The 144,179-nt window shown below is 47.9% G+C and overlaps 3 protein-coding genes across 8 annotated transcripts; 2 read left to right on the top strand and 1 right to left on the bottom strand.

Annotated features, from left to right (window-relative positions):
- The first annotated feature begins 18,827 nt into the window (after window positions 1-18,827).
- On the top strand, window positions 18,828-34,303 carry FOSB (FosB proto-oncogene, AP-1 transcription factor subunit). Of its 3 annotated transcripts, none has more exons than XR_011023454.1 (5): window positions 18,828-19,877; window positions 24,748-25,026; window positions 25,118-25,225; window positions 26,673-29,226; window positions 30,274-34,303. XR_011023454.1 is itself a non-coding variant. In XM_068250092.1 (5 exons), exons 1-5 carry the CDS (start codon window positions 19,773-19,775, stop codon window positions 27,073-27,075), a joined length of 801 nt encoding a protein of 266 aa, XP_068106193.1. In that variant the 5' UTR covers window positions 18,828-19,772; the 3' UTR covers window positions 27,076-34,303. The 3 variants fall into 3 exon arrangements, 2 of the variants coding, with proteins under 2 accessions (XP_068106193.1, XP_068106192.1); XM_068250092.1 differs by having other exon boundaries at window positions 26,673-26,879; window positions 26,974-34,303; XM_068250091.1 differs by having other exon boundaries at window positions 26,673-34,303.
- Window positions 34,304-50,751: 16,448 nt separating this feature from the next.
- On the top strand, window positions 50,752-97,483 carry LOC137528663 (uncharacterized). 4 transcript variants are annotated; one of them, XM_068250088.1, is made up of 4 exons: window positions 50,752-50,860; window positions 88,476-88,636; window positions 92,035-92,174; window positions 94,518-97,483. In XM_068250088.1, exons 1-4 carry the CDS (start codon window positions 50,754-50,756, stop codon window positions 95,070-95,072), a joined length of 963 nt encoding a protein of 320 aa, XP_068106189.1. In that variant the 5' UTR covers window positions 50,752-50,753; the 3' UTR covers window positions 95,073-97,483. The 4 variants fall into 4 exon arrangements, with proteins under 4 accessions (XP_068106189.1, XP_068106187.1, XP_068106191.1 ...); XM_068250086.1 differs by having other exon boundaries at window positions 88,473-88,636; XM_068250090.1 differs by lacking the exon at window positions 50,752-50,860 and adding an exon at window positions 82,655-82,765.
- Window positions 97,484-101,197: 3,714 nt separating this feature from the next.
- On the bottom strand, window positions 101,198-115,253 carry POLR1G (RNA polymerase I subunit G). The gene is made up of 3 exons (XM_068249272.1): window positions 115,106-115,253; window positions 107,970-108,093; window positions 101,198-101,680 (listed from the first exon to the last, which is right to left on the bottom strand). Exons 1-3 carry the CDS (start codon window positions 115,137-115,139, stop codon window positions 101,281-101,283), a joined length of 558 nt encoding a protein of 185 aa, XP_068105373.1. The 5' UTR covers window positions 115,140-115,253; the 3' UTR covers window positions 101,198-101,280.
- Window positions 115,254-144,179: the final 28,926 nt, after the last annotated feature.

The raw sequence follows: 144,179 nt of genomic DNA, 5'->3' as shown, positions 1-144,179 counted from the left end.
TCCCTGCTGAAGAGAAGCACCCTCAGATCATGATGCTGCCACCACCATATTTGACAGTGGGGATGGTGTGTTCAGAGTGATGTGCAGTGTTAGTTTTCTGCCACACATAGCGTTTTGCATTTTGGGCAAAAAGTTCCATTTTGGTCTCATCTGACCAGAACACCTTCTTCCACATGTTTGCTGTGTCCCCCACATGGCTTGTGGCAAACTGCAAACGGGACTTCTTATGCTTTTCTGCTAACAATGGCTTACTTCTTGTCACTCTTCCATAAAGGCCAACTTAGTACAGTGCACGACTAATAGTTGTCCTATGGACAGATTCCCCCACCTGAGTTGTAGATCTCTGCAGCTCGTCCAGAGTCACCATGGGCCTCTTGACTGCATTTCTGATCAGCGCTCTCCTTGTTCGGCCTGTGAGTTTAGGTGGACGGCCTTGTCTTGGTAGGGTTACAGTTGTGCCATACTCCTTCCATTTCTGAATGATCGCTTGAACAGGGCTCCGTGGGATGTCCAAGGCTTTGGAAATCTTTTTGTAGCCTAAGCCTGCTTTACATTTCTCAATAACTTGATCCCTGACCTGTCTGGTGTGTTCTTTGGACTTCATGGTGTTGTTGCTCCCAATATTTTCTTAGATAACCTCTGAGGCCGTCACAGAGCAGCTGTATTTGTTCTGACATTAGATTACACACAGGTGCACTCTATTTAGTCATTAGCACTCATCAGGCAATGTCTATAGGCAACTGACTGCACTCAGATCAAAGGGGGCTGAATAATTATGCACACCCCACTTTGCAGTTATTGATTTGTAAAAAATGTTTGGAATCATGTATGATTTTCGATCCTCTTCTCACATGTACAGGTAGTCACCGGGTTACGAACGCCCGACTTACGAACGACCCGCCGATACGAACGCCGCGATCATAGCTCCGCCCCGTCGCATGACGTCACGCCCGCCGGTGACTACCTGTTCTTGCCCGTTAAAAAGGAAGAATATGGGCAGCGGGAAGGTAAATTAGGAAGCGCCGCCACTAGGGGGCTCTTCCTGATTACGTCATTATGCACCGCATGTGAAGCCAGGGGCCGCCGGGGAACAATGGAGGAAGCGAGAGGATGGGCTGCGGACCTTCCGGGCACCACGAGGGGACCTTCTACCGCCGAGGATCAGGTGAGTAGGCCTCTATTTACCTTCCCGCTGCCCATATTCTTCCTTTTTAATGGGCCAGAACAGGTAGTCCCGACATACGAACAGATTCAGGTTAAGAATGAGTGGGCAGTCCCTATCTCGTTCGTTAACCGAGGACTACCTGTACACCACTTTGTATTGGTCTTTCACGTGAAATTCCAATAAAATTGATTTACGTTTGTGGCAGTAATGTGACAAAATGTAGAAAACTTCAAAGGGGCCGAATACTTTTGCAAGCCACTGTATATCTTGTCGTACAGAGACGACCAATGAGCTCAGCTGTAAATAATTCTGCTTTGCATGCAAATTTCACAGGGCGCAAGGCGGCTGCAGGGGGCTGGGAGAAGCCCAGGTAAGTGAAACTTTCTTTGTTAAAAGTATCTTCATTAGAATCAGTGCCATACTGGTCACTTTAAACTAATTTATTAAAAGTTGTGTTTTATTACATTAGTCTCCTCAATGCTAGGTTACAATTGTGAATTCTGAATTTCAGGCGTGTGATTTGTATATGTTACGGCCAGAACCCGAAGTTTGGCCACTTCTAGTTCTGGCCGTCCACTTCGGGTTCTGGCCGGCCAATGTGAGAAGTGGCCGCTGCGCTGCGGCCAATGTTAGGAATGGAATGAATCCTGTAACATTCATGTATATTCTGGCCCCAGCGCAGCGGCCAAACGTATCGCAACTTAGTTATTTTAATGAAATTAAGCCGGCGGCTTTTTCTCTGCCTCTTTCTCTCTCCTCCCCCCGCCTCTCTCTCCTCTTATTATGGGCAGCACTACGTGTCCCCCCTCCAGAGTCGTTCGTCGCACCAGGGAAGCCTGCCATTCCTGCAGAGCGGGGTGCTGGCAGAAGCGATGTCTGCAACCTCCCCGCTCTGCTTTCCCTGGCGCGACGAACGACTCTGAAGGGGGGGACACGAGTGCTGCCCATAATAAGAGAAGGAGAGAGAGGCGGGGGGGAGGAGAGAGAGGCAGAGAAAAAGCCAGCGGCTTCATCTTTTTCATTGCCGCCGGCTTAATTTCATTAAAATAACTAAGTTGCGATACGTTTGCCCGCTGCGGTCAGAAGATACATGAATGTTACAGGATTCATTCCATTCCTCACATTGGCCACAGCGCAGCGGCCACTTCGCACATTGGTCGGCCAGAACCCGAAGTGGCCAAACTTCGGGTTCTGGCCGTAACATATACACTGTATAGCAGAGGTAGGGAACCTACGGCTTGGGAGCCAGATGTGGCTCTTTTGATGGCTCCATCTGGCTCACAGACAAATCAGGTGGGGTTTGATTCACTAAACTACACGGCTCAAGCAGCACAGCTTAGTGTGGCAGCACAAGTAACGTTTTCAAAGAAGGCACGCTACTGCTGTAGCATGCACTACTAACTTACTCGCGGTCCTCCCACAACTAACAGCCACTCCAATTGTCCTACTCTGGATCCTGTCAGGTCCGGTGACTTTGTAGGACGAGATCCCTGCACTTTGATTGGCCCTTCACAGGCAGCCTATTGGGCCAAAGTGTGGGGATCTCGTCCTACAAAGTGAATCAACCCCCAAGTCAGCTAGCTAATTGTACAAGCTGTTAGGCCCAGTGCACACCAAAACCGCTAGCAGATCCTCAAAACGCTAGAGGTTTTTGTAACAGATTTCAAAGCGATTCTAGGCATGTTTAGAGAGGTTTTCTAAACATGCCTAGCTTTTTTTGGAGCGTTTTTGTGTAGCAGATTACAAATATTGTTACAGTAAAAGCTGTTACTGAACAGCTTCTGTAACAAAAACTCCTGGAAAACTCTGATCTAGCATTTTTCAGAGCGGTTTTCCACTTTCCTATACTGTAACATCGAGGCAGAAATGCCTCAGAAATCTAAAAAATGCTGCAGCCCCCGAGTTTGCATTTGTGGAGAAAACGAGCCGCTCTGGTGTGCACCAGCCCATTCACTTCCATTAGCCAAGCGGTTTCCCCCTGCAAGCGTTTTCAAATACGCTTCAGAACCGCTCTGGTGTGCACCAGCCCTTAGTCGGTATTTCTCCTGTCTGGCTCTCGGGGTAAATGCTGATGTTGCTGAAACCCAAGAGAAGCTGAAGACGTGTCTGACACTTCCACTGCCCGGCGGATCAACTGTATACACATCACCATGGCAACAGGACTACATGGCCCTTTGTTGCACATGCGCACTGTCCCAGTTTGAAACATATTGTATGGCTCTCACAGGATTACATTTTAAAATATGTGGCGGTTATGGCTCTCTCAGGCAGAAAGGATCCTGACCACTGCTGTATAGTATTATCCTATATACATACAGTATGATATGAGGCACTCACCGGGCCAGCACTAGGCTGTAATGTTCTGCGATTGGGGAAGTCACAATCTCAGCTATAAGGAGGAGGAATCGCCCGCGATGACACATCAGGAATTCCTGCGCCCCTGGCCATAGCGGCACTTGGCAGCTAATAGCTGGCGCTGGCGTTTCCCCCGCATGCTGAGGCCTGCAGGTTGTTTTATAAAGACCTTCCCTGACATTTCTGTTGAAGACGATGTTTATAACACTTCCATGCGAGCTCAAATCTGACAGGTATACCATATTCCAAAATAAACGGACCAATGAGAAGCCTAAGGGAGAAATGCACACATGCTGAGGCCAGGGTTCCTGCTCAGTGCTGCAGCAGCAGAGACGGCCATACTATCCCAGGAAAGAATACATAAGTAGATACATACGTGTTCTACTTAAATAGCATATGTATTCTACTACTGTCCACATTTTGATTTATGTGATTTTTATACAGTAAATAAAGAGAAAACTGTTCCAGGCATTTTCCATCTTTACTGCCTCTGACTGAAGCCAATCCTGATGTAATTTCCTCCCTCACTATTTTTTTCTCCTACCTAAAATGGTGTATTCCTTGCCAGCCCTATTTCATAGAGCTCTGTAGAAACTGCACTGTTATATCTAGCTTGCTTTGTAAACACGTGAGCGCAGCATAGATCGTATTTTAGCAGCTTCTGCAGAGGGGTGAGGAGTATTTCCCTTCTCAGCCTCGTGTCACACTAAACTACCCTCAGCCAATCACTGAGGAGCAGCGATGTGGGAGGGGATATAACATGCTTCCCTCTCCCCGTCAATGTACCAGAACACAGCCAGGCTGACTGAGATAAGATTCATTACAGCAGACACATTTATGATTATATTGGAATGCTTGCCATGCAGACTGCATGCAGACTACCAAATAAACACAGAGCAGTGGGTAAATGGAATTTGATTGTATGGCTGACAACCCTGCTTTAAAGTGTACCAGAGACCTCGCTATGCAACGATTTTTTACTTCCTCCAGCCCCATAAGCATGGATGCTTCCCTCGCCGTCCTACCGCAGTCCTCTGTTCGTCCGCAATCATCCTCGGCAAATGGCTCAGTCTTGTCAGTTGTGGTCTTCGGTGCATGCGCAGTAGACTGGGACTGACACGACTGAGCCAGTTACTGGGGATGATTGTCACTGAACGGAGAACCGCGGGAGGACGACGAGGGGCCAATCCGTGCTTATGGGATTGGAGGAAGCCCCGGCGGGTAAGTAAAAGATCGTTGCATAATCAGGTCTCTGGTATTAAGGTGAAATGGGGTCCTAAGCAAGTAACAAATTTGGGCCTACCCTTAATTGCCACTTGGCTTTTTTGGTAAGATTTGGTGGGGGCTATCATCAACTAGGCCCCTAGTCTCTCACCAGGCCCTAGGCAAGTGCCTAAGTTGCCTTGTGGATGCTCCGGCTCTGCAGCAGTGCTGGAACTAAGCAGATAAAGCTGGGGGGGAGGGTTGTCTTTACGGGAAAATTTCCTGGTGGCAGCAGTGTAACTAAACTAGATGTCAGACAGCAATAACAGATGACAGATCTCAGTAACAGATCAGACTGGTGAGAGGGTTATGGAGGCTGCCATATTTATTTTCTTTAAAGCAAACATGAAGCGAAAAAAAAAGATACAATGAACTGTATGAAAATAGCAAAGATTATTTTCCGTTATATCATTTTTGTTTAGTTTTTTTTTTTTTGCAACATTGAATCATTCTGTCACGTTTGCAGTTTTAAAACCATTCTCTGTCTTTTAAGCTATAAAACAAAGCAGAAGTAATGACCCTTTGGACTTTCCTGCAGTAAAACCTTATCTGAAGCTGTCTCTCACTGTTTCTTGGCTGTTTAAATGCTTCAGAAAACAGGACTGCATTCGATCTAGGTTAGGTCAAATAGTTCAGAGAAGCTCATTTGCATGGATAACAACTGAAGTTTTTTTTAACTCTTCCTGTACTGGAAAACAATATGAGACTCTAGTCTTTGCGACTAATGTTCTATTTCTTAGCTGTACTACACATACAGATCATTATCTCATAAGTTTGTTTTCACTTCATGTTTGCTTTAAGGTTTTTTTACACTGTGGCGGTGCAGTTGCGGTGCAATGTAAAACAATCAGACTACACTGCAGCCGAAAAATCGCAGCGCGAGACCACCGGGATTACCGCAATAACACACTGCAGCTTCTGCGTTACAGTGTGTCATGTCTGATTGACTTTATTGGCCACTGCAACCAACTGGGGTGGGGGAAAGTACTGCGACATGATTTACCGCGGTAAGTGTCAAACAATGCAGATTACCTGGCAGTCCTGCTGATCCTCTAATTCTAATACTTTGAGCCATAAACCCTGAACAAGCATGCAGCAAATCGCATGTTTCTGACTGAAGTCTGACTAGATTAGCCGCATGCTTGTTTCAGGGTTGTGACTCACACACTACTGCAGCCAGCATATCAGCAGGACTGCCAGGCAACCAGCATTGTAGAAAAGGAAATAAATATGGCAGCCACCATAATGCTGTCACCTCAGGTTCACTTTAAGGCAGGGGTGTCAAACTCAAATACAAAGTGGGCCGAAATTGTACACTGGGACCAAGTCGTGGGCCAACCTCAATGTCTAGTGGCCATCTTCCTCACTTATAAGTTCCCTGGTTTCTAATGGCCCCTCTCCAATCCCTATATAGTGCCCTGGTGTCTATTGGTCCTCCCTCCCCTATACAGTTCCCTGGTGTCTAATGGCCTCCCTCCCTTATACAGTTCCCTGGTGTCTAATGGCCCCCCTCCCCTATACAGTTCCCTGGTGTCTAATGGCCCCCCTCCAACCCCTATACAGTTCCCTAGTAGTGCTTTTCCCCTACCTTCCCCATATGGTTTCCCTGGGCTTCTAGGGCTTCACCTCCAATATAGCTTCCCTGGTGGGACCAGAGTGGGCCAAACATAATGCAAAGTGAGCAAACCACTTTACGGCCAAATATAATGGCTTTGAGGGCCAGATTTGGCCCGCGGGCCGTAGTTTGACATACAGTGGTGTGAAAAACTATTTGCCCCCTTCCTGATTTCTTATTCTTTTGCATGTTTGTCACACTTAAATGTTTCTGCTCATCAAAAACCGTTAACTATTAGAGCTGGTCCACACTAGGTCCGGAAACGTATCCGTGGCTGCGTTTTTCAAACCTGATGAAAAACGGAGTCCCGGATACTAATGTTCAAAGTAGCAGCCAGCCTCACCCAAGTAAAAAACGGATCCGTCTGCGTTTGCGGGGACCCGTTCTCAAAACCTGAACGGAAGGTCCGGATCTGCTGCATTTTCACGCAACGGATCAGGACCACGGATACACGCAGGGGTAGTGAAAGTAATGAGAAAACGCATCTCCAGCTCCACAGGCAAAAAACTGATGTGAAAACGGATAGCCTGAGCTTTATGATTGGCCCAAAAAATCCTCCCACTCAGGGGCGTAACTAGAAATCACTGGGCCCCCCTGCAAATATTTGGATGGGGCCCCCCCCATAGGTGCAAAATAATCGTAATAGGGCAGCGTTTCACTGTAAATTAATTGTAAAGTGGGCAGCATTTTACCAGACAATCGTAATGTGGGCCAGAAAATCGTAATGTTGGCAGAGTTCACCAGAAAATCGTAATGTGGGCCTTTAGAAAATCATAATGTGGGCAGAGTTCACCAGAAAATCCTAATGTGGGCACCAGTCACCAGAAAATAGTAACGTGAGCAGCAGTCACCAGAAAATTGTAACGTGGACAGCATTCACCAGACAATCGTAATGTGGGCAGCGTTCACCAGAATATCGTAATGTGGGACAGAAAATCGTAATGTGGGCAGAGTTCACCAGAAAATTGTAACATGGACAGCATTCACCAGACAATCGTAACTTGGGCAGTGTTCGCCAGAAAATCGTAATGTGGGCCAGAAAATCGTAATGTGGGCAGCGTTCACCAGAAAATCGTAACGTGGACAGCATTCACCAGACAATCGTAACGTGGGCAGTGTTCACCAGAAAATCGTAATGTGGGCCAGAAAATCGTAATGTGGGCAGAGTTCACCAGAAAATCGCAATGTGGGCAGCAGTCACCAGAAAATCGCCATGTGGGCAGCAGTCACCAGAAAATTGCAATGTGGGCATCAGTCACCAGAAAATCCTAATGTGGGCAGCAGTCACCAGAATATCGTAATGTGGGCAGCAGTCACCAGAAAATCCTAATGTGGGCAGCAGTCAGTCACCAGAATGTCGTAATGTGGGCAGCAGACACCAGAAAATCCTAATGTGGGCAGCAGTCACCAGAAAATCCTTATGTGGGCAGCAGTCACCAGAAAAATCGCAATGTGGGCAGCAGTCACCAGAAAAATCGCAATGTGGGCAGCAGTCACCAGAAAATCCTAATGTGGGCAGCATACACCAGAAAATCGTAATGTGGGCAGCAGACACCAGAAAATCGCAATGTGGGCAGCAGACACCTGAAAATCGCAATGTGGGCAGCAGACACCTGAAAATCGTAATGTGGGCAGCAGACACCTGAAAATCGTAATGTGGGCAGCAGACACCTGAAAATCGTAATGAGGGCAGCAGACACCTGAAAATCGCAATGTGGGCAGCAGTGACCAGAAAATCGCAATGTGGGCAGCAGTGACCAGAAAATCGTAATGTGGGCAGCAGACACCTGAAAATCACAATGTGGGCAGCAGACACCTGAAAATCGTAATGTGGGCAGCAGACACCAGAAAATCGCAATGTGGGCAGCAGACACCAGAAAATCGCAATGTGGGCAGCAGTGACTAGAAAATCGTAATGTGGGCAGCAGACACCAGAAAATCATAATGTGGGCAGCAGACACCAGAAAATCGCAATGTGGGCAGCAGACACCTGAAAATCACAATGTGGGCAGCAGTGACCAGAAAATCATAATGTGGGCAGCAGACACCTGAAAATCACAATGTGGGCAGCAGTGACCAGAAAATCATAATGTGGGCAGCAGACACCTGAAAATTGCAATGTGGGCAGCAGACACCTGAAAATCGTAATGTGGGCAGCAGACACCTGAAAATCGTAATGTGGGCAGCAGACACCTGAAAATCGTAATGTGGGCAGCAGACACCTGAAAATCGCAATGTGGGCAGCAGTGACCAGAAAATCGCAATGTGGGCAGCAGTGACCAGAAAATCGTAATGTGGGCAGCAGACACCTGAAAATCACAATGTGGGCAGCAGACACCTGAAAATCGTAATGTGGGCAGCAGACACCAGAAAATCGCAATGTGGGCAGCAGACACCTGAAAATCACAATGTGGGCAGCAGACACCTGAAAATCGTAATGTGGGCAGCAGACACCAGAAAATCGCAATGTGGGCAGCAGACACCTGAAAATCACAATGTGGGCAGCAGACACCTGAAAATCGTAATGTGGGCAGCAGACACCAGAAAATCGCAATGTGGGCAGCAGTGACCAGAAAATCACAATGTGGGCAGCAGACACCTGAAAATCGCAATGTGGGCAGCAGACACCTGAAAATCGTAATGTGGGCAGCAGACACCTGAAAATCGTAATGTGGGCAGCAGACACCTGAAAATCGCAATGTGGGCAGCAGTGACCTGAAAATCGCAATGTGGGCAGCAGTGACCAGAAAATCATAATGTGGGCAGCAGACACCTGAAAATCACAATGTGGGCAGCAGACACCTGAAAATCACAATGTGGGCAGCAGACACCTGAAAATCACAATGTGGGCAGCAGACACCTGAAAATCACAATGTAGGCAGCAGACACTAGAAAAAAAAATGCACCTGTGAAAAAAAAACAATTCACTTACCTGACAGAAGTCTTCTCCTCTCCCGGCATCTGGCTCGCAGCTCCCCGAGTCCTCCTGCAGCACATCTCCCGCGCTGACAGGCAGAGTGCAGGGCTACGGCAAGATGGCTGCCGAAGCCCTGTACTAGAGACACAAATAGTCTCCAGTGTAGGGCTTCTTCGGCGGCCATCTTGCCGTAGCCCTGCTCTGCCTGCCGGAGACTATGCAGGCTGCTGGGGGAGCGGGGCTGCGGGGAATGAACTGGCGCAGCGCGTCTATTAGACGCTGCGGCCAGTTGAGCACCTTGCTGGGGGGTCCAGAGCAGCGCTCCCCCCACGCACAGTGAGCGGGCCCCAGAGCAGCCCCGGGCGGCCGGGCCCCCCTGCGGCTGAGAGAGTCGCATCCCCGGTAGGTACGCCGGTGGTGACAGCCTTTCCTCCTCCGGGCCCCTGACTTGCTAGGGGCCCCCTGCAACTGCAGGGGCTGCAGGGTCTATTCCTACGCCCCTGCTCCCACTCCTTCCTAATAATGGAGACGTTTTCTGTCAGGGAAAAACCTGAACGGAAACTGATGCAAAACTGATGCACTTTCATCAGTTTGCAGTACGGTGGGTACTTCCCCTGATCCGGACTGCAGTGTCCGTCCTGCAACCGGGTCTAGTGTGGACCTAGCCTTAGTCAAATATAACATAATTCAACACAAAATGCAGTTTTAAATGATGGTTTTTATTATTTAGTGAGAAAAAAACCTCCAAATCTATATGGCCCTGTGTGAAAAAGTGATTGCCCCCCTTGTTAAAAAATAACTTAACTGTGGGTTATCACACCTGAGTTCAATGTCTGTAGTCACCCCCAGGCCTGATTACTGCCACACTTGTTTCAATCAAGAAATCACTTAAATAGGAGCTATCTGACACAGAGAAGTAGACCAAAAGCACCTCAAAAGCTTGACATCATGCCAAGTTCCAAAGAAATTCAGGAACAAATGAACAAAAGTACTGTAATTGAGATCTATCAGTCTGGTAAAGGTTATAAAGCCATTTCTAAAGCTTTGGGACTCCAGTGAACCACAGTGAGAGCCATTATCCACAAATGGCAAAAACATGGAACAGTGATGAACCTTCCCAGGAGTGGCCGGCCGTCCAAAATTACCCCAAGAGCGCAGAGAAAACTCATCCGAGAGGCCACAAAAGACCCCAGGACAACATCTAAAGAACTGCAGGCCTCACTTGCCTCAATTAAGGTCAGTGTTCACTACTCCACCATAAGAAAGAGACTGGGCAAAAACGGTCTGCATGGCAGATATCCAAGGCGCAAATCACTTTTAAGCAAAAAGAACATTAAGGCGTGTCTCAATTTTGCTAAAAAACATCTCAATGATTGCCAAGATTTTTGGGAAAATACCTTGTGGACCGACGAGACAAAAGTTGAACTTTTTGGAAGGTGCGTGTCCCTTTACATCTGGCGTAGAAGTAACACAGCATTTCAGCAAAAGAACATCATACAACAGTAAAATATACAATACAATACAATAACATTTCTATAGCGCTTTTCTCCCATAGGACTCAAAGCGCTTAGGCTCTCTCAGATTCAGTAATTAGTAGGATGAAGTATTCACACAACAAAAGTTATATTTCTGCAAATGCCAAACTGAACAGGTGGGTTTTCAGTCTGGATTTAAACACGTCCAGGGATGGAGCTGTCCTGATCTGTTGAGGTAAGGAGTTCCAAAACGTAGGGGCAGCATGACAGAAGGCTCTGGGACCAAAAGTTTCCAAGTGGACTCTGGGTATGACTAGATTATTAGAACCTGTTGATCTGAGAATGCGGGGATTGCTACGCAGCTGCAACATATCTTTCATGTATCCAGGGCCTAAATTATTCAGGGATTTAAATGTCAGTAGGCCGATCTTGAATAGGACCCTCCATTCTATAGGTAGCCAGTGAAGGGAGTGCAGGACTGGCATTATGTGGCAGTGACGGGGTTGGTTGGTTAGCAGTCTGGCAGCAGTATTCTGTATCAGCTGTAGTCGGTACAAGACCTTTTTTGGAAGGCCAGTGTAGAGAGCATTGCAGTAGTCCAGTCGGGATGTGATGAAGGCGTGGACTAAGGTTGGCAGATCTTCTGGGGGTATGAGGTGCTTGATTTTTGCAATGTTCTTCAGGTGAAAATAGGATGATTTCACCACAGCAGAGATTTGAGTTCTGAAGTTTAAATCCCTATCAATTAGAACTCCCAGGCTACGCACATGATCAGAGCTGCGTAGATCCGTGCCTCCTATTCCCAGTGGTGAAGACTGCAAGTTAAGTTGTTTTGTTATCATGCTCTGCCCTCCTATCAGAAGGACTTCAGTTTTGTCTGCATTTAGTTTAAGCCAGTTGTCATTCATCCATTGTTGTAGTTCACGTAAGCAGGCGTTTATAGTTAGAGTTGGGTCTGTCACACCAGGCTTGAAGGAAAGATATAGTTGAGTGTCGACTGCATAGCAGTGGTATGTCAGGCCATGTTTTTGGATTAGTTTTCCCAGCGGTAACATGTAAATCGTGAAAAGCAGGGGAGAGAGGATTGAGCCCTGGGGCACCCCATACCTAAGTGATACAGGGGTGGACAGGAAGGGCCCCATAGACACTTTGTGGGTTCTGCCACTCAAGAAGGATTGAAACCACTGAAGAACTATGCCATCAATGCCGCAGTATTCCTGTAGCCTGTTTATCAAGATGTCATGGTCAACTGTATCAAAGGCTGCAGAAAGGTCTAGCAGTATGAGGATGGAGCACTCTCCTCTGTCTCTTGCCATGAGCAGGTGGTTGCATATTTGGATGAGGGCCGTTTCAGTGCTGTGGTGTTTCCTGAAGCCAGACTGGAATGGGTCATAACTGTTGTTTTGTAGGATTTTGGCTTCTAGCTGGAGGTAAACAGCTTTTTCAATTAGCTTGCCCAGAAAGGGAAGGTTAGAGACAGGTCTGTAGCTGGTCATTGCATCTGGGTCCAGGGAGGGTTTTTTGAGGAGAGGCCTGATGATTGCTTCCTTCAGTAAAGCAGGAAATATCCCTGATTTTAAGGAACAGTTAACAATTTTTAGGAATACCGGTACGAACAGGTCGGGGCAGTTCAACATGAACTGTGTTGGGCCAGGATCTAGGTCACAGGTAGTTAGGCGGACGTGAAGGAGGATGCTTGATGTGACTTCTTCATCAATTTCTTTGAAGTTTGACCAAGGTGTTACATTGTCTCTGCTAATGGTCTTCGGCGCTATATTAGGCTCAGATGCTGTAAGTTGGATGGCGGACCTTATAGCGGAGACTTTGTCTGTGAAGAAATGGGCAAATTGGTCACAGAGGTCCTTTGAAGACTCGATGTTAAGTTTTTGACATGCCGGGTTGCAGAGTTTTTCCACTGTGCGGAACAGTTGGGCTGGTTTGTTAACTGCATTTGCAATCTCTTGTGATAGAAAGGATGATTTTTTCCCGTGATTACCTTTTGGTAGCTCTTCAAGTGGAGGATTAAGGCATGTTTGTCTTCTGGGGACTGAGATTTGCGCCACAGTCTCTCAAGTTTTCGGCCTTGTCTTTTCAGCTCTTTTATAGCGTTATCAAACCACTGTGCATGATGGTGTGGAGTAAGATATTTGGTGCGCAGAGGAGCAATGGTCTCAAAGGTGGAGGACACACATTTGTTGTATTTAAACACCAGAGTATCAGGGTCCAAGCTGGAGTCAGTCAATTCATCAAAGCTAAGGTTATCTCGGATATGTTGAGGTGTTAGCCCTTTTAAGCGGCGATATTTTATTTGATTCTTGACCTGGTGTTTGACAGCTGGTATTGAGAGGGAGAAGTGGATAGTGTGATGGTCTGACCAGGCAACAGGATTAATTTCCACATTGGCTATTGACAGCCCAGTATGGAATATAAGGTCCAGAGTGTGGCCTTTCCTGTGAGTAGCAGAGCTGATTGATTGGAGGAAGCCCAGTTCATGTAAGGCACGAGGTAGCTCTATTCCAAGTTTTGAAGAGGAGTCATCCACCCATGTATTGAAATCTCCAAGAACAATCCATCTGGGGTGTTCCAGTGTTAGGTTGCATAGGAGGTCTACAAGTTCCTTAAGGAAGTCTGAGTGTTTTTCTGGTGGGCGGTAGATCAGCAATATGTTAATGTTTTTCTCAGCTGAAAGTTGCACCCCCAATATGGTGGTGGTAGTGTGATGGTCTGGGGTTGTTTTGCTGCTTCAGGACCTGGAAGGCTTGCTGTGATAGATGGAACCATGAATTCTACTGTCTACCAAAAATCCTGAAGGAGAATGTCCGGCCATCTGTTCCTCAACTCAAGCTGAAGCGATCTTGGGTGCTGCAGCAGGACAATGACCCAAAACACACCAGCAAATCCACCTCTGAATGGCTGAAGAAAAACAAAATGAAGACTTTGGAGTGGCCTAGTCAAAGTCCTGACCTGAATTCTATTGAGATGTTGTGGCATGACCTTAAAAAGGCGGTTCATGCTAGAAAATCCTCAAATAAAGCTGAATTACAACAATTCTGCAAAGATGAGTGGGCCAAAATTCCTCCAGAGCGCTGTAAAAGACTCGTTGCAAGTTATCGCAAATGCAAATGCTTGATTGCAGTTATTGCTGCTAAGGGTGGCCCAACCAGTTATTAGGTTCAGGGGGCAATCTCTTTTTCACACAGGGCCATGTAGGTTTTGAGGGTTTTTTTCCTCACTAAATAATAAAAACCATCATTTAAAACTGCATTTTGTGTTCAATGATGTTATCTTTGACTAATAGTTAATGTTTTTTGATGAGCAGAAACATTTAAGTGTGATAAACATGCAAAAGAATAAGAAATCAGGAAGGGGGCAAATAGTTTTTCACACCACTGTACCTATACTGGGGGCTGCATAAGACTGCCTAATATTAAGAGCTCCTGTGTCTACCTGTGCTGGGGAGGGGAGGGGGGGCTGCATCTGGCTAAATAACACTGGGGGCTCCTCTGGCTACCCATACAGGGTGGGGGGCTACCTCCGGCTAACTAATACCGGGGCCACCTCTGGCTACCACATTGCAATAGTGCGCCCGAATCTATGTGTGAGGGGGTGTTGCAATTTATACGCCCTTGCCCTGGGAGCTCCATGGCCTGGAAACTGCTCTGCAAGGGAGTTTCAGAGGGGGGGGGATTGAAAAAAGTCTTGTAAGCGGGAGTGAGAAGAGGTTTTATCCCGTATACTGTATAGCAAGGGTCCCCAAACGTTTTGGGTCGAGGTCAACATACTTCAGACTGCTGGAGTGTACATAGAAGTTTTTGCGGGCCAGACAGTGATGCATACTAAGGTGACAACCTTCAGTCCAATTGGACAACAGTGTCACCTGATGTGGAATTTGATTGGAAACCAGCGAATTACTGCTTTCTGGCTTCATTCTATATGCAGACCACCAATATTTAAAGATGTAGCTGACTGCATCTATAATACATTTTGTGTGTGGGGGCCGGTACAAAAGCCTCAGGGGGCCACATTCGGCCCGCGGGCCTTAGTTTGAGGACCACTGCTGTATAGTGTATACTACACTCTCTGTAGTATTATCCTATACTATGTAGACTGTGCTATATTCAATCTACAAAGTAGACAGGACAAGTATACAGGACTATAATACACAGACTATGCTATATTTCATGTATACAGAACTATATGACGCAGACTATGCTATATTTCATGTATACAGAACTATATGACGCAGACTATGCTATATTTCATGTATACAGAACTATACGACGCAGACTATGATATATTCTATCTATACATAACAATAGTATTATTATTATTATTATTATTATTATTATTATTAGATTATTATTATTAATAATAATAATAATAATAATAATCTATCTTATCTAGACTGCTATATTGCATCTACAAAGTATAACACTACAACGCAATCTATATACAGAACTATAATAACAGACTGCTATATTCCATCTATACAGAACTATACTACACAGACTATTTTATATTACATACAGCACAGTACATAAAGGACTATACTATACAGGCTCTTGTGAGGTGTAGTCCTGCACAGATGGGATATAGCATAGTATGTGTAATGTTATCCTGCATAGATGGAATATAGCATAAGCTATGTAGTGTTATCCTGTATAGATTGAATATTGCATAGTCTGTGTGGCATACGTCTGTATAGATGGAATATGGCATAGTCCTGTATAGATGGAATACTGCATGGTCTGCATAGTACTGTATAGTACAGATTGAATATAGCATAGTATACAGTATGTAGTGTTATCATGTGTAGTTGGAATATAGCATAGACTGTGTAGTATAGTCCTGTACAGATGTAATATGGCAAATATAGCATGGTATGTGTAGTGTTATCCCAAATACATGAAATATAGCATATTCTGTGTGTAGTACAGTCTTGTATGGATGGAATATAGCATAGTCTGAGAAGTATAGTCCCGTATAGATAGGATATAGCATAGTATCCTATATAGATGGAATATAGAATAGCCCTGTATAGATATAGCATAGTATCCTATATAGATGGAATATAGTATAGTCTGGTATAGATACAATATAGCATAGCCCTGTATAGATAGGATATAGCATAGTATCCTATATAGATGGAATATAGAATAGCCCTGTATAGATACCCTGTATAGATATAGCGTAGTATCCTGTATAGATGGAATATAGCATAGCCCTATATAGACAGGGCCGGATTACCGACCAGGCAACAAAAGCAGTCGCTTGGGGCCCCATTCAGAGTCAAAGGGGCCCCATCAGCACATAAACCAGCCCTTGCCATCCTGTCAACGGTGGCTGGATGGTATAATGGTTAAAGGGACTCTCAGCAGTGCAGTAACTATGGAAAGATTCATATCATTTTAAAGCTCTCTTTCTCCTCTTTCCAATGATATATAAACAGCTGCTCTATGCCTTTTAGTTTTCGATATTTTCGCGATCGAAATTGCGGCCACAGGACGACTTTTCTCCAAAGTCAGCAGTGGCTGGATGGTATAATGGTTAAAGGGACTCTGAGCAGTGCAGTAACTATGGAAAGATGCATATCATTTTAAAGCTCTCTTTCTCCTCTTTCCAATGGTATATAAACGCCTGCTCTATGCCTTTTAGTTTTTGATATTTTCGCGATCGAAATCGCTGCCACAGGACGACTTTTCTCCAAAGTCAGCGGTGGCTGGATGGTATAATGGTTAAAGGGACTCTGAGCAGTGCAGTAACTATGGAAAGATGCATATCATTTTAAAGCTCTTTTTCTCCTCTTTCCAATGATATATAAACGGCTGCTCTATGCCTTTTAGTTTTCGATATTTTCGCGATCGAAATCACGGCCACAGGACGACTTTTCTCCAAAGTTGGCAGCTCGATTCAGCACAATGCAATTAAATATAAGGAACCCAGGGGGATATAATTACAAACATCATGCTGGTAGGTGTGAGGATGTAATGAGGATGCAATTAGTTGTGGGTATGCTTAAAGGCATATCCACAGGCACTGCTTGGAGTCCCTTTAAGGGCTCTGCTGCTGACACAGGAGACCAGGGTTCGAATCTCAGCTCTGCCTGTTCAGTAAGCCAGCACCTATTCAGTAGGAGACCGTAGGCAAGTCTCTCTAACACTGCTACTGCCTATAGGGCGCGTCCTAGTGGCTGCAGCTCTGGCGCTTTGAGTCCACCAGGAGAAAAGCGCGATATAAATGTTATTTGTCTTGTCTTGTCAAATGATGCCGTGCGCTGCTGATTGTCTTCAGAGCCAGGCTCTCCTCCTAGGTCCCCCTCCTGCTACTGTGCGCTCTGCTGCTGCCCACTCCACCCTCCCTTCCCACAGAGAACCACAGCTGCAGCAAGAATGATAGCAGCAGATGGCAAACGCTCACTCACCTATCCATGATCCAAGCGATAGAGATCCCGTCATCTGAAACCCATCTGTCTCTTCTACAGTGCAGCCGCTCGCTCTGAACTTCCTGATTCTCAGATCAGACAGGAAGTAGGAAGTAGTAATAGTAGTAGTAACAGAGCGGCAGCACTCTAGAGGAGACAGATGGGCTCCGGATGACGGGACCTCTATTGCTTGGATCGCAATAGGTGAATGTGATTCATCTGGTGCTGTCATTCTCCCCCACTGCGGCTGCCTTCTCTGCTGGACTATCGTATTCACTGGGATGGAGGCTGCATGGTGGCTGTCTAGTTTGGGAGGAAATTGGTTGTTCGGTGGTGGGAGTGGTTATGTAATTCTGTCTGGGGAACGGCTTCTGGTTTGGCGGTGTCCAGAGCTTTCTGCTATCGCCAGGCTGGAGATGCAGGGGGAAAGTGCTGCTGCTGTGATATCTGGCGCCCTCTTCACAGGGGTGCCCCAGCCCCTGAGTGCAAATGTCCCAGCCATTCATCTCTCACTCTCACATTTTGCCGCTGCTATTCCCTGCATTGTGCACCCACAGAGGAAAGCGTGCTGTTGCCCATAGCAACCAGTAGCTCGGCTGCCCGGTGTGTGCGGCATATTGCTGTGCAGCTGCATCTTCTGATTCTATTACGACATGATGGGGGGGCCCAAATCAGTAACTTTGCTTAGGGCCCCATTTAGCCTTAATCCGGCTCTGTATATAGATGGAATATAGAATAGCCCTGTATAGATGGAATATAGCGTAGTCCGGTATAGATGGATTATAGCATAGTATCCTATTATAGATGGAATATAGCGTAGTCCGGTATAGATGGATTATAGCATAGTATCCTATTATAGATGGAATATAGCGTAGTCCGGTATAGATGGATTATAGCATAGTATCCTATTATAGATGGAATATCGTACAATCTAATATAAATTATTCTGTATAGATGGATTGTGTTATACTCTGTGTGGTATTACCTTATATAGATGGCATATCTGTGTATTGTTTTCATGTATAGATGCAATACAATGCAGTCTGTGTAGTATTATCCTAAATACATGAACTATAATATAATATGTGTAATATTACCCTATATAAATGGTATATAATCTAATCTCTGTATTCTTATCATGAATAAATGGAACATAGTACAGCCTGTGTATTATTATCCTGTATAAGTGAAATATAGTATAATCTGTATATAGAAGCGCTGCTCAGCATAGTAAGGCGGCCAGTTACTATTAATACAGCAGTGTGTGCCGAGCTGAGAGCAGGGATTCCCTCTAACGTCACTCCTTAGTAACCAGATAAACACAGCAAAGACAACACCATATATGGCTATGTACGTCACAGGAACTCCGGGTGGGCGGGGCCGCCCTTCTTGCCCTTTCTGCCCCGATATCTCGGCTCCTGGGGCAGCTAGATGGCTGCAATTTTCAGGGATGGGGCAGCCGGTGCTGGGGGTGCTCTGGGCCGGATTTGGGGGCGCTGGCTGCTGTGGCTCCAGAGATATTGGGAAGAACAGTGTAGTGACGTCAGGGGGGTGGGCTCCTCTGGTATAAATAGGAGACTGATGTGAGCTTCATTCATAAATCTGAGAGCCGAGCTGCAGAGAGGAGCTACGAGCATCGCCGCCGGATCCCCCCACATTGCTGCACTTTTCCTGGACCCCTTCATCGGCTGTGCGGAGCTTGTTCTTCACCGATCGCGTTTTTTGTCCCTCACCAGCCCCTTGCCTTGGATTCACTGTGTCACCTGCCGGAGTCCCCTGCATACATTGTGTCACCTGCCGGAGTTCTTTGGGTACATTGTGACATTAGTAGAGTCCCCTGGATACATTGTGCCAGTTGTCAGTGGAGTCCCCTGGATACATGTGCCAGTTGTCAGTGGAGTCCCCTGGATACATGTGCCAGTTGTCCTCTGGATACATTGTGGCAGTTGTCAGTGGGGTCCCCGGGATACATTGTGACAGTTGTCAGTGGAGTCCCCTGGATACATTGTGACAGTTGCCAGTGAAGTCCTCTACCTGGATACATAGTGACGGTTGCCAGTGGAGGCCACTGGATACATTGTATCACATCTGAGTCTTGTGGCCACATTGTGACAGTGGAGTCAGACAGATCTCACCATGTGGGTCTAGTAAGCGTGTTGCTGAACACACGCATATAGCAATTCTGGAAGACCACCTGTGATTCTGAACCTTGGTCTGAAGGAAGTTTTGCTTCTGATCTTTCCTGGTTCTGAACTCTAATACTCCTGGACCATTGTGGCTCGGGGGTTCTTCAGATCTGGACTCTGATACTCCTTCTGGACTCATGGTGTTCTGGAATCTTCTAGTTCTGGGTTGTGATCCTGGTCTCTCCTAGTCCTTTACTGTGATCCTACTGGTGTCTCCTGCTTCTGGATTGTGACCCTAGAGTAGACCCTCATAGTTGTGCATCGTGACCCCTCTGGACTCTCATTGACCTCTGATCAGCCTGCTTTCTCTTAGTTCTGGACTCTTGGACTTCTGCTCTGGTTCTGGTGTGGTGGCGGTCCTGCTGGTGATAGGACATGTACCAGGGCTACGATTCCTCCAGCTCCTCCCCGTCTGCGGAGTCTCAGTACCTGTCATCAGTGGATTCATTTGGTAGCCCCCCCGCAGCTACTGCACCGCAGGTGAGTGCGACGTCACTGCCAAGTGACATCATGGGGTGAGAGATGGTGGGTTGCAGTGAGAGTGGGGGCACACACAGGACGCCAAAGCTGAGTTACTGTGTCTGACGTCACTACAACTTCATATTAACCACACAGTGACGTATTTACATGTGCACACACATATGCACATACATACACTGAGTTATGCCATAGATGCCAACCTGACATAGTTCTGTGGTATGTATATATATATATATATATATATATATATATATATATACACACACAATGACTTGTACACACACACACTAACCCTGACACACCACACACACACATTCTCACTCTCTGATATGTATACTGTACACACACTGCCGTGCATACATACAATACAAAGTAACCTAAGCACAAATTGACACAAATACACACACTCACTCTCTGATATGTATATATATATTGCACATATACAATTACTTGTACACACACTAACCCAAACACACATGAACATGTTCTCACCCTGACACACCACACACACATACATGCGCGCACACACACACATGCGTGCCCGCACACACATACACGTGTGCACGCACACACACACACACACACACACATACACACACATATATATATATTGCACATATACAATGACTTGTACACACACACTAACCCACACACACAGGAACATGTTCTCACCCTGACACACCACACACACATACACACACACATACGCGCACCACACACATGCATACACACGTGTGCACGCACACACACGTATGCGCACACACATACGCACATGCGTGCCCGCACGCACATACTCATACATACACATATATACACACGCACATGCGTGCCTGCGCACACACTCATACATACACACACACGTACACACACACACACATGTGCGCACACACAGGAACATGTTCTCACCCTGACACACCACACACACATGCACATGTGCGCGCGCGCACACACACACACACACACACACACACACACACACACACACACACACACACACACACACACACACACACAGGAATATGTTCTCACCCTCACACACTTTGGCAATGCAGGTAAAGAGCACTGTATGTTATGACAGTGCTGGGCTATCATTGAATACTCCCCTCTCTAGGCATATACTCCATATACTGTAGGTAGGCTTTATGTGGTTAGTAGTGGGAGTGCAGGAGGTGTGTCCAGTAGCTGTGACCAATCCTGTTCACCACTTTACCATTACAGCATCTCACAGATCCATCTCACCTCCATCCACAATTGAATATGAACTTCAAGATGGAATGAAACAGGAAAGGGAGGGGGGGCATGTCTGCAGGGGGAGGGGTTCAACTTTCAGGGGACACAAATAGGGGGAGATATGTCTATAAGGGAAACATGACTATGGGGTGAAATGGCTTGGGTGAGAGAATATGACTGTGGGGAGATATGGCTGTAGGGGAGAGGGCATCACTGTGGGGCAATATGGCTGGGGGGTTACATCTGTGGGGTTTATGACAGGGCAGACAGTGGGGTGACATGGCTAAGGGGGTATATATATATATATATATATATATGACTGGTGGGTGGGGGGTATAACTGCATGGCAATATGGCTTGGGAATTGGGGGGTTGACTTTGGAGTGAATGGCTGGGGGGGGGGGGGGTGACTGCAGGGTGACATGGGCTGGGAAGTTGACTGTGGGGCACTAACTCCTAAGGAATGTTTGTAGCCAAAACCCACTTTTACTGACACCCTCTTACAGTGGCTACCATCTTGGCAGGCTGCTGGATTCGGATTGGTCCACGTTGATAGTTGGCCAACAGCAAATCACATTCAGCACAGTAATGCCTGGTACACACCATGCAATTTCCCCCCAGATAGATGGGTCAAATCGATTATTTCTGATCTATATTCCGACCACTTCTACCCAAAATCGGTCGGAAATACGATTGGATATCAGATCAGACCTGTCGAAAATAATTAATTTGACCCATCTATCTATCTGGCGGGAAATTGCATGGTGTGTACCAGGCATTAGGGATATATCAATGAGGGCTAAAAGCAGGAGGAGGACAGAACATGAACCACATTAGGGGAGGGGGTGGGGTTATTTTTCAGAAAGAATGTCTCATGGGAAGCAGAGGGGGGAATCATGTAAATGTTTAGCAGGGGGCTTCCCCCTTGCACCCCCCTCTATGCGTAGGTATTGTATCGCTGCCGGTGATTTGGGAGCAGGGAGAGCCGATTGATGACTCACCCTGCTGCAGCTGAAATTCCCTGTGGTGTTAAATAATATTGCCCCTCCGAGTCGGAGCAATTCAGAAGGAGCATTGCCGTCACCCCAAATTACCCGTGTGTGGGCTGCGGACTATGGCATTGTTGCTATAGCGGCGCTCAACTCAGTACGGCGCTGAGATGACCTGCTTTGCCCCTCTTCAATGTGATCGTAGCATATATTAGAGACCAGCCTTGACTGGAAGGTTATGATGAATAGGGAAGTTTGACTGAGGGCTCATTTACACTTAAAGGGAACCTTAAATGAACGAGGGGTAAAGAGTTTCACTTACCTGGGGCTATTACCAGCCCCCTGCAGCAGTCCTGTGCCCTCGGAGCGGCTCTGGAATCCTCCGGTCCCCCGCTGTCACTTAGTTTCCGACTCACCAGTCGGACGGCCGCCATGCGTATTATTATTGGACGCATTCCCTACTGCAATTAGCGTTGTTGGGGAACGCAACGCACACAAAAATACGCATTGCCACATTCCGCATGCATAGATATGCGGCAACGCGTATTTTTGTACGTGTTGCGGTCCGCAACAGCGCTAATTGCAGTAGGGAATGCGTCTAATAATACGCATGGCGGCCGGCCGACTGGTGAGTTGTCAAAAACGAAACTAAGTGACAGCGGGGGACCGGAGGATTCCAGAGCGGCTCCGAGGGCACAGGACTGCTGCAGGGGGCTGGTAATAGCCCCAGGTAATTGAAACTCTTCACCCCCTGTTCAGTTAAGGTTCCCTTTAATGAGTTGGCATGCGTTAGTACGCGTTTTTTTCCATAGCAGTGCATTGTAAAAAAAATTTCAGTTAAAACGCATTGAGTGGGAACTGTGCCATTTTCTTTCAGTTATATATGAGAGCAACTGATTAAATGTTAAGGTACATATACACGTCTGATTTTTCCAAACGACCGGTCGTTTGGACGTCAAATCGGGCGTGTGTACAAACGATCGTTCAGCTGATAAGACTGGAGTTGACCGATCCGCCAAGCGGATCTGTCAAAACCAGCATTATCAGCTGAACAACCGTTTGTACACACGCCCGATTTTACGTCCAAATGCCCGGTCGTTCAAACGACCGGTTGTTTGGAAAAATCAGATGTGTACACGCACCTTAAAAGGGGCCTGAGCAATGTGTCTGGGGGGACATGACTGGGTAAATATGACTGGGTAGAGTGAGGGTGGGTGGGGGAAATCGGGAGGGGGGGGGTCATGACTGAGGGAACATGACTAGGGAAATGAACTTGGTGGGTCCAGACCTGGAAATTTTAACTGAGGGGACATGACCAGGAAAATATGACTGGGGGTACATGACTGAAGAAACGCGTGTGGGGGACACAGTTGGGGAAATATGAATGAGGGAAAGATTGGTGAAATAATAATGGAAAGATAGGACTGGGGGACACAACTGGGAAAATGTAACTTCAGAGATTTGGTTGAGATGATTGGGGACATGATTGAAGAAATGTGGCTGTGAATATAACTTGCGGAGATATTATGGGGGGGAGGGGGGGCAACTAGAGAAATAGGACAAATAGGACTGGGGACATGACTGAGGAAATATGACTGGAAAGATATAACTGGGGTACGCGACTTGAAAGATCTGAATGGAAACATGATTGGAGAAATGACTGGAAAACATGATTAAGATAATATGGTTTGGGGACCCGACCTGGAAAATAAAACTTGTGGGGACAAGACAGGGCAAAAATGATGAATGGGGAAATATGGTGGGAGGGGGGGACATGACTGGGAAAAATAACTGTGAGAAATGGCTGGGGGAATACGATGGAGGGGCGTGAGTGAGGTGATCTTCCAGGGATACATGATGAGGGGGTGGGGGGGAAGAAAAGGGAAATTTAGGTTGGAGGACACGACTATGGAAATGTTACTAAGGGACATAACCAGGGAAATATAACTTGGAGGAACGACCAGGGAAAATGACTGGGGGGACATAAGCTGAAAATTATGGCTGGGTGGTCAAGGCCTGAGAAAAATAACTAGTGGAGCTTGAACAGGAACAATGGCTGGAGAACATGATCTAGCAAATATGGATAGTTGGAATAGACGCAATCTGAGAAATGTAACTGGCGGGATGTGCCTGGGTAAATACAACTGGACTAGAAGTGTCATGACTGGGGAAAATACCTGGGGAGACATGACTGCTTGAGATGAGGAAATAAAACTCAAGAGACCTGACCAGGGAAATATGAGGGTATATGACTGGGAAATATGACTGCTAGGAGTTATTTGAGGGCTATAGGACACTGTAGGTATATGTCTGGGTAAAGAACTTGGAGGATGTGACCACTGGAGATATGGCAAGACATGATTGTGGTCAAGCTATGTCTGGAGAGATGGGTATGATTAGGGCAATATGATAATGGATGGATATGACTGACAGTAGGCATATAATAGGGTAATGTGAACCTGAGAGATTCTGACAATGGGAATGAATATGATTACAGAGGGATATGACAATGAGGCATCTTGACTGGTGTCCAGGCTCACCGGGTAAGTGACCAGCCCCTCAAAAACTGGGCTAAATCAGTAAACATTATTCATAATTTTTCTATACTATACACTGTTCTTCTACTTGACACCTCTGTCTTCCTAATTCTAGGAGTGTATTGCCCTATGTGATGTTCCGACCTCCTTCGTACCAACCGTTACTGCCATCACCAGTAGCCAGGACCTACAGTGGTTGGTCACGCCGGCTCTTATATCATCCATGGCTCAGTCCCAACCAACACCAGGACCATCGCTGGACCCATATGACCTGCCAGGCCCCAGCTATGCCTCACCAACCAGGTCGACTTATAGCACAGCTCCTTCTACTGCCACAGCTGGATCAGAGGGATCCCGGCCCACTCGTACGCGTAAGAGGACCAGAGAAGAGGCGGTGAGTGCACCTGGACTAGATTAACGTACTTCACAAACCTAAGAGCAGAAATGTGACCTTTCAACGTTTTTATCTATTTTTTTATACACAGCTTACACCTGAAGAGGAAGAGAAGAGACGTGTGCGCAGAGAGAGAAACAAGCTAGCTGCTGCCAAATGTCGGAACCGTAGACGAGAACTGACTGACCGATTACAGAGTGTAAGTGACAATTCTTGTGAACCTCCAACAACTAACAATCCTTAAAAAGAAGTCAATAGATAAGCTTAAAAAAAATCTCCATGTAGGAGCTTTATTGAGCGTTTGAGGTGGCTTCAAGTGTTCCTGATGTGTGTTTAGAGTCAGAAGTGTCCATCTGGATTTCTAGCACCCTATTTCATCAGCCCCAACTGTCCATGGTCCATAATTCAGGAACACCAAGTTTCTATGGTGATACTTCTTCACCTCAGTCGTCTATGAAGACCAAGTTGTCTGTAAACCATCATTTAGGAACCCTAAGTTACTATGACCCACTTATTTCACCTATATTTAGTGTGCCCAAATTGTGATTTGATTTCTGGAGCCCCAACTGTCTGCACATATCTGGAGACTTAAACTCTTATGATCCATATTTCTGTGCCTTAAATGATTCATATGTCTTGAACGTCATGTACATGTGACTAACACTTCTGGGTAATACATTTACAGCCCATATATCTTGGAATACAAGGTGTTTATGACATGTTTGAGAAGAACCAATTTTCTACAAACCCTGATTTCTAGAGCCCAAAGCTCTTTGATCATTGTTTATGGCGCCTTAAAGTGAACCAGAGACAAAGCACCCTCACGTATTTTACCATATACTGTATATCTGGGGGAACATTAGAGGAAACACCTACCATGCTCTCTGTTTCATTCTTCTCTGCTCAGCCTGCCTGTTATCAGCCCTGATATAATCCCCGACTGAGCATTCAGTCTGGCTTTGCTAAGGAATCATTATAGCAGAGTCTGTCTTCTCTGATGTCTTTTTAAGCCCAAGCCTGCCCCCTTCTGGCTTTGCTATAATGACTCAGCTATAATGATTCCTGAGCAAAGCCAGACTGAATGCTCAGTCGGGGATTTTATCAGGGCTGATAACATGCAGGCTGAACAGTGAAGAATGAAGCAGACAGCAGGGTAGGTGTTTTCTCTAATGTTCCCACTGATCTATATGGTAAAATACATGAGGGTGCTTCATCTCTGGTTCACTTTAAGTGTGACCTATGTTTATGGAGCCTATTTCTCTCAAAGTGTCTGTGCCTGATTTTGATAACATGATAACCCGTTATTCCCACAGGAATTCTGGATCTTGCGGAGCAAGAAAACTACTCAAAATAGAAGAATTTTAACGTTCCATACTTGACCTATATTGTCCATAGAATATCTTCTGAGACGATTGAATACCATTGCTAATGCCTTATTCTCTATGCTCTAAAAATGAGGTCCATGTGTTATTTTTACAGGTTGTACCTTCCACTGTTAATAGGATATATCAGTGGCTATTCACAGTTATTAGCCATTGATATGGAGATAAAGATGGTCTCTAATAGGAGACATGTATCTGTGTAATTGTACAAGAATTATTAGTAAGACGCTCTGTAGTAATTAGTCCTCTGTGTTCCCCTTGTAGGAAACTGACATCTTAGAAGAAGAGAAGTCCACACTGGAGGCTGAGATTGACGAGTTGCAGCGACAGAAGGAACAGCTGGAGTTTGCGCTTCTCACCCATCGGCCAACATGTAAACTGCCCTATGAGGACCCGGACCTGCCCCCAACCGACCCATCCATCTCCTTCTCTCTTGGAGGACTCCTGCCCTCGTATCCCCCTCAAACGGAGGTATCATTCCCTATATGTTTGCCGCCACTACCGGACACAGACTGTGCCAGCGGCCCTGGAGCTTATACATCTTCATTTGTGTTCACCACCCCAGAGGGAGGAACCTGTGGAGCCCGGTACCAGCGAAGCAGCGGAAGCGAGCGCTCATCCTCCGACTCGCTCAGCTCCCCCTCACTCCTGGCACTCTGAAACATAAAATTCACTCCCTCTTCCTCTTTTATTTTCCTCATGCAGCCAACCTGTCCATTCCATGTAGATGGTCACCACTGCTGTCCATCCTAGGGATCACTCATCTACCCTCTCACCCATCTGCTCAACCTCATCACCATCATTTGTGTTTTTCCATGGTGCACTATGCCGTCATGCCCTTCTAAGTCTTCATTATCTACAATGGTGACCTTTCCAATCCTTATCATCTACAGTGAGTTCTCTCCTGTCCCTTCCACTATTTTCATTTTCTACACTGGAGATATCTCATATGCTTTCTACTCCTTTTGATCTACAATGGAGGCCACTCATGTTCCTTCTACTCCTCCTTATCTACGGTGGAGGTTACTCATGTTCTTTCTACTCCTCTTTATATAAATATGGAGGTATATGATGTTTTCTCCACTCGCTCATTAAGATACCATCTCTGCATCCTCTAGAATCCTGAGTTTGAAAATTGGGAAGTTATTCTGGTTCTCCAACCCAACTAAACCCAAATTTGATCAAAGCACATTCTAATAGACATCGGGTTGACATGTGATATAGTGTATAAAGCACAGTCGTCGAACTCCAGTCCCCAGGACTCTATCCATAACAGTGTTTAGAATGAACTGAGCAATGGAGAAATGTGTTGTGCTTGATGCGCCACACCGTTCCTGATTCAGTCCTATCAATTTGAGCTGTGCCAAAAATGTGTGAAGACCTTGGCTCTTGAGGACTGGAGTTCGACATCCCTGGTATAGAGGGAAAGTGGTGGAAATCATACAGTTCAAACATGCTTGCCAAATGGAAGTATAGTTTGCCTCCTGCCCAGATTCAGCTGGTGAGTGGGTGGGTTGATCATGAGTGACCATGTGTCTCCCAAATTAGGAAAAATAGAGAGGACAAACTATATTTCCCATCATTTCTGTAGAAAACATGTGGCTAAGGGTGGCAGCAAAGGGCAGTGACAAGGGCGGAGCATGGAAGTAATTTGCACAGTTGTTTCTTTAGCTGCACAGTTCACCACCCACCTCATCCATATTCAGTTTTAGGCAGAAGATATGGGCCTGGGTATAGGGCAGTTATTATGCCGGCACACCCTTATGTAGTTTACAGGAAGTGAGATTTCAAGACCCCCACTTTGGGGGTCTTGTGTCATTATGGATAGGGGTACCACAGCAGACAAGCACAGCTGCCAATCTAATTTTGTGATTTGAAAATGTAGTGCCAAAAGCAATACTTCTACCAAGCGAAATTGGCCCATTCAGAACTTAACAACGTCAAATTTGGAATTAGTTGGGCTCTAAGAAATCAGCCTCATATTTCCTCCAAAATTAAGCGCTGATAATTCTTCTTCTACCCTTTCGCTCCACAATAATGGGTTGATCTTCTCCACTGTTGTATACTCACGCTTGTCTCTCTGTCCAAATCTCCATTGTTTCCTCTGCTCCTCAGCAGAATCATCATTCTTAAGTTCCAGCTCTCCTCTTACGCTTGCCTCCATTGTCACACCCAACCCTATCTGCCTCGATAACCCATAGACATAAGATTGTGGTCTGAAGGACAACTTAATTTTGAGTTGAATGTTCACTCACCTAAGAAAGATTGTTCATGTTTTAAGTAAAGCGATCTTTTGCAATAGACTGCCTGCCAGTAAAATCAGTGCTGGCTTTTCGTATCCATATGGCCTACCTTCAACTCCTGTTCCGATAATATGTTACCATCCAACATGTACTGTGAGAATAGATGCTCCTTTTGGTTGGGAAATATCGGTGCTTATAGAAAGATGCTTCTCATGAAGGATTGTCCATCTGAAGACTTGGGCCACCAGTCTGGCAAAGCACTGTGTCTATGGTTAGCTTCACCTTCACTCCTCAGATTTCATAAATCTCGCGCCGCAACCCTCTACTCTTCTCTGCTCATTTCTAATATCATCCTCCATGACTGCACCCTCTTCTCTATATATCTGTGAACAATTCATACCCCTCACCCCCTTCTGATGGGAGTGTGCGAAGGGCTGAGCGTTGTCAAGAAGTTTCCTCCTCGCTACATTCCACTTCAGTGACCAAGATGAAATGAACTGCTCTACTGCCAGAGGGACCCCGGGACCAGGAGAAAGTGCATCATCTTCTCAGATGTCCAGAGGCCTCGACCAATGGTGTGAGATGGGATGGGATGGGGAACGTTAATTTCCATGTCTGTATCAGAACTGTACTCACCTCCTCTCTGCCAGAAGACTGTCTACCAAAGTCATGAACCCCACCTCTGATAGAGAGAATGGTGGTTGGTGAGCCTGTGGCCCTTCCTCTGCCAGTTAAAAGGGTGTGTCTTAACCTGTAATCCCTCCTCTGCCAATTAAAAGGGTGTGTGTTGAGCCTGTAACCCCTTCCTTACCAGAAACAATGGCATGGGTTTAGCCTGTACACCCTCCTCTGCCAGAGAGAATGGGGTGTGATCAATCTGCATGCCAGTTTAAAGGGGATGTCTTGAGCCAGTTACCCCTCCTCTGCCAGGCAAATTGGTGTGTGCCGAGCCTGTAGCCCCCTTCCCTTCCAGAAAAATGGTGTGTGCTGAACCCCGCTCCCTTCATTACCAAAGGGAGATGTGCTGAGCCTGTAGCTCCTCCTCTGCCAGAAACAGTAGTGTAACCTTTCCCAGGCCAGAGGGAGGGGTGTGGTGAATCTGTAATCCCTCCCATGTCAGACTGAGGGGCATGTGCTGAACTTGAAGCTCCTCCCATGGTGGAGTTTTCCTGCCCATGATAGACAAAGGGACTCCTCCTCTTTCAGAGAAGGAGGTGTACTGGGTTTTGACAGAGACAAAGGTGTGTTTTGAGCCACGTTCTGGTGGTGAAGTGACCCCTACAGGAACCAGAGTGTAGTGCACTCCATCATGCTGAGATAGTGACACCTTTAGAAGCCAGCTAGTCATATACTTTTCTGTTGGTAGAGCACCTCCTAGAGGGACCAGAGAGCACTGCTCTCACTTCTTTGATAGGACGCCCCCTGCAGGGACAACTTTTCACTCTCCCAGCTGCAGGGACTGTCTGCAATATGTGATTTTGCTCCTAATCAGCATTTGTAATGTGTTTATGCTGCATGCAGAGCTAACCACCCAATGCTTTTCACTGTGATTATGTGTGCAGCCGTGCTGGCCTCCCCTCCAGCTTGTGTTGTAGATAAATGTGTTTTTTTTTTATACTCAGTTTGTAGGTTTCTGCTACCATGACCTGTATTGTACGTGTGGACCTGGACGGGGCGGTTATGTGTGGCTGCCGGGAACCCTAGAAGAGCCAGTTATTATCATGAATACAGATATCATGTTACAAGCTGCTGATTAGGAGTATCTGTGTGTCAGAGAGAGGGATAGGAAGAGAGATGTCAGCTGCTGAGGCCGGCCCATGCTGATAGTTACTCCACCCACAGGGGCTGGCACTCAGTCTGTGAACAGATCTCAGTGTCTGAGGCCAGCCCATGCTGATAGTTACCCCACCCACAGGTGCTGGTACTCAGGCTGTGGACAGACCTCAGTGTCTGAGGCCAACCCACGCTTATAGTTACTCCAGCCACAGGGGCTAACATTCACAGACTGATCTCAGCCTCTAAGACCGCCCAACGCTGAAAGTTATTCAGGCTCCAGGGGCCGACATTCCCTCCAAGGAGAGATCCCGGCAGCGGAGGCCAGCCCATGCTTATAACTTTTGTGGCAGCAAGGGATGACACTCATTCACTATAGACAGATCTCAGCACTAGAGGCTGGCCCATGCTCATAGTTATTACAGCCACAAGGGCTGACACTCACTCTGTGGACTGATCTCAGCATCCCCAGGCCGGCCCATGCTTATAGTTATTCCGCCCACAAGGGCTGACTCTCACTCTATGGACTGATCTCAGCATCCCCAGGCCGGCCCATGCTTATAGTTATTCTGCCCACAAGGGCTGACTCTCACTCTATGGACTGATCTCAGCATGTGCAGACTCTCTATTTCAGTGTGTCAGGAAAAGGTGCAATGACCCTTACTATGGAAACATATGTGTGTGCATACTGCCATATACAGCACATCATATATATGTACACAGGCAGTTTTATAAAGAGATATAGCCATATTTTTCTATATATTTTTATGATATATATATAAGGCTTATTTATAAATGTATATTATATATTATATATATAAAGATATATAGTGAAGGTCATGTCACGTGTACAGACAGGATATAAGAGAGTGTATATATCTATTTCATAATATATTTTTGGATGCGATATAATAAAATATTTATATACACATATATATTATATAAGATAAGATGTATCTGGTTCTATGTATTTGGAGTCGTCATGTCAGCAATTCTACAGAATGTAACAAATTAACTTTTTTTCATAAGTCAGCTAATGAAAAGCAAAGAGAACCAAATTCTTCTGAGTTGATGCTAATTTATGCAAATTTGTATGCAAAAGTATGCCGTTTGAAAATGGACCAATCAATTTAAACCCAGGTTTAAATTGATTGGTCCTTTTTTAAGCTGCATATATTTGTATAAACTAGGAAAAATTTGCATCTCTTTGATCAGCCCCTATTAGTGATGTGTGAACCGTGCTGACCTAAAGCAACCAATCAATATTCAGCTCTCATTGGCCTGAGGACAATGGCAGTGGGAGGCGAGCTGTGATTGGCTGCTGTGGGTCAAAGCCCTCTTCTCGCTAACCCATGCGGTAACAGGAAGTCCTGCCTCCGGGTGGTGCCATTCTTCCTGCATGGAGGGGGGACTCCTGTTTATTATAATGTGAAATGATCTGGAAAGATGGAACAGAATCTGTCAGTGGAGACTTTGGCCTTGTATAAGGGCCCGTTTCCACTATCGCGAATTCGCATGGGCAATACAAGTGGATGGGGCTGTTTCCACTCGTCAGGATTTCTGAGCGTTTTTCTGTGCAGAAAAAATCTGCACGGCAGAGCCATCAGAATTCGCATACCGCTATGCGATTCGCATACAATGTATTTAATAGGAAATTCGCATGCGGTTTTAATATGCGAATTTTCGTTCAATTTCGCATAGAAACAATGAAAAAGCACACAGACACTGCCATGGTTAAATTCGCATACATAGTCATCCATGCGAAATCGCAATAAAAATTTGCATACATCCACATGCAAAATTCGCATCCGCATGTAAATTTTTCCCACGCCGAATCTCACTGCACAAGTGGAAACGGGCCCTAAGTGGAAGTCTATACATGGGGTGGTGGAAACCACTGTTCTCCAGTGATTTCCAGACAGAACTCTCAGCAGACCAGGCTCAATGTCTCCACACAGATCCAGGTTCCGGCGCCCGTCTGTTTGTCCATGTACACATAAGGTCTGACTTAAGGTGGGTACACACATCAGATAATAGTCTTTGGAAAATGAAAGATCACAGACCAATTTTACCCCTCTCCATGTAGTATGAGAGCCATACCTACACAGTCTATTCTTTTGAGATGAACTCCCTATTAGATAAAAATCTTTGCAAGATGCTGCACACAAAGATGCTGCACACATGCAACAGATCAGTATCTACAAAAGATCAGTTCCTTCAAAAGAACCGTTCCTGCAAAATGCATTTATAGTCTATGATATCTGCAGATCTCATACACACCTTGTTTAACAGACATTCATCTGCAGATCAGACAATCATCTGCAGATCCAAAGATCCATCCTGGTGGATCTGATCTGCAGATGATTGTCCGGTGTGTATGAGATCTGCAGATATCTTTTACAGGAACAGATCTTTTGCAGATACTGATCTGTTGAATGTGTACAGCATCTGTGTGTGCAGCATCTTGCAAAGATTTCTGATGGGGAGTTCAGCTCCATAGAGTAGACTGTGTAGAGCAGGCATGGGCAAACTTGGCCCTCCAGCTGTTGAGGAACTACAAGTCCCACAATGTATTGCAGAAGTCTGACAGCCACAGTCATGACTCATAAAGGCAAATGCATTGTGGGATTTGTAGTTCCTCAACAGCTGGAGGGCCAAGTTTGCCCATGCCTGGTGTAGAGTATGGCTCTCATACTACATGGAAGCGGGTAAAATTGGTCTGTGATCTTTCATTTTCCAAAGACTTTTATCTGATGTGTGTACCCACCTTTACTGAGGAGCAGGGATAGCCAATGAGACGGCAATGATTTGGAATCCATGCAAATGTTATGCTAATTGTAGGATAATTTATTCAGCTTGGAAATGGGCCAATCAAAATGCTGCAAGATGCTTTATTCGATTTTTCCACTTCATAACATTTGCATCAACTCAAAATTAATAAGCATCTCATTAACTATCCCTACTGAGGAATCGATCCCGAGATCTCCAAGCATCTGCACTCGTGGTACCATAAGGAGCTCAGAACCAAGAATGGGCCAATTGCCTTTAGGTGATCTTTTATTAATGGCAGCCTCACCTGGGTTATGTGGGGACATAGTGGGGGGTCCTGAAAGGTAAGTAAATAAGCAGCTGTGTAATTGCAGGCTCCTGCAGAGATAATTTTCAGCATCCTTGTTCTGCATTCTGATATGACCCAGGCTGCCCTCTGGTGGTAGCTGCTGCAACTGCAACCACACAGCCACTGATTCACACACCCTTTAGCAGTCTTCACTGTGATACAGTATGAGCCAGGCTGCCCTCTAGCTGCAGGTGCTGCAACTGCAAACACACATCCAGCAATTCACACACACCCCAATTTGAACTGATACAACACAAGCAGAACTCTAGCTGCAGAATATGCCGCTGCAATGACATAGCCAGTAATTCATACACCTCTCACTTTGATCTGACATGACCCAGGTAGACCCCCTGCAGTTGTCATCACATAGCCAGTAATTCACACTCACACTCTGATGTAATATGCTGCACTCTAGCTGCAACTACAACCACTAATTCATGCAGCTCTCAGCACCCTTGCTACAATCTGATATGACCCACTTGACAGTAGCTCATTAGTAACACGTGCAGTCCTGGTTGCGGCGTCCCTTCTGATACCCCCATTGGAGATCTCTGGAGGCGCTCAGTACATCAGACCTCCTAGTAAACAGATGGATCGTACACAGAGAGCGTTCATTTTCCGTCATTTAAAGGGACACGCACATCGAGTGAATCCTGCTGATGACTATGAAGCCGTGTCCCCCCTGCTGTTAATTTTCATTCTGATCTGGGCTGCAGAAGTCCCTATACTGTGAGATGAGTGTCACTGACATGACAAGCTGACCCATAGATCACATGACCTCACTGCCGCCAGTGCGAGGGTCTGGAATTGGGGGGGTTGTCCTGCGTGAGGATGATTGCACCTTACTGAGGAGAGGAGGGAGAACAATTCTTACTTCTGTTACTGTATTAGTGATATTGTGCAAGTAGGAAAAATTATTATATAATAAATATATATATATATATTTTTTGACTTCATTATAGTATAAGTCTTTATGGAACAGTGATAAATAAATCTGGAGAAAAAAAAAACAAGTCTGTCTTTGTGTCATTTTTTCTTACTTTGCACACTAACTAATGTGCTCGGCGATTTCTCAATACAGTCGAGTCCCGGCGATCATCTAACCAGCACAAATCGCCGGCTGTCCTCACACAGTGGTGAAAGCCAACTTCTCGGGCTTTTGTGGGCTCTGCTGTGCTTAAAGAGACACTGAAGCGGAAAAAAATATATAATATAATGAATTGGTTGTGTACTATGAATAATTACTAGAAGATTAGCAGCAAGGAGAATATTCTCATATTTTTATTTTCAGGTATATAGTGTTTTTTCTAACATTGCATCATTCTCTAATATGTGCAGATTTACACAACACTCAGCATTCAAAATGATTATTTCAGAGCAGTCTGTGAACTAATGACCTCTCCTCTGGCAGAGAAAAAGAAAACACTTGAGATAATAAAAGTCAGAAGACAGCCCTCTCCAGAGCTTAATGGCTTTTTTGCATAGAGATAACAACTGGAGTTTCTTAACTCTTCCTGTACTGGAAACAATTAGACTGATGTATCTGATCTTAATGTTTTATTTCTTAGCTGTACTACACATACAAATCATAATATCATAATTTTTTTTCGGCGTCAGTGTCTCTCAACTGTAGTGAGAAGAATATGGAGGCTGCCATACTTGTTTCCTTTTAAACAATGCCAGTTCCCTGGCAGCCTCGCTGGTCTATTTGGCTGCAGTATTGTCTGAATCACACCAGAAACAAGCATGCAGCTAATCTTGTCAGATCTGACAATGTCAGAAACACCTGATATACTGCATGCTTGTTCAGGGTCTATGGCTAAAAGCATTAGAGGCAGAGGATCAGCAAGACAGCCAGGCAACTGGTATTGCTTAAAAGGAAATGAATATGGCAGCCTCCATATTCTTCTAACTACAGTTGTCCTTTATATTGTCCATGTACCCCAGGCGCAGTACATGCTTGGTGATGTGGGTGTATAAAAAGTTTGGCCTATCTCAAAATCTAATGGTGCAGTTCTACACTGCAATTATCGAATCCACCATAATATCATCTATGACTGTATGGTTCGGCTCCTGCTCAGCATTAGAAAAGGGGAGGCTGCAGCGCATCATCCGATCAGCGGAAAGGATAATTGGCTGTAGCTTACCTTCCCTGCAGGATCTTTACGCTAGCAGGTGCAGGAAGAGAGCGACCAAAATTGCCTCTCACCCAGCTCACTCCATCTTCCAGCACATGCCTTTAGGAGTAAGATTCCGGTCAATCGCTACCAAAACCTCTAGACACAGGAACAGCTTTTTTCCTCCAGCGGTAGCCATACTAAATGCAGAACCACGTTAGAGCTGCTAGGACTTGGAAGTAATCAGCACAGAACTGAAAATGAACAACTCTCACATTGCTTACTGCCACTATACTTGCATAATGTCCTTGACTTGTAATATACACACTGTCGGTGCTTGTATTGTTTTTTTGTGTTTGTTAAGCAACTGCCAAGACAAATTCCTTGTAGATGTAAACTTACCAGGCGAAAATAAATCGATTCTGATTCTGATGCGCGCTGGTGCTCGCATGTGCAGATGCCCCCCCAGATTCTGATTCTGATGCACGCTGGTGCTCGCATGTGCAGATGCCCCCCCCCCGGACAGGTCAGCGATGCTTACGAGCGGCCAGCGGGATACCGGAGAGGAGTGATATGGAGGATGCCATATTTGTTTCCTTTTAAACAATACCAGTTGCCTGGCAGCCCTGCTGGTCTATTTGGCTGCAGTAGTGTCTGAATCACACCACTAACAAGCATGCAGCTAATCTTGTCAGATCTGACAATATTGTCAGAAACACCTGATCTGCTGCATGCTTGTTTAGGGTCTATGGTTGAAAGTATTAGAGGCAGAGGACCAGCAGAGCAGCCAGGCAACTGGTATTGCTTAAAAGGAAATAAATATGGTAACCTTCATATTATTCTCACCTCATGTTCCCTTTAAACATTGAGTCACCAGAAAGCACACATCAGCCGAGCCCCGTCAGTAACCAACACTTCACTGTGTTACCAATACTGTAAAGTATACAGCACTAGCCAATCCATACAATCTGTACAGGTGCTCAGAGCCGGGACAAGGTCCTCCAGCAGCCAAGGATGAGACACCAAAGCGCGCCCCCCCCCATCCCTACCACCCCAAGCGTCACACACTGATTGCTATTACACTAAGAGGCCCCTCCCACCCCAGCCGTCACACACTGATTGCTATTAGTCTAAGAAGCGCCCCAGGGCTCCCAACACCTTCATCTCTAGTTATCTGGCTTGCAGTCACTGCCATGTATCCCCTTTTCTTATTTCTCTCTGCTCCAAACACAATAGGGGAATGATAGCTGAGTGAGCTGTGCACTTACACTGCGCCCTGAAGCTGGAGCCTCTCTCGCCTCTGTCTCGGCCCGCCCCCTCCTACACTGCGCCCTGAGGCTGGAGCCTCTCTCGCTTCTGTCTCGGCCCGCCCCCTCCTACACTGCGCCCTGAGGCTGGAGCCTCTCTCGCTTCTGTCTCGGCCCGCCCCCTCCTACACTGCGCCCTGAGGCTGGAGCCTCTCTCGACTCTGCCTCAGCCCGGCCCTGCAGGTGCTCACCGATCTCTGACTAGTATCTGTACGGGAGGGGGGCGGCAGTAAGGATTAAGCATCAGGTAGGGTGTTTGTTGGAGGAGGAGGGTTAGGTGTCATGAAGGGTGTCTGGGGGGGGGGGGGTGGTGGGGGGGGGTTTGGTTTAGGCGTCGGGGGGAATGTTCTTTGTGAGAGTAGGGTTAGATTTAGATATAGAAAAATACCAAGTTTTTTTTAATATACAGTTCTCGAGTATTCCTGGCTATCCCTGACTTGGTCTTTTTTGGCCTTTAGTAATACAATAATTATATTGAGTTCTATTCAGTCATTGTTATACTTGAATACCGTCTCTCCCCCTTTGGTGATGTTTTCATTGATTTTAATTGTATGTTGAAGGTATTGTTCAAATAAATATTATTGTCAATGTTCTGCAATTACTCTGGCCGGTTTGGTGCTGTTATAAGGGTACTGACTTTTTTTTTTTGCTTAATTGTTTTCCTTCTTGCCCTTAACCCCTTGAGGACCGCGGTGTTAAACCCCCCTAGTGACCAGGCCATTTTTCACTAATTAAGGTACTGCAGCTTTAAGGCCTCGCTGCACAACACAGCACACAAGTGATCTCCCCCCCCCCCCCTCTTTTTCTCCCCACCAACAGAGCTCTCTGTTGCTGGGGTCTGATCGCTCCCCAGTTGTTGTTTTTTTTTATAAATATTTAATTTTGTTTTTTTCTTTTAATATTTCCCCTCCCTCCTTCCCCCACCAGCCAATCAGCGTGATCGGTTGTCAGAAGCTTCAGCCTATGACAGCCGATCACTTCCCTGCCTACAGAGGGGACAGCTGTGTCACATGATCACCGCTGGGAGACTGAAGGCGGAACCAGCACCATGATTTGCATGGTGCTGGTTCATTTGGTTTGTTTAAAGAGACACTGAAGCGAAAAAAAAATATATGATATTATGATTTGTATGTGTAGTACAGCTAAGAAATAAAACATTAAGATCAGATACATCAGTCTAATTGTTTCCAGTACAGGAAGAGTTAAGAAACTCCAGTTGTTATCTCTATGCAAACAAGCCATTAACTCTCCGACTAAGTTAGTCATGGAGAGGGCTGTTATCTGCGTACATTTGAATACGGCGCTGGTAGACTTGGGCGCAGGATCCAGCTGTTAAATGGCTGGTCCTGCTTCTGCACAAGTCCGGGGCGTTTTAATTACTATTCCCCCTCCAGGCCGACATGGATAGTGGGGGAATGAAATAATTCGGCTTCCAGCGATTGCTGGAGGCCGAATTATTGTGTTTTTTAAACAACTTCGGCTCCGTCTTCTGACATGATGATGCAATGTTAGAAAAAACACTATATACCTGAAAATGAAAATATGAGAATATTTTCTTTGCTGCTAATCTTCTAGTAATTATTCATAGTACACAACCAATTCACTATATCATTTTTTTTTTCGCTTCAGTGTCTCTTTAAATATCCCTGGCTATTACCTGTATGGCAGGATATACGGTGCTAACCGATCCCCAGATGAGAGGTTGGGGTCCTGGGCTCAGGTCTAGGAGCTGTGAGTAGTTGGGGTTTTCAGTATGGTTTGGGTCTGATTGTGGGTTGTGGGGATTCTGGCAGTGACGGGTTAAGCTGCAGGACTCAGGTTAGCAGACAGACGTGCTGCATGGTGTGATTCTTGTGGCAGAGCTCTCACATATTCCAGCATGCGGGGAGGAGGATTCCATGAGCTTCAGGAAACATAACTGAGAGATATGTGAGTGTGAGAACTTCCTGAGAGGTGGATCAGGGGTTTCCTGTGCTTTGGGGACATCTAGTGGCTGCACAGAAGCAGCTCACGACAACAACAAGCAGACAACCGATTAGGGGGAGGCACATGGGTGGCAAAAGGAATAAATATGAAATTATTGTAAAACTCACCAGTGGCATACCTAGGGAATTTGACACCTGGTGCTGATTTTTTACAGACACCCCCCCCCCCCCGTCCCCCCAAAAAACAAAATTGGGGGGGGGGGGAAGGAGTGGATGGAGCTAAACGTTATGAAACTCTGTACTCTACACAGTGCTGCAGAAGATGTCAGTGCTATATAAATACACAAGAATAATCAATATTAATATGGTAGGACATTGGACTAGGACTATGGTAGGGATTAGATTGTGAGCTCCTCTGAGGACAGTCAGTGACATGACTATGTACTCTGTAAAGTGCTGCAGAAGATGTCAGTGCTATATAAATACATAATAATAATATGGTAGGACATTAGACTATGCCTATGGTAGGGATTAGATTGTGAGCTCCTCTGAGGACAGTTGGAAAAGGGGGACATGGGAGGAGGAGGGGGGGTAAAGAGGTAGAGGCACAAGACAGAGAGCCTGGTGGGAGAGGAGAAATGGCAGGAAGACCTCTCACCAGGACTGCAGACATCAGCAGTGCTGTTTGGCAGGTACATGCTGTTAAAAGAAGCCACTAAAATCTGAAAAGAGGAAAGGGTCATGGGGAAGACCACAGGGTGGGAGGGGGAGCTGGGAAAAGAGATAAGATTACCTGCAATCAAGCTAATCTAAATTGCCTGGAGCTTGCTTCTCTGCTCACTACAGAAGTTGGCTGTCTGCACCTGTATCACTGGCTTATGCAACAGCAGACTGCCCTGCATTATTGATTAATTACGCTGATCAGGATAAATAATCAATGGTCTAGGGCACTTTGGTATTACAGCAGCCAGTGCACATGGCTACTAATGACAGGCAGCTTCTGAAGCACTAAACACATCCGAAATTTGAAAATTGCGCAAAAGGTGGATCAGCGCAACACCAGGCCGCCTCCGAATGGCCTCCATCAGAGATGCGCTGAGCCCCCCCAGGAACTACAGACGCACCTTGAACCCAAACAGAAGCTCTGCATATACACCAAAAGCGGCTAATTTTCGCAATTTTCAATTTTATTTGATTAGCCGCACCCAGGCTATGCATATACATAGGTTAGGATTTAATTAGTGTTAGGCCCCTCCCATGGAGGATTGACTTCTTCGCAGTGGGAGGGACGAGTACTTAATAGGTTGCATGCAAGCTGTTAATGGAAACCAACATCCTCCTCTAGTGGTAGACAGGTCATGTGTATGCTCGGTGTGTATTCGACCCCACAAGTGGGGCTTGCACTCTTTTGCAGGTGGGCACTAGTCTGTTTTTAAGTAGCGCTGCTCATTTCCTTGCTATGTACTAATGTAATTCGTTTTTGGTCAGCTGCTCCCACTTAACAGCCATGCTTTTGGTGTATATGCAGAGCTTCTGTTTGGGTTCAAGGTGCGTCTGTAGTTCCTGGGGGGGGCTCAGCGCATCTCTGATGGAGGCCATTCGGAGGCGGCCTGGTGTTGCGCTGATCCACCTTTTGCGCAATTTTCAATTTTCGATTTTATTTGATTAGCCGCACCCAGGCTATGCATATACATAGGTTAGGATTTAGTTAGTGTTAGGCCCCTCCCATGGAGGATTGACTTCTTCGCAGTGGGAGGGACGAGTACTTAATAGGTTGCATGCAAGCTGTTAATGGAAACCAACATCCTCCTCTAGTGGTAGACAGGTCATGTGTATGCTCGGTGTGTATTCGACCCCACAAGTGGGGCTTGCACTCTTTTGCAGGTGGGCACTAGTCTGTTTTTAAGTAGCGCTGCTCATTTCCTTGCTATGTACTAAACACATCCGGCTACCTCTCCCTGCTAATGTCCCAGCTGCACAGCAATCATTCTCTCTACTCACCCTGCTGCTTTGCACATTCACTCACTGCAGGCTGTGTGTAGAGAGCGAGGAGACACATTGCCCAATGGGACAGGAAGGGGGAGGGGTGCTACCTCTAGTGCAGGAAGTAGTACAGTCCCCTGCACTGCCTGCTGCTATTTTCCCGAACGTTGCCCAAACTATGAGAAAAGGTCCCAGGTGGACAGGGGCGGCGCCAGGGGGGTGCTTGGGGGTGCTCGAGCACCCCCTAGAATTGTCCAAGCACCCCCAAAGCACCCCCTGGAGTGAACTGACTTCAGGCGTCTAAAAGACGCCAAGTCAGTTCACACAGCGGCAGCCCGGAGCAGCAGGCAGGGCTACGGTAAGATGGCCGCCCGAAGCCCTGTTCTGCAGACTCGAAAAGTCTGCAGTGCATGGCTTCGGGCGGCCATTTTCCCGTAGCCCTGCTCTCTGCATGCAGGCAGGAAGTCTCGTCGGGAAGGAAGAGGATCGTGGGCGCGCGGGCGCTGCGCGCCACAAGGAGGTCGGGACAGGAGGTCGGGAAAGAAGGTCTTCTGGCTGTAGGTGAGTAAATGGGTTTTTCTTTTCTTTTTCAGGTGGTGCTGATTGTGCATATTGGGGTCATTTCTGCTACGGATTGTGCATATTGGGGTCATTTCTGCTACGGATTGTGCATATTGGGGTCATTTCTGCTACGGATTGTGCATATTGGGGTCATTTCTGCTACGGATTGTGCATATTGGGGTCATTTCTGCTACGGATTGTGCATATTGGGGTCATTTCTGCTACGGATTGTGCATATTGGGGTCATATCTGCTACGGATTGTGCATATTGGGGTAATTTCTGCTCTGGATTGTGCATATTGGGGTCATATCTGCTACGGATTGTGCATATTGGGGTCATATCTGCTAACGATTGTGCATATTGGGGTCATATCTGCTACCGATTGTGCATATTGGGGTCATATCTGCTACAGATTGTGCATATTGGGGCCATATCTGCTACCGATTGTGCATATTGGGGCCATATCTGCTACCGATTGTGCATATTGGGGCCATATATGCTACCGATTGTGCATATTGGGGCCATATCTGCTACCGATTGTGCATATTGGGGCCATATCTGCTACCGATTGTGCATATTGGGGCCATATCTGCTACCGATTGTGCATATTGGGGCCATATCTGCTACCGATTGTGCATATTGGGGCCATATCTGCTACCGATTGTGCATATTGGGGCCATATCTGCTACCGATTGTGCATATTGGGGCCATATCTGCTACCGATTGTGCATATTGGGGCCATATCTGCTACCGATTGTGCATATTGGGGCCATATCTGCAACCGATTGTGCATATTGGGGCCATATCTGCAACCGATTGTGCATATTGGGGCCATATCTGCTACCGATTGTGCATATTGGGGCCATATCTGCTACCGATTGTGCATATTGGGGCCATGTCTGCTACCGATTGTGCATATTGGGGTTATTGAACATGTTTTTTGTTCAAATCTGCTCACATTACGTGTATTTTCTTGAGAAAACCTGCACAATTATGTGAATTTTCTGGGGAAAGGGTCACCAGAACTTGGGCCCTCTGTCTTTGCGTTGCACTTTTAAAGGGAACCCGAGGTGAGAATAATATTGAGGCTGCCATATTTATCTCCTTTTAAGTAATACCAGCTGCCTGGCTGCCGTGTTGGTCCTCTGCCTCTAATTCTTTCAACCATAGACCCTGAACAAGCATGCAGCAGGTCAGGGGTTTCTGACAATATTGTCAGAACTGACAAGATTAGCTGCATGCTTGTTTCTGGTGTAATTCAGTTCACTACTACAGCCAAATAGATCAGCAGGGCTGCCAGGCAACTAGAATTGTTTAAAAGGAAATAAATATGGCAGCCCCCATATCAATCTCACCCTGGGTTCACGTTAAATTACAGTTAGCCCCGCCCTCATCCGGTCATGACCACGCCCATTTTTTCGCCGCGTCACGCTTCGCGCGCCGCAGGTTGTAGCCACACCCATTTTTGGGCGCGGCGCGCTTTGCGCGCCGCAGGTGGTCAGCTCCCCTGGAAATTAGTCCAGCACCTGCATAGCACCCCCTAAAAAAAATTCCTGGAGCCGCCACTGCAGATGGAAGAACACAGTGACTGAGCACCAGAGCGGCACCCCTCACCATGGCTGCACCCGGCTCCTGCAGCATTATTGTAGGTACGCCACTGATATACACATACGTAGAGAAAGCACAAGTGCTCTGAACCAAGCAGCTACTGCAATGCCCTTCTGTCTGGTCTCCCTATGAGTTGAATTGCCCCGCTGCAGTCAATCATGAATGCGGCAGCCAGAATTATCCACTCCTCCCATCGCTCCACCACGGCAGATCCCCTCCTAGAATCCCTCCACTGGCTTCCTATCCAGTCCAGAATCAGATTCAAGATACTGTGTCTGACCTACAAATCTGTCCACAAAACCTGTCCAACCTACATTTCCGATCTTACTCAGAGGTACACACCAAGCCGTTCACTCTGCTCCTCCAATGAACTTCGCCTGACCGCCCCCCGCATCACCCATCCCCATGCACACCTCCAGGACTTCTCAAGAGCTGCTCCAACACTATGGAACTCCCTACCTCCACCCATTAGGGCAGCCCCCTCCTTCAACACCTTCAAGAAGGCCCTCAAAACTCACCTTTTCACTCTGGCCTACCCCCCTCAATAGTGCTCTAAACCCACAGCTGAACTCTGGTCACCTACCTTTCGTGTCCCTACCTCTCCCTCTAGATTGTAAGCCTTTGGGCAGGGTCCTCCTCCTTTTGTGTCCTACCTGATCATGCACCTCCATTACTGTGAACCCATGCTATGCATCTGAGTGAACCTAACTTGCCTAATCTCCATGCTCCCCTCCAGTGACTGACTAAGCATTACCTTGTACTCATACTGTGCTGTGTGATCTGGTCTTTCTTATATTCCTGTATTGTCATATTGCTGTATGTCACCCCTAAATATTATCTGTAACCTTAACTAATGTCCAGCGCTGCGTAATATGTTTTCGCTTTATAAATACAATAAATAAGCAGCACCTTTCCTCTCCTATATGGGTGAACAAAAGACTCCGCCTCCTGCAAATGCACAATCTAAGCTTATGCACTTCTCAGCCCATATACACAGGAGCCAAGCATTGTCTGGTATTGTACTGGGTTGTTGTTGGCTCCACCTACTTTTTCTAACCTTGACACACAGTCACTCAATGACCAAGTTTGTGAGCTTTGGGGTCTGTGGCATTAGTAATGCGAGAATGGAAGCCGTTGAAATTTTCCCATCAAAATCAATCAAAAAAATCTGATTGACTGTTTGTGGCCCCGTCCCCTTTCAGAATTTGAACCCCAGTCACCCAATGACCAACCGTGGCAGGTTTGCACCCTCTGCCGTTAACAGTGTAAAACTAGAAGCAGTTTAAATAGTCCCGTTGAAAATCAATAGGTGAATTTTAATTGGCTGTTGTAGGCTCCACCCACTTTCCTGAATATTAATGGCAGTCATCCAGTGACCAACTGTGCCAAGTTTGAGAACCCCTGCCATTAACAGTGTGAGAATAGGTGCAGTTTTAATTTTCCCATTTATACTTGTGGTTGTTGTTGGCTCTGCCCACTTTTCATAACCTTGACATACAGTCACTCAATGACCAAGTTTGCGAGCTTTGGGGACCTTGGCATCAATAAAGTGTGAATAGAAGCAGCTTATCAATCAAAAAAATGTGATTGGATGTTTGAGGCTCCACCCACTTTCCTGAATATTAATCCCAGACACTGAGTGACCAAGTGTGCCAATTTTGAGACCCTTGAGATTTACAGTCTAAAGAACTACTGTAGTTTACATTTTCCGATTTAAAATGAATGGCTGAAATGTGATGTTTTAGGCCTCGCCCATTTTCCCTGAACTTTTAACCTCGGTCACCAAGTGGCCAACTCTGCCAAGTTTGGGGACTCTGGCTTTATTACTGTGAGAATGGCAGCCTTCTACATTTTCCCACTGATGTGAATGGGTGAAATCTGATTGGCTGTTGTGGTTCTGCCCAGGTGTGCAGGGGGGACGTGAGCCCCCCAGAACATATAATCCCAGGTAGTAAGGTGCTGCTGGACATCAATGAAAGCAGGACGCTTTGAAACACAATGACAACTGTGTTACATTTCTTCATATTTGCAAAACAAGCTATCTCCTTCTGATGCTGAATGTGTATATAGCTGTGTGCTCTAACATCTTGTTAGTATACAACGTCTACAAACGTATACAAAGTCTGAAGATAGCTCATTAGGCAAATCACTGTTTTTCTTTTCAGTTAGCCAATAAATGGTATAATTCTGTTTTAATACTTCCTGCTGACTGATTTTAAGATCTGTCTTTCCTGCTCTTGACCTATGTGCTAAATTGCTAATCACTGTGTAAAGCACACCTGAGCTGACGCTATATCTATGCCAGCAACTGTAGTTTGGGATCCTTCTACTTACACGTTTTCTGGTTTGGATGGGCTTCTCTCCATTGCACTGCCCTGTCCCGTGTTTGTGGCTCTGACTGCAGATAAGTGACTTTTGGATTGCAGTTTGGGCACTCGACCTCCAAAAGGTTCGCCACCACTGTCCTAATCTAATGTCCCTCCATTGCTAAGTTCATGTAAATTTGTCTCCACCCGTGACCACACCCACATTCTGGTCCATGACCACAACCATTTTTTCGGCACAGAACGCTGCACGATGTAACCCCATTTTTACATACCCCAATTTTTCGGCGCGGCGCCACTTCTTCCCCCCTACTTTTTGCCCCCCCCCCCTATTGAAAAATTTTCTGCGGACACCCATGATACTGTGGTCTTTTTTATGGGCTATTAGCGGGGTATAATACGCGCTGTGAAGTAATTTGGGAGAAGTTTCAATAATCGAGATATATTGGCTACCTTTTGAGAAGGTTTTAAAACAATGGCTCCATCTAGAGGTCGACGTAGGGAAGTTCAAGTTAGCTTCCCACTGATTTAAGCCTTGTTGTTCACGTATAAAATTGCTGACGCCAGCGTTTTGCGATTTTGTGAGTCATTTTTTTAGCATCTCCCGGTGCTTACCTGCACGTTAGTTTTTGTTTTTTTTTTACAGCGCTTTTCTAAGTGCTTTTGCAAAACGATTTGTTTTTTCACTTCCTGACGCAAGTCAGGAAGTGAACTCTTTGACCTTAAAAAGAATAAATACAATGTATTTATTCTTAAATGCGCTCAGGAAATCGATATACAAAGCGCTTTGCGATTTCCTTATACCTTCCATTATAGGCAAATCACCCCAAAAATGGTGCAGGCAGCGCCTTGGTGAGCGGATCAGAATTGAACCGCTCATTTGTGAACACTCTCATAGGGAATCATTGCACAATCGCTTTTAGGGCCCTTTTCCACTAGGGCGTTTGCGACTGCTTAATCGCAAAACCGCAAACCGCTAGTGATTTTAAAATTGCTACGGTTTGCTTTTTAACATAGGAATCGCGGTAGGTAATTTCCACTACCGCGATTCGTTTTTTACTTGATCGCGATCGCGCCACGGAGCGACTTTTGCCGCGATTTTGCTATGCAGTGCATAGCATAGCAAAATCGCGGCCGCAAACGTCGGGAAATCGCAGGTAAATTTTTAGCTTTTTCGATTCAGCAATCGCTAGCGTTCAGCGTGAACGCTAGCGACTGCTAGTGGAAAAGGGCCCTAGGGTGATTTTGAAAATCGCCGACACTTAAAAAAAACCAAAAGCGCCCTTAGTGTGAACAATCCCTTACAGATTTAAGGTGGCCATACATCTGGCGATTTCGTGGCCTGATTGACCATCCGATTTGATAATTCTATCTAATCAGATGAAAATCGGTGATGCAATATGTCTGTCAGATCGATGATTCAATCGATTTCTGGCTAGATCCAGTACTGGTTAAAGGCTCTGCTTCTGACACAGGAGACCTGGGTTTAAATCTTGGCTCTTCCTATTCAGTAAGCCAGCATCTATTCAGTACGGAGACCTTGGGCAAGACTCCCTAACACTGCCACTGCCTATTGAGTGCGCTCTAGTGGCTGCCTCACAAAGTACTTTCAGTCCGACAGGAGAAAAGCGCTATACAAATATAGGAATTATTATTATTATTAAATATCGGTGCAATGCAGTGATTGAGCATGCTGGAAAATCTTGGTTGAAAGTGATCAGTTGGATGTTTGATATTGTGACAACCAACGTACGCCCAGCTGCTGTCCCTCAAGTGTAAAATGTCATCCATCTCCGCCCCCCCTCTCCCCCCCGATACACGTGCCACATGCTACAGCACTCACAGTAACCAAGGTGATAGTGGAGGATGCCGGCAGTCCCGCCAGTGGGACATTTTACACTTGGGGGCGTGGCGTCAGTGGCGGTCACTAGGCCGATTGAGTTCTGTTCACATCTGAATACGTCATTCCATTCTGGTCTCCCATTTTCCTATGTCTACATTCCAGGGTGCCGGTCCGCCCTGCTTCCCACGACGTGTTTGTTTCATTACCTTTATTGTTAAGGTCTCCCTAATGTCTTATGTCGTCCCCCCCCCCCCCCCCGCAGTGCCCATAAATTAAGATACTTTACTGGTCAGCTGTCCCCCGAGAGTCCACTGTACCAACGTGGCTACCGGCGTTCTGGCATGGGGGGAGGGTGTATGACACCACACACACTCCCCACGTGCAATATGCCTGTACTCACATGGGGCGCCAATGCGTAGTCACATGCACCCCAATTTGGAATGATCGCACAGTATCCAAAATTCCCCCCCCCCCCCCCCCTCAGTATAGGCAAGTAGGTAGCCAGGTATAGGTGTTACCTCTATAGGGTAGCCAGGTATAGTTGCCCCAAGTATAGGTAGTATAGTGGCCCCCGTATAGGTAGCTAGTATAGTTGCCCCCAAGTATAGGTAGTATAGTGGCCCCCGTATAGGTAGTTAGTATAGTTGCCCCCAAGTATAGGTAGTATAGTTGCCCCAGCATAGGTAGCTAGTATAGTTGCCCCCAAGTATAGGTAGTACAGTTGCCCCAGCATAGGTAGCTCGTATAGTTGCCCCCAAGTATAGGAAGTATAGTGGCCCCCGTATAGGTAGTATAGTTGCCCTCAGTATAGGTACTATAGTTGCCCCAGTATAGGTAGTATAGTTGCCCTCAGTATAGGTACTATAGTTGCCCCAGTATAGGTAGTATAGTTGCCCCCAAGTATAGGTAGTATAGTGGCCCCCGTATAGGTAGTTAGTATAGTTGCCCCCAAGTATAGGTAGTATAGTTGCCTCAGCATAGGTAGCTAGTATAGTTGCCCCCAAGTATAGGTAGTACAGTTGCCCCAGCATAGGTAGCTCGTATAGTTGCCCCCAAGTATAGGAAGTATAGTGGCCCCCGTATAGGTAGTATAGTTGCCCTCAGTATAGGTACTATAGTTGCCCCAGTATAGGTAGTATAGTTGCCCTCAGTATAGGTACTATAGTTGCCCCAGTATAGGTAGTATAGTTGCCCCCAAGTATAGGTAGTATAGTGGCCCCCGTATAGGTAGCTAGTATAGTTGCCCCCAAGTATAGGTAGTATAGTTGCCTCAGCATAGGTAGCTAGTATAGTTGCCCCCAAGTATAGGTAGTACAGTTGCCCCAGCATAGGTAGCTAGTATAGTTGCCCCCAAGTATAGGAAGTACAGTGGCCCCCGTATAGGTAGTATAGTTGCCCTCAGTATAGGTACTATAGTTGCCCCAGTATAGGTAGCCTGTAAGGGAAGCCAAGCCACGGGCACAGCGTTGACCTCACCTAGGTCCCCCCGGTCTGGGCGCAGCCTTCAGACGCTTGGAATGCGGAAGGAAGAGCTGAGTAATTCTTACCCCACCTGCTGTGTCCGCTGCCCTCCCCCCTTCCTGCTGCTACCCCCTCCAGCTCATGGCGCCCCCCCCCCCCAAAGCCATGAGACTTCCGCCGCCTGAGGAAGACGTCTCACTTGGCGTCATGGGTGGGCCGGGCATGACGACACGACAGGTAAATATGTTAATGCGCGGGCACTGGGGGGCACATAAAAGATTTGTGGGGACAGCGGCCGGGGGTTCCGTTGCATTCGCGGTTATCAATTATCGCCTGCTGTGACCGCCATGCACTCGTTGACGTCAGTCCGAGATTTCCCAGAGCGTTCGATTGACACATTTTGTCCCAAAATCAGTCTAATTATCAATCGGGCACGCTTGTGGCGGCTCTGATTTTCATCCAACAATAATGACTGAATTGGATGGTTGATCGGCTGCCAAGTCGTTAGATGTATGCCCCCCCCCCTTAAAGGGACTCCGAGCACCTCTCATGGGTATGCCTTTAAGCTAGACGACTTCCAACAAAGTCATGCTATGACCCCTCTGGAGGAGCCTCTTGCAATGGCCATGCGTGTCACTTCCTCTTCCTGCTTCATTCAGTGATGCACTTCTCTAACAGAGAAGACAGGGGTGACCCGGAAGTTATAACATAGCCAAAATGGCAGCTGCAATTTTTAACCCTCCTGGCGGTTTGCTAAAAAATCGCCAGGGGGCAGCAAATCTTTTTTTTTAATTTTTTTTTTTTTCATGTAGCGAGACAAAGTCTCGCTACATGATAGCTGCCGGTCAGCGGCATCCCCCCAGCCCCTCCGATCGCCGCCGGCGATCAGGAGATCCCGTTCAAAGAACGGGATCTCCTGGAGGGCTTCCCCCGTCGCCATGGTCATCGACGTCGTGACGTCAAAGGGGATTCCTATCCACCCCATAGAGCTGCCTGGCACTGATTGGCCAGGCAGCGCACGGGGTCTGGGGGGGGGGGGGGGGGCGGCTGCGGCGCGACGGATCGGCGGGTAGCGGCGGCGATCGGGCACTGCACGCAGCTAGCAAAGTGCTAGCTGCGTGCAGCAAAAAAAAATTATGCAAATCGGCCCAGGGGGCCTGAGCGGTGCCTTCCGGTGGCATAGCCCGAGCTCAGCTCGGGCTTACCGCCAGGAAGGTTAAATTGAAATCGAACGAAGACTATTTGCTGTAGAGCTGCGATTCAGGCATCAAATGAAAGAGGAGAGCACAAGCTACAGAAAGGTATGCATCCTCAAGTACTTTGCAGTACTGGTCGGAGTCTCTTTAAAGGCATGCCCATGAGAGGTGGTCGGAGTCCCTTTAACAGATACATTGCATAAAATTCCAAGAAATAATCAGCATTTATAGTCAGACACTCCCACACAGGAGATAACATGACTTGGGAGTTATACAATTACCTCATTCAGCTAATTAGCGTCATATAACTAAGGTTATCTACATATCTTGTATCAAGAACAGGCCATAACAAGAACTTGGTAGGTGTCAGAATCACCTGAACATTAAATATTCCACTCTTTGGTTTAGCTGCGGTAGGGGAAGCAGAGTGGGAGTGCCTAGGGAACCTCGCCATATTTCTTTAAGTTGTTCCACCCAACTCCACTGATGAATACGTGGCAGCAAGTGGAAAACACAGAGGTGATGCTAGACGACAGTTCTATTAGAAAAGAGTGGAAGGTTTACCATCTCATAGGGTGACACAAAACTATGGACAAAAATAACCTTTATTCACAATGCATTTTGCTGAATGCAGCCGACTTCATCAGGTGAAATACCAAATCCTATTTAAATCTGACAGGAAGAAGCCTGCACCATCCAGGAATATTTCACTACTTTATTTAATCCAGAAATCATTACGGTTTGATCCACAGAATACTTGTGCTGTACTTGCTACAAATGGGACTCCTTGCGCTTGTGCAATATAAGTATTTGTGAACTGTGCAAGCGCAGAATGCTCCTGGCCACAAGAGCACAATCGAGAGAGAAGCATTGGCGCACCTGCACATGCGTAGAAGCCCACAACCGGTCGGGGATCTTTTGCAGGGGCTAGCGGCACAATGGAGGGCAGTGGAACTGCGGCGAGGGACTAAACAGACCTGTATAAGCTCCAGGTAAATAAAGCTTAACTTTTCTCTTTCAGTTCGGATGTCCTTTAAGTTATAGGTAGTTGCCCATCTAGTGGAAAGGTTTTGTCTATGTTTTGTTTACTATTTTGTCCAGCACAAATAAAGTTTGGTGTTGGTGAAAAAACAAAGACTGACTCCGGACTTGCTTTGCGCTGTGCCTGTCTCAGAGAGCAGAAGCATCCGCTAGCAATCCCCCTGTGTTACTAGTAGAATAAGCCCCAGAGCACAATGTCATGACGATGGACAGCGATATGCATCTTACAGCTATACTTTGCAGATAGGCAGCAGTTCTAATGGTAGGATATGCTGTGTTTGCAAATGTGAAGCGCCAAAGGGCAAAACAATAAGGCCTTGTTCACACTCTTTGTGTTGCAGTGTGGATTTCGGCAAGGCGACTGCTTACACCCCTCTGATACTGCAGCTGTCCCCTTCCCTGCTTACACCTCTCTGACACTGCGGCTGTCCCCTCCCCTGCTTAGACCTCTCTGACACTGCAGCTGTCCCCTAGTCTGCTTACACCCCTCTGACACTGTGGCTGTCCCCTCCCCTGCTTACACCTCTCTGACACTGCAGCTGTCCCCTCCCCTGCTTAGACCTCTCTGACACTGCAGCTGTCCCCTCCCCTGCTTACACCTCTCTGACATTGCAGCTATCCCCTCCCTGCTTACACCTATCTGACACTGTGGCTGTCCCCTCCCCTGCTTTCACCCCTTTGACACTGCAGCTGTCCACTTCCCTGCTTATTCCTCTCTGACACTGTGGCTCTCCCCTCCTCAGCTTACACCTCTCTAACACTGTGCCTGTTCCCTTCCCTGCTTACACCTCTCTGACACTGCGGCTGTCCCCTCCCCTGCATACACCTCTCTGACACTGCAGCTGTCCCCTAGTCTGCTTACACCCCTCTGACACTATGGCAGCCCACTCCCCTGCTTACACCTCTCTGACACTGCAGCTGTCCCCTCCCCTGCTTACACCTCTCTGACACTGCGGCTGTCCCCTACCCTACTTACACCTCCTTGACACTGCATCTGTCCCCTCCCCTGCTTACACTTCTCTGACACTGTTGCTGTCCCCTCCCCTGCTTACAGCTATCTGACACTGTGGCTGTACCCTCCCCTGCTTACACCTCTCTAACACTGTGCCTGTTCCCTTCCCTGCTTACACCTCTCTGACACTGCGGCTGTCCCCTCCCCTGCTTACACTTCTTTGACACTGCAGCTGTCCCCTAGTCTGCTTACACCCCTCTGACACTACGGCTGCCCACTCCCCTGCTTACACCTCTCTGACACTGCGGCTGTCCCCTACCCTGCTTACACCTCCTTGACACTGCATCTGTCCCCTCCCCTGCTACACTTCTCTGACACTGTTGCTGTCCCCTGCCCTGCTTACACCCCTCTCACACTGAAGCTGTTCCCTCCCCTGCTTACACCTGACACTGTGGCTGCACCCTCCCCTGCTTACACCTCTCTAACACTGTGCCTGTTCCCTTCCCTGCTTACACCTCTCTGACACTGCGGCTGTCCCCTCCCCTGCTTACACTTCTCTGACACTGCGGCTGTCCCCTCCCCTACTTACACCTCTCTGACACTGCGGCTGTCCCCTCCCCTGCTTACACCACTCTGACACTGTGGCTGTCCTCTCCCCTGCTTACACCTCATTGACACTGCAGCTGTCCCCTAGTCTGCTTACACCCCTCTGACACTACGGCTGCCCATTCCCCTGCTTACACCTCTCTGACACTGCGGCTGTCCCCTACCCTGCTTACACCTCCTTGACACTGCATCCATCCCCTCCCCTGCTTACACACCTCTGACACTGAAGCTGTCCCCTCCCCTGCTTACACCTCTCTGACACTGCGGCTGTCTCCTCCCCTACTTACACCTCATTGACACTGTGGCTGTCCTCTTGTCTGCTTTCACCCCTCTGACACTATGGCTGCCCACACCCCTGCTTACACCTCTCTAACACTGTGGCTGTCCCCTCCCCTGCTTACACCTCTCTGACACTGCCACTGTCCCCTCCCCTGCTTACACCTCTCTGACATTGCAGCTGTCCCCTCCCCTGCTTACACCTCTCTGACATTGCAGCTGTCCCCTCCCCTGCTTACATTTCTCTGACACTGCGGCTGTCCACTCCCCTGCTTACACCTCTCTGACACTGTGCCTGTCCCCTCCCCTGCTTACACCCCTCTGACACTACGGCTCGCCACTCCCCTGCTTACACTTCTCTGACACTGTGGCTGTCCCCTCCCCTACTTACACCTCTCTGACACTGCGGCTGTCCCCTCCCCTGCTTACACCACTCTGACACTGTGGCTGTCCTCTCCCCTGCTTACACCTCATTGACACTGCAGCTGTCCCCTAGTCTGCTTACACCCCTCTGACACTACGGCTGCCCATTCCCCTGCTTACACCTCTCTGACACTGCGGCTGTCCCCTACCCTGCTTACACCTCCTTGACACTGCATCCGTCCCCTCCCCTGCTTACACACCTCTGACACTGAAGCTGTCCCCTCCCCTGCTTACACCTCTCTGACACTGCGGCTGTCTCCTCCCCTACTTACACCTCATTGACACTGTGGCTGTCCTCTTGTCTGCTTTCACCCCTCTGACACTATGGCTGCCCACACCCCTGCTTACACCTCTCTAACACTGTGGCTGTCCCCTCCCCTGCTTACACCTCTCTGACACTGCCACTGTCCCCTCCCCTGCTTACACCTCTCTGACATTGCAGCTGTCCCCTCCCCTGCTTACACCTCTCTGACATTGCAGCTGTCCCCTCCCCTGCTTACATTTCTCTGACACTGCGGCTGTCCACTCCCCTGCTTACACCTCTCTGACACTGTGCCTGTCCCCTCCCCTGCTTACACCCCTCTGACACTACGGCTCGCCACTCCCCTGCTTACACTTCTCTGACACTGCGGCTGTCCCCTCCCCTACTTACACCTCATTGACACTGCGGCTGTCCCCTCATCTGCTTACACTCCTCTGACACTACGGCTCGCCACTCCCCTGCTTACACTTCTCTGACACTGCGGTTGTCCCCTCCCCTGCTTACACCTCTCAGACACTGTGGCTTTCCCCTACCCTGCTTACACTTCTCTGACACTGCGGCTGTCCCCTCCCCTGCGTACACCTCTCTGACACTGCAGTTGTCCTCTCCCCTACTTACACCTCATTGACACTGCGGCTGTCCCCTCGTCTGCTTACACCCCTCTGACACTACGGCTGCCCACTCCCCTGCTTACACCTCTCTGACACTGCGGTTGTACCCTACCCTGCTTACACCTCCTTGACACTGCATCTGTCCTCTCCCCTGCTTCCACTTCTATGACACTGTGGCTGTCCCCTCCCCTGATTTCACCCCTCTGGCACTGCAGCTGTCCCCTCCCCTGCTTCCACCTCTCTGACGCTGCAGCTGTCTCCTCCCATGCTTACACCTCTCTGACACTGTAGCTGTCCCCTCCCCTGCTTACACCTCTCCGAAACTGCAGCTGTCCCCTCCCCTGCTTCCACCTTGACACTGTGGCTGTCTCCTCCCCAGCTTTCACCTCTTTAATACTGCGGCTGTTCCCTCTCCTGCGTACACCTCTCTGACACTGTGGCTTTCCCCTACCCTGCTAACACCTGTGTGAACAAACCCTTACAGATTTAAGGTGGCCATACATCTAGAGATTTTGTGGCCTGATTGACCATCCGATTTGATAATTCTATCTACTTACACCTCATTGACACTGCGGCTGTCCCCTCATCTGCTTACACTCCTCTGACACTACGGCTCGCCACTCCCCTGCTTACACTTCTCTGACACTGCGGTTGTCCCCTCCCCTGCTTACACCTCTCAGACACTGTGGTATTCCCCTACCCTGCTTACACTTCTCTGACACTGCGGCTGTCCCCTCCCCTGCTTACACCTCTCCGACACTGCAGCTGTCCCCTCCCCTGCTTACACCTCTCTGACACTGTGGCTGTCCCCTCCTCTGATTTCACCCCTCTGACACTGCAGCTGTCCCCTCCCCTGCTTACACCTCTATGACACTGTGGATGTCCCCTCCCCTGATTTCACCCCTCTGACACTGCAGCTGTCCCTTCCCCTGCTTTCACCTCTCTGACGCTGCAGCTGTCCCCTCCCATGCTTACACCTTTTTGACACTGCAGCTGTCCCCTCCCCTGCTTACACCTCTCTGACATTGCGGCTGTCCCCTCCCCTGCTTACACCTCATTGACACTGCGGCTGTCCCATCATCTGCTTACACCCCTCTGACACTACGGCTGCCCACTCCCCTGCTTACACCTCTCTGACACTGCGGTTGTCCCCTCCCCTGCTTACACCTCCTTGACACTGCATCTGTCCTCTCCCCTGCTTACACTTCTCTGACACTGCGGCTGTCCCCACCCCTTTCACCCCTCTGACACTGCAGCTCTCCACTTACCTGCTTCCACCTCTCTGACACTGCAGCTGTCCCCTCCCATGCTTACACCTCTCTGACACTGCAGCTGTCCCCTCCTCAGCTTACACCTCTCTGACACTGCAGCTGTCCACTCCCCTGCATACACCTCTCCGACACTGCAGCTGTCCCCTAGTCTGCTTACACCCCTCTGACACTACGGCTGCCCATTCCCCTGCTTACACCTCTCTGACACTGCGGCTGTCCCCTACCCTGCTTACACCTCCTTGACACTGCATCCGTCCCCTCCCCTGCTTACACACCTCTGACACTGAAGCTGTCCCCTCCCCTGCTTACACCTCTCTGACACTGCGGCTGTCTCCTCCCCTACTTACACCTCATTGACACTGTGGCTGTCCTCTTGTCTGCTTTCACCCCTCTGACACTATGGCTGCCCACACCCCTGCTTACACCTCTCTAACACTGTGGCTGTCCCCTCCCCTGCTTACACCTCTCTGACACTGCCACTGTCCCCTCCCCTGCTTACACCTCTCTGACATTGCAGCTGTCCCCTCCCCTGCTTACATTTCTCTGACACTGCGGCTGTCCACTCCCCTGCTTACACCTCTCTGACACTGTGCCTGTCCCCTCCCCTGCTTACACCCCTCTGACACTACGGCTCGCCACTCCCCTGCTTACACTTCTCTGACACTGTGGCTGTCCCCTCCCCTACTTACACCTCTCTGACACTGCGGCTGTCCCCTCCCCTGCTTACACCACTCTGACACTGTGGCTGTCCTCTCCCCTGCTTACACCTCATTGACACTGCAGCTGTCCCCTAGTCTGCTTACACCCCTCTGACACTACGGCTGCCCATTCCCCTGCTTACACCTCTCTGACACTGCGGCTGTCCCCTACCCTGCTTACACCTCCTTGACACTGCATCCGTCCCCTCCCCTGCTTACACACCTCTGACACTGAAGCTGTCCCCTCCCCTGCTTACACCTCTCTGACACTGCGGCTGTCTCCTCCCCTACTTACACCTCATTGACACTGTGGCTGTCCTCTTGTCTGCTTTCACCCCTCTGACACTATGGCTGCCCACACCCCTGCTTACACCTCTCTAACACTGTGGCTGTCCCCTCCCCTGCTTACACCTCTCTGACACTGCCACTGTCCCCTCCCCTGCTTACACCTCTCTGACATTGCAGCTGTCCCCTCCCCTGCTTACACCTCTCTGACATTGCAGCTGTCCCCTCCCCTGCTTACATTTCTCTGACACTGCGGCTGTCCACTCCCCTGCTTACACCTCTCTGACACTGTGCCTGTCCCCTCCCCTGCTTACACCCCTCTGACACTACGGCTCGCCACTCCCCTGCTTACACTTCTCTGACACTGCGGCTGTCCCCTCCCCTACTTACACCTCATTGACACTGCGGCTGTCCCCTCATCTGCTTACACTCCTCTGACACTACGGCTCGCCACTCCCCTGCTTACACTTCTCTGACACTGCGGTTGTCCCCTCCCCTGCTTACACCTCTCAGACACTGTGGCTTTCCCCTACCCTGCTTACACTTCTCTGACACTGCGGCTGTCCCCTCCCCTGCGTACACCTCTCTGACACTGCAGTTGTCCTCTCCCCTACTTACACCTCATTGACACTGCGGCTGTCCCCTCGTCTGCTTACACCCCTCTGACACTACGGCTGCCCACTCCCCTGCTTACACCTCTCTGACACTGCGGTTGTACCCTACCCTGCTTACACCTCCTTGACACTGCATCTGTCCTCTCCCCTGCTTCCACTTCTATGACACTGTGGCTGTCCCCTCCCCTGATTTCACCCCTCTGGCACTGCAGCTGTCCCCTCCCCTGCTTCCACCTCTCTGACGCTGCAGCTGTCTCCTCCCATGCTTACACCTCTCTGACACTGTAGCTGTCCCCTCCCCTGCTTACACCTCTCCGAAACTGCAGCTGTCCCCTCCCCTGCTTCCACCTTGACACTGTGGCTGTCTCCTCCCCAGCTTTCACCTCTTTAATACTGCGGCTGTTCCCTCTCCTGCGTACACCTCTCTGACACTGTGGCTTTCCCCTACCCTGCTAACACCTGTGTGAACAAACCCTTACAGATTTAAGGTGGCCATACATCTAGAGATTTTGTGGCCTGATTGACCATCCGATTTGATAATTCTATCTACTTACACCTCATTGACACTGCGGCTGTCCCCTCATCTGCTTACACTTCTCTGACACTACGGCTCGCCACTCCCCTGCTTACACTTCTCTGACACTGCGGTTGTCCCCTCCCCTGCTTACACCTCTCAGACACTGTGGCTTTCCCCTACCCTGCTTACACTTCTCTGACACTGCGGCTGTCCCCTCCCCTGCTTACACCTCTCCGACACTGCAGCTGTCCCCTCCCCTGCTTACACCTCTCTGACACTGTGGCTGTCCCCTCCTCTGATTTCACCCCTCTGACACTGCAGCTGTCCCCTCCCCTGCTTACACCTCTATGACACTGTGGATGTCCCCTCCCCTGATTTCACCCCTCTGACACTGCAGCTGTCCCTTCCCCTGCTTTCACCTCTCTGACGCTGCAGCTGTCCCCTCCCAAGCTTACACCTTTTTGACACTGCAGCTGTCCCCTCCCCTGCTTACACCTCTCTGACATTGCGGCTGTCCCCTCCCCTGCTTACACCTCATTGACACTGCGGCTGTCCCATCATCTGCTTACACCCCTCTGACACTACGGCTGCCCACTCCCCTGCTTACACCTCTCTGACACTGCGGTTGTCCCCTCCCCTGCTTACACCTCCTTGACACTGCATCTGTCCTCTCCCCTGCTTACACTTCTCTGACACTGCGGCTGTCCCCACCCCTTTCACCCCTCTGACACTGCAGCTCTCCACTTACCTGCTTCCACCTCTCTGACACTTCAGCTGTCCCCTCCCATGCTTACACCTCTCTGACACTGCAGCTGTCCCCTCCTCAGCTTACACCTCTCTGACACTGCAGCTGTCCACTCCCCTGCATACACCTCTCCGACACTGCAGCTGTCCCCTCCCCTGCTTCCACCTTGACACTGTGGCTGTCCCCTCCCCAGCTTACACCTCTTTAACACTGCGGCTGTTCCCTTTCCTGCTTACACCTCTCTGACACTGCGGCTTTCCCCTACCCTGCTTACACCTCTCTGACACTGCGGCTGTCCCCTCCCCTGCGTACACCTCATTGACACTGCAGCTGTTCCCTCCCCTGCTTACACCTCTCTGACACTGCAGCTGTCCCCTCCCCTGCTTACACCTCTCTGACACTGCGGCTGTCCCCTCCCCTGCATATACTCCTCTGACACTGCAGCTGTTCCCTCCCCTGCTTACACCTCTCTGACACTGCAGCTGTCCCCTCCCCTGCTTACACCTCTCTGACACTGCAGCTGTCCCCTCCCCAGCTTATACCTCTCTGACACTGCAGCTGTCCCCTTCCCAGCTTGTACCTCTCTGACACTGTAGCTGTCTCCTCCCTTGCTTACACCTTTTTTACACTGTGACTGTCCTGGGCAGGTTGGTGCTCCATATTGATTGATTTACATAGAGCGCTTGGGGAAGGGACGGTCCAGTGTAAAACCAGCACTGGAGCCTATAGCTCCTTAGGTAAGCCACTACTCTTTTCTAATAACATACCTCCCAACATTTTGAAAACAGAAAGAGGGACACTTAGGCAACACCCCTGCCACACCCCTGATCACTCCCCCATCACATCCCTAGTTACGCATACCATAAAGATTTCATAGGAAAAATATGTTGTTTTAGAATTCAGATCACACTGGTCTTTCTATCCTTGTTCATTTTAATTAATCATAACATTTGAAGATAAGAAACATACCAATTTAAAGGATATAAATAACATTTAGTGTATATTTAAGAAACTTTTTTAGTAGAATATGGCATATATTTATATAGATTTGTACATGAGTTCTGAAAGAGGGACAAATGAGGAGGAAAGAGGGACAGAGGGACAGGGCTCCCAAAGAGGGACTGTTCCTCCAAAAGAGGGACAGTTGGAAGCTATGTAAGATTCTAGAGGGAAGTATCCACATAATATTGCATCCTAAGGGCCCTTTTCCACTAGCAATCGCTAGCGTTCACGCTGAACGCTAGCGATTGCTGAATCGCAATTAGCGGCGATTCCCCGACGTTCGCGGCCGCGATTTTGCTATGCTATGCACTGCATAGCAAAATCGCGGCAAAAGTCGCTCCGCGGCGCGATCGCGATCAAGTAAAAAACGAATCGCGGTAGTGGAAATTACCTACCGCGATTCCTATGTTAAAAAGCAAACCGTAGCGATTGTAAAATCGCTAGCGGTTTGCGTTTTTTGCGATTCAGCCAGCGCAAACGCGCTGGTGGAAAAGGGCCCTAAATGTTGGATCCTTCTGCAGATTAATCACTGATCGGAAAATGAATACGTTGCCAGTGGAGCACAAAAAATGTAGAGAAAGAACACAAGAGGGCACCCTTCACTCTCTGTATACAGGATTGCTATTTTTACAACACAGATAATTGCAGTCCCTCCACTAGATGGCACTGCTTGCTGAAAATTCTGAATAATGATCCTGGAATCAAACTCAGCTCAACTTCCTGCAGCCCAGGCGCATCTCCCTGGATTGCTATAGCTGGTTGTTTTGCTGCAGCCACACTCTGTACAGTACACCTGTAAAAACAAAAAAACAGATACCTAAGGAGAGGGAAGGCTCTGGGTCCTATAGAGCCTTCCCACTCCTCTCACGGTGCCTTCGTTGCAGCGCTAGCTCCCCCGTTTGAATCCCCCGCCAGAGGAGGCTTTGGAAGTCTGCGGGAGCTTGAGCGCTCCAGAAGACAGGCGGCTCTGTACTGTGTGAGAGAGCGCGCTCGGGCAGGCACAGTACGGAGCTGCCCATCTACGGGAGCACTCAAGTTCCTGAAAACGGTACTTACGTAATATCCCGTCTGGAAAGTTTGGTAGTTTTTTGTTAAAGTTATGTTTGTTCCTCCAGGAAGACCATTTTTGAAAAGCGGAAAGTCCCGGCTTTCTGTTGCACCAGTTCCCTAGTCGGTATGATGCTCAGTTCCCAAGTTATGGGGTTTTGAAGGAGGGGTGTCTCCTGAACGTGGCTGCAGTGCAGTTACAGAAGTACGGATGAACCCGACATGATGATAAGCAGCACACCCAGGAGGTCTTCTTCCTTCACAGCACAATTCTGTGTGTTAAAGGACTTACGAGGCGAACTGGCCCCAAAAAGTTAAATACCTGTATGAAATATCAATGCACGGAGGGCGCTATCCGCGTCCTCCGTGCCGTTCCGCCGGGTCCCCGCATCTCAATGTGCCCCCCCGGCCGGTCCCGACCCCACAGCCCGGGTCGGGCTCTCCTTCCTCCAGTAAGATGGCCGCCGGAGCTGGCCGCGGCTGCGCAGTCCGCATATGCGCGAGTGCGGCTGCGCAGCTCTAGGGCCTCCCCCCCGATCCACGCTATAGGCCGTCTCCTGTTGCGTGGATCGGGGGGAAGGCCCTAGAGCTGCGCAGCCGCACTCGCGCATATGCGGACTGCGCAGCCGCGGCCGGCTCCGGCGGCCATCTTACTGGAGGAAGGAGAGCCCGACCCGGGCTGTGGGGTCGGGACCAGCCGGGGGGGCACATTAAGATGCGGGGACCCGGCGGATAACCTGTCCCCCAAACCCCCCCCCCCCCCCCAACTTGGGAATGGGGCATCGCTTTGACTCAGTGCAATGGAAAGCCAGGACTTTCAGCTTTCCAAAAATGGTTAAATCTGGCTAGGGAATCAAACAGAACTTTAACAAAAAGCTGCCAAACTTTCCAGACAGGATAATAAATAAGTACCCCGAAAACTTCTGAAGCCTCCTTCGGCGGCAGAAAGCAGTATTTGACCAATTTGGTCTTGCGGAGATGGTCTTGGTGGTTTTGGAGTGCCTAAGTATGTAGGTAGCCAGGTACAGGTAGGTATAGTTGCCCCAGTGTAGGGAGTATAGCTGCCTCAGTATAGATAGTATAGTTACCCCAGTATAGCAAGTATAGCTTCCCCAGTATAGTAAGTATAGTTGCCCCAGTATAGGGAGTATAGCTGCCTCAGTATAGGTAGTATAGTTACCCCAGTATAGCAAGTATAGCTTCCCCAGTATAGTAAGTATAGTTGCCCCAGTATAGCTAGTATAGTTGCCTCAGTATAGCTAGTATAGTTGCCTCAGTATACGGAGTATAGTTACCCCAGTATAGGGAGTATAGTTAACCCAGTATAGCAAGTACAGCTGCCCCAGTATAGGGAGTATACTTACCCCAGTATAGGGAGTATAGTTGCCCCAGTATAGCTAGTATAGTTGCCTCAGTATACGGAGTATAGTTGACCCAGTATAGGGAGTATAGTTGCCCCAGTATAGCTAGTATAGTTGCCTCAGTATAGGGAGTATAGTTGCCCCAGTATAGCTAGTATAGTTGCCCCAGTATAGCTAGTATAGTTGCCCCAGTATAGCTAGTATAGTTGCCTCAGTATACGGAGTATAGTTGCCCCAGTATAGCTAGTATAGTTGCCCCAGTATAGCTATTATAGTTGCCCCAGTATAGCTATTATAGTTGCCCCCTGTGTAGCTAGTATAGTTGCTCCAGTATAGCTAGTATAGTTGCCTCAGTATAGCTAGTATAGTTGCCCCCAGTGTAGCTAGTATAGTTGCCCCCAGTAAGTTAGTATAGTTGCCCCAGTATAGCTAGTATAGTTGCCCCAGTATAGCTAGTATAGTTGCTCCAGTATAGCTAGTATAGTTGCCCCAGTATAGCTAGTATAGTTGCTCCAGTATAGCTAGTATAGTTGCCCCCAGTATAGCTAGTATAGTTGCCCCCAGTGTAGCTAGTATAGTTGCCCCCAGTATAGCTAGTATAGTTGCTCCCAGTGTAGCTAGTATAGTTGCCCCCAGTGCAGCTAGTATAGTTGCCCCCAGTATAGCTAGTATAGTTGCCCCCAGTGTAGCTAGTATAGTTGCCCCCAGTGTAGCTAGTATAGTTGCCCCCAGTGTAGCTAGTATAGTTGCTCCAGTATAGCTAGTATAGTTGCCTCAGTATACGGAGTATAGTTGCCCCCAGTGTAGCTAGTATAGTTGCCCCAGTATAGCTAGTATAGTTGCTCCAGTATAGCTAGTATAGTTGCCCCAGTATAGCTAGTATAGTTGCTCCAGTATAGCTAGTATAGTTGCCCCCAGTATAGCTAGTATAGTTGCCCCCAGTGTAGCTAGTATAGTTGCCCCCAGTATAGCTAGTATAGTTGCTCCCAGTGTAGCTAGTATAGTTGCCCCCAGTGCAGCTAGTATAGTTGCCCCCAGTATAGCTAGTATAGTTGCCCCCAGTGTAGCTAGTATAGTTGCCCCCAGTGTAGCTAGTATAGTTGCCCCCAGTGTAGCTAGTATAGTTGCTCCAGTATAGCTAGTATAGTTGCCTCAGTATACGGAGTATAGTTGCCCCCAGTGTAGCTAGTATAGTTGCCCCCAGTATAGCTAGTATAGTTGCCCCCAGTGTAGCTAGTATAGTTGCCCCCAGTGTAGCTAGTATAGTTGCCCCCAGTGTAGCTAGTATAGTTGCCCCCAGTGTAGCTAGTATAGTTGCCCCCAGTGTAGCTAGTATAGTTGCCCCCAGTGTAGCTAGTATAGTTGCTCCAGTATAGCTAGTATAGTTGCCTCAGTATACGGAGTATAGTTGCCCCCAGTGTAGCTAGTATAGTTGCCCCCAGTATAACTAGTATAGTTGCTCCAGTGTAGCTAGTATAGTTGCCCCCAGTATAGCTAGTATAGTTGCCCCAGTATAGCTAGTATAGTTGCCTCAGTATAGCTAGTATAGTTGCCCCCAGTGTAGCTAGTATAGTTGCCCCCAGTATAGCTAGTATAGTTGCCCCCAGTGTAGCTAGTATAGTTGCCCCCAGTGTAGCTAGTATAGTTGCCCCCAGTGTAGCTAGTATAGTTGCCCCCAGTGTAGCTAGTATAGTTGCTCCAGTATAGCTAGTATAGTTGCCTCAGTATACGGAGTATAGTTGCCCCCAGTGTAGCTAGTATAGTTGCCCCCAGTATAACTAGTATAGTTGCTCCAGTGTAGCTAGTATAGTTGCCCCCAGTATAGCTAGTATAGTTGCCCCAGTATAGCTAGTATAGTTGCCTCAGTATACGGAGTATAGTTGCCCCCAGTATAGGGAGTATAGTTGCCCCAGTATAGCTAGTATAGTTGCCTCAGTATACGGTGTATAGTTGCCCCAGTATAGGGAGTATAGTTGCCCCAGTATAGGGAGTATAGTTACCCCAGTATAGCAAGTACAGCTGCCCCAGTATAGGGAGTTTAGCTGCCCCAGTATAGGTAGTATAGTTACCCCAGTATAGCAAGTATAGCTGCACCAGTATAGGGATTATAGCCAGGGCCGGATTTGTACTCTTTACCGTCCAAGGCCACTGTCACCAGCCGCCCCCCTTTAATATAGGTAGCGAGATGACCCCTACCCTCCAGAATAGGACCAGATGACCCCTCCCTCTTTCCCTCCAGTATAGGTTCCTCTTCCTTTCCATCTCCAATGCTGCCCAAGTCCATAGCCGCTGGCCACAATGCAAACGTGCACAGAGAGCAAGGTGGCTGCTGCACAGGCGGCTAGCAGCAGAGTACCACGGTCAGGTGCTCACCGGATTTTCCTGCACTGCAGCATTTGCAAGCTTTCAAATGCTGCACCAGTTTAGCCTGCTGCTTTGGTGCACTTGCTCCTGTGGTGCCCTAGGCCATGGCCTAGGTGGCCTTGGCCTAAATCCGGCCCTGATTATAGCTGCCCCAGTATAGGTAGTATAGTTACCCCGGTATAACAAGTATAGTTGCCCCAGTATAGGGAGTATAGCTGCCCCAGTATAGGGAGTATAGCTGCCCCAGTATAGGGAGTATAGCTGCCCCAGTATAGGTAGTATAGTTACCCCGGTATAACAAGTATAGCTGCCCCAGTCCCCCAGTATAGGGATTATAGCTGCCCCAGTATAGGTAGTATAGTTACCCCGGTATAACAAGTATAGCTGCCCCAGTATAGGGAGTATAGCTGCCCCGGTCCCCCAGTATAGAGATTATAGCTGCCCCAGTATAGGTAGTATAGTTACCCCGGTATAACAAGTATAGCTGCCCCAGTATAGGGAGTATAGCTGCCCCAGTATAGGTAGTATAGTTACCCCGGTATAACAAGTATAGCTGCCCCAGTATAGGGAGTATAGCTGCCCCGGTCCCCCAGTATAGGGATTATAGCTGCCCCAGTATAGGTAGTATAGTTACCCTGGTATAACAAGTATAGCTGCCCCAGTATAGGGAGTATAGCTGCCCCAGTATAGGGAGTATAGCTGCCCCAGTATAGCTAGTATAGTTGCCCCTGCTGTATATAGTTGCCCGCGGCCGCCGCTGTGGAGTACATTTGAAATCGGCGCCGGTAGACTTGGGCGCAGGATACAGCGGTATATAGCTGATCCTGCTTCTGCACAAGTCCGGGCCGATTTAATTACTATTCTCCCTCCAGGCCGACATGGATAGTGGGGGAATGAAATAATTCGGCTTCCAGCGATTGCTGGAGGCCGAATTATTATGTTTTTAAGCAACCTCGGCTCCGTCTTCTGATGGAGCCGACGTTACTCACTGAGCGCTGCAATAGGAGTGATTCCTATTGTAGTCTAAGGAGGCGCCGGCTGCGCCCAAATCTAGCAGCGCTGAAAAGCACTGCTCCGGCCGCCGTGTTACCTTAGCTGGTAGCCGCTTCCTCTTTTATAATGCCTGGTCAGCCCCCTCCTTCATGCCCTGTCTCCTTACACAGCAGCAGCTCCTTACACATTGGTTCTCAGTTTACCTGTGCAGAAAGCAAGGGAGTGGGGAGGGGGCCCCATCCAAAGTTTCACAGGGGGCCCAGTGATTTCTAGATACGCCCCTGGTGTGAGTGTACAGGATACAGCTCTGTGGTAAATATTAGACACGAGAACATTTCAACACGTTTAGAAACATTGTGTGCCTACATTTTCAGAAAAACAGGCACCTGTATCAGTGCGGCCATCTGGCAGTAATATTCGAGTGTTTACTGGGTGTGTCTTTCTCTGTCTCGCTGTCACCTTAAAGGTATATTCCTCTTTCATCCTTATAAATATCCAAAGCTGACTGCAAGCTCAAAACACACTTCTCTGCAACCTTAGCAACAGCACTCCCTAGTTTGGAGTACTATTTCCATGAGGTTGCCCATGAACTTTGCTGAAGGAGTCTTTGTCCCCCCTTTTTTGTTTCACAATATTTTATTAATGTTTTCCTGAATTTTGTACTTTTGCCTTTTGTAACAATTACATGAACATACGATAGTTGTCTACCAAACACCAGACTGGCACCTCTCCAGTCCCTACTGAACTCTGCTACCTGCCTCATCCGCCTCTCCTTACCTCCTTACATTTCCTCTCTGATCTCCAGATACCATCATACCTTCGCTCCATCCAGGAGACCCTCATGTCCTCTAGCTTAGTCATTTCCTCTCTTTCTCAGCCGTCCAGGACTTCTTACGAGCTTCACCTCTACTTTGGAACTCTCTCCCACACCCTGTCCATCATGCTCCGAGTCTGGAAATCTTCAGGCTAGGAACTTGCTAGACAGTGCGTGAAAGTTAGCGTTTTGCTGCATATGCGTTTGTGCGTTATAAGTGCATTTTGCGCGCAGTTTCAGTGCATTTGCGTTTTTGTTCCGCACGTGCGCTTTTCCAGCGCTTTGCGTGCATTTTAATGCATTTGCAGTGCGCATATATAAATTGTATATGCTTTTGTATGCGTCTTTGATATGCGTTTTATGCTAATCACTAGGAAGCCAACAGAAGCGGAAATACATCATCACACAAAAAAAAAGCATAAAAAAACTCACTACAACGCAGTATCTCTGCGTCATCATTGACATTCATTATGTGCATTTTAGATGCGTTTTGGAAAAATATGCAGCAAGTCATGCGTTTTTAAAAAAAAAGCACATTGCAGAACGCAAACATATGCATTTTTCCATGCTGCCCATTAACTTGCATTGGGCTTGATTCACAAAACGGTGCTAACTATTAGCACGGCTTTTCGCACGTTTTAGTGCATTTTCACGTGAAAAATTGGGTCGTGTGAAAAACCAGTTATCACGCGCAAAAAATCACTTTCGCACGGTAATGCGAATTTTTCGCGCATTTACGGTCTCTTATCGCAAATTTATCATGCGTACACGACCGTTAACAAGCGAAAAATTCACATTAAGGCACGAGCGCGAATTTTCACGCGCGATAACCGTTATCACGCAAAATTTCGCGTGGAGCACTTTTCACGGTGTGCTAACCAGGGCTGCCATCAGAAATTTTGGGGCCCCTCACACATCCTCAGGCCTGGGTCCCCCCCTTCCTGGGCCCACCCACTGGTTGCTGTACCCGCCCACTAGCCACCCCACCTCCGTGTCTGTGCGTGAAGTGCGCAGCGGCGAAAAATGTGCATGGCTCCGACACTGACGAAAGATAATAACGTGGGTACGTTATTATCCTTCATCTGTTCTCTTTTGTCCCCTATTTTCTTCTTGTGCCTCTTTTGTCCCCCTCTGTCTGACCTCATGTTCCTGTCTCATCTCTTTTCTCCCTTTGCCTCTTTTGTGCGCCTCTGTTCCCCCTGTGTTACCTCCTGTCCCCTTCTGTCTCAGCTCCTCCCCCTGCCCTAGCCAGGTATAGGTGCTCCTATAGTGCTGGAACGCGGTGTGCTGGTTAGTGAGCCACAGGCCTGCAGCCAGCACATGCGGCCTTTCCAGCGCTTTGTGGGGGGGGGGGGGAGGGGGCAGGGCCCCCAGAAGCCCTGGGCCACTCACTGCAGTGTCAGTTGTCCCCCCCCTGATGGCTGCCCTGGTGCTAACAGTTAGCACTGTTTTGTGAATCACACCCATTATGTGCGTTTTCCGCTGCGTTTTGCGCAATGCTAGCGTTTCTGCCTAGTGTGTTCCTACTGATAAACTTTCTCTCAAAACATACCTGTTCAGACAAGCCTATAAATTGCTGTATAGCATTTTAACTAACTCCCTGTGTCTCCTCCCCTAAATGTCTCCACTCCACTGCCCTCTAGATTGTAAGCTCACAGGGGCAGTGACCTCCTCCTAGTGGTTCTTATTCTGCTGTAATTCATGAACATGTACCAGTATTGCTGATTTGTCTCAAACCACCAATCAGCTATGGATGTACTGTACTTGTATTGCTGGATATCCTGATTGTACAGGGTTTTGGAGCTCTCATGTATCTATGCCCCCCACTATTTTTTGGGTACTATGCCCAGCGCTACATTAGATGTTAGCACTATATAAAAAATTAATAATAATCAACATAACACATATGTACGATACAAAGGACTTGGAATTTAAAATCATAACATTAGCTGCGCCCACGCCTCTCTCTGGTGTAGGCTGAGAAAACAGACATGCTAGGCATATCAAGTAACCCGTGACCCAGAGGACTATGCCAACTATCTGTGCCAAGCTTATATAACTAGTTTACCACTAAGGGTTTTTTCCACCTTAAGAACCAGAGCAATTTTCACCTTTCAGCGCTCCTCCCTTTCATTCGCCAACAACTTAATCACTACTTATCGAAACAAAATGATCTATATCTTGGTTTTTTTTCTGCCAACAATTAGGCTTTCTTTGGGTGATGCACTTCGTTAAGAATTGTTTTATTCTAAATGCATTTTAACGGGAATAATAAGAAAATAAATTGAAAAAATTCAGTTTTCGGGCCAATATATTAAAAAAAATGTTCTACTGTGGATAAAACCTACACATTTTATTTGCCCATTTGTCCCGGTTATTACAACGTTTAAAATATTATCCTAGTAAAATGTATGGCGACAATATTTTATTTGGAAATAAAAGGTGTATTTTTTTCAATTTTGTGTCCATCATTAATTACAAGCCCATATATACAAAAATAACAGTAATATACCCTCATGACATAAATATTTAAAAAGTTCAGTCCCTAGGGTAACTATTTACGTATTTTTTTCAAATTTATATGATCGGAAGATCCGCACCGTCTAAAAATAGTTTATTAAAGTTCCTTTAAAAAATTGACAAAGGCATAAAATTCAGTGTGTGGCGTGTCACATTAGGCATCCTTCTTCAAATAGCTCCAGTACACATACACACACAGTTTAGGTTCCCTTTAAGCGGAAAAAAAGCAGTTTAACTTACCTGGGGCGTCTTGCAGCCTCCTGCAGCCTCCCTGTGCCTGCGCCGTCCTTCCTGAAACTCTCCAGTAGTGGCCTGTCGGAGGCTAATGCGCATGTCCCTGAGCCGCATGCACCCTGATCACTGCACATGCACAGTAGCTTTAAGCAGGTCACCGATGCTGGCTGGAGGGTCTCGGACGGGTGAGCACACAACGACTCAGGGGGCTGCAAGATCCCCCAGGCAAGTTAAACTGCTTTTTTTTTTACACTTTGGATTTCCTTTAAAGTAAATTTGAAGCTGAAACAAAATCTGATACTCATGGAGATAAAAATATCTGACTTCTATTAAGCCTTCCCTGTCCCCTCATTCCACCCCCACTGACTGGTGGAATGCACCTGCAGAGACCCTCGGACGGCTTTGGGAACACTTGTGTCCCCGAGGGCCTCTGAAGAAGGGCGGCTCCGTACTACAGCACTCGAGCTCCCAAAGCCTTCTGAGTTCTCCCAGAGGTGTCATTATATCACCAGGGGACAGCGATGGAACGGGAGGACCGAGAGGGGACAGGGAAGGCTCAATAGGATCCAAATTGTTCCCTCTACATAGGTAAGTATTTTGTCGTGTATAACCGTCAATACCGCTAGGGTGGTTAAGCACTTCCTTACTGGTAGTCTTTGGCCCCTTAAAGTGAACCTTAAGTCACCGATAAAAAATGAGATTTACTCACCTGGGGCTTCCCTCAGCCCTCGCAGCCCTGCTCTGACGCTCCAGGACCCGCCGGCGAACACTTCCGGTTTGGCCGCAATAGCAGCATAGGGGGCGATATACAGGCTGGGAACGCGAAGAATCACTCGCGTTCCCATGCCTGTCGGCCGGTGACGGCCAAACCGGAAGTGTTCGCCGGCGGGTCCTGGAGCATCAGAGCGGGGCTGCGAGGGCACCGATCGGCTGCTAGGGGCTGAGGGAAGCCCCAGGTGAGTAAATCTCATTTTTTATCGGTGACTTAAAGAGACACTGAAGCGAGACTAAATCTCGCTTCAGGTCTTATATATAGCAGGGGCACGTGTGCCCCTGCTAAAACGCCGCTATCCCGCGGCTTAACGGGGGTCCCTTCACCCCCAACCCACCCCCCGCAAAAGTTGGTCGTAAAATGGTCGCTGGTAATCTTCTTCCTGGAGGCAGGGCTAACGGCTGCAGCCCTGCCTCCCAGCGCGTCTATCAGACGCGCATCGCCGCCTCTCCCCCGCCCCTCTCGGTGAAGGAAGACTGAGAGGGGCGGGGGAGAGGCGGAGATACGCGTCTGACAGACGCGCATGGGGCAGGGCTGCGGCGGTTAGCCCTGCCCCAACCAGGAAGCGCTCCCCCGCTGCACGGAGGGGGTTTGGGGGGACAGGGACCCCCGTTGAGCCGCGCTATAGCGCCGTTTTAGCAGGGGCATGCATGCCCCTGCTAGCTATGAGGTCTGAAGCGAGATCTATTCTCGCTTCAGACTCTCTTTAAGCTTCACTTTAAAGAGAATCTGTAATCCGAAAAGAAATCCCTCTGGGCAGGGCTGGGCTGGATTTACCATAAGGTACTGTAGGCACGTGCCTACAGGCGCCTGATGATAGAGAGGCAGCTCAGCCCCTTCCCTGAGTGCCTCCCTTCCCTCCTTCCCTATGTAGAGTCCTGAGCGGGGTGTAAATGAGAGGATACTCACCCTGCTCTCAGCATTCCACTGATGAGATCTCCCTTCAGTCAGCAGCACCTCTAGCTACTTAATACTGAGGTTCCTGTAGCTATCTAATACTTGGGGGCACCTCTAGCTACTTAATACTGTGAGTACTTCTGGCTACCTAATACTAAAGGGTACCTGTAGCTACATATGACGGGAAGGGAAGCAAGGGAGAAGGGACAGCTGGGACAGCAAGCACACTAGCGGTCCGGTTCGGCAGGGGTTTGTAGGTTCATGGAGAGCAAAGTCTAGGGGTGCCAGGACATCTGTGCCTATAGGCTCCTGTGAGGTAAATGCGGTCCTGCCTCTGGGAATTACTTACCTCGGGAGGGGGGAACCTCTGGATCCTAACGAGGCTTCCCCCGTCCTCCGGTGTCCTCCGTTCATGTGCCCGGGTCCCCCAAAGTGCGGCGAGGTAAATATTTACCTTACATGATCCTGCGCAGGCGCACTAGCCGCTCTTCATTCAGGTTAAGGCAGAAATAGCTGAACCCGATCGATCTGCTCTACTGCACAGGCGCGAGTCCTTTTGCGCCTGCGTAGTAGAGCAGATACAATGGGGCTCGGCTATTTCTGCCTGGCCCGAACGAAGAGCTGCTAGTGCGCCTGCGCAAGATCCAGGAGAGGTAAATAAATCAAGCCTTGTCGGGGGAGGATTGCGGGAGACTTCGGGGGAGCCAGCGCTGGATTGCCTGCAGCTACAGGGGAGGGGGAAGCTTCATTGTGACCCTGAGGCCTCCCCCCAGAAGGTTTTTTTTTTCTTTACACAGTCTCTTTAAGAGACTTTTGGTAAGAAAACGGGGCTCACCGATGTCACGCTGCATGGACCCGTCTCTCTTGCTGTTTGTGTCGCTCTCCCATTGCTGGAGCCTATTGGCTCTGCTGGCAGTATGGCCTCTGACCCTGTGATCACTGTGAGCCAACCACAGCTATTCACAGCCAATCACACGGTCAGGAGCCAATGAAATCGACTCCTGAATGGCATACGCAGCTCTGCTGACATACCGACAGCAGAGCGAGCGGGCTGCAGGGATGGGAAAGCATCAGGATCGGCGGGCGCAAGCAGCGCTGTAATTGAACTCTACGCCGTGGCAGGAATAACAGGCCCCAAACACATCATAGATTTCAAGGTCCAGAAGCGGTTAGAATGCTCGCTAATTTCCTTTAAGTACAAAGAATAGATACTTTCCCAGGCTTCCTCCAGCCCCATAAACACGCGTGAGTCCCTTGCCGTCCTCCTGCCGTTCAGCCGGGATCAGCCCCAATAACTCCTTCAGTCGCATCAGTCTGGGTTTTCTGCGCATGTACGGAAGGTCCGAGCATGCGCAGAAGACCCAGACTGGACCTGACTAAGCCAGTTACTGGGGCTGATCGCAGCTGAACGCCAGATCTCTGGTACACTCTGGTGTAATGGGGCCCTAGGTAATGTAATAGATTCGGGGGCCCGCTTGTGGTCTTTTTGGTAAGCTGAAGTGGAGAGAGATCAGAGAAGGTAGTAAGAGCGTCCCTTGACAACCAATGTGCCCCAGGTACCTGCCTAGGTTACCTGGCGGATGATCCTGCTCCGCCAAGACTCGATCTGGTCTCCCAGCCTTTATAGAGACATTGGCCTCAATTCACTAAGCTTATCTCCTGTCTTTAATAAAGTTTCTAGTGTTATCACCATGGTGACAAGGCATGTGGTATTCAGGAAACATTTTACCTCAGGCAAACCTACTGTTACCTCTTCTGTCTTTAAGTTAACTCTCCAAACCTTAAAATAACTCCAGAATTCTAAAGTTAAAGACAGGCTGTTTATTAACTGCGTGTGAAAATAACTACAGAGGAGGTAACTTAACCACAGAGGAGGTAACTTAAGGAATGAAGAGATAAGATAACTCTCTCACTGTGTGGTGGCAAGTTTTCTCTTGTCTTATTATCTCCAGCATGATCTTAGTGAATTGAGGCCTTTATTTCTAGAACTCAGTAACCACGGTGACCTTCTGTAACTGCCATATTGCAGAGCAATGCACTGTTCAGCAGTCTCCAGCACATGTTAGACGCTTGGCTGTCCTCCTGTTACACTGCGTTCTCTCGTGTTCCTGTTGGCGGATGTCCCGGGACATGTGGGGGCGTGTCGCTGTTCTGCTAGATCGTTCTGTACCTTGCGGCCATCTCTCTATCTACTGTACAATTCAAACATTATGTAATTTTATTTACGGCGGGAGGAGGAAATACCATTTGGGAACAGAACATCTGGGATGGGAGGAGCTTCGGGTACAGTAAACCTTAATACTTCTCAGTGGATTGCAGTTTTTTTTTTATCGTTGAATTGCCGCAAACGTTCCCTGAAAAATTCCTGCCGCTCTGCCAAGTCTCCCAGGCCGCTGCCGGCGGTCGCATTTCACATCCCAGAATATCCCGCCGTATACCAGCGAATGCTGACGCCGCCTTAGGACTGTCCATCAGATTCTACCAATCCTCCCAGCAAAATACATTATTAAAGGGAACCTGAAATGAAAGGGATATGGAGGCTGCCATATTTATTTCCTTTTAAAGCGGACCTGAACTCAGAACTTCCTCTCTGCTCTCAAAGATAAGCAACAGCATAATAACCTTTAAAGAAAAAATGTCTTTGTTACAGCTGATACAATCCTGCAATAAATCTGCAGTGTGTCTACTTCCTGCTTTCATGGAAGCAGACGTATTGTTAACATCCTGTGTTTACCCGTTATATCTTGGCCATGGCAGTCAGCTGACACAGCTGTGGGATCAAATTACAACTTGGCCTTAGTCACGGATGAGATAGGCTAAACTCTCTAAATACATACAGGGTGCATTTCCCTCTGTTTTCTTTCAGTCCTGTGCAAGGGTTCAGGCCAGTTGCCTGACAGTCCTCCTGATCCTGTCTCTAATATTTTTAGACCCTGAACAAGCATGCAGCAGATCAGGTACTCTGACCCAGCTGACTCAATTCCTCAATTAGCCATATGCTTGTTCCAGGGTTTTGACTCTGACTCAACTTATGCCAGAAGATCAACAGGGCAGCCAGGCAACTGGCATTGCTCACAAGGAAATACAAATGGCAGCCTCCACATCCCTCTCACATCGGGTTCCTGAAGGCGCATAGCTCCCAACTGTCGGTAATCCCGTCCTCTGCTCGGGGTAGCCGCTGGAGGCTGTGTGCAGAGCAATGTGCGCAGCGGGAGTGTCTCTACATACCTCCCGGGGGATCCCGACGTCGGGCACCATTCTTCTTCCTCTCCTCCGGGCTCTGCTTCCTGCTAGTGAGATTGCCGGCTGTCATCATGATGACAGCCAGGAATTTCACTTTACGGTTGCAGCGCCACCCGGAGGCATAATTGCAGCTTGGAGCCAGTGAGGTGAGTGGCAGTGTTGCCAACCTTTCACGTTATTTTTTACTGACAAATACCTAAACATGTACTGACAAAAGATTTTTTTTACTGACAAAACGCCGAAAAATTGGGCGTGGCCACGCAACAGAATGTGGGCGTGGTCATGGGTGGGGCCAAATATACATGATTTTAATATTGCTGTAAAAGGTCTGCCAGGGAAGTTTGAGCTCTGCCATAGTGTTTCCCCCCCATTCCCCCAAAATACATGTAATCTTACAGCATTTCACCAAAAATCCACGTAATCTGGCAGAGGTTCTTCCAAAATACAGATAATATGGCAGTGGTTCCCAAAAAATAGATGTAATCTGGCAGCAGCGATTCCCCCAACATACACATAATCTGGCAGCAGTTCCCCAAAATACATTTAATCTGACAGCAGTGGTTCCCCAAAAATAGGTAGCCCCAGGTCTATAGGTGTCCCCAGAATAGGTGGCCAGGGGTATAGATGTCCCCAGAACAGGTAGCCAGGGGGAGAGCTGTCCCCAGAACAGGTAGCCAGGGGTATATGTGCCCAGTATATGTAGGCAGGGGTACAGGGCCGGTTCTAGACTGGCACATATGAGGGGGCAGTCAAATGGGGGCAACATGTTCGAGGAAATCTGAGGCGACTAAAGTGGGCATGGCAAGTAAATGCACATAATGAGAGACAGCGTTTCACCAGTAAATGCACATAAGAGACAGCCTTTCACCAGTAAATGTACGTAATGACAGACAGCTTTTCACCAGTGAATGCACGTAATGAGAGACAGCTTATCACCAGTAAATGCACTTAATGAGAGACAGCTTTTCACCAGTAAATGCACATAATAAGAGACAGCTTTTCACCAGTAAATGCACGTAATGACAGACAGCTTTTCACCAGTAAATGCACATAAGAGACAGCCTTTCACCAGTGAATGCACGTAATGACAGACAGCTTTTCACCAGTGAATGAACGTAATGAGAGACAGCTTTTCACCAGTAAATGCACGTAATGAGAGACAGCTTTTCACCGGTAAATGCACGTAATGAGAGACACCTTTTCACCAGTAAATGAACATAAGAGACAGCTTTTCACCAGTAAATGCACATAATAAGAGACAGCTTTTCACCAGTAAATGCACATAATAAGAGAAAGCTTTTCACCAGTAAATGCACATAAGAGACAGCTTTTCACCAGTAAATGCACATAAGAGACATCGTTTCACCAGTACATGCACATAAGAGACAGCTTTTCACTAGTACATGCACATTATGGCAAACAGCCAGTGTCCTCAGTATATGTAGCCAGCAGATACATGTGCCCAGTATATGTAGCCAGAGGTTTATGTCCCCAGTATATGTAGGCAGGGGTATATGTGCCCAGTATATGTAGCCAGAGGTATATGTCCCCAGTATATGTAGGCAGGGGTATATGTGCCCAGTATATGTAGCAGAGGTATATGTGGCCATGGGTAGCCAGGGTTATATGTCCCCAGTATATGTAGCCAGGGTTATATGTCCCCAGTATATGTAGCCAGGGTTATATGTCCCCAGTATATGTAGCCAGGGTTATATGTGCCCAGTAGATGTAGCCAGGGTTATATGTGCCCAGTAGATGTAGCCAGGGTTATATGTGCCCAGTAGATGTAGCCAGGGTTATATGTGCCCAGTAGATGTAGCCAGGGTTATATGTGCCCAGTAGATGTAGCCAGGGTTATATGTGCCCATGGGTAGCTAGGTGACCCCCCAAAGCAGGAGGAGAGCAGCGCAGTGGAGGGAGAGCTGTGGCATCAGCGGCGGAGAAGGGGGGCAATTCCCCCCCCCCCCCCTTCTCTCACCTTAGTGCTCTCCCTCGCTCGCTCTCCCCTCCTGAACTAAGTGACGAGTGGCTGGCAGTGGCAGCGAGCGGAACTTACCTGCGTCTTCTCTCGTCGCCGGCGTGGGATGAATTGCTGCTACTCTGGTCTGGTACAGACCAGAGCAGCAGAACTTCCGGCGCAGAAGCGAGACGGAAGGTAAGTCCCGCCCGCTGCCAAACGCCACTGCCAGCCACTCGTCACTTAGATCAGGAGGGGGACAGTCAGCGAGGGAGGGAGAGCACTAAGGTGAGAGAAGGGGGGGGAGATTGCCCCCCTTCTCCACCGCTGATGCCACAGCTTTTCCTCCACTGCGCTGCTGTCCTCCTGCAACAGAGCGGGCGGCCGCCCTTTTACGGACGCTGCTGAATTCCTTACGGAATTCACGGGCAGCTTAATTTGTATCAAAAATTACGGGCTGCCCGTACATTTACGGGCGGTTGGCAACACTGGTGAGTGGTTGTAGAAATGCTGCAGATCTCCCTGGCAGCATGATTTTTTTTCCAGGTTTTAGGGTCTGAAAGGGTGCAAAAAATTGCAACGCTTTTAGAACCTAAAATCCATCATCAAGAATCATAACGCCAAGGGGGTTAATGGACTCAAAACTTTTTTTCTCATCCTTTAAATTGATATATATCTTATTTTCAAATGTCAATGTGAAAGAAAATGAACCAGGATAGAAAGGACCAGTGTGGTTTGAATGATTCTTATGAAATCTTTATGGTAGGCGTGGCTATGGGTGTGTCAGGGGCATGGTTAGGGGTGTGGCCTAAGCATCCCTCTTTCTTATTTTAAAAAGTTGAGAGGTATGAAGGCAAACTTTGGGTATGAAAACACATACTCACCTCTGGATCCTATAGAGCCTTCCCACGGCGGTCTCTGGTGCCTGGAAAATGAACATTGGGGCCGCGCCCCTCTTCAGGTATGTGCATGGGCGAGGATGGCCCCGCCTACGCAGTAAGGTGGAGCCACCCGTGACTGACAATTATTATTTGGTCATCGTCAGGCCTGAATTTACATCACAGAAGCCTATAAGCACAGCTTTTCTGACAATCTAGCCTTTGCCCTCCACAAACCTACAAACACCCACCAAACCAAACACTGCTATTCCAGCGCAGGAGATTTGGGCGCGGCCGGCGCCACTATAGGCCGTAATAGGAATTACAGCTATAGTGGCGCACAGTGAGTAACTTTGGCGCCGTCAGAAGACGGAGCTGAAGTTACTTTTTAAATACTATAATTCGGCCTCCAGCAATTGCTGGAAGCCGAATTATTTCATTCCCGCACTATCCACATGGACCTGGAGGGGGAATAGTAATTACCACGGCCGGGACTTGTGCAGAAGCAGGATCAGCCATATACCGGCTGTATCCTGCACCCAAGTCTCCCAGTGGCGATTTCTCTTGTACGCCGCCAAACACCACTGCAAGAATGTTGGCTGTCCCCTACATCCCCTGCCTGGCGTAGATAGCCACGTTTGCCCCTTAGTATTAGGTAGCCCCAGAGGTACCCTCAGTACATTCATCTGCAGATCAAGCAATCATCTGCAGATCTGAAAATCCATCCTGGTGGATCTGATCTGCAGATGAATGTCAGTTAAATCATGTGTGTATGATGATCTGCAGATCTCATAGGCTATCATTGCAATTTGCAGGAATGGATTTATGGCAGGAACAGATCTTTTGCAGATACTGATCTTTTGTGTCTGTACAGCATCTGTGTGTGCAGCATCTTGCAAAGATTTTTTTTCTGATGGGGAGTTCAGCTCCGTAGAATAGACTGTGTAGAGTATGGCTCTCATACTGCATGGAAGGGGGTAAGATTGGTCTGTGATCTTTCATTTTCCAAAGACTATAGTCTGATGTATGTATGCACCTTAAACCTCTCTATAGCTGTGCACTCAGCTCTGTCCACTCTCCTCTATACCTCTCTATAGCTGTGCACTCAGCTCTCCAATCCACTCTATAGCTCTGCACTCAGCTCTCTCCACTCTATAGCTGTGCACTCAGCTCTCTCCACTCCATTCTATAGCTGTGCACTCAGCTCTCTCCACTCTATACCTCTCTATAGCTGTGCACTCAGCTCTCTCCACTCTATACCTCTCTATAGCTGTGCACTCAGCTCTCTCCACTCCCCTCTATACCTCTCTATAGCTGTGCACTCGGCTCTGTCCACTATCCTCTATACCTCTCTATAGCTGTGCACTCAGTTCTCTCCACTCTCCTCTATACCTCTCGATAGCTGTGCACTCAGCTCTCTCCACTCCACTCTATAGCTGTGCACTCAGCTCTCTCCTCTATACCTCTCTATAGCTGTGCACTCAGCTCTCTCCGCTCCCCTCTATAGCTGTGCACTCAGCTCTCTCCACTCCCCTCTATACCTCTCTATAGCTGTGCACTCAGCTCTCTCCACTCCCCTCTATACCTCTCTATAGCTGTGCACTCAGCTCTCTCCACTCCCCTCTATACCTCTCTATAGCTGTGCACTCAGCTCTCTTCACTGTCTTCTATACCTCTCTATAGCTGTACACTCAGCTATCTCTACTCCCCTCTATAGCTCTCTATAGCTGTGCACTCAGCTCTCTCCACTCCCCTCTATACCTCTCTATAGCTGTGCACTCAGCCCTCTTCACTGTCTTCTATACCTCTCTATAGCTGTACACTCAGCTCTCTCCACTCCCCTCTATATCTCTCTATAGCTGTGCACTCAGCTCTCTCCACTCCCCTCTATACCTCTCTATAGCTGTGCACTCAGCTCTCTCCACTCCCCTCTATACCTCTCTATAGCTGTGCACTCAGCTCTCTTCACTGTCTTCTATACCTCTCTATAGCTGTACACTCAGCTCTCTCTACTCCCCTCTATAGATCTCTATAGCTGTGCACTCAGCTCTCTCCCGTCCCCTCTATAGCTGTGCACTCCGCTCTCTTCACTCTCTTCTATACCTCTCCTTAGCTGTGCACTCCGCGCTCTCTACTCCCCTCTATACCTTTCTATAGCTGTGCACTCTGCTCTTTCACTCCCCTCTATACCTCTCTATAGCTGTGCACTCAGCTCTCTCCGCTCCCCTCTATAGCTGTGCACTCTGCTCTCTCACTCCCCTCTATACCTCTCTATAGCAGTGCACTCCACTCACTTCACTCTCTTCTGTACCTCTCTATAGCTGTGCACTAAGCTCTCTCCACTTCCCTCTATACCTCTCTATAGCTCTGCACTCAGCTTTCTCCACTCCACTCTATAGCTGTGCACTCAGCTCTCTCCACTCCCCTCTATACCTCTCTATAGCTGTGCACTCAGCTCTCTCCACTCCACTCTATAGCTGTGCATTCAGCTCTCTCCACTCCACTCTATAGCTGTGCATTCAGCTCTCTCCACTCCACTCTATAGCTGTGCACTCAGCTCTCTCCGCTCCCCTCTATACCTCTCTATAGCTGTGCACTCAGCTCTCTCCACTCCTCTCTATAGCTGTGCACTCAGCTCTCTCCACTCCCCTCTATACCTCTCTATAGCTGTGCACTCAGCTCTCTCGACTCCCCTTTATAGCTGTGCATTCAGCTCTCTCCACTCCACTCTATAGCTGTGCACTCAGCTCTCTCCACTCTCCTCTATAGCTGTGCACTCAGCTTTCTCCGCTCCCCTCTATACCTCTCTATAGCTGTGCACTCAGCTCTCTCCACTCCCCTCTATACCTCTCTATAGCTGTGCACTCAGCTCTCTCCACTCCCCTTTATAGCTGTGCATTCAGCTCTCTCCACTCCACTCTATAGCTGTGCACTCAGCTCTCTCCACTCCCATCTATACCTCTCTATAGCTGTGCACCTAGCTCTCTTCTATACCACTCTATAGCTGTGCACTCAGCTCTGTCCTCTATACGTCTCTAAAGCTGTGCACTCAGCTCTCTCCACTCCCCTCTATACCTCTCTATAGCTGTGCACTCAGCTCTCTCCACTCCCATCTATACCTCTCTATAGCTGTGCACTCTGCTCTGTCCACTCTCCTCTATACCTCTCTATAGCTGTGCACTCAGCTCTCTTCTATACCTCTCTATAGCTGTGCACTCAGCTCTCTCCACTCCCATCTATACCTCTCTATAGCTGTGCACTCAGCTCTCTTCTATACCTCTCTATAGCTGTGCACTCAGCTCTCTCCACTCCCATCTATACCTCTCTATAGCTGTGCACTCAGCTCTCTCCACTCCCCTCTATACCTCTCTATAGCTGTGCACCCAGCTCTCTTCTATACCACTCTATAGCTGTGCACTCAGTTCTCTCCACTCCCCTCTATAGCTGTGCACTCAGCTCTCTTCTATACCTCTCTATAGCTGTGCACTCAGCTCTCTCCATTTCCCTCTATACCTCTCTATAGCTGTGCACTCTGCTCTCTCTTTACTCTCGTCTATATCTCTCTATAGCTGTGCACTCCGCTCTCTCTACTCCCCTGTATAGCTCTCTATAGCTGTGCACTCTGCTCTCTCCTCTATACCTCTCTATAGCTGTGCACTCCGCTCTCTTCACTATCGTCTATACCTCTCTATAGCTGTGCACTCCGCTCTCTCTACTCCCCTGTATAGCTCTCTATAGCTGTGCACTCTGCTCTCTCCTCTATTCCTCTCTATAGCTGTGCACTCCGCTCTCTTCTATACCTCTCCTTAGCTGTGCACTCCGCGCTCTCTACTCCCCTTTATACCTCCCTATAGCTGTGCACTCTGCTCTCTTCTATACCTCTCTATAGCTGTGCACTCAGCTCTCTCCTTTATACCTCTCTATATCTGTGCACTCAGCTCTCTCCTCTATACCTCTATATAGCTGTGCACTCCACTCTTTTCTATACCTCTCTATAGCTGTGCACTCAGCTCTCTCCATTATACCTCTCTATAGCTGTGCACTCAGCTCTCTCCTCTATACCTCTCTATAGCTGTGCACTCAGCTCTCCCCTCTATACCTCTCTATAGCTGTGCACTCCGCTCTCTTCACTCTCTTCTATACCTCTCTATAGCTGTGCACTCCACTCTCTTCTATACCTCTCTATAGCCGTGGACTCCGCTCTCTTCTATACCTCTCCTTAGCTGTGCACTCCGCGCTCTCTACTCCCCTCTATACCTCTCCTTAGCTGTGCACTCCGCTCTCTTCCCTCTCCTCTATACCTCTCTATAGCTGTGCACTCCGCTCTCTTCACTCTCCTCTATAGCTGTGCACTTAGCTCACTCCACTCCCCTCTATACCTCTCTATAGCTGTGCACTCAGCTCTCTCCACTCCCCTCTATACCTCTCTATAGCTGTGCACTCTGCTCTCTCCTCTATAGCTGTGCACTCCGCTCTCTCCACTCCCCTCTATACCTCTCTATAGCTGTGCACTCCGCGCTCTCCTCTATAACTCTCTATAGCTGTGCACTCAGCTCTCTCCACTCCCCTCTATAGCTGTGCACTCAGCTCTCTCCACTCCCCTCTATTCCTCTCTATAGCTGTGCACTCAGCTCTCTCCACTCCCCTCTATAGCTGTGCACTCAGCTCTCTCCACTCCCCTCTATAGCTGTGCACTCCGCTCTTTCCTCTATACCTCTCTATAGTTGTGCACTCAGCTCTCTTCTATACCTCTCTATAGTTGTACACTCAGCTCTCTTCTATACCTCTCTATAGCTGTGCAGTCAGCTCTCTCCACTCCCCTCTATACCTCTCTATAGCTGTGCACTCCGCTCTTTCCTCTATACCTCTCTATAGTTGTGCACTCAGCTCTCTTCTATACCTCTCTATAGCTGTACACTCAGCTCTCTTCTATACCTCTCTATAGCTGTGCACTCAGCTCTCTCCACTCCCCTCTATACCTCTCTATAGCTGTGCACTCCGCTCTCTCCTCTATACCTCTCTATAGCTGTACACTCAGCTCTCTTCTATACCTCTCTATAGCTGTACACTCAGCTCTCTTCTATACCTCTCTATAGCTGTGCACTCAGCTCTCTTCTATACCTCTCTATAGCTGTGCACTCAGCTCTCTTCTATACCTCTCTATAGCTGTACACTCAGCTCTCTTATATAACTCTCTATAGCTGTGCACTCAGCTCTCCCCTCTATACCTCTCTATAGCTGTGCACTCCGCTCTCCTCTATACCTCTCTATAGCTGTGCACTCAGCTCTCTTCTATACCTCTCTATAGCTGTGCACTCAGCTCTCTTCTATACCTCTCTATAGCTGTACACTCAGCTCTCATCATCACTTTCCTTTCTCTACAGCTGAGCTCACACCTCCCATCTCTCTCCTGGTTTCTCTGTATCTCCCTCTATCCCCTTTGCTGCTGTCACTCACGGGTTAATCCCCAGCACATGGCCGGGCGAGTGTTGTTGTACGTCACGACAATCTGATCACACACACAGACATGCTGCATGGAGGGGGGGTAGAGGAGGAGGAGGGGACTGATACGAAAATACTGAAACCGACAAACTGCAATATAGAAACCTACAGAGGAGACGAAAGGCAGATGATCCCAGAGATGACAGATTGGTTGCCCTATATATCCCTCTATATATGAGCAATATTTTTGGGGTACAGTTAATCGTTTTGTACTCTTATTAATCAGATTTGATTGAGTATAGGCAGATCACTCTATGATTTTTAGTAAGGGATTCTGGTGAACACCTATAGTGTATACAGCAGGGGGGTTGAGGGGGGGCCACACGATTATGTTTAGTGGCCCCTGCAGGGGCGTAGCAACAGGGGTTGCAGAGGTTGCAACCGCATCGGGGCCCCGAAGTGCTCTCCCTCAACTACAGCATTAGCTCTCTATTGGTCCTGGGCTCATAATAATCACTTCTGGAGATACTTTGAATAGTAGTAATCATTCACAAACAGCTCCCCATCCCCTTCTTGCACCTCTGACACTGTAGTTGCCATTGGCAGGTTTTGGTGCGCCGTATCAATTGTTATGTATAGAGTGCTTGGGGGGCACCATTGTAAAACTTGCATTGGGGCCCACAGCTCCTTAGCTACGCCACTGGGCCCCTGGGTGGTCCAAGGGCCCATACTGATTTTCTCCAGGATGCCAGGGGGTTAATGTGCAGAGGGGCATGGTGCAGCTGGTCACATGATGTGCAGAGTCACACCAGCAGCAGCAGCAGCAGATTATAAAGTCCATGTGCAGCAGCCCATTATGTAACATGTTCTCTCGCAGAATACATGCCCAGTCATAGCACAAAAGTGTAACCACGCCCAGCCTCTAACTATTATATACAGAACCATCAAAAAGGGGCGGGGAAGAGGATGGACAGGGGGAAGGGCCAGAGCAAGAAGAGTGAGAGGGAGCAATGCTGAGAGCTCAATACAGAAGTGTTCACACAAGGCTGAAATCAGCAACAACTGCAACAAGGTAAGAATTCCACTCCGTGTTCTGCATGGAGCGTGTCTGCCTGTACATATGTGTATGATATATATATATATATATATATATATATATATATATATATATATATATATATATATATTTATTATCATACACAAATAGGAACATGATACTCCATGGACTGCATTATTTATTAATATTATGTGATTATATCGCTGACATCTTCTGCGGTGCTGCACAGAGTATATATGCTCTTGTCACTAACTGTCCCTCAGAGGGGCTCACAATCTAATCCCTACCATAGTCGTAAGTCTATATGTATTGTGTAGTGTTTGTATAGTAGTCTTGAGCCAATTTAGGGGAAGGCAATTAAAACAGAACTGAAGATTCACCAAAATCAAAGAGTTTCCCTTACCTGGGGCTTCTGCCAGCCCCATGCAGCCATCCTGTCCCATGCTGGTTCTCAATGATCCTCCCTTCTCTCGCCGCGGTGGGTCCTGCAGGACGCTATTGCGGACGGGAACGCAAAGAAGGATACGCATGGCCAGGGCTGCGCAGGCGCAGTTGCCGTCGACTTACAAGACGGCGGTAACGAAACTGCACCGCGGCGGGAGAACAGTGGATCATATGAAGACAGCGCTGGACAGGACGGCTGCAAGGGGCTGGCAGAAGCCCCAGGTAAGTGAAACGTTTTGTTTTTGGTGAATTTTCATTTTCGCTTTAACTTATCTGTATGTTTTTGGGATATGGGAGGAAACCAGGAACCCCACCGGGGACCCAGCGCTGCAAGTCGAGAGTGCTGTCCACCACGCCACCATGCTGCCCTATATGGACTGTACGGTCCTTATACTTCCACCTATTCCCTCTTCACCCCTATGGACTATATACCCCAGTAGACCCCTATATCCTCCACACTCTTATGGACTGTATACCCCAACCCCCTATACCCTTCCCTATAATCCCACAACCACCCCCTCCCATGCTAATGTTTTGCTTGGGCAATGCTCAATGTATTTGGTCCTGCCAATAAAGCTTTTTTTTGGATTTGGATATCGATTTATGACCGTAAACAACCCTATTACATTTTATATAACGGCAAAGGCATATTGGTATAGTAGTCTATTTAATCCTAATGCTAGGCACACAAGATGCAATTTCCCATCAGATCGACTTTTCGGACATGTCTGATCTGCTCTCGAATTGATAACGTGATCAATTGTGGGCAGTACTGATATGAAAATCGATCTTGTCAGAAGATCAGACATGCCGGAAATATACTGATTCGACCCGTCGATCTGACGGAAAATTGTATTGTGTGTACCTAGCCTAAGGCATCGTATATAGAGGCTCAAGAGGTCATTCTATGCACTCCTTATCTATAAGGTTCCCATTAACGGTACCATTTTTCACTAAATGCGATCTTTCGATGCAATTTGAACGATCGCAACTACCGGTAATCAGGAAGGCAATTATGGATTATTTACATTTAGTGAACGATTCTTTCTTCAAATGGATCCAACTTTCGGATCGATTTTATAGTACTAAGCAATCCACTAAAGAATCGTTCCTTATCGATTGTCTTCATAAATCTAATTTTCACAATTCGATCATAAAAATCAAATCAAAAGATCGTATTTGGTGAAAAATACAGTAAGATCCCCTTACAGTAAACTGCAAGGGACCTGGCCAAGTAGTTTACTCTATCAGGATCGATCATATATTATATACTCATACAGGCACGTGGTCGGGACCCAGGATCTGAGCTCACTATAGCAAGAGGTTTGTCATATCAGAGTGTAGGATTACGAGATTCTACTGTATATGCAAAAGAGATCAGTTTATGATTCATCGCACTGCTATTACATCAGATAGAGAAGTCAGCTGAATCAGTATGTAGGTCTGTTTATTCCTATTATATAATATACGTATGTAAGGGAGACCAGCATACGCGTGTATGCATCTTTAGTGCATTATATGTGTGTATATACATATATAGAGGTACAAGGGATCAGTACACATCCCTGGTACATCATATAGAGGTAAGGGGGATCAGTATACATTCATGGAGCATCATATAGAGGTAAGGGGGATCAGTATACATCCCTGGTGCATCATATATAGAGGTAAGGGGGATCAGTATACATCCCTGGTGCATCATATATAGAGGTAAGGGGGATCAGTACACATCCCTGGTACATCATATAGAGGTAAGGGTGGTCAGTATACATCCCTGGTGCATCACACACAGAGGTAAGGGAGATCAGTATACATCCCTGGTGCATCATATATAGAGGTAAGGGGGATCAGTATACATCCCTGGTGCATCATATATAGAGGTAAGGGATATCAGTACACATCCTTGGTGCATCATATATAGAGGTAAGGGGGATCAGTACACATCCCTGGTACATCATATATAGAGGTAAGGGGGATCAGTATACATCCCTGGTGCATCATATATAGAGGTAAGGGGGATCAGTATACATCCCTGGAGCATCATATATAGAGGTAAGGGGGATCAGTATACATCCCTGGTACATCATATAGAGGTAAGGGTGGTCAGTATACATCCCTGGTGCATCACACACAGAGGTAAGGGAGATCAGTATACATCCCTGGTGCATCATATATAGAGGTAAGGGGGATCAGTATACATCCCTGGTGCATCATATATAGAGGTAAGGGATATCAGTACACATCCTTGGTGCATCATATATAGAGGTAAGGGGGATCAGTACACATCCCTGGTACATCATATATAGAGGTAAGGGGGATCAGTATACATCCCTGGTACATCATATAGAGGTAAGGGGGGTCAGTATACATCCCTGCTCCATCATATATAGAGGTAAGGGGGATCAGTATACATCCCTGGAGCATCATATATAGAGGTAAGGGGGATCAGTATACATCCCTGGTGCATCATATATAGAGGTAAGGGGGATCAGTATACATCCCTGCTGCATCATATATAGAGGTAAGGGGGATCAGTATACATCCCTGGTGCATCATATATAGAGGTAAGGGGGATCAGTATACATCCCTGGTACATCATATAGAGGTAAGGGGGATCAGTATACATCCCTGGTGCATCATATATAGAGGTAAGGGGGATCAGTACACATCCCTGGTACATCATATAGAGGTAAGGGTGGTCAGTATACATCCCTGGTGCATCACACACAGAGGTGAGGGAGATCAGTATACATCCCTGGTGCATCATATATAGAGGTAAGGGGGATCAGTATACATCCCTGGTGCATCATATATAGAGGTAAGGGATATCAGTACACATCCTTGGTGCATCATATATAGAGGTAAGGGGGATCAGTACACATCCCTGGTACATCTTATATAGAGGTAAGGGGGATCAGTATACATCCCTGGTACATCATATATAGAGGTAAGGGGGATCAGTATACATCCCTGGAGCATCATATATAGAGGTAAGGGGGATCAGTATACATCCCTGGTGCATCATATATAGAGGTAAGGGGGATCAGTATACATCCCTGCTGCATCATATATAGAGGTAAGGGGGTTCAGTATACATCCCTGGAGCATCATATATAGAGGTAAGGGGGATCAGTATACATCCCTGGTACATCATATATAGAGGTAAGGGGGATCAGTATACATCCCTGGAGCATCATATATAGGTAAGGGGGATCAGTATACATCCCTGCTGCATCATATATAGAGGTAAGGGGGTTCAGTATACATCCCTGGAGCATCATATATAGAGATAAGGGGGTTCAGTATACATCCCTGTGAGGAGTCGGAGTCAGGTGATTTTATTTTTTGTACCAAATCCACAATCCTGATAACAATTAGACAAAGGAGTCAGAGTCAAGGAGTCGGGCCATTTTTGGTATCTGAAGTCGGAGTTGGAGGTTTCCTAAACTGAGGAGTCAGATGATTTTTGTAACGACTCTGCATGTATGGCCACCTTAACACTTTGTCTGTCCCAATGACTTTGAATGACTTACAGGGCCATGCCAGAAAATTTGAGGCACGATAACAATCTGATATTTGACGTACTCACATAAATAATATAATAGTGTTAAACAATTCTGTCAACAAAAGTCTAATTTAAGCTGATACATGGTGCCATTGCTGTATCCTCAGATACATAATGTACACACAGTATATATAAATCAGCACTGTGTCCAGACTGGGCAGGGATCGAGGCCAGGGTTTGGCTGGCAGGAGTAGTAGGTGAAAGTTGGAAACACTCTGTTCTGTTGTTCCATGCTGGTGGGAGCAGTGTAGCTCCACGTGTGTACACTGTACAGGGAGGAGCGTACACTCTGTACTGTGCAATGTGTTACTCACACCACCCATCTTCAGGGAGTGTCTGTGTGTACTTTACATCCACATCTACTGCCAAAGGGAAAACAAAGCAGACAGGACCGGCCAATCACACTCACCACTCGTCAAGCAAGGGAAGAAACTCAGTGAGTCACCGTGATCAGAAGCAGCTGGGAAATGACTGTCTTAAAACATTATAACACTATAAAAAAAAAACCATACAGTGCTACAAATAACATAGTACACTGTGTACAGTAATACCACTAGTATCTCTTTAGACAGTGTAATATTGACTTATGTTCCTACCATATTCTCTAAGGTCAATTTAAAGGGAACCTAAACTGAGAAGGATGTGGATTTTTCCTTTAAAAATAATACCAGTTGCCTGACTCTCCTGCTGATCCTGTGTCTCTAATACTTTTAGCCACAGCCCCTTAACAAGCATGCAGATCAGGTGCTCTGACTGAAGTCAGACTGAATTATCTGCATGCATGTTTGAGATGATCCAGATACTACTGCAGCAAATTGATCAGCAGGAGAGTCAGGCAACTGGTATAGTTTAAAAGGAAATATCCATATCCCTCTCAGTTTAGGTTCCCTTTAAAGGGGGAGCCTGAAGTGACAGGGATATGGAGGCTGCCATCTTCGTTCCCTTATAAACAATACCAGTTGCATGGCTGTCATGCTGATCTCTTGGCTACAGTTGTGCTGCAGTCACATGCCAAAGTTACACCGCATGGACCCACAGCTCTGGATGTTCACCCGTCGCTGTAGCCCCCTTACTCTGCTGTCACTATGATGGCAGAGTTCCCCGAGCCGGTCAGAAGCCAATTTCATTGGCTTCTGACCCTGTGATCAACGTGAGCCAATAAGATTGGCTCACAGTGATCACAAGGTCAGGATCTAATGAAATAGGCTCCTGACCAGCTCAGGGAGCTCTGCTGTCCTAACGACAGCAGGGCGAGTGGGCTGCAGCAGTGAGAGATTGGCGCAAACAGCGGTAGCGTGCAGCGGGGAGGATTGAAATCTTTGCCCTGGCAGAGAGAACAGGTGCCAACCGGCGTAGATTTCAATCACTGCAGTCTGGAAAAGAGCTATATACTATACCCACCCCCAACATCGGTTTACTAGCATCTGTATGGTGTATGAGCAATGGATCTTGCACAGCGGGTACAGCAGCGACAAAGCTCCAACACAAACACATGGCGGTACCCAGGCTACAGCGTATGTCCACAAATAGATATAGCCGCAGCGGCCTCTGTTCACAAATACACACATATTGTACAGCAGGAAAGCTCACTGCAAATATTATTCTTCCTGTTCCATATGGTTGCTGGCAAACACTGTGTCTGCTATAATCACATGACTCCGACAGGAAACGATTGGATGGATGTCTCTGATTTCTCTTGTTTCTTCCCCTCAGCAGACTGGTTCCAGATCGTTATCGGAAAGCCATGAAATCCCCACCGGCGGAGACGGGACCCCCCACCCCAAAGCAAGAGAATCATGAGGAAACGCAAGCAGGGAAAGAACCCAAAGTGAAATCCCAGCTGCAGAGCGAAAGTGAAAAGGATTCTGGGTATTCAGGTACAGGCCTTTCTCTACACACGCATTTACTACAGTGTGAGGCAATATCACTGCAAGATGTACTTTACATGTACAGGATGCCACACAACAGTCATAACGTTTTATTGCTGTGTAATATGTTGGAGCTTTATGCAGAACCTCTGGGAGTTTTATAGAGAATCAAATCAAATCAATTTCCCCCCCCCCCCCACCTTACAGAGAAAGTGATACCAAGTACCATTTTTTTAAAGGACCACTCCATTAGTGGTATACACGCCGCCGGCATGTCGCTTGTGTGACGTCACTTGCTATATGCTGGCGGCGTGCATATGGAAGAGTGGGGGTTTCCAAAAACGGATGGGCACCGCACGGTGGGCGTAACAGGGCAGGTAATGTATAAATGCCCACACGGAGGGTACATTTATACACTAGGGGGCAGTGGCAGACAATGCCCAAGAGATTTCATGCCGAATCGGGAATCGGCCTGTGGTGTATAGGCAGCCGACAGATCTCTCTCTAATCACATTCGATCAGAGATTTGTCTCTTGGTCTGCCCATCATCACCTGATGTAGGACTACCTTTAAACAATTGTATCAATTAAACAAGTCTTTTCAGGCAGGTAAATGGTAGCATTCCTGTGTGTGATCGCCAGTAGACATTCCTACACCCGTAGACATAGAGTACATATATATTATATAAGGCAAGGCAGGCAATGAGGTCAGGGATTCAGGTCAGGGTTTGGCTGAAAGTAGTAAATGAAATGTTCTGTTCCATGCTGGTTGGAGGAGTGGTAGTTCCACGTGTGTACACTGTACAGGGAGGAGCGTACATTCTGTACAATGTATTACTCACACTACCAGTCTTCAGGGAGTGTCTGATTGTACTGTCCATGGGGAGGTCCCCATCCACATACACTACTAGAGGGAAAACAAAGCAAACAGACCCAGCCTGAAAGGACCACCTGTTTGAAAGTTCGGTCTGGCATTGCTGTAGTGCTACTGAGCTGTATTGGCCTGGCTAGGTTAGTCTTGCTTGGCTTGTGTGGCTAGCTGCCCTGTTGTAACCTTAGCTGGCGTTACAGCGGTGTTGACTGCTGGTACTAGCCTCGCATGGCAGATCAGGTACTTGCTTATTGATGCTGCTCTGTGGTGACCTGGATAGGTTAGCCTTTCTTGGCTTGTTGGCTAGTGCAACTTGCTGGCCTGGCTGGGTTTGTCTTGGTTGGGTTTTCTGGGTGGGAACTAAGCCAGTGTTGTCAGCTGAACGCACTGTGTCGGTTTTGGTCTTGTTGAGTTATGCTGGCCTGTCTGGGTTAGCCTTGCTTGATTCCTGTGATTTGCCGGCCTGGTGCTGGCTTGGACTGGCATAGCTGGAGTGGTGCTGAGAAAGTTCTGACAGTTGGTTACTTTCTGCTGCTGGCTTGGCGGAGTAGTTCTGAGCTGGTATTAATAACTGGTCACACTCTGCTACTTTTAATCTTGTTGGCCTGGTTTTGGCTTGGCCACAATAGTGGTCAGCTGTTGTCGACAGCATGTCACACTTTGCTAGTTTTAATCTTGTTGGCCTGGTTTTGGCTTGGCGAGAGTAGTGGTCAGCTGGTGTCGACAGCTGGTCACACTCTGCTAGTTTTGATCTTGCTGGCTTGGTGCTGGACTGGTCTGGCATTGCTGGAGGAGTACTGGAGCTGGTGCTGACCAAATGGCACACACTTGGTAGTTCTGCGCCTGTTAACTTACTACTGCCTCGGCTGTAGTGGTGCTAAGCTGGTGTTGACAGCAGGACACATGAGTTTTCAGCTTTGCTGGGCTGTGATGGTTTGGCCTGGTAATGCTGGAGGCTTGGTGCTGGGCTGGTGCTGGCTTGGTCTGGCATAGCTGGAGGAGAACTGGAGCTGGCCAAATGGCACTCTGGGTAGTTCTGCTCCTGTTTACTTGGTACTGCCTTGGCTGTAGTGGTGCTCACCTGGTGTTGACAGCAAGACACAAGAGTTTTCGTCTTTGCTGGGCTGTGGTGGCTTGGCCTGGTATTGCTGGAGTGGGGCTGTGATAGTCTTGACAGTCAATCATATTCTGGTGGCTTTAGTTTTGCTGGTCCTGGTTGCATTGCCTGGTATTTCTTAAGTGGTGCTGTGGAGGAGTTGACACTGTGTCACACATTGGTGGTTTTGACTTTGCTGGGCTCTGGTGGCTTGGTCTGGCTTTGCTGGAGGGTTGCTGATCTGTTGTAGGTAACTGGTCACTTATGATTTAGGCTTTGCTATGCTCTGGTGGCTTGGTCTGGCTTTGCTGGAGGGTTTCTGATCTGGTGTAGATAACTGGTCACTTATGATTTAGGCTTTGCTGGGCTCTGGTAGCTTGGTCTGGCTTTGCTGGAGGGTTTCGGATCTGGTGTAGGTAACTGGTCACTTATGATTTAGGCTTTGCTGGGCTCTGGTAGCTTGGTCTGGCTTTGCTGGAGGGTTGCTGAACTGTTGTAGATAATTGGTCACACTAATAATTTACCGTAGGCTTTGCTGGGCTGTGGTGGCTTGGAGTTGCTGAGCTGGTGCTATTTGGTTTGGTGGCTGCTTGGCTGTTGTTGTCAGCCTAGTTTTCAGTCTGGTCTCCCTCTTGGGGTGAACAGGGAAAGGAGGACAGCTTGGAAAAGGAGACACGACACGTGATACTGTGACACATTGTGTTAAGTATGCATAAAATTAACATCACATTTGCACTGATCTGAAATTATTATCATCTCGTTAATTTCCTCTTCTGGATTTAAGGTGCAGCATGTTAGAAAGAAAAGAAAGCTGGGGATTGGTTGTCGGAGTTGGACAATATTATCAATTAATACTTAGGGCGCATACACACATCCAATTTTGATTGGCCAATAAATATCACCTCCATGTAGTATGAAGGCCAACACATTTTGAATAGGATGGCCAGATTGTGTTTGTGTAGGTAAGCTCTCAACCTACATTGAGGTGGTACAATTGGGCAATTATTGGCCAATCACAATTGGATGTCATTAAGTCTGGTACACAAATCCAGTTTTGAGTGGACAATGACGGGCCAGATTCCATGTACAGTAGAATCTCCTTATAGTAAACTCTGATATAGTGAAACCTCTGGATATAGTAAACTCAGTCCTCAGGTCCCAGCAAATGCGTCTATATAAATATACAATGTATGACCAATTCTGATATAGTAAACTACTTTTCCTGGTCCCTTGGAGTTTACTATAAAGGGATTCTAGTGTAGTATGAGAGCTTACCTGCAAAATCTGTTCACAGTATTGTCTGTTGACCCTTATACTACATGGGGGTGGTAAAATTGGTGAGTGATTGACCAATCATAATTGAAAGTGTGTGGCAGGCTTTAGGGTGAGTGGTGATCTCCTGGCGTGTCTGTGCATTAACCTCTGACACTCTCATTTGCAGACAGCAGTTCGGATAGCCAGAGCTCGGAGGAAACCTCTGTGTCGGCGTGGGCCAGTACAGCCGGATCCTCGCCGTACACCAGCACCGCGCAGACGGCCTACGCTCCGGTATACATCCTGCAGAATGTCGTGCTCAAACAGGTGAGATGAAAGAGGAACTTCAGCCTAAACAAGCAAACATAAAAGGGGTTCTGTAGAGTGAAAAAAACAAAAACTGAGACTTACCTGGGGCTTCTATCAGCCCCCTGTAGCTGTTATGTCCCGCGCCGTCCTCCTCCGATCACCACTTCCCAGCTGCCGGTACCGGGCAATTATTCGTCTAACAAGACGAATAGTGCACGCTCCCGGTCGTGTCTCCACGAGCTTACTGCACAGGCGCAGTCCGAGGTTTTCTTGTCCTGGAGACGCGAGCTGCCCATCAACTGCTTGTGCAAAAGGGCCCTAAGGTCTCTTTTCCATGGACTGTTGAGCTGTGTGCTCAGCAAGCAGTTACCAGGCAGCAACGAGCAGTTACCAGGTAGCAGTGAGCAGTTGTGAGAGTTTGAGAGGCATTTCACTGCCTATCAACAGTCTGTGGAAAAGAGGCCTAACCTCCCCCCATACCTACACCCCATCACCTATGCTAACACTACCCCCCCCCCCCCCCCCCTTCCATACAACTTAGGCCTCTCTTCCATGGACTGTTGATAGGCATTGAAATGCCTCTCAAGCTCTCATAACTGCTCACTGCTGCCTGGTAACTGCTCACTGCTTGCTGAGCACACAGTTCAACTGTTCGTGGAAAAGAAGCCCAACTCTAACCTCCCCCCATGCCTACACCTAGCACTGACCCCCACCGCCTATGCCTAACAATAACCTCTACCACATACAACTAACAACATTAACCTCCCTTAGGGCTCGTTTCCACTATCGCGAATCCGCATGCGTCCAACGCATGCGGATTCGCACATGTAATGCAAGTGGATGGGCCTGTTTCCACTGTAGCGTTGTTGAGGTGCGTTTTTTTCAGCGGTAAAAAAACGCACAAAAGAGCCAACGAATTCGCCTGCGAGTGGAATGCATGCGAATCGCCGCTAATGTATTTAATAGTAAAAACGCATGCGTTTGTTACATGCGTTTTTACCCGCGATTTCGCGTGCGATTTCTCACCTTTTTCAATTTTATTTTGCCCTGGCAGTGTCATGGTTAATTTCGCATGGCACCCTGCCATGCGAAATCGCGGGTAAAAACGCATGCGGAAACGCATCCGCATGCGTTTTTACAAGCGTCGGAATGCCGGCGAAATCGCGTCGCAACAGTGGAAACAAGCCCTTATACCTACGCCTAACGCTATCTCCCCCTCCTTACCTACACTAACAACCCCCATACCAATACTACCTTCCCTCCCCTATGCCTAACAATAGCACACATCTCTTCCCCTCCCCCCACACCTACTAACGCCTAACCAGCGCAGTGTCGTGGCGCGCTTAGCACGCTGCACTCAGGTGGTGGGCGGTAACATTTAACACCCAGCAATAGGTGTCAGATGGCCTAGGTACGCCACAGGAGGGATGTGATTTTTTTTAAAAGGGAACCCGAGGTGAGAGGAATATGGAGGCTGACATATTTATTTCCTTGTAAACCATGCCAGTTGCCTGGCAGCCCTGCTGATCTTCTGGCATAAGTAGTGTCTGAGTCAAAACCCTGGAACAAGCCAAGAGTACCGGAACTGCTGCATGCTTGTTCAGGGTCTATGGCTAACGGTATTAGAGGCAGAGGATCAGCAGGACTGCCAGGTAACTGGTATTGTTTAAAAGGACATAAATATGGCAGCCTCCATATACCTCTCACCTCGAGTTTCCTTTAAAGAATACAGATTGCCTGGCTGTCCTGATGATCCTCTTCCTCTAATACGTTTAGCCATAGACCCCTGAACAAGCATGCAGATCAGGTGTTTGACTGGATTTATTACATGCTTGTTTCAGGTGTCTGATTCAGACAGCAGGGCTGCCAGGCAACTGGTGCTGTTTCAAAGGAAATAAATATGGCAGCCTCCATATTCTTCTCACTTCAGGTCTCTTTTAAAGGACAACTGAATATTTATTTCCTTTTAAGCAATACCAGTTGCCTGGCCCTCCTGCTGATCCTCTGCCTCTAATACTTTTAGCCAAAGCCCCTGAACAAGCATGCAGCAGATCAGGTGTTTCAGACTTTAAAGTCAGATCTGACAAGATTAGCTGCATGCTTGTTTCTGGTGTTATTCAGATACTACTGCAGAGAAATAGACCAGCAGGGCTGCCAGGCAACTGGTATTGATTAAAAGGAAATAAATATGGCAGCCTCCATATACCTCTTACTTCAGTTCCCCTTTAAAAGGAAATAAATAGGTCTTCATATCCTTCTTACTTCAGTTGTCCTTTAATACATGAATCCTGTAGTATGTATGCGATGTTACTAAAGCTGCAGCGATTGTGACGAGCCTGTTTTCCTGTTCTTTTTCTCTAGACTCGTTTACTGGTCCTCCAGCCTCCCGCACGCCGTCATCGGAAGCGTCCCTGTCCTTCATCCTACCTTCCGATTCTCCGATCCTATCCCAGGATTGCTCCACGCCAGGCCCCTCCCCCAACGCCAGCCCCTGACCCCACTCCGACCTCTGGCAGCTCCACCCCTTCTGTGAACAGACTCCCTGCTTCCTACTTGTTAGACGTCTCCCTCCGCTCTCTTTCTCTGCTGAGACGGTCGCGGGAGACCCAGCGCTCAGTGAGGGAACTGAGGGCCCACACCAGACTATACGAACGGGCCCTGCGTGGGGAAGAAGGGGGATGGGAGCGACTACGGAGAGCCATGGAACTAAGTGGAGGATACCGAAAAGTTCCAAAGTCCTCAATGGATGTGGATGCTGGAGAGACAATATCAACAGGAAGCTCCTCCCACATGGACACTACTCCCTCCCCAACAGAAAATGTCAACACACATGAGACAATGACATCATCAGTGAAGTGTGTGACATCACCAGAGACTCTAATACTCAAGCGTGAGAAAGAAAATGTCCTCTATTAATAGCAGATACCAGGGAGTAGAGAGGAATACTGATCTGATTTAGGGATGGTCAATGAGATGGTCAAACAATTTCGAGTTGATGCAGCATTATGACAATTTTGTGTGCAAATTTATGCAGCTAGAAACTGAACCAATCAGATCTTGCTAAGGTAAAATTTGATTGGTCTATTTTCAAGTTGCATACAAAATATGCATAATCTTGCATTAACTCAAAATGATTTGCATCTTATTGACCATCCCTAGTTGTATTCATTGAGGTTCTTCCAGGTTGGAGAATACTAAAGAGCACACATCATGCTGTAAACCTGAGAGGGATGCATTACCAGTCTGCTGCTAGGTGGGGTGAAGGTCGTATCAGACCATAGTAAAGGTTGCTGGATGACGAGTTAGGCATGTGACAATAGGATTCACATTTACTGCTAAATTCAGGACAACCTGTGTTTATTATAATAGTCACAGCTGTCCTGAGAACATTATATAACAAAAGATAGGCAATGAGATATAAATAGTTCCAAAGTATGCGTGAATGTATGCATTTGTTTGGTCCATTTACAAACTGCATAACTTGCAATTAGGGATGGTGAATGTGATGCAAATAATTTTGAGTTGATGCAGCATTATACAAATGTTGTATGCAGCTTGAAAATCCTGCTGGGGTAAAATTCGATTCATTCATTTTTAATAAGCTGCATACATTTGCATTATCCTGCATCAACTCCAAATTATTTACATCTCATTGACCATCCCTATTAGGAGCATCTCATTAAGGCCTCTTTTCCACGGACTGTTGATAGGCAGTGAAATGCCTCTCAAACTCTCACAACTGCTTGCCGCTACCTGGTAACTGCTCACTGCTGCCTTATCACTGCTTGCTGAGCACACAGTTCAACAGTCCATGGAAAAGAGGCCTAAATGTTACTTCTGTTTACCAAATTTTCAGCAACCCCAGCTGAACCCCGACTTGACTCTCCCCACCTAATCGCAGACATGGGAGTCATTTCTCCTGACTACAGATAGTCAATGAGAGCATAATACTGTCTTGCATAAAAATGTAATGTAACTTGTATGCAATTCGGCCTATTCTATTAAATTCAGCTGGGAGGCCTCTTCCCCACTCATGCGTTGCAAATCACGCTATCAGCAACGCCTGGTATGTGCAATCTGCGGTGATATCAGAAGTGCAGAGACCTCACCGTTCCATCCATGCGTTGCGATTCAGCACGGAAGGGACCAAAGTGCATTTTTCGAATGCTGCATACAATTTACATACAAGCTGGAATCATTGGCATGCCGATGGCCAATGAGATGTAAGTCATTTTGAGTTGTTGCAGGATTATGCAAATTTTCAATGCAAACTTATGCATCTTGAAAACGAACCATGGATGGATTATATTGGTCCATTTTCAAGCTGCATAAGGGCAGGTTCACACTTGCTATTGTGTTTTTGCAATCGCAATTATGCAGCCATTTTTTTTAAGTGATTGTACAGAGATTGAGTTTTATTTCAGGAAATAAGAATCACATCGGGAAAGTTACATTTAAATACGTTGCCATAACGCTTTGCTGGTCGCTGGCGATCAGCAACACACTTTAGTGTGACATGGAAACTGTAGTGAAAATAATTAATAAAATTGCTTATTGTTTACAGTATTCATTTATAGATTATTTAGTCAGTATTTGCCCGTTGTAAAATCAACCCCCCTGGTACTGGAAGGTGTTCTCCGTGGAATGTTCGTTTCCTGAGAGTCCTAAGACTAGTAGAAAAGATCTCTGGTCTCCCAGAATGCTCGAGGGGATTTTCACATAATAAACAGCCTAGGCTAAGCCTCACTGGGAAGGCAGGGCTACATACCAACATACAGCTATATATAGCTATAGGAAGAGTTCCTGATGCTGAGACCAGGCTATTTAGGCCTCTTTTCCACGGGCAGTTGATAGGCAGTGAAATGCCTCTCAAACTCTCACTGCTGCCTGGTAACTGCTTGCTGAGCACATTGTTCAACTGTCTGTGGAAAAGAGGCCTTAAAGTAAAAGTGGATACCCTAAATAAATTACTTCATTCTACTATATGATATTATGGTTCCTCTTCAATGGGGCCTAAATTTGCATTGACGATTTGCATAATCCTGCATCATCTCGTTTATCATCTCCGGTCGTTGACCACCTGTAGTCCAGACCAGGCCTGCAAGACTTCTGATGACGCCCTGCCTGTAGGAGCCTCAGTAGATGAGCCCCATGGTCCTCCGCTGAGGCTCACATCTGTATAGCATTGTGTGACTGGTCACTCCCATGTGACTAGCAGCTGAGAGTCCTCTGCGAGTGCCTATCAGTTGTTAGCGAGAATGTATTATAATGTTTTTGTTTTGTTTTTTTGCACCTGTTTAATGTAATCATGACATGATTTTATCAAACATTTGGTCTGTCTGAGTTTGTGCTGATAATCTGGCCGTTGCTCTGTTTCTCGACCTGTAGTTGCATAGTTGGGGCTGGTTCCAGTGGCGTAGCTAAAGAGCTTTGGGCCCCAGTGCAAGTTTTATATGGGGCCCCCCAAGCACTGTATACATAACAATTGATACGGCGCACCAAAACCTGCCAACAATTTCCACAGTGTCAGAGGTGCAAGTAGGGGATGGGGAGCAGCTTGTTAATGATTACTACTATTTAAAGCATCTATAGAAGTGATTATTACCAGCACAGGGCCAAAAGAGAGCTAATATTGTGTTTGAGGGAGGGCCCCGATGCGGTCGCTACCTCTGCAACCCCTATTGCTACGCCCCTGGCTGGTTCATACTTGCTTAAAAAACAGACTGTTTAACTTTTTTTTAAGCTCCGCTTAAATGCAGGGAGCGGCTCCTAATGTTAAAAATAGGATCAGCCTCCACTTGTTAAAAAAAAAAAAAAAAAAAAAAGATCTGCTTGCTGCGCAACTTAAGCTAAACACAGAGTCTGGGCTTAGCATGATTTACAGGAAAATGTATGCAATGAAAGCCTATGAGAATGGACACTGTCTGTTCTCATTAGGGTAGTTGCTGCGTCTGCTTCTCCCGTTTAGATTGCCGCTGTGATGGAATACTCCTATGTCCCGCTGCCGATTGCTCCTTTGTATACAGCTTGGTGGACCAATGGGAATCCTCAACAACAGAGATAATTCTCATTGGTTCATGGTGGACCAATGAAAATTCTCCCTGTTGCTAGGGAGAAGTGGCCTTAGGCAGCCTATGGAGAGCCCCATGCTCATGCCAGCCTCCGACTTAACAGAGTGAGCGGCGGTAGGACAGGTGAGCGGCAATGCAAATGGGCAGACGAGATTGACGCAGGATATGTGATCGAAATGAATGGGCGGAGGGCGAAATTGCTCCAAGCGGATGCGAAACAGACGGATGCATTTAACGTTTCCGCTTTGCATCCGCTGTAATGTGAACCGGCCCTTAGGGTGTATTTCCAATGGCCTAGCTGACGTCTTCTTAGGTCCGTCCCTTGGCGCCTCCCTCAACGCGGTCACGTGAGTACAAACACTTCCTCCTTCTGGGTTGAAGGAGGAAGTGTTTGTACTTGCGTGACGCGCGTGGACCGCATCATGGAAGGCGCCGAGGGATGGACCTAAGAAGACGTCAGCTAAGTAAGATTGAACACCCCGCCCACACAGGTGATTGTAATTAACGGTGAAATCCGGAAAGCAACTATCCGGGTTTCACCCGAATTCGAAGTTGAGCAACTCTGGTGAACGGGGCCTAAAACCAGAAAACATGGTACAACACTGGCCTGCATCCTCACATATCTCAGTTGAACCAGATGAAAGTGAAAACCCCTTTAAGGCTTGGATCAATTAGCCCTAAAAAGGGAAAAAAAAATTATCCACCGACTCCATATGGTAATCAGATAAAACCCCTAAATAAACACTGTTGGGAGTTACCTAGTAATTATAGCCTCGATGTCCTTCAATGCCAAGAAAGCATCCAAACGTTCCTTCTGTAAAGAACCCTTTCCTAAACAGATGACAAAATTTCCTCCATACGCAAACCATGTCCTTTGCACAAGTCTAGGGACAAAAAGCTCATCAGCCAAGCTCTCCCTGCAGGGGACCCTGACCCCTTCCACTGTCACCCAGCTTTCCTAAAACCTGGAAAAAATCATGCTGCTAAGGAGATCTGCACAGCCCCAGCAATCATTCCCCTTCCTGGCTCCAGCGCTGCAGTTATGCTTCCATCCTCCGGGTGGCGCTGCAACTCTAAAGTGAAATTGCCGACTATCGTCAAATTACACTAGCTCATTACTTGCTGAGGAGGGATAATGAAACAAGCTGTTTTCTATAAACACATAGAGGCCTGGAACACACTACAAAGCGCTATCGCTAACCGCTTTTAATGAGCGCTTTGTAAGCAATTTCATGAGCTTTTTTTTGGCGATTTGGTAGCGATTTTAAAAAGTGTAAGCGTTGTGCCAGCAATTGTGTAGCAATTAGTGTTTTTAATTCTGGTTGGTCCTTTCAATTATTTTAAATTTTTTAGTGTGCAGTGATTTGAAACCGCTAGCAAATCGCTCTGTGTAGGTTTTGATGAGCAATTACGTTTATATACTTTACATTGCAGAAACGCGAATGCTAAACTCTAACAATGCTGCATGTCCTGCATTTGCGATTTTTGGTAATCACAATCGCTCCAGTGGAATTTGGCCCATCCATTAACATTAGCTGAGCGTTTAGGGAAATCGCTAGCGTTTTGAATTGCTCCCTAAACGCTTACAAAATCATTCTAGTGAGTTTTAGCCCTTAGGGTGGATTTCTTTGTATTCTTCTCTCCTGTCCAGGATAACTTTAAGTTTATCTTCTAATACCTTGAAATCATTTTTGAAGACCTTCTATCTCCTACTAACCTCGTCATTGGTAGTATTGTGTAACATGACAGCCGGGTCTTCCCAGCCCCCACCCAATAATGTCAATTTGATCCGCTACATGCTGAACCTGAACACCCTGGAGACAACACACTGTACGGCATTCATGGTTCCTTTTACAGATCACCCTATCTGTGCGCCTAACTATTGAATCCCCCACCACCAGCATCTGTCTAGCCCAGGAGTGTCAAACTCAGAAATCAAGTGGGCCGACATTAAACACTGGGACTAAGTTGTGGGCCAATCTCAATGTCTAGTGGCTATTAGACACCAGGGACTCTTATAAAGCTCCCTGGTATCTAATAACTCCCTTCCATTACCTAGAGTTCCCTGGAGTCTAACACCCACCCTTCCCTTATACAGTTCCCTGGTGTCTAGTGACTTCTCCCCCTCCCCAATACAGTTCCCCTGGTGTTTACTGGTCCTCCCTCCCCTATACAGTACCCTTGTCTAGTGCCCACCTCCTTCCTTTATACAGTTATTATTATTATTATTTAGTATTTATACAGCGCCGACATATTACGCAGCGCTGTACAGTGTATATATATCTTGTCACTAACTGTCCCTCAAAGGAGCTCACAATCTAATCCCTACCATTGCCATATGTCTATATTATGTAGTGTAAGTACTGTAGTCTAGGGCCAATTTTAGGGGGAGCCAATTAACTTATCCGTATGTTTTTGGAATGTGGGAGGAAACCGGAGTGCCCGGAGGAAACCCACGCAGACACGGAGAGAACATACAAACTCTTTGCAGATAGTGCCCTGGCTGGGATTCGAACCAGGGACCCAGCGCTGCAAGGCGAGAGAGCTAACCACTACGCCACCGTGCTGCCCAGTTCTCTGGTGTCTAGTGACTCCCCTCTCCCCTATACAGTTCCCTGGTGTCTACTGCTCCCCCCTCCTTCCTCTCCTGTACAGTTCCCTGGTGTCTAGTGCTTTCCCACTCAATCCCCCATATGGCCTCCATAATAATCTAGGGCTTCACCTCCAATATTGCTTTTCTGGTAATCTTAAGTGCACCAAACATAATGCAAAAAGGGGAAACCACCTGAGGTCCAAATTTGAGGGCTCTGCAGGCCAGATCTGGCCCGCTGGCTGGAGTTTGACATGTATGGTCTGTTCATAGCTGCACTCCTATTCCCATTCTCGTTGCAGTAGTGTATTTCATGTTGTTTCCCGGCACAAGGATGACATCTAGTGGCTTACTGGAGATATGCAGTCCAGCCGTGACACTTATGAAAATAAGATATTTATTACTTATTCCAATGTCCCTTCCTATCCTAGCAATGTTCTCTCTGTCGCCCTGTTAATAAGGGTCAGTCTTGAGATTCCTGGTGCTTGCGTTTCTTCGCTTTCTTTTTCTTCTTGCTGCTCCCAGATGACTGCAATACCCCCCCACTGCTGCCAGTCATCCTCGGGGGAAGGGCACCAAATGGCTGGTATCTCTGCTTCAGTCCCTCTGGGATGGTTAAGGGTGGTCTGTCGGGAATGCTGTGAACAGCAGAGGGGTCTCCGTGAGCTTCTGCCACTGTGATGATGCCCTGAAAGGGAGGGGCGCAGGCCAATCTGTCCTGCTGGGCTTCCTGCTGGTGGAGGAAGGCCCGGAGAGGGGTGTCAGCGCTGGGGGAGGACATCACATGGTAGAACCTCCGGGTGCCAGCGGCTTTCACCTTCTGCATCTTGTAGCCAGAAAGAGGGAGGCGGTGAGAATTGAAGCTGCAGAGGAGGAGAGGTGGGAGAGAGGACATCAGATGCCAGGCATGCGTCAAGTACCCTTCTCCACTGTCACCCAGCACTCCCTGCAGGTGACCCCGCCCCCTACCACTCAGCACTCCCTGCAGGTGACCCCGCCCCCTACCGCTAACACCCAGCACTCCCTGCAGGTGACCCCGCGCCCTACCACTCAGCTCTACCCCGCCCCCTTCCCCTATTACCCAAGCTCTCCCTGCAGGAAGCCTTGCCCCCTACCACTAACACCCAGCTCTCCATGCAGGGAACCTCGCTTCCTTCCACTATCACCCAGCTCTCCCTGCAGGGAATCCCGCCCCCTACCACTAATACCCAGCTCTCTATGCAGGGAACCCCGCCCCCTTCCACTATCACCCATCTCTCCCTGCAGGGAACCCCGCCCCCTTCCACTATCACCCATCTCTCCCTGCAGGGAACCCCGCCCCCTTCCACTATCACCTATCTCTCCCTGCAGGGAACCCCGCCCCCTTCCACTATCACCCAGCTCTCCCTGCAGGGAATCCCGCCCCCTTCCACTATCACCCAGCTCTCCCTGCAGGGAATCCCGCCCCTTCCACCATCACCCAGCTCTCCATGCAGGGAACTCCCCTTCCACTGTCACCCAGCTCTCCCTGCAGGGAATCCCGCCCCTTCCACCATCACCCATCTCTCCCTGCAGGGAACCCCGCCCCCTTCCACTATCACCCATCTCTCCCTGCAGGGAACCCCGCCCCCTTCCACTATCACCCAGCTCTCCCTGCAGGAAACCCCACCCCCTACCACTATCACCCAGCTCTCCAAGCAGGGAATCCCGTCTTTCCAACTCCCGGCTCCACCCACCTCATTGGAAGCACCATGTATGACCAGAGCAAACATCCACCACATTTTCCAGGTTGAGACTGACAGTGCAAACATAACACCACGACACACGTCTCAAAGGATATGGAAAAGCTAATACAGTATAATTTCTTAGGAGCCCTGGATATCAGACTCTTGGGACTTGGCCATACTCTGAGTAGGTTGGTGTTTATCTACAGACACACAGTCAGCCAGAGATCACATCTAGGCACTCTTTGATGCCCTGGCACCTCTCCTCACATTATCTTTCACTGACCCGGGCACAGCAGTTACACACTACCACAGCTCCATCACAGCAGTCATGGATACATCTCTCTCCTCTTACCCATATCTGCCCTCATTGTGTCAGTCACCAACTCCACTAGACCAAAGCCACAAAACTACAGAAAAGGGGCTCTAGAGTAGCTGAACGGCGTTGGAGAACGAGCAACACTAATGAGGAATTCATGTCATACAAAAAAGCTCTGAACAACTAGAAATGCACTCTCTGCTGCAAAACAGTCCTATGGTCAGTGTTCTCCCTAGACTATTTCAGTACAGCGCCCCGCCCGGTTAAATCAAGCCAGCGCCCGGATAGAGATGCAGAGCGATCTGCAGGGAAGTACATCCCAGCGCGCAGCTCCAGTAATACTCTGCAACCAAGCATCTCTCACGTCTTCAGTGCATAGTGTGTCTATCCACTCACTGCTGCCTCTAGTGGTCGGCATCTCCTGCTACATGTCACGTGTACTGAGCAGGGAGAGGAGTGGATAGAGTGACAGTGCTGGAGTGCACGGAGGAGGTGAGAAACACTTGGCTAAACACAGCAGGGGGAACCCAGGACTTCTAGTTGGCTACAAAACATCTATGCGAAGAAAAGTTGTTGCTAGTGAGCCATAACCCTAGCAGCATTAACTAATAGTGGCAGCTTAGTGACATGTCATATGTACACAGACTTTTCTGACCTACAGCAGCTCATTTATGAAAACAGAGAAAGTTTATTTTGCCTCAAGAAAATGCAGATTCTTTAAAGTGTTCCAGAGCTGTTCTAAATAAAACGATTCATACATACCTGGGCTTTCTCTAGCCCCATCCGCACGGATCGCTCCCACGCTGCCATCCTCCGCTGTCTGCAGCTTCAGGAACCGGGTCCCGTCACTGACGTCAGTTGGAGCCAGTCTGATGTAAGTGAAGTGCACTGTTTGCGTGTCTCTCCAGCAGCTGCAGGAGAGATACGTAGAGGGCACACTTCTCCTGCATAGACTGGTCTGACTGACGGAAGTGACGGGACCCGGTACCGAAGCAGCAAGAAGGCTGAGGATGTCGGCGTGGGAGCGATCCATGCGTATGGGGCTGGAGGAAGCCCCAGGTATGTATAAAACGTATTATTTAGAACAGCTCTGGTACACTTTAACCATTTACACCGCCTGGACGTGATCCTCATGTCCAGGCAGCTGCTGCGCGCTTCAGCACCCCCCCCCCCCCCAGTAGCCTGGAGATCAATTCATTGATTTAAGTCCCCAGCAGAAAAACCGACGGCTTCTCATCAGAGGCTGCGGTCTTTCTGAAAAAAAAAAAGTGTTTCCCGTCCCCCTTATGCTTCCTGAGTTCTCGCTTCCAGGACGAAAAATTTTTTGGGCCATCTTGTGGCCAAATAGTAAAACTATATCTACATACATTTTTTTCATAAAATTAACCCACATTATTACATTTACCGTATATACTCGGATACAAGTCGACCCAGTGTATAAGTCGACCCCCAAATTTGACCCTCACAAGGTGGATTTTTTCAATTATTCAAGTATAAGTCTATATGTAATTATATGTAAGCCAGCCAGGTATGTGCCTCCAGTATAGGTAGCCAGTATTGTTACCCCCAGTATAGGCTAGGCAGGTAGGTGCATCCAGTGTATGTAGCAAGGTATAGTTGCCCCCAGTATAGATAGGTAGCCAGTATAGTTGCCCCCAGCATAGGTAGGCAGCCAGGTATAGTTGTCCCCAGTATAGGAAGGTAGCCAGTATAGTTGCCCCTAGCATAGGTAGGTAGCCAGTATAGTTGCCCCTAGCATAGGTAGGTAGCCAGTATAGTTGCCCCTAGCATAGGTAGATAGCCAGTATAGATGCCCCAGCATTGATAGGCAGCCAGGTACAGTTTCCCCCATGTATAGTCTGCAGCGGTGGGGAGAGCGGGCATGGAGGTAAACATCTTACCTATCTTCCATCTACTTCCTCTCCCAGGCATCCCATGCGCTGATACCAGTGTCTCCTGTGATGACATCATCACAGGAGAGACGCTGGTATCAACACAAGGGGATGCGTGGTAGGTGGAAGATAGAAGCTGTGGTGCGATGTTTGCCTCCATACTGCCCGCTTTCACCGCCGCTGCAGCTGTCCGTTACCACATCCACCGCTGGGCGCAGTCTGCTCTCTTCTCCTCGCTTCTCCTCCACTCGCGCTGTAACTTTCACTCCCGACGTCATGTGACATCGGGAGCCGGACCATCTCTGAAGGGGGTAGACGCGCGAGTGAGGTGGAAGAGAGAGGACACTGCGCCCAGTGATGGATGGTGAGTATACACACACACCCCACATCCATACCCCACCCCCCCACCCCACACAGTCTGTAAGTCGCAAAATTTAGGACTATGTGACTATAAGTCGACCCCCCCCACTTTTGTACTTTGGGTCAGTCCTAAATTTTGCGACTTATACCCGAGTATATACGGTAAAATGAACGGTTTATTTCCCACACCAAAAATTACCCCCAAAAAATTTTAAAGGGGAAAAAAATACAATAAAAAAAAAAAGTTACCTAAGGGTCTGAACTTTTTAAATATGCATGTGAAGAGGGTATATTACGAATATTTTTTAAATTATAAGCTTGTAAATAGTGATGGACGCAAAACTGAAAAAATGCACCTTTATTTCCAAATAAAATTTTGGCGCCATACATTGTGATAGGGACAATATTTAAATGGTGTAATAACCGGGACAAATAGGCAAATAAAATACATAGGTTTTAATTATGGTATCATGTAGCATTTTAAAGTTATAATGGCGGAAAACTGAGAAATATTTAATTTTTTCCATATTTTTCTTAATATTCCTGTGAAAATGCATTTAGAAAAAAATAATTCTTAGCAAAATGTACCACCCAAAGAAAGCCTAATTGGTGGCGTAAAAAACAAGATATAGATCAATTCATTGTGATAATTAGTAATAAAGTTATTGGCGAATGAATGGGAGGTGAAAATTGCTCGGATGCAGAAGGTGAAAAATCCCTGCGGGCTGAAATGGTTAAAATACAAAAACTGAGACTGTGACAGTCAGATTTTCACAGTATACAACTTTCAGTAAGGTCTGTAAAATGCTCACCACGCATGGAGGAGGTGAGGGGCACATGGCTTAACACAGCAAGGGGAACACAGGACCGGATGGGGGGGGGACGAAAAAAGAAAGGGAAATACTGGACCTGGAGAACACAGTAGGCGAGGGGACACTAGACAAGAAGAAACACAGGGCGGGGCACAGGACAGGGGGAACACGGAGACACTGGACTCGGGGGAACACAGGACCAGGGGAGGGATGGGAGAACACTGGACCTGAGGAATACATCAGGGGGAACACAGGATGAAGTGGGGCTGGGAAGCACAGGACAGTGGGAACACTGGACCCAGGGGAAATATTGGAGGGGGGGCACTGGACGGGGGAAAACAGGACCGCAAGGAAAGGCTGTGTAGGGCAGGGGGGAAAACTAGATTGCCAGGGAAAAATTGCCTAGTCACGTTCCACCCAGCTATTTTTTAATGCTGCCCGGCTGGAAAAAATTTCTGGGGAGAACACTGATGTTTCTTCCCTGATATCCTCACACTCCCACAATCCAAAGTGCTTGTTCTGCACTTTTAAAGTGGACCTGAACTCAGAACAACTTCTCTGTTCTAAAAGATAAGCAACAGCATAATAACCTTTAAGGAAAAAACATTTGTTACAGCTGATACGAATCCTGCAATAAATACCCACGGTTTCTACATGGAAGTAAAATAAATCTGATCCTAAAATAAATTTGAACTGTTTCTACTTCCTGATTCATGGAAGCAGACATATTGTTAACATCCTGTGTTTTCAAATTAGTTTATGTGCCATGGCAGTCAGGTGACATGGAAGCAGGCAAAGTGTTAACATTCTGTGTTTACAAATAAGCTGCACTGCCGAGGCAGCCAGCTGACACAGCTGAGAGATCAAATTACACTTGCCATTAGTCACAGATGAGGGGAAATCAGACAGGCTAAACTCTCTAAATACATACAGGGTGCATTTCTCTAGGCTTTCCTTCTGTCCTGTGCAAGAGTTCAGGTCCACTTTAGAGGACAAATGGCGGGTAACAGTCACAATAGCACTTTCTTAATCAAGCAGTAGGCAAGACAGATAGTCACAACAAAAAGTGAACACACAATCCGCAGGACTCAGTCACACAAGAACGCACGCTGGTGTCACACTGCATTCAGGACTCACAGCCGCACAAGTGTGATTGAACGCCATTCAGTTTTCCCAGGTGCTGGACCAATAATAATGTTCAATGCAAGTCCAAAAAAGTCCACACACTGTGTATAATCAAATATTTCTATTTATCAATACATAACAGTATCATCCATTAGGTGATCGGATAATGTATTATGTATCGATTAAAAACACTTTTTTGATTATACAGTGTGTGCACCCTTTTAGACTTACATAGGCACACAAAAATGCATGCTGATGTCACATGGTCAACAGAACTTACAGCCACCCAACAGACAACACACATTAAAAGTATTACTTAAAGGACAACTGAAGTGAGAGGTATACGGAGGCTGACATTTATTTCCTGCTAAACAAACCAGTTGCCTGGCAGCCCGGCTGTTCTATTTGGCTGCAGTAGTGTTTGAATTACACCAGAAACAAGTATGCTGCTAATCTTGTCAGATCTGACAATAATGTCACAAACACCTGATCTGCTGCATGCTTGTTCAGGGTCTATGGCTGAAAGTATTAAGCCCCATCTACACGACACGATTCTTTGTGCGATTCGATTACGATTCTATATATGATTCGATTAAATCCGACATGTCCGATCGGGATTCGATTCAATTTGATTTGCCATTGTTTTGCAATGGCGAATTGAATCGAATCCCGATCGGACATGTCAGATTTAATCGAATCGTAAATAGAATCGTAATCAAATCGCACAAAGAATCGTATTGTGTAGATGGGGCTTTAGAGGCAGAGGATCAGCAGGACAGCCAGGCAACTGGTATTGCTTAAAAGAAAATAAATATGGCACCCTCTCACTTCAGTTGTCCATTAAACAACTTGTGTTATGTCTATGGATAACACACACTAGTGTCACACTACATGAAGAACACAAGTCACTTACTGCCACTCTCACACACTGTCAGACTTACCTCTCTGGGGTAAAATCAGCTGGCGCCTTGATCAGCCATATTTCTGTATCAGGTTCTGAGGTCACACCTCCATTACATTCCGCGACAGGTTCAAAGTTTCCGGGGCACTGGAACCGGCATTTCCCTACAAAAACCCACAAATGTCCACTTTTTAAATAGAAAAACAGTTCAAAACACACAAAGAATCTGAGGGTGAATTCAATACATTTTTGGTTGTTCAATTGATGACAGCTGATCAATATGAAAATCAAAATTCTGTTGATCGAGCAGGATGGAAAATTTCAGTAAACTGCACAGGAATTTGAATTTCAGATGCTTTTGATTGACTGTAGATCGATTAGCTAGGTCTGACCATATAGTTTGACATCGTTTTTTTTCCCATCAGTGTCACTGCAACTTTGTTTGAAACACATATTTGATGAAAAGCTTGGATAAAATCTACCCGATCACTACAAGTGGAGCTTAGATTAGAATGACTTCTATGTGATCACCATATTTTTGCTGTAGAGAAAAAAAATGGATTGACATATTGATTAACCTCCTTGCCGGTTATCCCGAGCTCAGCTTGGGGTAACCTGCGCAGGAGGATTTCTCAGGCCGCGCTGGGCCGATTTGCATAATTTTTTTCATTGCATGCAGCTAGAATTTTGCCAGCTGTGTGCATATTACAATCGCTGCCGTTTCGCCCCCCCCCCCCTCCAGGCCCCTTCCGCAGCTTGGCCAATCAGTGCCAGGCAGCGCTGTGGGGTGGATCGGGATTCTCTCTGACGTCCCGACGTCCGTGGCGTCATCCCGCCCCGTCGCCATGGCGACCGGGGAAGCCCACCAGGAAATCCCGTTCTGAACGGGATTTCCTGCTTACTCTGATCGCCGGAGGCGATCGGAGTGGGTGGGGGGATGGCGCTGCTCAGCTCGCCCTGGGCTCGCTACATGATTAAAAAAAAAAAAATTTAAAAGTGCTGCGCTGCCCCCTTGACGCAGGAATTGGACCGGCAAGGGGGTTAAAGGATACCCGAAGTGACATGTGACATGATGAGATAGACATGTGTATGTACAGTGCCTAGCACAAAAATAACTATGCTGTGTTCCTTTTTTTCTTTCTCTGCCTGAAAGAGTTAAATATCAGGTATGTAAGTGGCTGACTCAGTCCTGACTCAGACAGGAAGTGACTACAGTGTGACCCTCACTGATAAGAAATTCCAACTATAAAACTCTTTCCTAGTAGAAAATGGCTTCTGAGAGCAAGAAAGAGATAAAAAGGGGAGTTTATCAGTGAGGGTCACACTGTAGTCACTTCCTGTCTGAGTCAGGAATGAGTCAGCCACTTACATACCTGATATTTAACTCTTTCAGGCAGAGAAAGAAAAAAAGGAACACAGCCTAGTTATTTGTGTGCTAGGCACTGTACATACACATGTCTATCTCATGTCACTTAGGGTATCCTTTAAAACTCAGTGAATGTATGGCTACCCTACAGGGATCCCGAGGTGAGAGGGATTTGGAGGCGGACATGTTTATTTCCTTTTAAATAACGCACATTGCCTGGCTGTCCTGCTGATCCTCTGCCTGAGCCGGAGCAGTGCTTTCGGCGCTGCTAGATTTGGGTGGAGCCTGGCTCCACCAGAGACTAGAATAGGAATCACATCTACAGCGCGCACAGTGAGTAATGTCAGCGCCGTCAGAAGACAGAGCCGAGGTTGCTTAAAAAACACAATAATTCGGCCTCCAGCAATCGCTGGAAGCCGAATTATTTCATTCCCCCACTATCCATGGCGGCCTGGAGAGGGAATAGTAATTAACACGGCCCGGACTTGTGCAGAAGCAGGATCAGCCATATAACGGCTGTATCCTGCACCCAAGTCTCCCGCACCGATTTCAAATGTATGCGCCTGAGCTGCCTCTAATACTTTAAGCCATTGCCCCTGAACAAGCATGCAGATCCGACGTGTCTGACTGGATTAGCTGCATGCTTGTATCTGGTATGAGATTTGGACCCTACTGCTGTAATCACAGCGCAGGAGATTTGGGTGCACACGGATTTACTTCGGCGCTGTTAGAAGACGGAGCTGAAGTTACATTTTAAAACACTATAATTCGGCCTCCAGCAATAGCTGGAAGACAAAATATATAATTCCCCCACTATCCACATCGAGCTGGAGGGGGAAATAGTAATTAACGTTGCCGGGAACGACCGGCCATAAAGCGACTGTATCCTGTGCCCAAGTCTACCGGTGGAGATTACATAGGTATGTCCCCTACAGACCAGAAAGATCAGCAGGACAGCGAGGCAACTGGAATGGCTTAAAGGGGAACTTCAGCCTAAACAAACATACTGTCATTAAGTTACATTAGCTATGTTAATTAGAATAGATAGGTAATATAATTTTTTACCCACCCTGTTTTAAAAGAACAGGCAAATGTTTGTGATTCATGGGGGCTGCCATCTTTGTCATGGGGGCAGCCATCTTTTTGGTTGAAAGGAGGTGACAAGGAGCAGGAGACAATTCCAACTGTCCTGTGTCCTGATAACCCCTCCCAGCTGCATGCGCTAGGCTTTAAATGTCAAATTCAAAATGTAAAAAAAGAAAAAATTGCACCAAAACAGCAGAATGAGAACAACAACATCAGAAATCCCATCATGCTTTGCACAGCATCAGGGGAAAAATGCCCGGGCAGTTTTCTTCTGTGCAGCTAAAAATGAGGCTTGTATAAGAGAAACAAAGTTCTAATACTGTGAAACTGTTAAAGAAACACCGAGCCTTTTCAGTGCTGCTGAGTCGATTTTTAGTCCGGACGTTCACTTTAAAAGGAAATATAGCAGCTTCCATAAGTCCCACACCTCGGGTTCCTTTTAAAGCTGGCCATACAATGTTTTTTTCGATCGTAATTAAGATCATTAGTACTACTGAAATTACAATTGACCAGCCAAAACATTGCGGTTCAGTCTCTCGATCGTAATATTGATAGTAAATACTTAAATCTCCTTCAATTTTATGATCGATTAGATGTTTTTGTCAATTCAAATGCCTAATAGGGCAAAAAATAAAATAAAAGTTTAGTGTATGGCTAAATTAAACGGACCCAAATACCTATTTAGGAAAATATATAAATTAAACCCCCATAAAGTTGGTATGTTGATAGGGGTGATTGGCATTACTTGCCTTCGGGGGAGGGGATCTTCCTTAGCCCCTTGTCAGTATGGGACACTCCATCTTCCCCAGGGAGAATCGCAGGTCCGCAGATTCCAGTTCCCAGGCGGTGTCGCATGCCACTGACTGCCGGGAGATGTACTCATATCGAAGGACTACAACTCCCAGCATGCATTTCGGAAATCAGTGCACACGACACTGCTGGGAGCTTTAAAATGCTGCAGGTATACTTTCAGAAGATGGAGAAACCTACATAGAGGATGGTCTAACCATGGCACTCCAGCTGTGACAAAACTACAAATCCCATCATGCCTCTGCTTCCCCGAGTTATGCTTAGAGCTGTCAGAGTATTGCAATGCCTCATGGGACTTGTAGTTCCACCACAACTGGAGTGCCAAGGTTAGCCATCACTGGTCTAGGGAGCAGCCCCTCGAAGGTAAATACTGTTATGCTAGTCACTCAAACCCAACCCCCCGCAGCCTACTCTTATTACAAACCACCTTTATGGGAAGGTTAATTTTATATATTTTTTACATAGGCGCTGAGTTCCCTTTAACACTAGAGGACATTATGATACTATTCAATACAATAGCTGTACTACACTGTGCCACAAGATGGTGGTATAACAACATATACTCAACCTATCCGTTTAAAGAGACTCTGTAACGAACAAAAAAACCCTCTGGGGAATGCTTACCTCGGGAGGGTCCCAAGGAGGCTTCCCTGTCCTCTGTAACTTGGAGGAATCAAGCGTTGGCTCCCCCGAAACCTCCTCAACAAGCTTGTCAACCAGCGCAATATTTACCTACCGCGATCCAGCGCAGGGGCAGTAGCTGCTCTTCGTTCTGGCTAAGGCAGAAGGGGGGGGGGGGGCAGATTTTGGTATGAGGGTGGGCAGAGGGGCCTTCGGTGTAAGAAGGAAGTAGTGTGTAGGGAGAGTAGACTGTGGTGTGAGAAAGGGAAGGTGTGGAGGAACAGATTTTGGTGTAAGATGGGGATGATGTGAGGGGTAGGTTCTGATCAATCCACACAATTCCCATAAGGAACTCAACCCTCAGCGGATGCTTATCCAACGAAGAACATTTATTCAAGTGTTACATGAGTATACACAGCATAATACTTCCAGCACAACGTTTCGGGCGAAGTGCCCTTTATCAAGGAGCACTTGATAAAGGGCACTTCGCCCGAAACGTTGTGCTGGAAGTATTATGCTGTGTATACTCATGTAACACTTGAATAAATGTTCTTCGTTGGATAAGCATCCGCTGAGGGTTGAGTTCCTTATGGGAATTGTGTGGATTGATTGGATCATTTGGAGGATTGGTGACCCTTCCAGCCATAGGAACTCCCCACAACATTTACCATTGCCTGAAGCCCGCAGCATACTACTGACAGGGGTAGGTTCTGGCCATTAGTCTAGTTGAGGCACCAAGCGGAAAACCTTATAGACCAACGGCCGCTTCCTCTTCGTGGCAATCTGGTAGCGTCTATTAATCTATTAAGAAATAGGGGACCCGGGAAGGAAACACTAAAATTGCACAACCGGGCCTATATAAATTCACTTTTTTTCCCCTGAGTTTTCTCCATGGTGATATTTTCAAATGTGTCAATAAAATGCCTTTTAAGCCCCCAGCAAGCAAGAAAATACTCATAATAATTTTGACAGTACCTTTTCATATACTTTTTGGTACTTTGTCAGTTGCAAAGTACTGAAAAGTTATTTTACAAATAAAATGAGCCCAGGACTCTTGCCTGTGGCCAACCTTTACTAAGCCTAATTTGATAAGGACGAGAACAGCAAAGTGGTTGGCACGAAAGACTGGTAACTGGTGGAGTCCAGTGCATAGCTTTGCCTCCGGCAATTTAAAAACTCATTGCAATAGAATCAGAGCTGTGGAGTCGGTGCAAAAATCATCCGACTTCAACTCCGACTCCTCAGTTTATGAAACCACTGACTCCGACTCCAGGTACCCAAAATTGCCCTGACTCCACAGCCCTGCATAGAACAGGTTAAAGGAAAGATTCTGGTGCCAGACCAGCCTCAAAAGCAAAATACCTCTTTATTTCTTCCCCAGTACCACAGGCAGATGGCAGTGTGGATGGCTTGACAGCTGTTTCACGGGTATGACACGCTTCGTCAGAGGACCCAGAAAAATCTGATTTATCTATGGCCACTGACGAAGCCGGTGATACCCGTGAAACAGCTGTCAGGCCATCCACACTGTGCTGTCTGCCTACATTACTGGGGAGGGAGTAAAGAGGTGTTTTGCTTTTGAAGCTGGTCTGGTGTCGGATCTCTCTTTTTACCTATTCTATTTTACTAAACCAAATTTGATTGGTGGCATGGATAATGTTTCCTGCTGTGTCTCCTATTTCATACAAATTAGTGTGTGCAGCCATGGGTCCCTTCAACTAGCCTAACGCCAATTTTGGTGTTACAGCGAGCTGGTGTGTGGGAAGGGGTGGATTTTGGTATTAAGGCAAGGCGTGGGGTCAATGTTGTCATTAGGGGGGAGGTGTCTGGCAGATATTTGCATTAGGTGTGGGGTAGATGTTGGCATTAGGGTTTTGGCATGAAGGGGAGAAGTTGGGTAGATTTTGGTATGAAGGGGAGGTGTGGCTGGATAGTGTACTGTTTAATGACACAGGAGACCAGGGTTTGAACTTCAGCTCTTTCTTCTCAGTAAGCCAGCACCTATTCAGTTAGGAGACCTTGGGCAAGACTCCCTAACACTGCTACTGCCTACTGAGCATGGCCTAGAGGCTGCAGCTCCAGCCCTTTGAGTCCATCAGGGCAAAAAGCACAATATAAATGTTCTGCGTCTTCTCTAATGTGGAGTAGATGCTGGCATGAAAGGAGAGGTGTGGGTTGGATTTTGATATGAATGGGAGGTGTGGGGTAGATGTTGGCATGAGGGGGGAGGTGTGGGGTACATGTTGGCATGAGGGGGGAGGTGTGGGGTAGATCTTGGCATTAGAGAGGGGGAAGGTGTGGGGTAGATGTTGGCATGAGAGGAAGGGGTGGTCGATGTTGGCATTATTGGGGGAGGTGTGGGGTAGATGTTGGCATGAGGGGGGAGGTGTGGAATGGATTTTGGTATGAATAGGAGGTGTGGGGTAGATGTTGGCATTAGAGAGGGATAGGTGTGGGGAGGGTTGGTATGGAGGAGGGGAGGTGTGGGGCAGGGGTAGATGTTGGCATGAGGGTGAGAGGTGTGGGGCGGGGCAGTGGTAGATGTTGGCATTAGAGGGGGGAGGTGTGGGGAGGGTTGGTATGGAGGAGGGGAGGTGTGGGGCAGGGATAGATGTTGGCATGAGGGTGAGAGGTGTGGGGTGGGGCAGATGTTGGCATTAGAGAGGGATAGGTGTGGGGAGGGTTGGTATGGAGTGGGGGAGGTGTGGGGCAGGGGTAGATGTTGGCATGAGGGTGAGAGGTGTGGGGCGGGGCAGTGGTAGATGTTGGCATTAGAGGGGGGAGGTGTGGGGAGGGTTGGTATGGAGGAGGGGAGGTGTGGGGCAGGGATAGATGTTGGCATGAGGGTGAGAGGTGTGGGGTGGGGCAAGAGTAGATGTAGAGTAGGTGTGGGGCAGGGGTAGATGGTGGCATTAGGGGAGGGGGTGGTAGATGTTGGCATTAGAGAGGAATCAGTGTGAGGAGGGGAGGTGTGGGGCAGGGGTAGATGTTGGCATTAGAGAGGGGCGAGGTGTAGGGTAGATGTTGGCATCAGAGAGCAATAGGTGAGGAGGGAGGGTTGGTATGTTGGCATGAGTGGGGGGGAAGTGTGGGGTGGAGCAAGGGTAGATGCAGAGGAGGTGTGGGACAGCAGTGAGTTTTGGCATGGACTATGGAGGCGGGGAATTCCAGTGATGGGCAGATGAGGTGAATGTTAGCTACGCCCATCTCCGCCCCCATGCCATGAGACACCGGAGCCGGTCACGTGTGAGGAGGCCTCCCGGCACGTGGTAGGATACGGGTCCGCTGCTTACCGGAGCTCTCCATGCCGCTCTCCTGCACCATCATAGCACCACCTCCGGCGGAAGAGCGGACGCTGCAGGGGGCGGAGCGATCGTCCACTCTCCCAGCAAGCCCGGTAGCCAGGGAGACAGCAGAGGCGCGAGGGCGGAGCTAATCGGCAGACAGGGGGTGACATTCCATACTTTTCATTGGCCGCCAGTTTATCTCTCCCATGCCGCGCGCGGTGCCGGGAGATGTAGTCGCGGGTTGGTCTCGGAGTCGCTGGGAGATGTAGTTCCATGAGAGCGGCGTTCGGCTTGTAGAGGGGAGGAGCCGAGGCGGACGCAGACTACATTTCCCGTCGTGCTCTGCGGGCGCCCCACCTGGCACTCAGGGCAGGACACACCTGGCGGAGTGCTGGAATGTGGGGAGGGGGCGGGGCTAGAAGTTCTGCAGACTCTCCGGCGGGGCGCCGTCTCGGGCCGTTCTCTTCACGCCTGGACAGCCCTGCTATCCCTCCAGTGTCCCCGCACAGCGCTCCCGGTGCGACAGCCGAGTCCCTCCCCCTACCGGGCGGGTGGGGCGGTGAGAGGAGCAACTCCAGGTGACGCCTCTCTCTGTTCTTCTAATATCTCTCTTATTACATTCATATGTCCTCATTAAATATAATTATTAGAGTCCAGGTGTATTAGAGCTATCATTATTACTATTATTAGACATTATATGAAATCTGTCCTCTGACTACAGTGTGAATTCTCACCCTACTCCTGCCTGATAACAGCTGCTGCCTTTGCTCCTCTACTAGAGATCAGGTCAGAGGGAGGCATTGCTGCATTTTCCTCTGAGTGGTTTTATCTTTGGTCTGAACAACTTTCTCTCCCTCTTATCTGGCTAGCCTGTGAGAAGTCCCATTAGCTCAGAGACAGCAGATAACAGAAGCTGCAGTAAATACAGCCTATGCTGGGAATACACGCTCAACTTTGAGCCATTTAGATGGCTCGATTGATCATTTCCGACATGTCCGATCTCCCGCCCGATCGATTCTGCATTTGGTTTTGCATAGGGAACAATGGGAAAAGATAAGAAAAACGAATGGACGATAAGAAAATCGCCCGCATAATCGAGCACGGAAAACGAGCGTCAAAATTGACCCGTGTATTCCCAGCATTATGCTAGGTACACACGATGCAATTTTCTGACAGATTTACTGTCAGATCTATTATTTCCAACATGTCCGACCTGATTTCTGATCGATTTTGCTTGAATGATTTTTCATAGAAGTGAACGGAAAATCAATCGGAAGTCAGATTAGACATGTTGGAAATAATCGATCTGACAGCAAATCTGTCAGAAAATTGCATAGTGTGTACTTAGCATTATGCCTGATACACATCATGCAATTTCCCGTCAGATCGACAGGTCGAATCAATAATTTCCAACTGGTCCGATCATTTTTCTGATCAACTTTCCAATTACTTCTGTACAAAATCGATCAGGAAATCAGATTGGACCTATTGGAAATTATAGATTCGACCCGTCAATCTGATGGGAAATTGCATGGTGTGTACCAGGCATAAGATTGCCATACATATGTCGACTTGGCCGCCGATCAACCACCTAATTTGATTATTGTTGAATCAGATGAAGATTGGCTCCACCACAAGTATGCCCGATTAACGCTTCGACTAATGTCGGGTCGAAATTGGTTGAATGTTTCGCTTGGACATACTGGGAAATCACTGTGGTTCTCGCCGTCGTTGTGACGGAACCCCTGGCCGCTGTCCCTCCCAAATGTTCAATGCCTCCTGGTGCCTATACGTGTAAATACTGCACCTGCCTCCTGCCCCCAAGTGTCCACCACTTCCTCATTAGTGCCCATTGTCACTTCCAGCATATATGTCACACACCCACCCCGCTTGCAATAGGCTGGTAGTCACATGGGGCGCCAATGCGGAAGTATGACACGGACATCAGGTAGGTCAAGTATTTACATGCATGGGCATCAGGGGGGACATAGAACATTCTGGGTAGGGGCAGGAGACAGCGTCACAACGCCAATTCCCGTAAGGTTTAATGCTAAAATTGATTGGGAATCTGCCTGCGGTGTATGGGTAGTCAACAGATCTCTCTGATCACAATCGATCAGAGAAAGATCTGTCTCATTTGTGTTGGAGGACACTCCCACACAGATGCTTCTAGAACCCGCTTGTGATAAGGTAGGTGTGATTTTTAGGGTACTAATTTATTAAAATGACTTTGTATTTATGAAACTCTGCGGTTGCAATGTCCGCAGGCCAATGTGCTGACTGCTGCAAGTTAGCCAAGTTATCGTTCAGCTACATTTCCAAAATTAAATTGTTTACCAGGTAGTCGCAATATGTATAGATGGCAGAGGTTTTTTTTTATATCTGAAAATAGATGTGTGGATTAATTGAAGCTATTTTTTACAAACCTGAACTGATCGGGAATTTTGGGTAATAGTTATATTCGGAAACTAATAATTACCATTATAGCTGTTTGATAAGCTGTCACGTAATTGATCATTAGATTTTCACATCTACGGAATTCCCCATGAGCCGATCCAAAACGTATTGGGCTGATTGGATCCAAAAAACGACGGCCAGTGTTTACCAATTTAAAAATAAAAAAGTCAGATACTCACCTAAGGAGAGGGAAGGCTCGGTCCTAATGAGCCTTCCCTCTCCTCTCCCGGTGCCCTTGGTGCTGCGCTGGCTCCCCCGTTCGCGGCCGCCGCCGCAGGGACTTCAGTGGTCTTCAGGAGCACTCGGGCTTCCGAAGACGGGCCGCTCCATACTACGCACGTGCGAGTGCGTCATAGAGGGCGCTTGCGCATGCGTAGTATGGAGCGGCCCGTCTTCGGGAGCCCGAGTGCTCCCGAAGGCTTCCGAAAGCTCCCTTCGGCTGCGGAAGTGGCAGTATTTGACCGAACTGGTCAAATACTGCCACGGGGGATCCTGTGCGGGACCGGGCACCAGGAGAGGAGAGGGAAGGCTCATTAGGACTGAGCCTTTCCTCTCCTTAAGTTAGTATCTGACTTTTCTATTTTTAAGTTGGTAAACATTCACTTTAATCACTTGATGGCTCATTCATTGTTCACTTTCCGAATCAAAACAGCTGAAGTCAGTGGAATATGGAGGCTGCCATATTTATTTCCTTTTAAACCATACCAGTTGCCTGGCTGCCCTGCTGATCTTTCATGCATCAGCAGTGCCTGAATCACACATCTTAAACAAGCATGCAGCAAATGTAGTCAAACTTCAGTTATTTAATGTTAAACAATGCCATTTGCCTGGATGTTCTCCCGATCCATTGCCGTAGACCCTGACCAAGCATGTAGATGATTATTTAGTATTTATATAGCGCCAACATATTACGCAGCGCTGTACAGAGTATATATTGTCTTGTCACTTAACTGTCCCTCAGAGGGGCTCACAATCTAATCCCTACCTAATCTAATCTAATTTCCTAGATCAGGTGTTTCTGGTGTAGGCATTAGTTATGTTAATTAGAATAGATAGGTAATATAATCTCTTACCCACCCTGTTTTAAAGAGGAACTGTAACGACAAAACGGCCCCTGGGGGGTACTCGCCTCGGGTGGGGGAAGCCTCAGGATCCTAATGAGGCTTCCCACGCTGTCCTGCATCCCTCGGGGGTCTCGCTGTAGCCCTCCGTACAGCCATGACGCAATATTTACCTTCCTGGCTCCTGCGCAGGCGCTCTGATGGCTGTCGGCGCTGAAGTAGGCGGAAATACCCGATCGCCGTCGGGTCTGCTCTACTGCGCAGGCGCAAGTTTCCGGCGCCTGCGCAGTAGAGCGGACCCGACAAAGATCGGGTATTTCCGTCTATTTCCGTGCCGAAAGTCGCCACAGCGCCCCCGCTGGAGCCAGCAAAGGTAAATATTGAACTGACAGTCGGCACAGTCGCCGGCTGTTCGGAGGGCTGCGGCGAGACCCCCGTGGGACAGAGGACGGCGTGGGAAGCCTCATTAGGATCCGGAGGCTTCACCCACCCGAGGTGAGTACCCCCCAGGGGAGGTTTTTGTTGTTACAGAGTCTCTTTAAAAGAACAGGCAAATGTTTGTGATTTCATGTGGTCAGCGATCTTTTTCATAGGGCAGCCATTTTTTTGTTGAAAGGAGGTGACAGGGAGCATGAGACACAGTTCCAACTGTCCTGTGTCCTGAGCACCTCTCCCAGTTGCTAGGCAATGAGAACAACATCAGAAATCCCATCGTACTTTGCACAGCATCAGGGGAATAATGCCTGGGCATTTGGCTTCTGTGCAGCTAAAAATGAGGCTTGGTTATGAAAAACAAAGTTCTGATGCTGTGAAACTGTTAAGGAAACACCAAGCCTTTTCAGTGCTGCTGAGTAGATTTTTAGTCTGGAGGTTCACTTTTAGGCCTCGTTCACATCATTTAGCGCAGATGGCTGTGCGATCGGAACGCAACGCGTCCAATCGCACAGCCATCTGCGCTCCTATGCGCTGCAGATCCCATTAATTACAATGAATGGGATCTGCGCTGCGATTCCCAAAAATGCGTGCAGCACGCGATAGCGCAATCGCGCTGCCACGCAGCGCATATGATGGGAACGGTAGAAGGGCTGTCTATGCCCTTCTACCGTTCTTGCGTGTCGCACACTATACGCGCTGCCAAAATGCGCACGGCAGCGCGTATAGTCTGAACGAGGCCTAAAGGGGAAGTGAAGTTAGAGGTATTCGGACGCTGCCATATTTATTTCCTTTTAAGCAATACCAGTTGCCTGGCAGCCCTGCTGGTCTATTTCTCTGCAGTAGTATCTGAATAACACCAGAAACAAGCATGCAGCTAATCTTGTCAGATCTGACTTTAAAGTCTGAAACACCTGATCTGCTGCATGCTTGTTCAGGGGCTATGGCTAAAAGTATTAGAGAGAGAGGATCAGCAGGGCTGCCAGGCAACTGGTATTGCTTAAAAGGAAATAACCATGGCAGCCTCCATATACCTCTCTTCAGTTCCCCTTTAAGGCCTCCACCCCGCATAGTTACCGCCACACCCCTGATTGAGCAGAAAACCTTTTTCCTTACAATCAGAAATGTCTATCGATTTCTGTCAGAGATCTATTGGAATTAAAATCGGGCAGCATGTCGGCAACAGTCTTTGGCAGATTCCATCACGGTGATATTCAGGGCTGTGTAGTCGGTACAAAAATCATCCGACTCCAACTCCGCAGTTTATGAAACCACCAAAACTGCTCCAACTCCTCAGCCCTTGCAGGTCAGGTGCTGAAGAAGTTATGTAGGTAAGATGAAATCTTCACTCCGGGGAGAAAAGTTGCTGTATTTGCATATGGGCCCTGGTAGCATGTGGCCCAGCCAACTTCTGGGGCAGAGAAAGAGAGTGTAGAGACTGCAAGCTGTCAATAATGAGGAGGTGGTCGAACAGAGGTAAATTTTTTTCATCTTGCATGCAGATGTCATGCAAAGTGTATGCTGCTTGGCATCACGTCGATCCAAATGATCAGGAAGTGAATCTGGTCGAATAGAACTTGCATGATATTTTGATGCAAGCCAGAATGATTGGCATCTCTTTTTACCTCTAGGTCATTTATGATCTCTTGCAACTGTAACTTAAGCTTTTTATATTGCTAAATAATGCTTTGAATGTTATTCATTCTTCAGCTTCATTTCTGAGAAGCTGAGGTTTGAGAAATGAGGGTGGATTGGAGCTTTACATTTCCGGGTGCGTTTGGGTCCGAGCTCCCCGCCCATCGCTGGGTGTGTCCTGAGCAGACGCCGGAGGCAGCAGCCTCTGCCTGGCAGGGTGTGGCGGGTCAGGATGCCAGGCTCTGCTGTGTGCACAGGTAGTGCCCGCCCCTTTCTTGGCATCTGCTGAGAAGGGTGCAGGAGGGAGGGGCGGCCTTTTTAAGTTATTTTAAGCTTTTTACAGCTCTGTGCTCAGGAATGGAGAAGAGACTGTGCCAGGTACTGTGTGACGATGCCAGCTAGGGCACTCAGGTTACCAGTTCTCAGGCATAACAGGATCTGGGAGACTTGGCACAGACTGGCAGGTAAAGCTACACATGGCCTCAATTCACTAAGCTTAACTCCTGTCTTTAATAACTCTTCTGAGCTGTTTTACAGTTATCGCCATGGTGATATAATTGTGATAACTGTAAAACAGCTCAGAAGAGTTATTAAAGACAGGAGTTAAGCTTAGTGAGTTGAGGCCTTGAGACTGTTATTTTACAGTTTTTCCTTTATTGCTTGCATGCAGGGGGCGCTGTGCAATGTGCAGAGCTGCCAGTCTTAAAGTGAACCCGAACTCTTGCACAGGACAGAAGGAAAACAGACAAAAATGCCCCCTGTATGTAAGAGAGTTCAGCCTGTCTTATTCCTCTTCATCTGTGACTAATCATCACTGTAATTTGATCTCTCAGCTGTCAGCTGGCTGCCATGGCAGAGAAGATAATTGATACACAGGAATTTAACAATATGTTTCCCCCAGGAAAGCAGGAAGTCGACACACTGCAGGTTTACTGCACTATTTGTATCGCGTGTAACAAGGACATGTTTTTCTTTAGAGTTTGAGGTGGGCTCATAAAATAGAAAAAAATCGATGAGGCTGAGCAGAACAGGTAGCAGCCAAAATCCGATGCTCTTCGCCGTGCCTGTGGCCAACTTTCACTTTCGTGACCTCTGGGTGATGACGCAGCAAGGAGACAGATCTCTCTCTCCCAGCGTGCAGGGAGGCGGGGCAGAGATAGGGGGCGCGGCCAGGGAGAGAGAGAGCTGCCCAGTGGTGGCTCTGGAAAGCCTGCAAGAACGCCCCTGGCGAGCGTTTTGAACATGGAAACCCTCTCCTGTATTTACCCTCCGAGATGGCGACAAATATCGTCGCTAATTTCAGGGGCTGTGTCAGGGGGCAGAGTGGTGTGGGGACACAGAGGCATGTCATGAGGCAGAGAACATGCCTCTGGGTGTCATCTACCCCCTAAGGAACCACCTCAGGTTCTCTTTAAAGGTTCTTATGCTGTTGCTTACCTTTTAGAACAGAGAGGAAGTTCTGAGTTCAGGTCCACTTTAAAGCAAAACTGTGGGGCACAGGGGAACAGAGGTGACGCAGAGGGGGGCACTGGAGGGACAGGGGAACAGAGGTGACGCATAGGGGGACACTGGAGGGACAGGGGAACAGAGGTAACGCATAGGGGGACACTGGAGGGACGGGAACAGAGGTGACGCATAGGGGGACACTGGAGGGACAGGGGAACAGAGGTGACGCATAGGGGGACACTGGAGGGACATGGGAACAGAGGTGACGCAGAGGGGGGCACTGGAGGGACAGGGGAACAGAGGTGACGCAGAGGGGGGCACTGGAGGGACAGGGGAACAGAGGTGACGCATAGGGGGACACTGGAGGCACAGGGGAACAGGGGTGACGCAGAGGGGGACACTGGAGGCACAGGGGGACAGAGGTGAGGCACAGGGGGGCAGAGGGGGACACTGGAGGCACAGGGGAACAGAGGTGACGCAGAGGGGGACACTGGAGGGACAGAGGTGACGCAGAGGGGGACACTGGAGGCACAGGGGGACAGAGGTGAGGCACAGGGGGGCAGAGGTGGCGCAGAGGGGGACACTGGAGGCACAGGGGAACAGAGGTGACGCAGAGGGGGGCACTGGAGGGACAGGGGAACAGAGGTGACGCAGAGGGGGACACTGGAGAGACAGGGGAACAGATGTGACACATAGGGGGACAATGGAGGCACAGGCGACAGGTGACGCAGAGGGAGGCACAGGGGAACAGAGGTGACTCATAGGGGGACACTGGAGGTACAGGGGAACAGGTTACGCATAGGGGGACACTGGAGGGACAGGGGGACAAAGGTGACACAGAGGGGGACACTGGAGGCACAGGGGAACAGGTGACGCAGAGGGGGACACTGGAGGCACAGGGGAACAGGTGACGCAGAGGGGGACACTGAAGGCTCAGGGGGACAGAGGTGACGCAGAGGGGGACACTGGAGGCACAGGGGAACAGGTGACGCAGAGGGGGACACTGAAGGCTCAGGGGGACAGAGGTGACGCAGAGGGGGACACTAGAGGCACAGGGGAACAGGTGACGCAGAGGGGGGCACAGGGGAACAGAGGTGACAGGAGATACAGGGGGCAGAGATAGGATTCAGGTAAGGAACCAAACCTACAGTCGCTTTCTTGTTCGTTAACCGAGGACTACCTTTATATACATTGCAATACCTGTGCTCTGTATTGGGCCGCTGCGAGGCAGCTTTTTCCTTCTATCCCGCATGGATTACAGCAAAGTCGCCTAATACTCTATTAGCGGGGAAGTTTACAGGCCGTGTTTATTGCCCGTCTTTACAACCAGCAATTTACCTGCCGCTAATTGGTCAGTAATCCTGGGGCGTTTGAAGTGGAAGGAGCGGACTGCAGGGTTGGGAGATCAGAGGAGACGTTTGTGCAGCGATCTGTCACAGCGATGCAGCCAGACTCCTCTGCTAACCTCCTCACAACGGAGGAACCGCGGCACTTTATAGCGAATGGATGATGTCACAACCAATGCTGAAACCTGACCTATTTCCACGGCAGGATGACTTGTACATCTTTAAAGGGGCACTATGGCGAAACTTTTTAAAATATGTGCAAACATAAATAAGTACGTTTTTTCCAGCGTAAAATGAACCATAAATGACTTTTCTCGTATGTTGCTGTCACTTACAGTAGGTAGTAGAAATCTGACAGAAGTGACAGGTTTTGAACTAGTCCATCTTTTCATGGGGTATTCTCAGGGATTTATTTATTTTCAAAAGCACTTAGTGAATGGCAGTTGCTTTGCCCAACTGCCAAAAAACTGTGTAGCAAGCAGGGAGGCTGGCCAGCATCATTGTTTAAATCCTTTTTAGGGAATATCTTTATAAAGAATAAAAGCCTTGCTGAGAATCCCCTATGGATAGATGGACTAGTCCAAAACCTGTTGCTTCTGTCAGATTTCTACTACCTACTGTAAGTGACAGCAACATAGGAGAAAAGTAATTTATGGCTCATTTTACTCTGGAAAAAAAAAACGTACTTCTTATTCCTTTGTTTGCACATATTTTAAATTTTACAATTTTTCACTATAGTGCCCTTTTTCTTTATGGTAATAAATAATTAATTAATGCAGAGCGGTTTGTGCACTGCACATCTGTATGTTTCGCAATAGGTAGATTGAAAGTTCCTACCTGGCGACATCCAGTAGCTCCTTCCTGCCAGTAGAGGGGGAATACTTCCCCAGCACAGAGCAGATCACCTGACTCAGCCCACCTCCTTCCACTGCAACTCTGCCTCCTCTACAATAGATGAGGCACACAGAACTGGTGATGGAGCTTCCAGGGCCGGATTTACATCACAGGAGCTTATAGTCACAGTAGTCCTGGCACCCTAGACTCCGCCCTCCAGGAACTTACAAACCCCCACCGAACCAGACCGCAAGTGTGCTGGCTGCCCCAGCTGTCTCCCAGAAGTACCCTCAATGTTGGGTAGCTAGAGGAACCTCAGTGGTAAGTAACTAGAGGTGCCCTTGACTGAAGGGAGATTTAGTCAATGAAATGCAATGCTGAGAGCTGGGTGAGTAACCTCTCGTTTACTCTCATCAGAACTCTGCTTAGGGAAGGAGGGAGGCGCTCGGGGAGGGGACTGAGCCGCCTTTCCATCATCAGGTGCATGTAGGCACGTGCCTACAGTGCCTTATGGTAAATCCGGCCCTAAGAGCTTCTATAGTAGAGCAGGGTGGGGGTACGGGATTGTGTGACCCAGGCCAGAGATTAAATGTTTACAGTTAAGCCTCGTCTACATCCGCCGGATCGCCTCTTCCGCATCCCAGCGCGTCCTCGCCGCGTCCCGCTCGCTTGCACGTGCGTCGGATTCGATCCCCCGCTTGTCCCCGCCGGCGCCGCTTATCTTCCGCTCGATTCCCTGCCATTGTCCCCTCGCTGGGAACGAGCAGGGAATCAGCGGTGGCGAGATCCGACCTGTCGGATCTTTTCAATCGAGCCGCTGAGGCACATCGTGGAAACCTCGCTCCGTGTAGACGGGGCTTAAGACTGTGGAGGGCAGATACTGGACCAGGAATGGCGTCTACAGTAGGGTGGGGTTGGAGATGGAGCATCTAGTGTAGAGGGGCAAACAGTGCTAGAGATGTAGAGTCTGCAGTAAGGCTCCGGTTCACATTCGCGTTCGCTGTCCGGATTCGCCTGATCGGATCCGGACCGTATACTGTACAAACGGAACGTACGTTCCGCATAGCAATGCAAAGGCTATGCAGACGTTCACATGCGTCCGTTCCGTACAGAACGGAGCCGGATCGGATCCGGACTCCGGACACTTTTCCAACATGTGCTATTTTTCGGGTCCCGATCATCCGGCCGACACACCCGGACCGGAGCCTGACTGCACCATCCGGAAATAGAAACCAATGGGAAACGGAAAGCACAGAACACACAGGCTACAAACACCTGACGTTCTACCCCACTTCCTATGCGGTTTCTAGCGGCCATTTTGGATGGGAACACATGGGCCCAGCATTCCTGGAGTGGAGCAGCAGTGACTAACGTGCTGGAGCTGTTTGGCAGTATGTCGGACGTGGAGGTGAGGCCTAAACAGCGGAGGACCTGATTCTACAGGTGCACCTTCTGCTGACCTCCCAGACCCCAACAATTATATAGTTTTATTTATAACTTTTACCAAACGGATCCGGATCGCAGCCGTATACATACCTGATGCAACCGGATCGGATCCGGACCGGAACCGTACGGTTCCGGTCCGGTCTACCGGTCCATTTGGCAAAGAAACGCAAATGTGAACGGGGCCTAAGGGGTGTGGGGCTGTAGCTGACGTATCTACAGAAGAAAGGTTTGGGGGGGGGGGGGGTGCAGGTTTGGAGATGGGCCATTTATAGTAAGGATAAGGAGGTACTAGAGAGCTGGAGATGGAGCAGCTACAGTAGAGGGATGTGGGGCTAATGATGGGGTCTACAGTAGAGGGGGACACCCTCTAGGGAATAATGCCGTTTGAAGGCCAGATTGGTGAAGTACGGCGGCGGTGCGTCTAGCTTCTGCATGAAGGATAAGGCTGATAATTATTCCATGTATCTGCAGTCGGATGGCTTTGGCGGGTCTGCCAGACTGGTTTTACCAGTTCCTGGAATAACAATGGCTGTGCTGGACGGGGCATGTTTGTGGGTCACCGGGACTGCTCTGCCAGTACAAGTAGCAGATTAGCGGTGGGTGTGAGAGATCTGCTTTCAGGGATATTTAATGTGTTTGTGCAGTGCGGAGGACTATGTGTGATGGTGCATAGCCTAAGCACATGGCCAGCATGCATTATGTAAGATGGTCACATGATCCACTGCGCTAGACTCTGACGTTACCCCATGTAATGGAGGGGGGAGCGTAATGCTGATGCATGGAGTTAAAGGGAAACTTCAGCCTAAGTAAATATCTGTTATTAAGTTACATTAGTTATGTTCATTAAAATAGATGGGTAATATAATCTCTTACCCACCCTCCGCAGCTCCGGTGGCTCCCGGGCCCCTCTAGTGCAGAGGCCGACCTTGTCAGGTTGGCATCTTCCTGCGCTCCAGCGTGCGGCTCGTGGAGTTGCACTTACGTCATCCGGCTGTACCGTGCAGTACAGTTCGGAAGATGTCAGCGCGACTCTGAGAGACGCTTGTGCAGGCGCAGTCGGCATCTTGAACCGGAAGGAACCCCGGGCCACCAGCAGTGAGCGGAGCTGCGGCGAGGGCACATGATGGCTGCAAGGGGCTGGAGGAATCCCCATGTATGTAGATGTTTTTTGGTTTTTTTTTTTTTGTTATGAGAGCTTGGGTGTGTCCTTTAAATTGAACCCGAGGTGAAAATAATCTGATGATATAAACAAGCATATACAGCTCCTTCTAAAAAAATTAGCATATTGTGATAAAGTTCATTATTTTCTGTAATGTACTGATAAACATTAGACTTTCATATATTTGAAATTCATTACACACAACTGAAGTAGTTCAAGCCTTTTACAGTGTTCTCCCCAGGCTCTTTTAGCCGGGTGCTCCACCCGGCTATATTTGGTGACCACCTGGCTTTAATCGGCTCCCCTCTTCACCTCCTCCTATGCTGTAAGCAGAGTTGCCCTGCATTTTTATCTCGCCCCACCCGGCTACTTTTTCATGCCACCGGCTACTATTTCATGCCACCCGGGCTGGTAAAAAATTCTGGTGAGAACACTGCTTTTATTGTTTTAATATTGATGATTTTGGCATACAGCTCATGAAAACCCCAAATTCCTATCTCAAAAAATTAGCATATTTCATCCGACCAATAAAAGAAAAGTGTTTTTAAAACAAAAAAGTCAACCTTCAAATAATTATGTTCAGTTATGCACTCAATACTTGGTCGGGAATCCTTTTGCAGAAATGACTGCTTCAGTGCGGCGTGGCATGGAGGCAATCAGCCTGTGGCACTGCTCAGGTGTTATGGAGGCCCAGGATGCATCGATAGCGGCCTTAAGCTCATCCAGAGTGTTGGGTCTTGTGTCTCTCAACTTTCTCTTCACAATATCCCACAGATTCTCTATGGGGTTCAGGTCAGGAGAGTTGGCAGGCCAATTGAGCACAGTAATACCATGGTCAGTAAACCATTTACCAGTGGTTTTGGCACTGTGAGCAGGTGCCAGGTAGTGCTGAAAATGAAATCTTCATCTCCATAAAGCTTTTCAGCAGATGGAAGCATGAAGTGCTCCAAAATCTCCTGATAGCTAGCTGCATTGACCCTGCCCTTGATAAAACACAGTGGACCAACACCAGCAGCTGACATGGCACCCCAGACCATCACTGACTGTGGGTACTTGACACTGGACTTCAGGCATTTTGCCATTTCCTCTCCCCAGTCTTCCTCCAGACTCTGGCACCTTGATTTCCGAATGACATGCAAAAGTTGGTTTCATCCGAAAAAAGTACTTTGGACCACTGAGCAACAGTCCAGTGCTGCTTCTCTGTAGCCCAGGTCAGGCGCTTCTGCCGCTGTTTCTGGTTCAAAAGTGGCTTGACCTGGGGAATGTGGCACCTGTAGCCCATTTCCTGCACACGCCTGTACACGGTAGCTCTGGATGTTTCTACTCCAGACTCAGTCCACTGCTTCCGCAGGTCCCCCAAGGTCCGAGCCATCCCCTCCAGTACCACCAGACGCTGGAATACCTTCTTCCCTTAGGCGGTACACCTTCTGAACTCAACCTCGAGCCCCCCCATGACCAGTTCAACCATCCCCTGGCCCTTGCTCTGAATGCATGTTCCCTAGGCTCACTCCATGTGTGTACTGTTATTTTTGATGTAGTACATGCTATGTTTGCTATGTTTGTATATGTTCGACTGCCATGTGTACCAAAAACCATTCCGGGTACGTCATTCCGCGTACTTGGTGAATAAAGCTGATTCTGAAGGTCTGGAATCTGTCCTTCTCCACAATCTTCCTCAGAGTCCGGTCACCTCGTTGTGCAGCGTTTTCTGCCACACCTTTTCCTTCTCACAGACTTCCCACTGAGGTGCCTTGATACAGCACTCTGGGAACAGCCTATTCGTTCAGAAATTTCTTTCTGTGTCTTACCCTCTTGCTGGAGGGTGTCAGTGATGGCCTTCTGGACAGCAGTCAGGTCGACAGTCTTACCCATGATTGCGGTTTTGAGTAATGAACCAGGCTGGGAGTTTTTAAAAGCCTCAGGAATCTTTTGCAGGTGTTTAGAGTTAATTGTTGATTCAGATGATTAGGTTAATAGTTCGTTTAGCCAGCTGAGCGGTCTGGACGAGCTCAGCTCGTCCAGTACCGCCGGAGCCTGCCGCTCAGGCCCTGCTGGGCCGATTTGGCTCAAGTAAAAAGCAGCACACGCAGCCGGCACTTTGCCAGCCGCGTGTGCTGCCTGATCGCCGCCGCGAGCAGCGGCGAAAGAGGGTCCCCCCAGCCGCCTGAGCCCAGCGTAGCCGGAACAAAAAGTTCCAGCCAGCGCTAAGGGCTGGATCGGAGGCGGCTGACGTCAGGACGTCGGCTTACGTCCATGACGTCACTCCGCTCGTCGCTATGGCGACGAGGGAAGCAAAACAAGGAAGGCCGCTCATTGCGGCCTTCCTTGTTTATTCTGGGCGCCGGAGGCGATCAGAAGAACGCCTCCGGAGCGCCCTCTAGTGGGCTTTCATGCAGCCAACTTTCAGTTGGCTGCATGAAATAGTTTTTTTTTTATTAAAAAAAAACCCTCCCGCAGCCTCCCTGGCGATCTTATCAGAACGCCAGGGTGGTTAGAGAACCTTTTCATGATATGCTAATTTTTTGATATAGTATGCTGTATGCCAAAATCATCAATATTAAAACAATAAAAGGCTTGAACTACTTCAGTTGTGTGTAATGAAGTCTGTTTATCAGTACATTACAGAAAATAATGAACTTTATCACAATATGCTTGATTTTTTTTTTAAAAGGACCTGTATATTCTCCTCCTCCTAAAATGACTTTTTTGAGTATCCCAGGGTTTTATTTTATAGTTAAATATTTACAAAGTAGGTTGAATGTTTTGCTGTCTCTAATCAGTTGCAGCTTATTAGAAAAAGGTCAATAGTTCATGTATTTTATCTCTTACTGCCCTCAGAAGTTGTTCTGCCAGGAAAACTTTTATGGCTGTCATTTGCTTATCAGTGATGATTACAATATTCCCGACAAGCTACCGACAAGACAGAAGCTGTCACTTCCATGCCTAGAGATTAACTCTTTCAGGCAGCAAAATAAAACAAGTAAAACGCCCTGGTTATTATGTTTTGCACTGTACATACACATGTTTATCTCATCATGTAAATAATGCCAGTTGCCTGACTTCAGTTTCAAAGTATTTTATTGGCAAATTGCTTAAATGACCACTATTGCGAAAAAATTTAAAATGTAAAATACATACGTAAAAGTAGATTTCTCCCAAGAGTAAAATGCATTATAAATTACATTTCTCCTATTGCGCTGTCCCTTATAGTAAGCAATAAAAGTCTGACAGGTTTTCAACTAGTGTCTCCTCATGGGAGATTCTCTGTATTTCCTTTATTCACTACAAAAGTACCTTCTGGAAAGAACCTATACAAAGATGCCAGCTGGCCTCCGTACTCCCTTGCGCACTGTTTTGGCAGTTGAACTGAGCTACCTGTACATATAATTAAGGCGTGGGGTAAAGCCGAAAAACGTCTCACCCTGCTCCTGCAAAAGTCCCGGCTGCGTTAAATACTATTCCCCCTCCAGGTCACCGTGGACAGTGGGGACATTTGGCTTCCTGCTATTGCTGGCAGTCACATTTTATAGTAATTTGGGCTCCTTCTTTTGACGGTCCCCAAATTACTGTCTGAGCACCACTTTAGCCGTAATTCCTATTGCTTATGGTGCGCCGGCTGCACCAAAATATTCGGCGCTGTTTTAACTTGATTCGTGAGCAACTGCCAATTCAGAAAGTGCTTTTGAAACAAAAAAAACACAGGCTTCCCCCGTGAGGAAATGGAAACCTGTGAGATCTGTCAGATTTTTATAGTCTATTGTACATGAAAGCAATGTTAGGAAAAAAATGGTTTACAAACAAGTACAAAAAATGATAACCAAGAACATAAACAATCTGGGCATGGTATATAAAAGAATCTTAGCGAGATAGTAAAGCAAGCGACTGCCAAAGAGTCTTGAGACCTTAGGATGAAACTAGGAACCCTCATGGATAATGGGTTCAAGCTGATAAAACAGAATGGAGATTCAGTATGCCTCACTTCTCCACAGGGCTGTGGAGTCGATACAAAAATCTTACGACTCCAACTCTGACTCCTCAGTTTAGGAAACTGGCGACTCCGACTCCAGGTACCCAAAATGCCTCCGATTCCGACTCCTCTACTCCGACTCCTTAGTCTAATACTTACCAGGGCTGTACATTTTGTCCAAAATCATCCGACTCCCGACTCCGACGCCTTAGTATATGAAATCACGACTCCGACTCCGATTCCAGGTACCCAAAATTGCTCCAACTTCGACTCCACAGCCCTGCTTCTCCATACGAGGCTCCCAGATTTGTTCAAAATGAAATACTTTATGTATTAGGGCATTAAAGGGGATCTGTGGAGGGTTATAAAAACCAAAAGCCTATACTTACCTGGGGCTTCTATCGGCCCTCTGCAGCTGTCATGTCCTGTGCCCTCATCCTCCGTTCCCCACCAACGGTCCCGGTCCAATTATTCGTCTAACTAGACGAATGCTGCTCGTTCCCACTCACGTGTCCGGGAGCTTAATGCTCAGGCGCAGTGAGAAAACCTTGTACTGCACAGTAAGCTCCCGTTGACGCGCAGCCACAGTTCTATTAGCTGAATAATTAGACCGGAAGCGGCGGCGGGGAACAGAAGATCGTAGGACGGCGCAGGACATGACCACTGCAGTGGGCCGATAGAAGCCCCAGTTAAATGTCAGGTTTTTGTTTTTATAACCCTCCACAGAACCCCGTTAAGCCTTTCACAAACCATAATATGGTCTATCCTGCTTTCACGTACTATCTGAGAGTGGGTTTCAGCATCGTCTTTGCTGCTATCGATATAAATTGAAGAAGCCTGTACTGCGGTTTCGTAATCGAGGAAGTTTAAGCCCAAGATGGGAAACTTTGGGGTTCTTATGGACTCGAGACGGAAACAGATGAGCAACCAATTGTGTTAGCTTGTTCTGCCTCTAATACCTGTGTGCCTGAGATGGCTAAAAATTATACATACCTGGTGCTTCCTCCATCCCCCTTCAGCCTGATTAGTTCCTCGCCGTCCTCCGCTGCCTCCTGGATCCTCCGCAATACAGCCCAGTAATTTGGCCAGTCAACGCAAATGCAGTACGGCTGCGCGCCCCTGCATCCAGAAGTGCTTTGCATCTGCGCAGGCGTGGGGCGCGTGTGGCCGCGCATGCACAGTATGCGCTGATTGGCTGAATTACCACGATGAGTGCAGGATCCAGACCCTGGGGAACTGTATAGGAGATGGTGAGTGGCATTAACCTCCCTGGCAGCATCCCTGAGTCAGGCTCGGGGTGGAAAAAAGGAGCCTGGAGAGGTAATCCTTAGGCTGACTCTGGGTAGCAGCTGGGAGGCATGTGCAGAGCATAGCACGCAGCAGACATTTTAACTCGCCTCCCCCAGGATCCAGCAGACATTCTCCTTCCTGTCCTCTGAGGCTCTGCATCCCTCTGGTGAGATCGCCGTTTGACACTATGACATTACAAAGTTACAATGCCCCCGGAGGATGGAGGAGGAACTGCGGCACTGGATCCCAGGGAGGTAAGTGCAGGGGCTGCTGCAGGCTCTCTAGCAGTATGACTTTTTCCCAGTCTTGAAGCCTGCAAAAAAATTACACCATTTTTAGACCCTAAAATCTGTAAATCATACTGCCACGGAGGTTAAACCGCAAGATTGGCCTGCGACTTGCTCCCAGTTTTCAGTTTCGGCCGGCTGTGTATTTGGGTTTGACACTCCGTGCTGTAGAGCTTTGAGGGGTTTGTTGGGAATGTGAAACCCTGTGGAGGTCATTAACTGCTTCTGGACCGAAGCAGTACGAAGCTACGTCCAGCAGGTGGTGCTGCAGCTCTGACTGCATGTAGATTCTACTGCTTCGGTATTCCGCATCCTTGCCGCTCTTTCCACGCCGCCATTCACTCGCTCTGCCGTCTATAAGACAGCAGAGCTCTGTGAGCAGGGCAGACCGGCTCCTGACTGCGTGATCACGGATATCCAATCACATTGGCTCACATTGATAGCGCCAGGAGCCAATGAAAGTGGCTCCTGACCGTCTGACAGCGCTCCACCGTCATAGAGACGGAAGAGAGAGGGGCTCGCAGCGATGGGACGGCGTCAAGAGCGACGGGTATGTGCGGCAATTCGTCAGTATGCTGCAGTTTTTGGTACCAGCAGTCTCTGGTTCTTAGAGACCCTGTGATGAAGAAAGGGGCTGTTTTGTTTTTTTACTTGCCTGGGGCTTCCTCCAGCCCCATAAGCACGGAAACGTCCCTCACCGTCGTCCTGCGTGCCTCCGTTAAGCCGAAATCTTCTCCGGTATTCGGCTCAGTGATGTCAGCAGGTGGCCTTCTGTGCATGTGCGGACCTTCTAAGCAAGTGCAGAAGACCCCCGACTGACGTCACTCAGTCAGACTGAGCCAAGCACTGGGGATGGATTGTGGCTGAATGGAGGATTCCGTTGAGGACTGCGGGAGGATGGCGAGGGGCACATCCGTGCTTATGGGGCTGAAGGAAGCCCCGAATAAGTTAAAAAGGCCCCCTTTCTTGATATCTAGGTCTCTTTAAAGTGGATCCGAGATAAACTTTTACTCATTGCATAATTGTGTTCCTTTCATATAGTTTATAGGGCATTCCTCAAGCCGAATACTTTTTTTGTTTTAATACTCTAATGCCCTATAATCTAAACAAGCCTCGCCCACAGCTTCTCCACAGTGCCTTGGCACTGTAGCAAGGGCTTATGGGAGCTCAGTCTGGGCAGGAGGAGGGGGAGGTGTTACTAGCCATTGATTTCAGAGGCAGAGGGGACTGAATTTACACACAGGCAAGCTGATAGCATCTCCAGCCCTCAGCCTGTGACAATGTGACAAACGGAACATGGCTGCCCTCATTGTATCACATAAATAAATGATCATAAACTATTGAAGCTGTTTGCAGCTAGATTTGCTGTGTAAACTAGCTAAACTTTAGATAAGATATACTGTATATATAGACAAGTTACTTGTTATAGTTAGTTTTTCATCTTGGATCTGCTTTAAGGGGCCAGAGATTACTGGTATGAAAGTGGTTAAGAATAAGGCTGTAGAGTTTCAGTAGCCCTAGCAGAGGACTGTCTTGAACAGGAGATTCCTTTAATATTATTGTCTTTTAAGGAATGTGAGGCCGTCTTGGGGTGTGATGGGGTTGTGAGGGTCCTGTAAAGGTTTGGCGAGTAAAGAATAGGAGGCCCTGTCAGGGAATGTTTGAGTGAAGGGCCCTGTAGAGATGTGGGTGTCTGAGTCAGCCTCTACTCTTTTGTACAATTTGGAGTTTATTGCTTTTATGTAATAGTTTCAGTGCGAATGAGAAGCAATTACTGGCCCTGCCCGAATTATGTCAACAGGCCTTCCTTGTATTCAGCAATGTTGTGCAATGTTGTTCTAACAGCAGGGAATCGCCGTCCTGCTGGCTCCGCCTCCTATCGCAGCACCTCTGCCTATGTACCACATACTGTACATCCTGCCCTTTTTCCACTAGCTGCGATATGCTTCCGAAAGCGGATCATAAATGTTTTGCTGACCGCAATGAGTACCGCAATTTACATGTAAATCTCAGTGATCATTTCTCACTAATGCACTTCGGTTTTTTTTGCAAATGGCAATCTCGATTCTTGGTGAGATGGTGCTCCCTTCTTGTCAGTTTTACACACAATCAGTTAGTGGAAATTGTGGGCTGTGCGATCGCAACACAGTACGATTGCGATTGCGCTTCCCAGTGGTAAAGGGCCCTAGTGTCAGCGCTGCCATACCACCGCCTTCTTCAGATTAGCTGGAATATGATTGATCCCTCAGCAATATACTGTAACTTGGCTGATTCTTGTATTTGATTATGGTTGTTCTAGGTTTATTATATGGATGGAAGGACATAGTTACTTTGGTTGAAAAAAGACATACATCCATCGAGTTCAACCAGAGAACAAAGTACAACAGCCTGCTCCCTCACATATCCCTGTTGATCCAGAGGAAGGTGAAAAACCCTTACAAGGCATGGTCCAATTAGCCCCAAAAGGGAAAAAATCCTTCCCGACTCCAGATGGCAATCAGATAAAATCCCTGGATCAACATCATTAGGCATTACCTAGTAATTATAGCCATGGATGTCTTTCAACGCAAGGAAATCATCTAAGCCCCCTTTAAATGCAGGTATATAGTTTGCCATAACTACTTCCTGTGGCAATGCATTCCACATCTTAATCACTCTTACTGTAAAGAACCCTTTCCTAAATAAATGGCTAAAAAGTTTTTCCTCCATGCGCGGACATAACATAAAAATGTTCGTCACAATTTAACGCATTCATCAAAATGATCAGCTTGAAAGGAGACCCTGTGAACCTTGTGAATTCTTTAAAGGACACCTGAAGTAAGAGGTATATGGAGGCTGCCATATTTATTCCCTTTTAAGCAATACCAGTTGCCTGGCTGTCCTGCTGATCCTCTGCCTCTAATACATTTAGCCATAGACCCTGAACAAGCATGCAGCAGATCAGATCCTCTGACTGAAGACTGGCTGGATTAGCTGTATGCTTGTTTCAGGTGCATGATTCGGATACTACTGCAGCCAAATAGACCAGCAGGACTGCCAGGCAACTGGTATTGTTTAAAAGGAAATAAATATGGCAGCCTCCATATTCTTCTCACCTCAGATGTCCTTTTAACCATGAAAATGATAGAGAACCAGGTCCATAAACACCAGCACACATGCAGCATTCAGAGTCCAGAGGACTAATCTCTTCCAGCACAAAGAGGAAAACAATAATTACACCTGCACTACTGATGGCTACAATACAAGACTAGAAGGCATATTCAAAATCTACAGCCCGTTATAATGAAGGGATTCCATGGATCTATACTGGCCTCTAATTAACTAGCTAACTTGAGACACAAACTAGTTAAAGCACAGCAGAGCTGATGGGGAGGAGGGGGGGGGGAGATACTTTCCTAAGAGGGAAGCCTGTGAGTAGTCCGTAGGCTTGCCAAGTCTTCCTGGACCCTACTGCTGCTGGCTGGGGCACCTTCTTCTAGTTCAGGGCTGGCCTCTCATGATGGAGCGCCTTATTGCACAGGTGCAGGGGTGTGGCCACAAGAACATATCGTCAAGCTCTTGTCTGATATGTTCACAGGTTTGCGTGGCAACACTAGGGCTGAGGAGGAGGGGCTTCCCTCCAGCTAGGTAAGTATCCCCCCCCCCCCCCCCCCTCTCAGGTTCTTTTTAACAGGAAGTGTAATTTCTGATTGACATTACTGGGGAAATCAAATCATGCAAGGATAATCGCCTCAGTTAAGCTGTGCAATCACTATACCAGTCAGCAAGTGTCACACATACCACAGCAGCCATTAATATCAGCGGGTCATACAGCTGCTGTTCCAGCAATGTGCACTGGCCATTCAGGAAACAGAGATTACAGAAGGATCCATTTGCATAGATCAAATGGAAGATAATCCGTGTGCAACAGTTGGTCACTGTTTGTGAATCTGACTTTTTGGGGGTTAAGCCTGGCATACACTGGCAGACTTTCTTGCCCAAAATATACAGCCCTCCAAAATCGATGTGATCAGAGAGGGTTCTATCACTGCCACACACTGCATATCGATTTACTAAGGGCCTGAGCCCACTAACGCAGTTGTACGCAGTTGTGTCCACTTTTCAGCATCTCTAACATTGATGTGTTGCTGAAAAGCGGACACAACTGCGCACAACTGTGTTAGTGGGCTCAGGCCCTGACGCTCCCCCAGGCCTCTTCACCTTCATCCCCCCTGGTTAATGCTGATATCCCCGGAGGCCCCCACAGAGTATTTCCGCAGTGGAGCGACGTCACCCTCATATTCTCCTTCCTGTGCGCGTCTATCATTTCCCGGCGGCGCACTTGTGCTTTCCATCATCTCCTGGCGGCACGTGCATGCTCATGCTGAGCCGCAGAGTACTGGCTAAAATTTTCGACATTGCGCTTGATTTTTTGGATGCTTGACATACTTACATCTTGCAGCATAAATGCAAGTGCCCACTGACTTTCCTTAGCTGCGGTAAAGGGTAATTTCCATACAAATGTGAATTTTAATATTTTTATTTATGTATTTTTGCAATGATATGTGCCTGAAGCTAGGCATGCTCTGATCGATGACATCCCGATAAGGTAAGCCAATCGACCCCACCGAGGTTGGAAAGCAATTGGTTAGTTATTGAGTCCTTCCACACTACACACTGTATCTCGGGATCAGCAGAAATCTATCGTACATTGATCAAACCGATATCTTTGTACTGCTCGACGCGCTGCAACACTTTGCGACCATCGATGTCCCCACCCTCTAAAGAGTACCGGAGCTGAAGCTCTGGTACACAGAATGATATACTTGCCTAAAGAGCAGGAAGCCTCAGGGTCCAATGAGGCTTCCCTCCCTGCTGTGTTGTCCCCGTCGCTGAGCGTGGCACCCCAGAAGATTATATTATCAACAATACATTGTCACTTATCAGATAAGGGCCGCGCAGCTCTTCCTGCTCCAGCGTGGCTGCGCAATAGTCGACCCCACCCGTGCAAGTGCAATAAGCCAGAGTCACAGGATCACACGGCTACTGCACAGACCTTCTTCCCCCATCACCCCCACTGCATAACCTAATGTCTGTACACTGTTGATTAACCTCCTGAGCGATAATCCCGAGCTGAGCTCGGGGTATATCGCGCAGGAGGATTTCTCAGGCCCTGGTGGGCCGATTTGCATAATTGTTTTTTTTTTTTTGTTACACGCAGCTAGCACTTTGCTAGCTGCGTGTAACTTCCGCTCGCCGTGCCGCGCAGCCCCCCCCTCCCCGACCCTTGCGCAGCCTGGCCAATCAGTGCCAGGCAGCGCTGAGGGATGGATCGGGACTCCCTCTGACGTCCATGACGTCGGTGATGTCATCCCGCCCCGTCGCCATGGCGACCGGGGAAGCCCAGCGGGAAATCCCGTTCTGAACGGGATTTCCTGCTTACTATGATCGCCGAAGGGGATCGGAGTGGGTGGGGGAATGCCGCTGCGCTCCGGCTATCATGTAGCGAGCCCTGGGCTCGCTACATGATTTAAAAAATAAAAAATTTAAAAAAATAGTGCTGCGCCACCTCCTGGGCGATATAATTGTATCGCCCAGAGGGTTAAAGGTACCTATTCGCAATTCACAGTGCCTCAACTCTCTACTCTTTTTTTGATTGCATGACCTTGGTATGAGAGCACGGAATTGTTGGTACCCAGTCCAGTGAATGGCCAGTCAGCCTCCAACTAGCATCTAGTGCCAGCCTTTTTTCTACCTTTTTTTTGTTCATATATACATCTTCTTGCAGTATCCTATCATCAAGGGCACCTCCACTAGTGTTTTTGTATACCTCAGTAGAGGAAAGCATCTGGATCCTCCCAAACGAGCGCTGTAATAACAGCGCAGGAGATTTGGGTGCAGCTGGGGCCACCGTAGACTGTAATAGGAATTACGACTATAGTGGCAAACAGTGAGTAACTTCTGCGCTGTCGGAAGACTGAGCTGAAGTTACTTTTAAGACCCTGTAGTCCGGCCGCCAGCAATAGCTGGAAGCCAAATTACATCATTCCCTACTATCCATGTGGACCTGGAGGGGGAATAGTAATTAACGCAGCCGGGACTTGTGCAGCAGCAGGATAAGCCATATACCGGCTGTATCCTGTGCCCAAGTCTCCTGGCGGCGATATATGTATGCCTCTCAGAGGCTTTCCCGGTGTCCTCCTCCTCGTTGTTCCAGTGCAGTGACAATACCCCACACACACACACAGCTGGATGAAGCACGGCTTGCACCTGCACTGCGGAGCTGATCGATTTTCGCTCATGGCGCCATGATTGCGACCTTCAGGGAGTCCCGGCGCTGGAACGGTGGCCTGGAGCAGGACTTGGGAAGCCTCTGGGGATTTCCTCTGCCAATATAAGTATCTAAAGTTTGGTCCAGTTTCCCACAGGTTTGCTTTTAATGGAGAACTTCCATGACGTGTTGACAGGGCCGGCGCTGCCATTCAGGCAAAGGGGACAATTACCCCAGGGCCCCCAACTGCTGCAGGAGCCCTGCGCCACCAGACCCCACCAAATTGTCTCCCCCCCCCCACTGCTCCCTGGGGGCCTCCTGCACACGTATCTGCAGATGAAGCACTCACCCGTCCCGGCACTGCTCGGTCCATGCTGTCTTCAACCATGCTGCCTATCTCTTCTCTACGACCCGCCAGATGGAGAAGAGAGAGGCAGTGTGGCTGAAGACGGCACAGGCTGAGCAATGCCAGGACAGGTGAGCGATTCATGTGCAGGGGAGCAGTGGGGGCTGACTTTGCTGGAGGGGTGGTAGTGGGACCCTTAATCCGGCCCTGTGTGATGACTAGGGATGGTCAGTGAGATGTGAGTGAATCCAAGTTTATGCAGCATGCTACACATTTTTGCAGCTTAAAAATGGACCAATCAGATTTTATCGTGGCAAGGTCTATGTTCAGGCTGCATTAATTGGCAAGCAGAACTTGCATAATCCTGCCTCTCATTAACCATCTGTAATGGAGACCACCTTGTTGTCAGTGCAGCGGAGGGGGTTTCTCTGTGTGACAGCCGGTGAAGGAGACTCTCCCCAGTGAGGGCTGTGCAGAGTGTCCTGAGTGTCCTGTGTTGACAGGTGACAATTACTTGTGTGTCAGACACCTGCAGGTGTACCGCCCTGCTTTATATTCCTGACACACACCCGCACTGTGACAGAAGATGCAGCATGGTGCAGACACAGCAGAGGAGGAAGCTGGCACGCTATGGGAGCTTGGCGTCCCTCGCAGGGGTCGGCGGCCTGCGCAGCCGCATATGGTACGTCCTCCATCCCACCACACTCACTTCCTGTATTCCAGCAGCTTTCACTGCCTGCTGCAGCCAATCAGGAGCTGAGGAACTCTGTGACTGCTGTGCCAGAGGGAAGTGATATTGGCAGTGATCGCTGCTCATCAGTCACTAGATCATCCCCTGCGCTTATTTGTGGTGTCCATATACATGTACTGCATGATATACCTTGTGGGCTGGCCATGTGTGTCTTGTGTAAATAGTTTGTAATAGTAATGTACTATGTCTCTTGTACTAAAATAGTTTTGTGTGTATGATGTCTGTATAAGGTGTGTGAGATTTCAATAGTTGATGTATCTATAGCAAAGCAGTTAATTAAGGCATCGGCAGTGCTATTATTTAGTATTTATATCGCGCCAACATCTCCCGCAGCGCTGCACAGAGTATATTATCTTGTCACTTAACTGTCCCTCAGAGGGGATCACAATCTAATCCCTCCCATAGTCATATGTCTATGTATGTATTCTATAAAGCCTAGGTTCTCAACGTGGGGTACTTCTGATGGTTCCAGGGGGTACTCGGGCTTGATATACTTAGCCAAGAATAACAAATTTAGTTTTAGAAAATGATAACTCTTATTTAAACACCAAATTAGTATTTTAGCTAATTAAAAACAATAGTTAATGTTTGGAAATAATTTAGAACCAATTATCATGTACTATATATTTGTCAAGGGGTACTTGTGACAATGTTTACTATGCTAGGGGGTACTTGGTGAGTTCAGGGTTTTAAAAGGGGTACATAACAATAAAATGTTAAGAATCACTGGTATAGTGTATATATCTTGGTCTAGGGCCAATTTTAGAGGAAAAGCCTATAAACTTATCTGTATGTTTTTGAGTTGTGTGAAGAAACCGGAGACTGCAAAATAACAATCACGGCATCCATGGGTTAATTTGGGCGCCGGTGGATAAATATATGGATTAGGACAGTGATCTGCAAACTTAGCTCTCCAGCTGTTAAGGAACTACAAGTCCCACAATGCATTTGCCTTTATGAATCATGACTGTGGCTGTCAGACTCCTGCAATGCATTGTGGGATTTGCAGTTCCTTAACAGCTGGAGTGCTAAGTTTGCAGATCACTGGATTAGGATGTCTGTGCTTGTTAGCGTAAGGGGGGGGGGGGGGTTGGCACAAGTTTCGGTGGTATATCGGTATACCGATATTCCACTGTCGGAATTGCCCATCGTTTCATAGTAGAATATTAATAATTTGCTGATATTCTGCTTGCGACTGTCTCTGGCGCCCACATTCTCACATTTTTAAATGTACGCTTGATGCATATTTATAGTGTGTGTGATGTCGCTAGTAAGGGTGTGTGTGTGTGTATATAACAAGCATGGGCAAACTTGGCCCTCCAGCTGTTAAGGAACTACAAATCCCACAATGCATTTGCCTTTATAAGTCATGACTGTGGCTGTCAGACTCCTGCAATGCATTGTGGGGCTTGTAGATCCTCAACAGCTGGAGGGCCAAGTTTGCCCATGCCTGGTGTATAACCTTTGTAAGTGTGTAGTTCAACAGGTTAGTACATTGTATTGTACTTGTGTGCTGGCTCCTGGTGAGCATGTTGAGGGCCTTTTTCCACTACCCTGCAATTTGATTCTGATTGCAAGGTACATTAAACTAATGGAAACTGCAGCGGCAATTTCCATTAATGCGATCCGATTGCGATGCGATTTTGGTCAAAACGTGATCGTCGTGCTGCTGCGTTTTGGATGCGATTGAGCTTTACTATACTGAGTATAGTAGCTCAATCGCAATCGCATGGTGGAAATTGAAACGTGATTGTGATCGTCATAGTGGAAAAGAGCCCTAAGGCCTTGCTGCCCTGCTTAGTGCTGTTGTTGCAGGTTTTGTGGGTGGAGTTGTGCCAGGCTAGGGGTTGCTGAGCATTGCTGTTCACATCTCATTGCATGGTTCTGCTGTCCAGATCTTGCCATGCTAAGTAGCACTGTTGTCCAGATTTAGCTGACCTATTCCCGGCTTTTGTTTAGATGTCGCCCTCCAGAGTGGGGCTGTTGTCGAGATCTCACACTGCAGGGTGGGGCTGTTGTCGAGATCTCACACCGCAGGGTGGGCATTGTGCAGACGTCTCACTACACGGTGGGGCTATTGTCCAGATCTCACACTGCAGGGTGGGGCTGTTGTCGAGATCTCACACCGCAGGGTGGGCATTGTGCAGACGTCTCACTACAGGGTGGGGCTATTGTCCAGAACTCGCACTACAGGGTGGGGCTATTGTCCAGAACTTGCACTACAGGGTGGGGCTATTGTCCAGAACTCGCACTACAGGGTGGGGCTATTGTCCAGAACTCGCACTACAGGGTGGGGCTATTGTCCAGAACTCGCACTACAGGGTGGGGCTACTGTCCAGAACTCGCACTACAGGGTGGGGCTACTGTCCAGAACTCGCACTACAGGGTGGGGCTATTGTCCAGAACTCACACTACAGGGTGGGGCTATTGTCCAGAACTCACACTACAGGGTGGGGCTATTGTCCAGAACTCACACTACAGGGTGGGGCTATTGTCCAGAACTCACACTACAGGGTGGGGCTATTGTCCAGAACTCACACTACAGGGTGGGGCTATTGTCCAGAACTCACACTACAGGGTGGGGCTATTGTCCAGAACTCGCACTACAGGGTGGGGCTATTGTCCAGAACTCGCACTACAGGGTGGGGCTACTGTCCAGAACTCGCACTACAGGGTGGGGCTACTGTCCAGAACTCGCACTACAGGGTGGGGCTATTGTCCAGAACTCGCACTACAGGGTGGGGCTATTGTCCAGAACTCGCACTACAGGGTGGGGCTATTGTCCAGAACTCACACTACAGGGTGGGGCTATTGTCCAGAACTCACACTACAGGGTGGGGCTATTGTCCAGAACTCGCACTACAGGGTGGGGCTATTGTCCAGAACTCGCACTACAGGGTGGGGCTATTGTCCAGAACTCGCACTACAGGGTGGGGCTATTGTCCAGAACTCGCACTACAGGGTGGGGCTATTGTCCAGAACTCGCACTACAGGGTGGGGCTATTGTCCAGAACTCGCACTACAGGGTGGGGCTATTGTCCAGAACTCGCACTACAGGGTGGGGCTATTGTCCAGAACTCGCACTACAGGGTGGGGCTATTGTCCAGAACTCGCACACCAGGGTGGGGCTATTGTCCAGAACTCGCACACCAGGGTGGGGCTATTGTCCAGAACTCGCACTACAGGGCAGGCATTATCCAGATCATAGACTACAGGGTGGAGTTATTGGCCCAGATCTTAAGCCTCTGGGTGGGGCTGTTGTCCAGACCTTATGCCATTGGGCAGGGCTGCTGACCAGGTCCATCTGTGGCAGGGGGAGCTGGTGTCCTAGCTACACAGGTGGTGTTCCATGCTGGCACTTAACGTAAAAACCTCCTGCAGTGTCTGGACACCCTCCTTATTATGTAATCTTTTTCTAGAATGAAATGGAATCCTCAACTGTCTGCCCCTTGTTCTTGAAGTTTGGCCTCTCATGTCAATGTCTCTCTGGCTTTCCATGGTTGGCACCTCATGAACACCATCTTCACTTCACTTATCTCAGTCCGGCGGTGATGATGGAAGTGAAAAGCAATGCACAGATTAAGTCACCCTTCTCCTCGTTTCTCGCAATGACTAAGTTGTAAAATATGGATTATGCCAGGAATAACCATGAGAGGAGGAAGCCAGACGTGACCTAAATATTTCATATTATTACATAATGCTGGAGATCTCCGAAGTACTGCGATCTCCACTCGTCACAGCTGGCTAGCCTGTCTTGTCTAGCATGTAGAGAGATCAGTAATGAGGCTAGTGGATACTAGTCTCTTGCACTGCTGGAGCTGTGGGGTCTTATCAAGGCCAGAACATTATCACCATAGAGTTTAGCTGTTCTCTCTCTGTTTTCATGGGTCTCGTATGTGGAGAACGAAACTAGTTGGGAAAACTGCTCCACAGCCGTGCAGAAGCACCAGTGTCACTTACGAGTTATCAGTGACTGGAGGAGACGGCAATTATATTTTAGACATCAAGGCGTCAATTCATAAAGCATTAGCGCATTCGGTAATGCTGAAAAAAGCTGATTTTACCGCGCACTTAGGAAATTGTCAATTCATCAAGGCTGTTACCACATGAAAAGCTGAAATTACTGAGCAGTAAGGTAAATGGCCGACTTGTTCGGTAAATGCCTCAACAAACGTCAGTTCACACTGGCAGCGGTTTCCGCCTTTTTCAAGCGCAGGTGATTTTCAAAAGACCCCACAAAACGCTTGTGCAACGATTCCCTATGAGAAAATTCACAGCTGAGTGGTTAGTTTCCGATTCGTTTACTAAAGAGCTGCCTGTACCATTTTTGTGGCGTTTTTGCTATAATGGAAGGTGAAGGAAAAAACGCAAAA

The sequence above is a fragment of the Hyperolius riggenbachi genome, chromosome 8 (genome assembly GCF_040937935.1).
Source record: "Hyperolius riggenbachi isolate aHypRig1 chromosome 8, aHypRig1.pri, whole genome shotgun sequence".
NCBI classification, from domain to species: domain Eukaryota; kingdom Metazoa; phylum Chordata; class Amphibia; order Anura; family Hyperoliidae; genus Hyperolius; species Hyperolius riggenbachi.
This window is presented reverse-complemented; position numbering and strand designations above follow the sequence as displayed.

Coding starts and splice junctions, on each gene's coding strand:
- FOSB (XM_068250091.1), top strand. CDS start 19,773: ATGTACCAGGGCTACGATTCCTCCAGCTCCTCCCCGTCTGCGGAGTCT. Junction 19,878..24,747: donor CCGCAGCTACTGCACCGCAG/GTGAGTGCGACG, acceptor TCCTAATTCTAG/GAGTGTATTGCCCTATGTGA. Junction 25,226..26,672: donor TGACTGACCGATTACAGAGT/GTAAGTGACAAT, acceptor TTCCCCTTGTAG/GAAACTGACATCTTAGAAGA.
- LOC137528663 (XM_068250086.1), top strand. CDS start 50,754: ATGCGTAGAAGCCCACAACCGGTCGGGGATCTTTTGCAGGGGCTAGCG. Junction 50,861..88,472: donor CAGACCTGTATAAGCTCCAG/GTAAATAAAGCT, acceptor TCTTCCCCTCAG/CAGACTGGTTCCAGATCGTT. Junction 88,637..92,034: donor AAAGGATTCTGGGTATTCAG/GTACAGGCCTTT, acceptor TCTCATTTGCAG/ACAGCAGTTCGGATAGCCAG.
- POLR1G (XM_068249272.1), bottom strand. CDS start 115,139: ATGATGGTGCAGGAGAGCGGCATGGAGAGCTCCG. Junction 108,094..115,105: donor GAGCGGCATGGAGAGCTCCG/GTAAGCAGCGGA, acceptor GGGTTTTTGTAG/GGAAATGCCGGTTCCAGTGC. Junction 101,681..107,969: donor GCTGATTTTACCCCAGAGAG/GTAAGTCTGACA, acceptor CCTCCTCTGCAG/CTTCAATTCTCACCGCCTCC.